This window comes from Pempheris klunzingeri, chromosome 20 (assembly GCF_042242105.1).
Source record: "Pempheris klunzingeri isolate RE-2024b chromosome 20, fPemKlu1.hap1, whole genome shotgun sequence".
NCBI classification, from domain to species: domain Eukaryota; kingdom Metazoa; phylum Chordata; class Actinopteri; order Acropomatiformes; family Pempheridae; genus Pempheris; species Pempheris klunzingeri.
The window spans coordinates 9212959-9357137 of record NC_092031.1 but is presented as its reverse complement, the minus strand read 5'-3'; the positions used below and the strand labels follow the sequence as shown (position 1 = coordinate 9357137).

The window sequence follows — 144179 nt, the reverse complement described above, 5'->3', positions numbered from 1 at the left end:
CAAAATGTGCAGGAAATGAGGAAAGGAAGCTTTGGATGTACATATAAAAACCTGAGTACTTGTGTGTGTGAATGCATTCTCCCGCAGACATTCAAGTGGAATCACATAAACACACACATTCGCTGGATTTGTACACAGATGTACATGCTCTCACACAACATGAATATGTATTCCTTAACATTCAGAAGCAAGTACACAGCCATACACACGGATGGCACATACTGTATAGTACACAGACACACCTTCACACTCCAAGCATTGCCTGTGACAGATGTTGGCAGGAATATTGCCAGGAAGAAAGCTCTTTCATTTCTTTTTATTCTCTCTCTATTTTGGCATGCCTATCTCGGTACACAGTGTGGCCATGTCACAGAAGCTGTTTCTTTTCTCTTCCAGTTCCTCTGTGCACATTTCTTTTTTTTCCCCCCCTATGTTATCATCATGAAATTGAAGTCATTTGTGCCAAGAAAGATTAGAAGAGATTCGGGGAAAGCGAGTGGGACATTAGCAAAGATATTTTTGTCAGTAATGAGCTAACTCTTTGTTATGCGCTGGGCTAAGGAGGTCTAATGATGACGTTTGTATCAAGAGGAAGAAACTGAGTCTCCAGAGTCCACACATAGCCAGAAATCGCGGGCTTTGGTGCAACTCTTAACTCTATTCAATTATGCAGATGAGCCCGTTGGGCTAGTGCTGGCCGTCACTTTAATGATGACGTGGGTAAACAGACATAGCTTCCTTTTCTGTATTTAAGTCTCCCACCCCACCCCCCCTGCAAATCCCTTATTTCTTATTTTGCACCCGCAAGAAAGTTAATTGTCTTAGTCATTAAAGAGGTATCAGCTGTCATGCCACTGACAAACACATAAAGAGAAGGGAAGAAAGAGGGATGTGAAGAAGAGAGAGTTGAGAGAGATTTATTTTTTGCCTTCCAGGCTGATGGCAAAGGATGTCCTAAGATGCAATCATGATATTTTGATGCGGGATGAAGACTGATCAACCTCTCCAGGCAAAGCCTCTTTGGAGATGTTTCTCTCTTCTCCCCAGTGGCCACCGGGTGGCAGAAGAGCACAAGGAACAAGCCGCTCTTTTAAACGGCTCGGCTTCACTCACCAGAGACTACGAGCGGAGGCTTTTTGCCTGTGTGCAAACCAACTGCAAAAAACTACCCCAACAGCACTGGAAATTATTGTTAAACTTACAGTCAAGTATGCAGATATGCTTCATGATCACATGGGTGCAATTGTACAAAAGCAACTGCATTAATATGCAAGGTCTTTATTCATCTTAAAAGGGCCTTTTGTGGAAAATGAGTGCAACAAAGAAATAAAATGCAGGGAGAGTCAAGTGAAACTGTTGTGGAGTAAGATAATGAAAGGCATAATTAAAATCATATATAACATTCAATCATATTCAGATAGATAGATTATGCTGTATACCTATATGATTCAGTGCATTAAGGCGAGAAGCATAAAACCTGCTGCTGTAGGAACAAAAGCTGTGGCTCGCAGGGGTAGGTAGGGATAAAAGTGTGAGTATGTGAAGATGTTAAAATGATATGAAATAGCTTTTAGAAGAACAAGCTTTTTCCATCTGGAAATTTTAAGATTACGATTTTTTACGCATCATTCATATTTTGGTAATTGTTTGGATGCATAGCTCATGGGTGATTTAGTTTTTACATTTTGATGAACATGACAGTGTACGTTCTACTGTGATCTACTGTTCAGTATGCAGTGATAATGTTTTATACAGTGTATTTTTCTGTTTGAAAATGAAACTTATTTAGGTGTAGCTTAAATTATAATGGAACAACATTTTGTCTGTGAGCATGTGACTACATGTGTACTCAGGACTAAGAGCAAAGTAAAGAAATTGATCGATGAATGTGCAGATATTGCATAACAACAGGCTCTGACTGATGCATTGTCTTTCTGGATCTTAACTTACAGTCTAGCCTTTAGGTGAGCACCGATCAACCGGCGAATCAAAGTGAGAACATTATTCGGAAAACATTTTTTTCTGTAGTGTTTCTTTGTCTTTGTACTGATTGCACACTGGATGCCCTGAGCATTTGTGACTGAAGACAAATTAACTTGGGAATGATTGTCACATCAAAGTCTCTCTCTCCATTCTATTCATTTAAGACTCTGGGCATTGAGACCAAAGTTGTGTTCTCAAAATGAAAAAAAAAAAAAAAAAAATCTTGCTTTGGCATTGGCTCCATATTTTACTTGTTGCAATTGTCTGCCCACTTGTATTTCTCCGGTCTGCCCCAAGGAACTGGGGCCACTGAATACCAACGGTCACCACAATTCACCCCTTTGAGAGTCCTTTCTCAAGTAGCCAAGGATCAAGGTTTTTTGTTACAAAGGCTCATTGCATAGAGATACTGTCACTCAATGTGTTAGAAATTGTCTGACACAAGGATTCTGGGTAGAATCAACCCTTTGATAAACATCCTCATGTTGTACTTTAGTCTAGTGTCGGATCATGTACAGGGAGGGCCTATTTCCCCAGATGGAAACAACGCAATAGCTGCAAAGCACTCTTTTCTTTTTTGGTCCATTTTGTGGACAGACACCAAACTGTAAACTATTCATAGTTTGAAGATGTATCACCTTATCCGGCGCCCAGATTTGCATCACAACCCTAGCCACACAACAAAACAAACTGCATTAAGGTGACATCTCCCAAATCAGAACAACCTCCCTCCCAGTTCCCCTTCATAAGACAACCCTCTAGGGAACAAATACTAAGTGAAAGCATGTAGATAAGCGAGACAAACTGTGCGGGAGAGATGTGACCATAGTGAGTGTTTATTGGACGCCATCTTCTTGTGATGTGACAGGGGGTCCGAGCCTCATCTCTACACCGTGCATCTCGATGCTCTCAGCAGGAGGCTCGTGCTCCCCTTCTCCGTGGCACCACTGCTAGTCGTCTCTGCCGAGGTAGTGTGCTAATAATTTAAACAGCCCAATCAAAGGCAATGCGATGTTTCACACGAGGGAGAAGAAAGGAAGGGAGGAAAGTGATTATTAGTGTTTGGGAGAAGCAGCCAGAGTGATTGAGCTGAAGGGGGACTTTGATTCTGGGGCCTCTCCTTGTTTTTCAAAATGGCATTGGGTCTAGCCGCCAGGCTCCAGGAATCTGGTGAGCTGTCAGCGTATCACGGTTAACTTTCTTTTTTTAACACATTCAAAACCACACACAAAGAGATTCACTCTCAACGGTTTATTATAGTAACCCAGTGCAAAGTCCATCCTTCTGAAGGGAAGAAATTAGATTTTGTCTTTTAGGATTTTGTGTTCAAATTTTATTTTCTATTGTTGTTATTGTTTTTTTTTATTCTGCAGCACTTGAGAAGAAAAGTAGAAATTTGGAAACAGTTTGAAAGAAAAAAGTCACTTTGAAGATCACTTCTAAGGAGTAGTTAAAATAGTTAATGTTCAGTTTGGTTTGTTGTTTGGCTACATTCAAATTACTATCTACTATCTGGAATGAAAACACACACACACAGCAGACACACATGCATGCAGCACAGTACAGAGATGAATCACCTTGGCATGTCAAGAGGTTGGTTAATAGACACATTTGATGTCACGCAAAGCCCAATGGTGTTGAAAGGGTTTTGTTAGTGTGTTGATATCACCTCCTGTGCATAAAGCTCCACTTAAAACAATAAATAGAAATGAGCGCATCCAAAGCCCCTGCAGTTTAAACTATATCCCTTTGATATGGGATACCTATTACTGTTGGCTTTATCTAATGGATTGGATTCCCACACCTCATCCCTCCGGTGTTTCAAAGCACTGAAACCTTCAAATGTAATGTGTTATCAGCACATTAGCTGCTCTAGAGCCACTATCAATGGCTAATTTTTCTGCAGGGGACAATGTAACACAGTTTGAAAAGAGGAAACGACCTTTGAACCCTGCACACGGTGCTCACTGGATTCACACCATTCGTGTTGCGATTTGTCAGACTTGTTTGATCCTCCAAAGATAAACAGAATATTTCTTATTATTGATCAGAAACTTAATGGCTTATTCTGTCATTTGTTTGGCTATGAGTGGTAATTTTATTGCTTGTATTCCAGGCTAGTTGGTTTCCTAAAACGAGCCCTTTCATCACTTGTGTTTGAGCATTATTGCAAACATTATTTCTACCTATGATCACACCTGCACAATACTGATCACTTAGACGCAGTTGGAACAAAATGTCAGTGGAGAAATGAACTCCTAAAACAGCAGTTTGACACAAATAAACACATATCTTACATGTTCCGATTTCAGATGTTGTTGCTGGCTGCATGCTTCAGACACATATTTAGTAAGTACGTGCTGACAAATAGACAGGGGTACAACATTTGTCACTGGAAGCCATTATTAAGCGTAAGTGCGGTAAAAATATAATCAAATCCTGTTATATTAAGATAATCACAACAATTGCCCCCTTTGCCAGATCCTGCCAATTATCCAAACTGTGATAATATTACACAAAAAGCACTTTAACAGCCAATTCTGGTTGACAGCAGCATTAACAATTCACATCTGCTGTGTCTGTATTTCCCAAAAGACAGTTTCTAGCACTTTCTACTGGAAGGCATCTGGCTTAACTGAGCAGCAGTAGCTTTCTGTAAGGTCAGTCATGTCTCCTCTCATCCAGCAGCTGTGATTGGTTCACAGTCACATGTTAACTTGCCTGCTAGCTGCAATTAGCCTAGCTACGTACATTGACGATAGCTCAGTTACTTCTGATTTGCTATCCTTGATTGTGTGATCTGTTTTTGAAATAGCTAGCAGAGTCTTGATTTAGTCTGATTCCCTAATATGATTAACTGGAGGTCAGCTAATTAATGTGTGGCAGCAGATTTAGCTGGTTTTATATGACAAAAGATAACAAAAACAATAATAATAATAACAATATATTTAATATATATTGATTCTGAATTCCTAATTTATTTCCTGCTAATTTTACAAATTAATTTGAGTCATGAACGCAAGGAAACTGCTCACAAAAAAATTAAAGTACGTTTTGTCATTCAAACACACTGATAATCATGTACTGAAATGTGTGTTAGGAGCTTATTCTCACTGAAATATCTGTTACCTGACAAGTTTGCGTACCTGTAACCCAGTGAAAATAAGACCAAAATCTTAATGAAACAAAAATTTACCCTAACCTGAGAAATTTTATGTAAACGTAACCTCACACCCCCATCACAAAGATAATTGTCGGAGCAGTTCCTTGGTTTTCTTCGAAATGCTGATACAAATGAATAGTAATGTTACAAAAAAAAACAAGGCTGGCAGTTCTGCAGAATATTATACAGAAATGGATGTGTTTGATCTGATATCTCAGGCCAGATTATATTTGGAGATGACATTTCTTAGTAGCATGTTGACATAATTTATTGCCCTAGAATCCAGTTGTTTAAGGATTGGGCCAATTTAAACAGTGGCAGCTGTTAATGGTGATCTAACTCCATGTCATCTACTGGCCACAAAAGCACTGAAGTACACAGCACGCAGATTAAATTGTCCACCACCTGTAATTTCCAGTATACGGAGAGCAGAGGAATGCTCTGTCAGACTCTGTATGTATCATAGAGTGCACTTCTCTTTCTACCTCTCCTGTATTTCCCTCTGTCTAAAATAGGAGTGGTGAAAAATGGCCCTACATACTCCAAGTTTAGCACGCCTTAGTACTTTTGGTTAGCCTCAGTGGCTCACTGATTCACTTTGAAATGTTCCAATTAAAATAAAGGGCTAATTGTTAGTTTGCTCAACAATTTCTCTGTATTTGTGCCTTCTTGTATTTTGTCAGGCAGAAAAAATCCTCTTTTTCACTTCTATAGGCAGTAACTAAAATTATACGTCGTGTGTCTGCATGTATGCGTTATGTATGTTTATCCTCTTACAGGAGTTGTCATTAGGAAGTATGCAGTGCATGTGAGGTCTTGCATGATAACAGGGTTAGTTGTTGTGCTGTGTATGTAGTGCACTCTATATAGAACATGTCTGGGTGCACTCTTCTGTGATTGTGCTTGAACGCTGCAGCAAAGCAAGCAGTCATCTCCAGCAGCAGCCACCAAACAGCTCCTGAAGGGGCGGTCAGGCAGCAGCTGTTTGTTTATTTAGATCTAACTTGTAATTACGTCTGCGACAGACTGCACCGCGTAGAAAAGACATATTTGGCTCCACTCACCAGCCAATCGTCAAAGGGCGCTCGCTGTCCCTCTTGATTACAGTTGTGCACTGTAGCCGTGCCATCCCAACCGCTCTGCGAGAAGTAAGCCACCAGGATCTCATTTAAGAAGCAATTGTAAGTGACTCAACTGTTCTGAATGTGTTGGTATGAGTAAATATCTCACATGACAGAAGAACACTTTTATTTTCCACCATTAAATGGAGATCTGCTAAGTTTAATAAGTCTATAACTAAGCACGCAGCAAAAGCAGACAAGTTGGAGCATAATGCTGTTTTTGTGCTTAAATGTGTGCTCAAAATGGCAGAACAGTCCGGAAATACTTTGTCCAGGTCGAGGAGGATTTTTGCTTGTGATACAAATTGTATGTAAATGTCCCTCGACTAGCCTGGATGCTTGCTGTGTTCTCTCATTTGACATTCATAAGCAGTTGTGACGACCTCATCACTTAGATGGAGCTGACTCCAAGATGGAGAAGACAAAACCACAGACCTCAAAATGAGGTGAGCAGGAAGACAGAGACTCCACTTCACAGGAAGCGTGCAAACTGAACCAAATTCTCCCTCTCTCCCTACCCCGTCTCTCTTTTCTTCCCTCCCCTTTCTTCCCTCGCTAGTTTAAAGTTGTCCTGGCTTTTATTTTGAGAAATATTAATTTGGTAGAAGAGTGGTGTCGTATCTGAAACACAACACAAAGGAAGAAAAAAGAGAGAGAGGGAGAGTGAGAAAAAGGGGGAAAGAGGGGAGGAAAAAAAGAGGCGCAATGCGTGCACATTTCTCTCGCTTGACGTTTTGCTGAAGTTTGTACGCCACTTGAGCCCGCCGTTTCCCTCGCTAATGATACCAGCGGAGCCTCTCTGGGGAATGGCGTCCGTCGTGCGCCTGGCTTTCACATTTCCAGCACCAGGTATTTTGGGATACGCAAGCGGGGACTATGAGGCACATCATTCCAAGAGCTCATGTGGCTCTTTCTCTCTCTCTCTCTCTCTCTCTCACTTGCTTCCTCTCTCCTCTCCAATAGGCTTCACTCCTCTGCTCTTTCTTGTTGTTGTTGTACTTCTGCATACGCAGACATTCTCTGTCTCACTCTAGTTCTCTGTCTTTCTTTCTTCCTGCCTCCCTTCCTCTTTCTCTCTTACTTTTTGATTTGGTAAGGATGATTTCAAGTGTGGAGGGGAAAAAAAAAAAAATGCGTGCACAGGAGAGGGAAAAAATCTTTTTATTAACTTATTCATTGTATGTGAAATCAAGAGGTTTTTTCCTTTCTCCCCTCCGCTCTCTCTCCCCCTTCCTCTTGGTTAAGGCAAATGAATGTTTAAAGAGGTAATTTACTGGGCCCTGGCAGGATCCACATTGTGTATTACACAAACAGGCAGCAACAAAAGGAAATTCTAATCTAGACAGTAACACGACTGCACAGAGGATCCTCGGCGGGGGGTCCAGATGAATTATACAACAATCTGTGTTCTCCCTCGTTTAATTTAAAGGTCTGTTTTCAAGGCTATCGCCGGCTCCCACATCAGAGGACAGACTTGGCCCGTTGAGGTCAAGCCCATATTGACAAATATCAAGAGGCAAGAAAGGAGCGCCCAAAACGCAGATATGAATAAGTAAAGGCAAATAGATAAGCAAACATAAAGCAATAAGGGAGAGGGCAGGCAGGCAGGCATACACACAGCATCTCATTGGCCATGAATACATGGGAGCCCAGACGAGGTTTTCCAAGGAATAGAAAGAAACATGAAAACTAAGCATGTGAAGGCACTTCTTTTTAAATGGGAAATAATCGTTTGTTTGATGGCACTACATGACTGTCAGGGTCTCTTTGTTTTCACACAGATATACAGTAAAGACAGTGTCATCGCTGACAGTCTGCTTGTGCTCGCAGGCCTGTTGAACCCTGCCCTTGAGGTTTTTGTTCGCCGAGGTGGAAATAACTTGCATGCATAAATTTGTTGAGATGATGCTTCCAGAAATGGTCCGAGGCTTTTCATGAATTTTAGTTTGTTACATAATAGTTATGTGATTGTGCCCGGTACCTCATGGTGCTTTTATTTTTAGCTTCCACTGATGTATTTTCAAATAACTCTGAATGATGTCTGACTTAGTCTTTGAACTAAAATATTCTTAGAAGAACAGGCCCCTGCTGGACATATTTTTCCTCTCTCTTTCTCCTTTTCAACTTTTGCTTTTCTTCCCCAGTTTTAGAAACGAGCGTCAGGTGGTGACAGAATTGCCCAGCCACCCCGAGTCACCTCTTGTCGCCACTGATTTTCTTCATAGTTCATGGGAGCCGCACACTGCCGTCTCCCCCTGCTGCCCTCCCACTGCATGATACCCCGGACAATCAACAGGTCACAGCCCTTTAACCCCTCCCTGTGGCTCACACCAAGCCTGCTTCTGACAGGATGAGTTTGATCTCTGACCCCTTGAGCAGACAGCTCAATCAGCTTTTTATGGCATCAGTCATAGCTGAGAAAGACAGCATAGCCACACCACACGGCTCAGGGGGAAAAGACATCGGCAGCTTCTTTGGACTTTCCTTTCTTATTGTAACCCTTGCTCAGTCATATGGCTGTATAGCTGTTAGCTTTTAAATGAATAGTGTGACATGGCAAATCACTTTGGGCATTTACAAAAACTCACATATTACTCACCGCCTTTATTTTTTCAAATCATAATCAGTGTTCTTGAAGAATCTGAAGCTTGTGGAGCTTTTATTTTGTTTGCTCATACCTCGAAAGTCGTAACCCCATGCTGAAGAATATGATCTGATTGAAGAGGTATTTAAAAAAAAGGAATTCTGATGCAAATTTGGCCCCTCATTCACAGCCGAACAGCTACTGATGTTTGCTCCCCTAAGTCCTCTAAGCTCCACCGCTGATTTAACCTCCAGGGATGAGCAGCCAGTGATCACAACGCTCAGAGGAAGTTAGCGGCCTCCACTCTCCAGAGGCCAGCACTTCCTCTTGATTTCGCCTGTTCTGTCGAGAAAGAAAAGGAAGGTAAAGATAAAAAACACCCCTGCTATGCTGTGTGTGTGGGCTTCACACAACTGTAAAACTGCGTCATCAGCACAAAGATGAATCTCGGGGTGTGTGTGTGTGTGTGTGTGTGTGTCTGTGCGAGTGCATGTGTGTGCATGTGTGTATTTTAGACAAGGTGCCTGCCCTGGAGCTAGATAATGTGAACAGAAGCAGATGGGGAAACTTAAACGCACACCCACTAGGGTATAGCAGAGCTGGCACAAAGTAAGAAGAGGTCTTAGAACATCTCCCAGCCCTAGTGGATGCCAGCACTCTCGCTAGCACTGAAACTGGATGACAAAGAGAGCGAAAAAGAGAGTGAGAAAGAGAGAGAATCTGTTGTGTGTGTGTGTGTGTGTGTGTGCCTATGTGTGTTTTGTACAGTGCTTCTACTTTTTGTTCCCTTTGCATATTTATTCTTTTATGAAACAGCCCTCTGTCCTTCTGTTTTGTATCTCATCTGCACCAACACTAAGCAGGTCTGGGTTTAAGAATCACCACCCTGTATGCTCCACATAAAAATACTGTATTTTCTGTTTTTTGCGTAAAATTTTGAAATGCAACATTCAAAAAGAAAAGTAAAAGCAGACAATGATGATTGTTTCCACATTTAGCAAGTTACATAACGAATTTGATTTAAAGTGAAGGTCAATATCCTCCAGTAACAGAATGAAAGAAAATATAAGCAAGGCATTAACATGACTTTACAGTATTTTTATCCTGACTGTTGTGAATGAGCCTGTAGTAAGTTTATCAAGGAGAACAAGTGTGTTCAGTGTTTACAATTCCATGAAATTCTGGATCTAATGAGCTTACACATTATAATAGCTGAAATGCGCTCACTTTACCTCAGATAAGTAACAAGATTAGGTCAAGTAAAGGCCTAATACGGAATAAATGTAATTATGTATTGTAAATAAATGTGTGTGCATTTTTCTAAAATTTCTAACCCCAATAACTGATAGTCAATCTCCTTATAAAAAAATTAGAATAAAAAATAGTTCAAACCCTTGGTTTTCTTCTGAACTTGCTTTAACCATAACTAATAGAAATAAACTTTGGTCCATTGCAATAGCTTCTGGCACAAACACTGACTGGCAGAACTTCAGACAGCAGAGGAACCTTCATAAGAAAAGCTAAATCTGATTATATAACTGCTTTCATAAAGCGCAGCGATAATGGAACTGCATTCTGGAAATTGGTCAAATCCATGGTGGAAGCTTTTGTACATCTTGTAACATGTTTGATGCACACATCACTTAATTGCCTGCTTCCTAGCCCTCACTTCATACTGAATAGCACATTTTCACTCAGACCTATCATATTCTCAGAAGTAATGGATTGAAAAACTTAAACTTAAGAATAAACTCCTGGTGAGTATAAATTTGACCTCAGTGCTGTTATTGCTGCATACTGTCTACATTTTTAATTCTACTTTCAACTTGACTCGGTTTCTCTCTTTCTTCAATATGGAAGATTGCTCAGGTGCTTTGACCTAAACGACTGGCCTATATCTGCAAGTTCATGTTCAAGTAGAGCAAAGTCCCATATATAAAATGATGCATCTTGAGTTGACTGAAGTCCTTTTTCTTGATACATCGATTCACCTTCAGCACAGGCACCTGATGTAGATTCGACAGCTCCTCAGGAAGGTTTGCTGGGACTACACAACTGCTGCTCATCAATTTTGAAAGCTGGAACTCTTGTTTGGAGCATGCAACAGTGAGGTCTTTTTTTAACAGCTGTAATGTTGGGTTGGGACAAATTCCAACCAGTCATCCACATAGAAATTCTGCTGGATGGTGTTGAGTAATTCCGACTGGAAGTGGATCTTATTGTACTCCTTAATTAATCCTGCTCAGAGCACAACTTGGTGAGGATGTTGCTACAAAGAGATTGAAATTCATCCTTTAGTCTACAAGTTTCTGTGTCACATCACCATAGGGTCACCAGAGAAAGTGAAGGAAGTGGACATGTTTCTTACACACTTATCTTATAATCTGGTAGAATGTTGTTTTAATGTCTACATCAAAGCGACTGGTTCTTGTCTAAATTTCATAAGGATGCTAAACAAAAAATTGGTGTCAGGTCCTTGTATTAGTTGCCTTTTGAGGTATGTTTCTGTAAAACTTGCTCCACAATCAACCACTACCAACAGGTTTTTATTTTTGGGGATGATACACCCCATGATGGAGAATATACTTTGCCATCAGTACAGTTCAGCTGATGGTGATGTACCTGTTCAGCATAATCATTTTTCGTAACATTAGTGAGGAAACATGTATACTTGGAGATACTCCTTGCTCCATGTGAACTTCCTCATGGTATGTTGTCAAGCAATGGCACAATTGTTTGGATCGATGACGTTATCAACCTTGAAAGGCAGGTTGTTGCAGGCTCTCTGTGAGTTGAATGGATTCCTTCAGTATCTGCAGAAACCTCAGGTCTTCTCTTGACATCTCAACTTCTTTAGTCTTCTCATTTAAGTCTTTATTATACGAAGCCATCAATAAATCCTCAATTTTAACAATGGAAGTTCTTGTAGCAGTAACTGTAGGGCAGCTACTCTCACCTCCTCATAGAGTTTAGTTGGCATAGGGTCCATTGTCACAGCTGACAATTTCCATGGTTCAAGAAACTTTGAGGCATTGGTGCAAATCAAAAATTCCACCGCAGCATCAATTCTGTTTAAGGTTTGAGGTCTTCCTGAGTCACAGTTTTCTTTAATCTTAGGTGACAGGCATGCTCTTTTGAGTATCAGGGAAACCTAAAATGGTTACCACGACTGCACTTCCTGTACATTTCCAAAGAAGGGGTCAGAGAGAATTTTCACCCGTCGCTTGATGAAGTCGACCAAGTCAGGGAACATGGCGCCGTAACTCCTGCACTTCTGTAGCTCACAGGCAACAGCACCCTCTTAAGAACAATGAAAATGCACGCAGAAAGCCGACATCCTCCGACTTTGTTATAGGCCAGCCCAGGGCCTTTCTCCTGTACGTAATTTTCCAAAGTGTTCCTTTAAAAGATTCTTCATAGCCTGGCTCTTCTGGCATATGACAGCCGTTCACGACCAACTTTCTTGGCTGTCCTCTAGTTCTAGTTTACTGTTCCAGTTAATATATGCATACTTGGCCCATTTGGTTTTTTTTTTTTGTTTGTTTGTTTTTTCTTTCAATGCCTTTCTCTGAAGCTCTTTTAAAAGATCCATATTGTGGATGGTCACCATTGAATGAGTGATATTGCTGAACCAGTTCAGCAGAAATTTCAGCTTGGTGTGGAATGCTATTGTTGATGTTCAATGTTCCATGTGTGACATTATGGCCCCTATGGTCCTGTTGAGCGCCGTTGAATACCGTACTGTTTCATTCTGTCCAATGAGAGGTATGCATTTATTGCCTTGAGTAGAAAGTGTGGGAACTGGTGGGGCGGACATTGTTTTTGGGTTTGTGCATGTTTGTGTTCTTCAGGATGTGCACGCGGTGAGTTTATATGACATGCCTTTGATCTAATTTCTCTGCTGCAGTATGAATTCATGCAATCAGATGGTGCCCTCTGGCAGAATGGATAACTTGTAGGATAACTGATTAATTCAGTCTCTATTGCCAGGCCTTCCCTTTTCCTTCTGAGTCTTTCCTGCAGTGGTATTTGTCACCAGTCCTGTATCAGAGTTCATCACTGGTGCACTTCCAGCATCTAATAGCCATTACCTTGTATGATGCAAGAATGTTATATTGTAATATTATATCTACTTTTGTGTTCAAACCAAATTTGTTGTTTTTTTTGTATCTATCCTCAGGCATTTCCATTAGAGATAGCATCTTTGTCCACGTTTTGTTTGATTCTTTTATCTTGAGTTACTTCAGATGTCCAGGATTTCTGAAGAATATCTAACTAGTATGTTATGCCTTTAGTAGTGATTTTCATTTTTCTTTTTCCTGATTCATGCGTGTCACCTTTGCTGTTATTTTCAACAGAATCAACATTTTCAGGAGGATCCATTTTGACAACCTTTCAGTTTAACTTGACATTTACATTGAAATTAATTTCCAACCAAATTCCCTGACGCTAACAAAAGTGTGCAGACTTCATCAACAAGTGTTTGTGTGTCACACATGATAGCACAAGCCAATCCAAATCACATTGGCCTGAAGGTCAGTGATCCCAACAATCACATTTCCATACAAAACGCAAGCAAGCCATTCCAACTGTTCCAATTTCCATTCATATATGCCAAGGTTTTTCCAATACAAACCAAACATCATAGAACAACTCGATGCAGCTCCAAATGTTTGGTCACGAGAAAAGAATAGCTTGGCTCATTCATCGGTGCCTTTCTTACCTTCGTACCTCGCCTTCGAAGTTGTAGCAGAGTATTGGCAGTGCTACTACTCCATGGTGTCCTTTCCAGCATCCTTATCCCCTGGATCCTCTGCACCGTTCTTTTCCTCCAGGTCTTACTTATGTAATAGTGATTACTATTACGGTAAGAACCGTGTGTTACAGCCACTTATGATCATCAATCTTTCTGTTCACCTTAAATTACCTGACTAGTGTTATCTGATGGGCTATTTACACACTACAATCTAATGGCTGTCCTATCTGTCCAAAATCCTAGAATCAACTCACGATACTGTGGCTTCCTGGAGGATAAAATGTTCCTCAGCAACATCAGTCAGGCTTTAGACCTGGTTATAACACAACAGCAGCTGCAGCTTCTGTAGTGGGTGACATTGTTAACTCACTTGATAAGAAGCAACACTGTGCTGCTCTTTGTAGATCTCAAATGCTTTTGATACTGTTGATCACAGCATTTTTATTACTGTTTTTCTGTGGGTTTTGATGTTTCTGCTCATAACTGATTCAAATCATATCTCTCTGATAGTTCATACTGTTGTTCTAATGGTTTTAAATCCACGAATGATTGATAAAGATATCAATATTAGGCCCACTGCTATTTAGTTTTTACATAAATAATATTTATTTTCCAACTCAACACTTCTTTTATGCCGATAATACCATTTTGTATGCCAACTCCCCCACTGGAAACCAGGCCTTCTCTAGAACAGTTAAGTCTGCTTTTGATGAGCTCAAGACCTCCTTGTTTAATTTCAAGCTTGCTGTAAACTCTTGTCCCCGATGCTGTTAAATGAGACATTATTGATATACTACAGCATTATGAATACTTATGAATTTGGTTAGACAACATATTGTCCTACAAAACTCATGCTGAACAGGTTGGTCAGAAATGCAAAGTTAAAATTGGATTCTTATACACAAACATAGCTTGTGTCTCCTTTGAAAAAAGAGAAACCTTTATACAATTCACAATACTGTTTACATCGTATTATGGAGATGCTCGTGCTGTTGCCAGTACCCTTGAACTGTCTGCCACAGATGTTGTACCAAAGCCTTGCTATCTAAACTGCAGAGATATTTATCACCCTTAGTTGACATCAGGGCTAAATATGACACTAGTTAGCTTTAAAAGTACCTCTTACCAACTCTGAACTGAAGAAGACTGGTGTCTGATACTACTGCACCTTACCACCGAATTTAACTGCAGATTGAAGTTACTTATGCTCATTCCTGTAAGAGACTTTAAAGCTTTTCTGGCTTAAGTATGAATATTTGTGATTGTTTTAATAAGTGTAGATGTGTGTGTGTGTGTCTGTGATGGTTATTTTAAGTGAATTGTATTGTTCTGAGGTAGCTCTTGAAAAAGAGATCTGGATCCCCATGAGATTTTCTGAATTGATTTAACTAACTAACTAACTAACTAATTCAACCTGCTCCGCAGTTCTGCGAAAAGCACTTGTGACCCTGAGTCATACGTCAGATTTTGCAAAGCATCAGAGTCACTTGGGACCAATCCGTGAGACCCATAAATCAGCTCTGGATTTCCACACAATCCAGCTGAGGCAGGTCGGGGGTAAAAGGGGGGCCAATGAGTCCTCCCACAATGAAATGCACATGTTGCTGCCTAGTGGGTGGGTGCTGCAGAGGTCAGAGGGGGTGTGTAGGTTAATAATGAGGTGAACTTGATCTTCTCCAGTCCCAGAGAAGACCGGTCGCTCTTTCCCCCCAGAGGGGGAGCAGACCATTATCTCAACAATGTATGTAAGAGGAGGAAAGTGATGAGGGAGAGAGTGGTGGTTTCTCTGAACGTCTGGGTCAGATAATGGTCATGAGATTGTAGATAAATGGATTATTAGTCGTGATAGAAATAATAACATTTGTAAAAGTCAGTCGTACTCATAATATTCATTAGAGAAGACAGGAGATAGAATAAAAGGGAAATAAAAAGAAGAGGAAGTAAAACAGCATAACATTTGTATTGTTTGAAATGTTTCCATCCTGATGCCGATTCTCTTCAAGCTTTATAACAAGCAGCTCAACAAGAACTTTGCAACTTTGTAATAAAACAATTTAAAATTAGCACAATTTTGTTTTATATCAGAAACTGTTTGTTAAAAGCTGACAAAGTTCAAAATAAGAATCAAGGTTCAATATGAACAACTGATGTATAATAAATCGCTGAATTAAAGTAAAATGTATTTTATATTGTTGTACTGTCACTGAGTATATCTTGTTGTGTATATCTCTGCACTAGATAGTAGGTCTTTGCATGAAATGCCCTCGGAGCACTGTGGTATGTCAGTTTGTACTTGGCACATCAAATTTAAGCCATTTATTTCACGTATTGTTAAAATGTTTAGTGAATTAGTCTATGTCTATAGTCTAGTCTATGAACATGCTCCTGTATGACTTCGTGCTAGCTGCCGATTTTTCTGTTGTCTGCTGAGATTCCCAGAGGCGTCTCTCTGCCACGATTAGCGTGGTTCAATTATAAGCCACTAGGCAGAGGTGATCCTAGCGCTGAGTTGCTTTTGGGGAAGCAGGCCCTGATCTCCTCAGGCACATTGTTCCAAAGCTCTCAGGGTCTCAGACTGAGGACTTATTCACACATAAGAAGCCACCCTGCTTGTCTCGGATCAAATATTTATTCTATATTATTATTATATCTATTATTCTAAGGTTAGCTGTAAACCGCATATCTGGTTAAATGTTTTAAACATTCAATGCTCAGTTTAATATCAGACAGCTGAAGATACAATAGATATATTGCTGCGTAAGATAAGACTAAAAATGTGTTGAGATTAAACTAATTTGGATCCAACAGATAATTTTTCATTTCTATCTGAAAGATTCAGCACTTTATGAAGTGATTATTGAGCACATAAACACTGTTTGTAGGGAGGGATTTTCCCCAAATGTTTCCAGTGAAGTTATCAGTTCTTTGATAACTAACTCCTCTAAAATCTTCTATCTTCTAAAACATTTTAAGATTGAAGCTTCAGGTAGTTGCTGAGACCAACAGGATTATGAATGGGATTTCTTTAAGGGGAGTGACAATACAGCATGTTTTAAAGTTTATGGAAATGTGCCAGAGGCTAAGTAGCTGTTGATTATAGATAAAAAAAAGTTTTAAGGACTAAATGTATGATGGAGTTCTTTGGTGAATTTGGCAGGGATAACATCTAGTGGTCAGTTAGAGGATCTTATATGAGATACTATATATTTAAGAGCCAAAGGCGCATTGAGTTCAAAACAGCTCAACAGCTGAGTGCTCTGAAGTTACTGATAGCAGTGCAGCAGGAGGGAGAGCAGGCACCATATAAGCTATTTGAAAAAAAGATAAAACCCCAAAGTCTTCTGTCTTCGTCCTCTAGCAAGGCTTGAATTATATCATGACTGCAGAGGGAAGAAAACTGGATTTTTTTCATGTGTGTATTTTATAACGGTATAATTTTATTTGGACAAAAACTTGGAAATTAACAGGAAAAGAAATCACTAAGCATTAGACTTAAATTTAACAGTAAATCTTACTCGTGGATAAAAGAGCAGTGGATTGGATTACTGCAGTCTGTTGATGCCACTTAATGCCCCTCAGGTGTTGGTCGGTAGAGCCAATGGCTCTCTGTCTCTAGAAGACATGCATAGACCGACACACACACATATGCACAGACACATCCATAAACACATATCCCACCCCCTTGTAAAAATGCTCAAGTTTGATTGATGAGGAAATAGATGGCAAATTACAGTGTCCATCCTGATGGATGACATCATTTGGCCCAATGTGCTGATCACATGTGCCACCATACCCCTCCTCCCCAATCCCCCGCACCCCGTCCCCCACTCCCTTTTGCTTACAATTGATCAGGAGGAGTTTTGTACACCAGCCTCCTTTGAATTTAATGCATGAGGAGGGAGAGCAGTTGACGTGGCTCTTTTACTGCCTGTCCCAGTCCCTCGGCCCCCCCCCCTCCCTTCCGCTCCAACATCCATCTTTATCTAGAGGGGTCCGAGCCATGACAGATCCAGTAGTTCTCTGTGTGTTTATCCTCATAAGCAGACAATCACTGTGTGTTAAATGGCCCTTCTGGTTTTAGATGGATTACTGTTTACACAAGTTCAATTACAGGGGCTATCGAAATGTGGTCTTATTGAAGGCGAGACTAAGAAAGATGGGCAGTGGTTGTCAGTGCTTGATATTTTCTGTCAGCGTTTGTTCTCATCATCAAACTAGAGCAAACATTGTCAAGCCTTTTATTTCTAGCCACCTTGTTTGCCAAGGAATTTTGTTAAAGCCTGTTCAAACAATGAGTATCAACATTAGAGGCAAATATTCAAATTGATTTATAAGCCTTGACCTTTCCCCCAAGATGATGAGATATACCCTATATCGTGTAAATAAATCCGGAGCAGACCTCTGACTGGGGCGAGAGGGGTAGTCACATCCATTGGCACAGGAGAGCTCTGCATATTCCTCAATCAAATTTCCAACACGTGTAAACAGCTTTGCCAGGCTGTGTTCTCCCAGAGGCTTATTTTGTGGAAGCCATCCAAGCGCCACCTCATATTCAAATGGGATGACAGGTGAAGAAGACTCGGAGGGGAGGGAGGTGTGGGTGGGAGATGTCTTGATTGATGGGCCAATGGCACGCGGTGACGGCTGAGTTTATGAGCCAGAGCAAATCTGAATATTGAGAGCGCGGCCATCGTGTCACACTCGCCATATTAAGAATTATTTGACAATGCATTATGTTGGAGGTCTGTCACGTAAAAAAGATGAGCATGGCCTCCCCTGTGGCTGAAATTACAACCTGCGGTGAAGTGAGGAGTAGCTCCCCACCTCGCCATGTAAATTCTCTGTGGACAGCTTTGACACGGGGGCCCTCCTCACTTACTCAGAGTTAGTGACTGCCAAAATAAATGATACAAAACATCAGTATGCATGGATTCCACTGTCGTTTTGTGTCTCAGATTTGTATTGTATTGTTGACCACAACCTTAACTTTGCATGCATTTCTTTCCTTTATAAACATGACTTTTGAAGTTAAACTACAAATTACACCCCACATGACAGCAGAAATTTGTTGTTTAAGTTTTGATGGCATGTAAATCCAGCTGATGTTTTAAAGAGTTTACAGCTCTCTCCTGCCCAGTGGTTTACTGTTCCTTGGAAATTATTTGGCCTATAACCATGCCACCCCAGGTCCATCCCCAGGCTATTTTACTCTGCGAACGACATGCTGCTAACAAATGGCTTCCACCTGGGCCCACAGGATCAGATCGTCCTCCTTGGCTCTCCGCTGCAGCTAATCTCATTTTTCTGAGCAGCACCTGAATATTTTTTGACTATAAAGGAAGCTTCATCTGGTTACAAGGGGCCTGCTGTAATGTGACTGTACAAGTGAATGTGCGTGGGTGTTTGTGCAAAGCATGCGTACGTGTGTGTGGATATCTCATTACAAGGTGTTAACCTGCTATTTGGGCATTTTAATCAGAGAAATGAACCCTGAGGCGGTTTCTTTGTCCACTAGACACACACGAGAATTTAAAAAACCTCTCGAGCTTCATCACACTTCAGCTTGTTTTTTTCAGTTTTTGGCTTGTTGTGGTGCGTGAAGTGAACACGGCAATCAAGAGTGCGCTGTAATGACTTCAAGGTGTTAATCTGATATTCATTTAGATGTGAGCCGTGTTCCTCCAAATGGTGAAGGAAACAAATCATTGGCCCTTTAATAATAATCAATGCCTGATCCCCCCCGCACCCCCTTACTCTCCCCGTGCATCATCTGGTGTGCTGTTTGTGTGTGTACATGTTTATGGTATGGTGTGTGGTGTTTCTAGGTGTACTCTGTGAGCCCTGTTTTTTCCTCTGGGGGTCTCTTTGGCTGACCCCCCGACCCCTCTTTCTCTGAGGACAGCCAGCTAAGAACCAAGCAACATATCAAAGAGTGGGGGGGCACAGCCAGGCCACTGGGTTTCTGGCAAAATCATCTCAATAAATAAATATCACAAGACAACGCTGGAGGGAAAAGCTTTGATGTGGGGGGGTTGAGCCCCATTCTCTCTTTTTCTCTCTCACTCTTTCTCAACTTTAATACAGGCGCTTCTCCTCTAGTGTCTTCACTCACCGCCAAACCCTCACCACTTGCTCTGACAAAATGGCTCATGTGTGCTCCTCTATACACAACTCAGCCGCGCCAAACGTTCTGGGGCTTGTTGTTTTTCTCTCAGAGGAGGTGAGAGTTGGAGAAGCACAGTTTTGTTATCAATAGATCCATGGCGTCGGATTGGTTATGAGCAGAGAAAAGCCTTTTTTTCCCTTCCACAATGCTGAGATGCTCAGGTGAAAAACAAGTCCTTACACTTTGAAAAATATTCACCAATATCTGTTTCAGTTCAGTTTTTATTCTTTCCACAAGGTAAAATAAGAAAGGATTGTTGTGCAGGAGTACCGTGGCAATCATTTTTTGATTTCCTGTATTAATAGCTAAACAATACTGCATTACAGTGACTTGTTAGTAAATGAGAAGCAATAGAAATTACATACATAAAGCCTCACCGCAACAGAAATTAATAATCTTTTCCTGTCTCATTTTCCACCAAAGCTTTAGCCAAAGCTTTAGCAACTGTAATCTGCTCTTATATTTTACAAAACAGTCAGGAGTTTTGTCAGTAGGGAATGTTTTCAGCCCTGGAATAGATAATAGCTGAAGAAAATGTCCTGATGTAAGTGTCCCAAATTTGTTCAAGGGAATTGCAACACTTTTCCCAGCTGTTGCCTCAGTCTGTCACTAGACAGAGATGCTTGTTTTTTATAGGGTGACCCTTAGGGATGAATGACAATGTCTGCTTTATGGAGGATTAAATACACACACTGGACAACATAAGCTATTATGTTTTTCCTTTGCAGAATTGCCTCATGCCTGTGTCTGCAAACACTGAACTTGAGCACTGAGCACTGAAAATAGCTGACTACTCCAAAACATATCTAGTGCACTTTCCAGCAAAAGATGTGAAAAAGTCTGTAATGTCAAAGGCTGTCTGCAGTGAATGTCCAAACGCAAAGCTGACAGCAGCATTGTCAGGTATTTTGTGTGATCTAAAATGAACATACAGCAGTATAGCGAGTGGTCTTAAGGGCTTCAGGTGAGTGCAGGTTTTTTTTTTCCTCTCCCTTTTTTTTTCCAAGTTGCATTTTTTGAGTCATTTGTCCTCAACAAAACTACAACAAATCACCCAGATATTTTAGCTGTTTAAAAAGAAAAGACATTAAATAATGTAGATCACAGTGAGAACTCAAAAATGTTTGGGTTTTTTTTTCAGTTTATCTGTGATCCAATTTGATTGCATGGAAAGTTTAAAAAGGAAAACATGGGGCATAACAGTAGACAGAGGTGGAAGAAGATAGTAATGGAGATAATAATTTATCAAGGTTGAGTGACATTGCACATGTGAAAGATTTGTCTGATGTAATTCGTAAATGTGATTATTTTATAGTTTCTTCATGCATTTCCCATATCAATTTTGGGAAAATATCGTAGTTAGTATCATAATATCAGTTTTAAAACACATTGTCTAGCCCTTGTTTAAGAATTCTCGTTAAGCACACTCAAAAAAAAAAAAGAATAGAATATATATGTACATATATATATTTTTATTTTTATTTTTTTTTACAAACTGTGGTTTTAGTTTATGTAGGTCAAGCTCTTGAGATAAAATAGTTCATTTTAAAATCATCAGGTAGGTCTACTCTACGATAACTTTCCCAGCAAGGTTCTCATCACTGTCTCCTGTCACTGAAAAATTCTCATCTAATGGTGCAACATGAATAAAAAGCAACATGACAACAGGGTAACATGACAGCACGATAAAAGCAGGTGGAGGAGGTGTGAGTGCATTGCCCGGAGGGTAAAATGTAGGCACATTAAGCTCAGAAATTGGTCAATAATGCTTTCCTCTCACTATTGAGAGGCAACTGAGTGGAATGTGGATTTGAGTGTGTGTGTGTGTGTGCTCTAATACACTCAGCAGTATGGGGGTTAAACTGCGTGTCCCCGGGGAACATGTTATTGACTGTTGACCAGCCCAAATTAATTTTCAACAAGCCTCTTCAGGGGAACAATGGAGATGGATTATCGTTGCAAAGGGAGGGCCTATACTCCAAGGTCCACTAAGTAGATGACTGGCCTCTTAATATGCCTCCTCCTCAGCTGAACTACAGTATACTGCTTTTCTTATCAATTGTTGTCTGTTACAGTTTTTGTTGTAAGCGTGAGCCCTGCACATCCACTTTAGATATTAACATGGAGGTATGTTGACAGAAAATAGCTTTTGTTATCTTCTTTCCACCCAAATTCTTCCCTTTACGATGACGCTGAGTGCAGTCATTATTTCCAAAGTCTCGTCCTCATATGGATTTAAATGTGCCTGTGTAGTTGATGTGCCTCAGCTGAGGAAGTCAAGCAGCTGAGTTAAACAAGAGGCCTCATTGTTAATTTGAGCATCCTGGCTTATTAGTTTGGTTTTGATCTATCGGAGGCGGCTGGGTGTCATCCCATCGCTTGTTTTCCCTCTTCCACTTTGAATGGTACAAGTGACAAAAGGCCTCCCACACACAGTTGCTGGCGCAGTGTGATCACTGCACGCTGAGACACAGGGAGGTGTCAGCACTAATCTCCTTTAAAATGGCTCTCTTGTCTTACATCCGATGCTCACAGCATATCCTCAACACTGTAATTGTGTCTACTCGATGAGACTTGCCGTCCCACTTTTACACCACTTTTATTTCATACAGTGAGTGCGCGCCACTGAAGTTATGATACATTGCACTTGACTGAGGAGTTGAAAATCAGTGAAATGTTTTTACCTGCTATTCTCAGCCACATCACAGTGTCTTGTGCTTTCTAATCTCCCATCACTAAAGGAGGTAATAAGAAGTAATATGCAGTACAAAAACACAATCTGCTCCCATTGCCAGCCCTGGGATGAAACCCACTTGTTAAGTATATATTCAGGCAAAGTGATTGAGACTGTTGAATTTGACAAGGGCTTAGGAGTACTAATTGACAACTGCCTCTTTTCTGTATCTTACATTCAGCATCTTATAGGAAAATTGGAGCAGCATTTTATTTGGCAACTAAAAGGATGACTTTTAATTGATTACAGCGATGTTTTACAACCATGTCCGCACCCAGTGCATTAGTGCATCACTGAATGGTGTGGTGCGACTAAATATACAACAAAACATTTTTGTTGTTTGGAAATATATATGCAGTGGTTGCTCTTTGCAACCTTTGAGGAGGTGTGTGTTCTCCAAGTGCCCTTCAAGTTAGTCATAGCTTGGAGGACACACTCCAGTAAGTTTTGATTTTGCACTCATAATACAATCTGATTTTAATTATATTTTTCTTATTTACTGCACAATGCTAAATCATTGTGCTGCTTTGAAAATGTTCCATCTTTTAAACTACTTGGTTACATTCTAGTGAAAAAAATGTTGCTTTAAAACATTTACTTCATGTCCCCTTGGCCTTTAAGTATCAGCCTTTTACAAATAACAGTAGCCAAGTAGACAAAATGGAACAGATCGTCCACATTGACAGTGGTCTCTATATTATCACACATAGGTCAGGGTCCGCTCAATAGCATCTCCTTTCATGCAGGAAAAGAGTGTTAAGGAGAAGTAGACACACTCCATTAATTTGATATTAACAGAGGACAGAGATGCAGACGTTTGGCATTTCTACTCCTAATCCCTTCTGCGGCGAACAGGGTTGCTGCATTTCTATAGTATTCTGTAAATATGAGAGAAAGCCCACAGCTGAGGTAGTTTTCCCAAGGTCACAGCCTGTGATGATGAGTAGCAGAGCTGACTTGATGCATCTGGACTTCATTATAGGGGGCTGGAACATGCTCTGCTATCATTCCTGCTATCTGCTGAGGGAGATGGAAGACAGCCGCAGAATCCAACTTAGCAGGGGTTGTCTTCCATCTTTCCTCATGTTTGGGGGTTTGCCTTCCATCTTCCTCTCATTTTCTCTTTTGTTATTCGAATAACTTCATCTTTATCTCTACGTTTGCCTCTGAAGTGCTGTGTGTTTATGCAAAATCCATGTTTGGCATACTTGTCGAGACTGAAGTGAAGATTGAAGTGCTCGTCATTGCTTTAACTTCAAGTCTGCCTTACTTGGATGATTCCCCCCTCTTTCCCCCCTTTCACTTTGCTGAGAAAGTTTCTTCTTCCTCTCCCATGCCTCGTTGATGCCCCGGAAAAGTCAGAGCTAAGTCAGAGCTCTCCCTGTCTCGCCCCCAGGACAGAGAGCACCTAGCCACATGCCTTGTAGGCTCGCCAGGAGCTCAGTGCCTCTGAACTGACTGATTGCCACTCAGAAAAAAAAAAAAAAAAACACCCACACTGTTGCCATTCTTCCATTTGCTGTTGTGCGCACAAAGGAGCATATTCACTTACCCCCTCTCCACACCCTCATCAAGCCCATTCCCTGAATGCCCCCATGCACTCCTCCTCCTCCTCCTCCAAACCTACCCAGCCTGCCTCTCTCTTTGCCCATTGTAAATTTTGCAGATGAAATCAAACAGACTCATTTTCATTGGTGTGTCAGAAGCGGAGCACTGGACTGTGTGGCTAAGAGGAAAAATCAATGCAGCCCTAAGTGGGAGATCAAACTCAATATGTAGGTTTGGATTGAGCCATAGCGTCTTCATTAATATCTATCATTCATATCAAGAAACAACAGGGGTCCATTATTGATATCTGGCAGCTAAAGTTGCATCACCTTGAGAGTTCCGAAGGTGAAAAACAACATAGCACAACTGGGTGTTTTTATTTCTTTATTTATTTCTGTTTCCCTCTAGTGAGATGTCACTTCAAAAACAACCCGACCAAGGAATGTTATTGTGCTGAAAGAATGTCAGCCAGTTACAATAGGCTGCTTAATGAGGTAGTGTGGCAAACTTTCAGGCAGGCCATAATATGAATTATTTGTCATTGGCTCTGTGTATGTGTGTATGTGTGGGTCTTTGGAAAGGGCCCAGTGTAAAGCGGGATGAAGGCAGGCCTTGATGGAGAGATGTGGCACTAGCCTGGGGGCTCGCTCCACTGTGAGGGTAGTTAGCTCGCTGCACACCGCCATCATTAGGGACTAGGGCACTTGTGCTGGGAAGGTGACACACAAGCCTACATCCAGACAGCAGCACATACACCTAACACCTGTATATATGCTGCGCCTCTTTTCTGCAGCTTTCTCTCTCTCTTGGTCTTGGCCTCACACTTGCTCTCAAGTTGTTTCTGCTCTATAATCACTGAGACTTGGTCCCCACAAATGCTCAACTCTATAAATAACCCTATAATAAACACTCAACCATATACCTGCTCAAACAATGACCAGTGTGATGAATGAGATATTTAATGTCCTATAAAACGTAATTAACAGTATATTTCTATAGAGCATTGACAGGGTTGTTAATCAATACCAGTGACCTAATGGTGACTTGCAGAGGTTTCTGGCTCCTCTCTGCATGACCAGTGTGAGCTGTGCTGTGCAATATCGGCAGCCTAAAGAGGTCAAGTAAGTGATTTTTATGACCACATGGGGTCAGTGGAAACCAGCTGTGAACAGAACATTGATATATTATCGCCTTATGAAGTTAATATGACAAACCTGCTAGCAAACCGTTGGTTATTCACAGATCCAGATTACACGGTGCATCATCAGCAGTTCAGTCATTTTCTGGCCACCTGATGAATGTAAATACAGTGTTCAGGTTTATTTTAGCTCTGTTTTGGTGTGTTTGGTACTGGGCTGGTAGTGTGAAGATGGTGTTTTAGAGCTTTTATTTCTTAAACAGTTGCTGCCAAGACGGGAAATGGCACTGATAAGAGTTGTAAGAGTGAACTAATACAATAAATTGGTGGACCACAAAACCAAAACAATGAGCTGAAATACGCTAAAAACCTCCGTAGAACTGAGTGGAACTGCAGAGTTTTAACCTATTTTGTAACTGATTAATATGATTATTTATTCCATTAATAAAGATGTTTTATTCATATTTAAAGCATTACAATGATGTTAAACAGACATGAAGTGAATTCTCACATTTGTGAAGTTGTATTCAAGAAATATTTGACATCTTTGCTTTATTGCCACAATTGTTGTCAATAATTGTCAGTCACATAACAGGTTAATCAGCTAGTCATTTCAGACCATTTTTTTTTAAATCAGCCTTATACAACTGCAGCTACAGTACTCCTTTGACTTCATCATTCATGATGGCTACTGATCATTCATGATGTCTGTGGTTTGAGTAGGTGTGGTTTGAATAACACTTTTATAGTTGTGTAGTCATAGTCACTTGTCACACATATGCTGAGGATGTTGGCTGATTATGATAAACATTAAACATGATGGATATTCAGATCTCTTTCAGTTCTGTGCCGTTGCCCTATTGTTGCCTCCGCATGACCTTTGGTTTCATACATCAGATGTTGTGGCATTTCATTTTCAAGGAGGATTGCAGCCTTATGAGCGATTCGAGCTGTAAAAGGAAAAAGGCTCCCCATATTCTGGTCTGAATTGCTGAAATTTTTCTCTGATTAAACAGCCCTACGCTCCTTGTTGCTTATTCCTCCTCTCTGTGCACTTGATCGCTGCTTTCATTGTCCCTCTTTTCAGAATCTATTGTAGTGCAATACACACAATATGGCCTTAATGGATCCAAAATCTTTCTGATTAAAGATGGCCTTGTTACTGGCACACCGCAGGATAGTCCTTTAGGGAAAGCATTGTGCACCAAATTGTACCAAAATTTCCCTTGTGTGGTAGCCCCTATTTATTTCTCAGATAAAAGAGACTCTTTCATATTGTAGGAAAGAAAAAAAATCTCTCAAAATACCTACCTTTCATCTGTATCATTTTGTTCTTCAAGGTTAGAAGACAATTGTTACTGAACAAAGAGTGGGATGATTCTTTCAAAAATTAGTTTTTGAAAAGAGGGGGATGTTTAGTTTACAAGTTACTAAGTGGCTATGTATTTAAAATGTTAAAGATGGGTATAGACAAAGGGTTTTGAGCATCAAAGCCAATGATGTATGTGAGAAGTAACCACTAACATTTCTCAAAGCAAAATGCTTTTACTTCCCAGGCTCATAACATCCCGGGGTTCTTTTACTTGTTTACTGTATCAGTTTATCCATTTTGCCAAAGTTGCATGCAACTCAGTTATCTGTATGTCCAAAGCACAAAGCATATAGCGACATATGGCAAACATGTAGCAATAGATAATCCTAAATGTAATTTCCCTCACCAAGATAAAAAGGTGAGTGCATCCTGTCACCCAATATCAAAACTAGACATTGCATTTAAGTTTTTAAAAAATCATCTAAATTGCAGTGATTTTAGAGCCCTCCCATCTTCTGCCAATTTTTGAAATGTTTTTAATGTTTTTTTTTTTATCAAATTTTTGCAAAAATGATAAGAGCCAAACAAAATGATAATTTAATTGGAATAATGCAGCACCACAGTCCACTTTTAGGTTAATGTAGAATTTAGCCAGATGCACTTTGTGTCTGTCAGATGTTCTCTGTGATTCTGATAATATATTCTTTTTCCAAAAAGCACTTTCTAAAAGATCTCCGAAAGGCATTTTACCTGCACTGTAACATACTGAATTAAGTTCTTTTGTCACTCCACTGTTTGGGAATACATCATCATTTGAAACAGACCTCACTCTATTGTATTTTTTTTTTACTGCCCCCATCTTTCTCAGTCTTTTTACCTACACTGTAGAGTGCAAACTTGTAATAAGTATTGACGTTACCGCAGCATCCTTCACATCTGTGTTTTTTCCTACAATCCTGCAAAAAAAATCAATGGACTCCAGTTCATCCTTTGACACATGACTTAAATCTTGGGATCATGAGGTACGGTCAAGATCAGTGCTAACAGCACACTCACGCAGTATTCCAATTCCCAAACAATTACTCAAGTGCTTTTTGAACCTATGAATTTTATTGGGTGAGCAGTGGTCTTCTTCAGGGAACAGCATATCAAAGTGCATGAGGAATGAATGACGGTTTGCTCCTTCCTGATCAAGGTCACAGCCGGGCGTCGACGCATTGGAAATGGTTTCAATATGTTCTTTTAAACTATCTGTGCAACTCAGGTTTCTTAATTGTTTTGCTTCAAGAGTGCTGATGAGAAGTACTTTCGCAAAAAGCAATGGCTCCAAACTAAATAGCACCTTCGAAAACTAGTCTACACGCACACACAAAACAAGAAAATGAACAGTGACCCTCCATCTAAGTTTCTTTTAACTTCATATTAAACGTAATTGGGGTGAAAAGAGGATTGTCATTACAGAGGACAGCATAAATCTGTTTATATGAAGCTCTATGAAAATATGTGGTATTTCCATCTTCAGCAAAGGAGATTGGAGATGTTTATGCTATGCTGCGGACATTTCTTCGACCTTTCAGTTTTTTTCTACCACCATGATCAGGGTCAGTGGTATACATCTCTTTTTGGTAATAACATCCAAAACAATGTCTTTTTGTGTTGTTGTTTATTGTAACCTAGGGGATATATTTAATGTTTTGCAATGTTTTCTGATTTGTATGCTTGCCTGCAGCGATGGCCTTCAACATTGTTCCTCCATGCCACTCTGACATCAAAAAACGTAATTTCTTTACTCAGGTATACAACGCCTTTCCTCCTTGAAATGTAATAGAACCGTCATGGACGCTCCCATGTTATATGTCGCTAACGGTTTACAGTTCAAGGATATACTGCACACAGATGCATTAAGTGTACATATTGTATACATTCAAAGGGAACAAAGAAGAGTCCCACATTTGCTTGATCACAATTGAACTCATCCCTCTGGTTTCAGTTCTTCTTTGCTTGGTATTCACTAGAGGAGTACTTTACATTATGGTGCATGCTATACTTCAGACACACTTTAATACTTATTTGCAAGTTTGCTTGGATACTTTGCAAACTTCAAATAAATAAGAAATCAGTTCTGCTCTCCTCAGTGTGCGTAGAGTGAAACCATAAAAGGTTGCACTCACTTGCGAGCATGTACACACAGACACTGTTTCCTTGCAAGTTCATGCTGTTGCTGATCCATTGACAATGTCATGTAAGTGGAGACCGACCCAAACAACACAGCTTTGACTGCAATGTAACGAGTGTGGGCTGCTTCTAATACAGAAAATTTGTACACAGGATTCCTGACATAACTACCGTTACATCTCCCATGGAGGAACTGAAATGCTACAAGGTCAACATTTCACAGATGAAACTGCAAGAAAATGACTCTAAAACCCACTGCAAAATTAAATCATTACCGTAATAAAACATGCAACAACCTATGTATGAAAGGCAGGTTTGAAGTGCTGAATGTGTTGAGGACGCCTTACGTTGGTGTCAGAATACTTCACATTTATGAGTAAATGGATAAACACAATACACAGTAATAGTAGGAGCCCCAACAAACAACCTTGTTTAATTGTTCTCCAGCACGTCACTGAATCTCTGCCTACTCCAGAAGTGCTGCTTTGAGCTAATCATGAATTCTGGCCTCCACATAAAGAGAAGCAAGGGAATGGAGAATTTCCCTACTATCACTTCTAGTAATAAGTAATTCAGGACTAGAGCTCCGTTTGGATGAGACACAGGTATGACCCATTATAGTCAGGTGAGGATTTGTTCTATGTATGTTTCCAGCATCATTCTGCAGTCATCTCAACACATTTATGCTGTTCTGTACCCTCCACTTTTCCCTATAAATGTCTGCACAACCCAGTCTTCTCTGTCCTCTTTTTGTTACTTGGCAAACAACTAAATCAAACCCCCTTACATTCAAATTTGTACCGCTCATGTAGCACAACAAATCTTCCAACATGTACCTGACAGTGAACTAGATACTAACAATGATACTCTTGCCCTGTGTGTATGGCCGCGTACAGATGTGACTTTTGCTATTTAGCGGCAGTTGTTTCTTCTTAGATGAAATCTAAATGGAGCTGAGACTTTAACCACAAGTGGTCGAGCTGCTTTCAAGATGCATTTTGATGCCCATTGTGGACCGTCTGAAGTCTGTCTGAGCTGTTAACACCTGGATACAAGACAGATCTACTTTGATTTTTTTGATATTTGTTTATGTACCAAAATCTGGACAAAAAAAAAAGATTTTTTTGAATGATGACCCAACATTATTGAGCTGGATATTAAATCAAAAATTGTATAGTGATCTCATGGAGTGTAATCTCCAGTGTCATCTTACGCTGGTAAAATAGTGCATTACTGCAACACCACAGAGACAAAAGCAGAAAACATGAGCAGTTGTCGCTTTGTGGTAATGTTGGAGAAAGAGACAATGTGGAAAGTAAATGTGTTTTTTTAGTTTCAGAGAGGTATTCTCTTTCATCAAATGAATGAGGACACAGCATTTCGTTTTAGCTGATGTTCAGTCTAAAATTTCACATTTGCCATGACGTACGGTAGAGGAAATGCAGTTTAAGTGATCTTTGTGATTATTTGAGTGAAACATTCACACCCGGAAAAAGTTTTGTCATTGTTATAACCCATAAATGGAAATTCATGTGGCTCTAGAGTAATTTATTTTTTGAACAGGTCAAGACACACTTAATAAGAAAACTGTTATTAGATTGCTTAAGTGTTATTATTGCATGGATTTGTGAAATAATACGTGTATGATGGATTGAACGACTGAAAGCAGCATATAGATTAATAACTGATATGAAGTATTTTGTCAATTTTTCATGTGTGCAACAGCAGTGAAAATTTTAGGAATTTGTCTTGTGTCCAAATGAGTAAAACTTTTACTCCAGAAAGTATTGCCTTGACTTTTTTTCTTTAAATTTTTGACAGTTAGACTAAGATGACTATGTCATTGATAGCTTCTTACTTCCTGTTGGTGCTTATACAACATGTGCCCTCTGTTAACAAGGTTTCTGAGTTTTAACATAATTACTGCTGATTTGGCTACTGCACAATGACATGGTTCTCAAAAGGTAAGTGAAGAAAAGATCATAGACTTATTTCATGATTCTATTTCAGGAAGATACTTTAATTACTATGTCATATCCTTGGGTGATTCTCTGTTAAAAACCACAGAAGAGAACTGTGGCTGAACAAGAGCTTTTTGCTGAGATGCTGTTTAAAGATTTTCTTAGGTCACTGCACCTGCCAATGAATTTCAGAATAAAAGAAAGACAAAGAGGTGCACATACTAAGTTGCTTTTATTAATACAGAACTGCATGCTACAGAGACTGTACAGCATAAACATTTATTCATTACAAAAAAACATGGTTTTGGAACCATTTAAAATAACAGGAAAAAACAAACAAACAAAAAGATAAGAGCATAAAATAGAACAGGAACATCACAGCCGTTAAGGAAACATTCAAACTATTTATCATTAGCATCTTAATAAACCAGAGAAGAAATCGACAGATTACAGTCGCGTCATGTCAACTACAATGGCACCGAGTGGATGATTCTCTTGTAGCTTTTTTTACAGCCTCTTGCAACATCAACATGCCTATTTTTTCTATCTACCTATATGTAGTAGTGTACTTAAAAGTGGCAGTTTGTGTATTTTTTTGTATTTAATAGTTTTTTTATGAACCTCCTAATATACATAATTTGGCCCTTGTGGGTTTATACAGTATGATGTCCGCCTTTTTATTAAGTTTAAATTTTAATATTTGACAATTTGCTACCAAACACATTTGTTATAGCAACATTTATACTACATACATAGCAATCTATGTAACGTCACAGCAAAGAATGGTATCGAAATTAAAAAAAACAAAACAAACAACAACAAAACAAAACAAAAAAAGATCCCTACAGCATGGTTAGAGGGGCAGAGAAAATTATCACAAAATTTGGCACGGAAAGTCTGTACACGAATCTACAGTCTGAGAGATGTGACTGTGCAATAAAAAAGAAGGGCTTTAGACACTTTTCCAACTACTGAAGACACGGTACCCACTGTCTCTTGTTTCAAGTTTTCTTTTCTTCTTTTTGTAAAATGGCTTATAGACGCATTTCTTGAAATGAAGTTGTGCATACTTCTGTTCATGAGATCTACACAGTACACTGAGTGGAATCCAGGTTTTCAGCGAGGAAAGAAATCAATAACAAAAGATTTACCTTTTAAAACCTCCTTGTAAAAATGGATCATTCATATATAAGTCGCTTACCTTAAGAAAAAATATTTGTACAATGTATTAAGAAAAAAAAAGGTCAAAAAGAGACACATACAAGATACGACAAGCAATCTCTAAAGCAATAAATACTACTGGTCCTAGCGTTGTGACATTTTGAATTTAATAACCCTCAACACTCCCACCCCGACCTCCCCTCAAGCCCACCCAACTTGCCTGACTCCGCCCCAAAAGGTAAACAACAAAGAAAAAGACAACGCAGTGGAAGAATGCATATTTAACACAGTAACCCCCCCTCCCCATTATTCTGTACATTTAAACAAGAACAAGTAACATCACAATTAAAGTTGTTCCTCAGAGAGGTGTCACCGCTAGCCTCATGCCCTCCTAGAGTTTGAACAGATGTCAAATGATTGGTTCGCAAGCTCGTATTTAATACAAATAAAGAAGGAGAACCAACTCTTTCAAGAAAAGGGCTCATTGAATAATCTAGCCTACCTTTTTATATCCGTCTTTTAAACATTTTGAAGTTGAACTAAATAATTTTTCTGTTTGCACTGTTTAACACTACAAAAAAGACAAAACAAAATTCATAAAAATTTTGGCAGATTCACAAAGCTATACTACAGCTCATTGTATCATTTCTTTATAATAATTAGATTTTTTGATAATGATGGGTCAAATATTGACCAATGAACTTTAATAAAACAAAAACTAAAATTTCAAAGCCTTATGGCACAGAAACATAAAGAGAAAAGAACTGATGGCAAGTGAAATATAGCAGAGAGAGGGCCTAGAAAGGTGTGTGTGCAGAGCTAGAAAAGAGGAGAAGAATAGGGTAGACTATTCTATAGACTTGGTCACTAGCGACAGAGGCTGAGGGGTTGTGGAGGGGAGGAGCGAGTGGGAATGACACAGCGATGCCGAGGGCCGGGCCATTGAGGACGCCACAGAGGAGCCCGGCTGCCGCGAGGACGAGACGTCACCGTGCTCCAGGGCTCCGTTGTGGGAGGAGGCGCCGGGCGTTTTGCTAGCTGCAGCAGAGTTTTCCAGCTGAACCAAAGATGGTGGAGGCCCAGCCAGGAGGTGCGGGTGGTGGAGTGGCTGGTGGGCCGGTTTCATAGTCAGTGAGAGAGGTTGCATTTGTTCAGTCTGAGGTTTGGACTCTTTTGAGGAGGGGGAGGGAACCACTGAGGAGGGGGAGGATGGGGGGGAGTCTAGTAAGCTTCCGTCCGTAGAGGGAGGACTGGCACAGCTGCCTTCACCTTGGATGTAGCGAATGCACTTTTTTTTTCTCCTGAGGGACAAGGCGAGACAGAGAACATCTTTTAGCATCACATCTTCAAACTGCATTGCCTCTTAGCACTGTTGCTGGCTTAAATGCACCTTTACCGTTTTTAAATAGGAAAAAAAAACATTATCTGAAACTGGTTTCACATAACATTTTTCAGGTGCATTTAAGTAGCTCTGAAATCCTCGTGCTAAGAAGTAAGCTAGCAGAAATGACAGTCAATTTCAAAATACTAAACCATCAGACAGGACAGACATGAAGGAAAGATCACAGGTGAAGCACCTGGACAGGAAGCAGCAGGGAAATGAAAAGCACATAGAGATGGTGATGATGATGATGATGATGATTATGAGGAAACAAAATGAAGCAGATTAGATGTAGTAATGGTTGCTCTCTGGATGTAAACTCAGCCTGTCTTACAGGCAGAGCTACGGCTTGCGATCAGCCAGTTCTCTACAGCAATGTGAGGTTCCTGGACCTGTCTCACTCCTCTACCTCTAACTGGCTGTACTCTCTCTTCTCCTCAGGGGACAGAGTTTGGATACGAGGCGAAAAAGTCAACAAGATCCACACTACGCTGCATCTGCCCCACAGACACAAGTGTGTGTGCATGAAGGGTCAAGGCATCACGTTTGCATTTCTGCCTGGGGTCGGGACCCTCCCCCTGCCTGCTGAGTCCCGGGGCCAGGCCCGTTGCGCTCAGCGGAACCTGATGAACAAGCATGGGAGGGGAGGGAGTGTGTGTGTGGGGGGGGGGTTGTTGGGAAAGTAGGGGATTGTTGCATTCATCCATGGTGACTCTGCTGCAAAGGCTGTGTTCAGATTTGGTTAAGGGGGAATCTCTGCCCACCTCATCTTTACCCTGACCCTGGCAGTGACCCCTCTCTCAGCTCTCCATTGTATCATCAAGATGCCTGAAGGCCATGGAGTATTAGTATTTAAGACTCACAGGGACATGGAGTAGGTAAAAAGAAGACTAAGGTGTATAAAAAAAGAAAGATTGAGGCTTTTGGAACATAAAAGGCTGATCTACTGTTTAATTAAAGGTTGTCAAGTCCGACCTTTTCCTGTAATTCTGAGGTGAAAAATCTACATAAACAGGAGCAGAGAGAGCAGATTGGTGAGGATGAAAAGGAAGAGGGACATCGAGAAATCACATTAAAGGCTCACAAAACCTTGATTGCATGCTAGGGTGAAAGACAGGCATGCAGTTCCAATAAGCTCGACAGTGTAAGCACACGACACCAGACAGTATAGAACACCAGAAAAGTCTGAAAAAGGGTAGGGATGAGGCTTTTAAGTGCATTCTACACTGGGTGGTGCGGAGTATCGACCAGCTGTAAAAAGGTATCATTTTGCCACTACATACACATCTTGCTCCCGATAACTGTCTGTCAAACTGCAACAAATGAGCTAATATCCATTTTTTAACAGACATATCGATTCATAGTATGTGTCTGTGTATGTTATTGATTTCTGTCTCTCTGGGGAAATTACACCAGATGCATCTTTTAGAAAATGGAGCCCAGAGAGAACTTTTAAAGTCTCGGCTCCTAAGATGAAGACTGAATTATCGCACTTTCCAGTTTCCTGATCTCATGATCTGCTATTATCGTTTAAGGGATAATACAAGGGAGACAAGACAGCCAAAAATGGCGGACTGTGTGGAGGTGGCTGAAGGGTACGTCCTACTTATTTCAAAGAAATCTTTAATACAATAATGCCTGTGATCTGTTTAATTCTTGTTGGATATTACAAGAATACGTTTTAAATATGACAAAAACTGAGAAATGATCTTTGAAATTGGTTTACATACGGCTAAAAATTGCCTCTTAAAGACAAAAATCGAACAGAACTCTGCTAAATTTTGATTTTGAGTCGACCTATTTTAATCATTAAAACAAATGAAATGTGTAGCGGCACTAAGAGACAATGTGTTGCAATGGTTGGCGTTGACGAGTTGGGTCAAGAAAGTGGGGCAGGGTGTGGTGCAAGCCAGACACAGAGAAGGGTATTACTTAGCAGAAACAAATACCTACCATGAAAATATTCCCAATTCAAAGACTGCTTGTGTCAGAACAGAAAGACAACAGGTAGGGACTAAGTAAGGGTTATTGAAGAGGAGTTTGGAGGAAGAAGAGGTGGAGAAGGAGGAGGAAGAGGGCACAGAAAAGAGTGTCACTGAGTAGGCCCTCAGAGAAAGCAGGGCTAAATTTGTAAGCATAACATTGTTATAAAAAGGACGCCAATTAGAACAAACATGACAGTTAAGATGGGAGGGAATTATCCACTGCCTGGAGAGAAAATGGATTTCAACCATAGCAAGTTGGATTGTAAGAAATGTTATTCCAAATTACATTAGGAAACCTTGATCTTGCAGAGAGATACTTTGTTGAGATAAAATATTCAGTAATCTTATTTAGAAATCCATTTTCTGCCAGTGGGCTTGAACCGAGTTCAATGAGCGAAAATTGCTGTGAGGGAATTTATAGAAGGAATCTCCTCAGTAAGGAAAAAGAGCAGAAGAGTTTGCCATCGGTTACCACACTGATGGAAACATGTTTTAGAGGGATATAATAATCAAGGAGAAGAAGCTGCTCATTGTGGATGTCTTCCTCCCATTGGTACTACAGCAGTTATACCTGCACGGTTTGCACCATAAACTCAGCTGGTCAAGCCCGAACAAGGCACGACACTTCTTTGGGGTATTTGCATCTGTTAGCCAAAGAGGTAGACACAAACATACACACAGAGACAAAAAAAAAAAAAAAAAGAAAAAAGAAAATGGACACGTCATTGCACAGACAAAAACATGTAGCCAGGGCTTAGGTTTAGGCTGGCAACACTGGGATGTCCTCCATATCGACCAAGCCATCAGGCTCCAGATCCTCCGAGCCCCGACCTGCCAGTTTAGGATTTCTGACCAATCTCAGTGAGGCTTATTGTACTATACATTCTGCAATGAAGCCCCTGTAACCCCAGAAATGTTTCTTCATCAACACATACGCACAGACAACATTCACACAAAAACTCTGGCATATGCTGTTGAAACCCTTCTTCCCAAATAAGAGGTAAAAATCAAATAGTGGGAACCTAGAGATAGACCGGCAGGGCGTGGCTGGAGGAAGCTGAGAGGTCATGATAGCCTGGCGGGACAGACGGAGGGAGGGAGGCAGGGAAGACAAGAGAAGAAGAAGAAAAGGCAGCAGCAGAGAGCAAAGGAGGAGGTCCCAGTGTGCAGTTACCCAGCCTTCACCTGGCCCTGGCCAGTGCAAGCACACACCATACACACCTGCACGGGCCACACCAGTTATTCTGTTGATCGAGCCCAAAGCGCGCTCGACACTTCTTAGGAGCGCTCAGGTCTGATGCCGCAACAGGGAGGGGAAGCCAGCAGAGAGGAGGAATAGAACCAAAACCAAAAACATAAGGAACAGAAATCAAAAGGAGGAGAGAAATAAGGAGAAAAAACAGGTAACAGTGAATCTATGAAGCTTGGCAGTGGCTCATTGTGCAAGAAATCCCCCCCAAAACTCCCTTAAAGCCATTCTCAAGTGTGCCTTTAAAGACAGGACTGAACACAATTAGAGTGTTTCAGACATTAGTACAATCAAAATGCATGCAAATGATCAAATTATGGCATTAATATCGAAACAATCGCTTTCAGTTGTGTAATCTAAAGTTAAAGCTGCAGATAAGAAGTGCGCATTTGGTTGAGGCGATATAAGTGGAGCAAATGCAAGTGGATTAATTTAGTGCTAGATGTTATCAGTGCACTATGGTTTTAAAAAGGCAAGGTCAAGGTGCTAAAACTAGGCAGCAGTAGCAGGCTGCTAAAACAGCATGGTTGTGAGTTAGCCCTAGCCAAGTGAAGGACTAAAAAGGCTGGAAGCTGAAGAGGGAATCTACTCCTTAGACCTGGCATCAAACAGTTGACGGTTTTCCATCAACATTGGCTGTCTGGTGCAGAAAAGCTGCCAGACACTTGCTAGCTCTACCCAGCGACTGTGACATTATCAGATGTATATAGAGTGACAGCAGAATACTGTGGTGGACAGTTTGAGTCCAGGCCTTGTCTGAGTAGAGACAGATTTAAAGGGGGAGTAGGCCAAACTCATGCTGGCCTATAGGAAAGGCACAAGTGCAGCTACTGAAGCATATAGATTAAGGAGGTTTACCGTGACATCACATCCTTCAGGTCATACTCCACAATGATAATCTAACTTTAAATCATCAGTTCCTCAAGCATACTGCATTTTGATTATGTCAAGATACGGAAACTGCTCTAAACTAATCTAGCAACATGAGTAAATGGAGGTAAATTAAATGAAATAGATTCTAGCTTGAAGTCAAATAAACAATAGCAACATTTTAACAAAAGAAAGCAGCAAACAAAGCAAATAGAGCATATTTTAAAGTGTAGATTATTTAATTTAATCTGAAACCTGCCGAATATTGCACATTCATTGATAAATAAATATACATTAATCAAAAGGAAGAATAAAAAAAATAAACAAGTTAGTAATTTAATACTCAAAATGACATTAGCACCTGTAATCGGAGGGAGTGAAAGGCAAGGGTTTGGAAAATATTCTCTGTGTTCTGAAAAAAAGAACAGATAGAGAGGCCTTCAAGAAGAAATCCGTCACCAAACGAGCGCAAAATACATAATAACAAGTTGCCATTGCTCCTCACAATACGATCAGAAGAATATGGATCATGAGAGTAAAAATGGATAAATCATAGAATTAGCAAACCTCCTTAATTTTAAGATGTAAGTGATTTTTCTTATGTTCATATAAAAGCATGCATGAAAGCAAGCAAAGGGCAGCCCAGCAAGCACACACACACGCAGGCACACACACACACACACACACACACACCACACACAATACTGTAGTGCAGTCTATCTGCAGGGCACAGGCATTATAAAACGGGGCCACGCACACAACACTAGCAAAGTTAATGGCTCTCACAATGCTTCAACTTCACATTCTCAAAACATACATATCACAATACGAGGAACGCTAAGGGGCAAAGAGGGGAAGGGGGTGTCAAGAGGGGAGGTGAGAAGGAGTGTGGGGGGTCATGCATATTCAGTTGTTATTAGCTGGGGAAGGCTAGGGGAAAATGGGAAAAGGGAGGGGGGGGGGTATTACAAGCAAGTCTACCATTTAAATATTGCATTGGGTAGCATTACTATACCAAAAAAAAGAAGAAAAAAAGCCAGGCACAATAACACACACACAAAAGAAACATAACACAAAAAAACTAGCTTGACTTTTATCTTGCAAGATGTCACATCTGCCTGACACATGATGGGGCTCTTCTAATATGAGAGATAATTGCAGCTCACTTACCATTGCTCTCTGCTTGCTGCTTTTCCCTTTTTCTCTTCTTCCTTTTCCCCTGTTGGTTAGCCGCCAAAAAAATAGAAAGAAAAAAATAGACACAGACAGGAACCTTAGTTATTATATTGCAGAATGCCCAAAACATGAAACAGAGAATAGGACTCATCTTTGTGTTTACTTATTTATTCATTCATTCTTTCTCTGCCTTTTTTTTTTCTGTCTTTGCCCTCCGGTTTGTAACAGCCACTGCAGGCCAGACCAGAATTCTCCCTCCTCTCTCTGTTTTCTGTCTTTTTCTGCTCTTTTTTTTTTTTTCTTTCTCTGTAATCTTTTGTCTTATTTTCCTCTGTTCTGTGAACATCTAGACATCTTGATGAGCTTCTGATTTGGAAGACAGATTTCTCTGAGGCAGCTCATGGAAGACTCCACTGGCCAGCTTGATCCCAAAACTGGACAAAATTGATGAAAATCTGCGGACTAAGGGGTCAGTGTCTAGGGTTTCGTCTAGAATATTCACCACGGACTCATATAATCAACATCATGGTTAGAATTTGTTACAAATATTCCTCCATGTCATAGCAACTTGGGCTTGGGTTGAAGCGATTTGTCCAGTCTCAAACACACATATCCCAAAAAATACAGGAATTACAGGATCCCTCAAGCTAGATAAGAACAAAGCAAACATAAGTACTCATTCTGGTCATGTCACCTAGTGAAAGGGGAAAAGAGAAGTTTACGTTACGACTTGTAAACTTAAAAACTTACATAGTTGTCTCGTGCTGACCAGCCTGGGTACAGCTGCATGTGGAGCTGTCGCTCTTTCCTGGCCAGCTCGTAGTACTTGGCCTGCTCCTCCCGCGATAGGGCATGCCACTGTAAATTGAGAAAGAAGACACAGAAAGATTTTCACCATGAACAGAAAAATATAGGTATGCAGGTTGTGGACTGGTACTTAAATCTCCAGTCTTGGGCCAGTAGGTCACCAGATAAACCTTTTAATTTTCATGGTCCTCAATCACCACATCTCTGCTTGTCTTCTATCCCACCTGGCTGTTAACCGCATTCATCCCAGGTGCCCATGCATAGAATAAAGTTAGCTGAGCGCCACGATTATAGGATTTGATAAACCCTTCAGTTTGACCATTACAGTGTTGGTGTGTGTCTAGTGATCTGTTAGGACTTACCCTTCGCCCCAGGATCTGGTTGATGGCAGCACTTTCCTTCAGTGTGCACTCAGCCACCACCTTGGCCCTCATCTCCTTCATGTAGAGCATGAAGGCATTCAGAGGCTTCTTTATGTGGACCTGTTTCTTTTTCTCCTCTTCCTTTTTAGCGTCTGACTGTTTCCTGTGGAATACCAGGGGAGCAAAAAGGTGAGCAGAGACAGCCTATGACTGGCTATGCCATATGACACTAACACATTGAGCAGTGAAACTCTACTCACGAGCTGTTGAGAGAGCTGATGTCACTGTGGGAGGATTCCTGCTTGACGTTGGGTGTGACGATGGCTGGGTGTGGGATGCCCGTGGTGTGCAAACTGTGGTGAGGGGGCACCATGTGTGGGGGGAACCTAGAGGACAGAAGACTGTGTAAATCGTCAGAATGGACACGGGTGAAATGAGAAGATGGAGCACAAGTATACACAAGACTAAAGGGGCTGAATTCCATTCCCGTTTTCAAATTAACATGTCAAAATACAAAGTGTTTCTTCATAGGAATGGAATTGGCCTTTAGTCACAAGTAAAGACATAAATGCACATACAAACATCAACATGAAAATGTCCAAGGCTGGTTCCTGAATTATTATTCCCAATCGATTAGGATAGATTTTACTATTCAAAATGAGTGTTAGGTCAAAAGTCATATGATTTAATTTGATCACAGCATCCAGCCTGGACAGCTATACACCTCACACAAAGATAACTAAACACTCAACACACTTGAGCCAGGCACATTTTGTTTTTAACCTCTCTTTAATCACAACCTCATTGAGATTAATATTCTCTATCAAGGGTTCTGTTTGTGTCATAGATTCAATAAATGAGGGCTCTATACAACTTTAACCTTTCTACTCATAGTTATAGACTGTGGACTGATATATCAGTTCCATCCATTGCTTTTATCAGCACTGAGACTGATTAAGCACTACTCAGATCTAGAAGAACGCCCCTTTCATAAAGGTATAAACCTTCCTCAAAAACCTGTTAACAGTTGTCACCTGTGATAGCTGAGGAAATGGTTTCCAAATAAGATTTCAGTAACAATGGGAATGTCTTTCAAATGTCAATCAAATAAGTTCAATTCACTGTAACATTTGAGGAAACTGCATTTTTAGCAGTTACACTGATATGAAAATGCCAGGTTTTGGGAGGGTAAAGCTTGAACCATTATGTCTTATCAAGGAAGATTAAAATGTTCCTTGTATCACTTCAGGTATTGGGTCTCTATTTGCTTCCTCCTATTCTTTTCTGCCAATTCAGCACTGTCAGCAGCACTGACATTTTTATCTTGATCCCTCTGCACTCCTATCATCATTTCATCATCTCCAACCGCTCCACATATTGAGGCCAGAAACCCTTATTTATGAAATCATTTCACTGGCCAGAACAGCTCTCTGACTCTGCCGTACTGTATGTGCTAGTGTATGTATGACACTAATTATTTGTGTCAGATTATTTGAACGCTTGCGTCTATCTGCATGTGTATGTTTACAGCGCAGCGCCTCGGCTCCACGTGACCACACACAAATTTAAGAGAAGAGAGGAGGATGAAGGAGAAGAAAAAAAGGAGGAATAATTCTTTTTTTTTTTTTAAAGCAGCTCATTATCCGGCTGTGTCTGGCTGCATGGCTCCGAGCCAGAATATAATGATGAGGATAAACTCGCCAGGAACAACTAGTTTCTGTTGGAGGCCATCTCAGGGGAGTGCCAGTGTGCTCCCCCCTCAAACTCTTTCCCTCTTTTTCTCCTTTCCCCTCTTCTCCCTTCATCACTGACACATTGGTGTTTGTGCCATGTCATCCGTTGATGGGGAGCTCGGCAACAGTGGCTGCATATCGCCCATCATTAGGGCTGCCGCATTTTCTTCGCTCACTCCGTTTCCTCTCTCCCTGTTCACCCTCCCTCCTTCTCTCTCTGTGCACTTGTTAAAATTTCCTCTGTTCCAAGATCTATTTTTTCTCCTCTTCTTCTTCTTCTCTACTCCTCCCTGTCCCCTCACCACCTCCACGCTCCTTCGCTTCCTCTCACCCTCCCTCCCCTCCTCCTGCTGCCACTGCATGGCCCAGGTTATGGTTTAAACATGACGGCCATCCCTTTGAAGCGTGGGGGCATCATCATCATCATCCGGGCTCATCAGCAGCAAGCAGCGCCTTGGACCAATTTAATCAACACAGAGAGGGAGACGCAGAGGAGACCCACAACCATCCACCCACCCCAACCCTGGGGCTCCTACGTCTCAATCTGAAAGGTAAGAATGGCTGGCGGTGTTGGGGTGGGGGTGAGGGGTAAGGGGGGGGTCACTGGCACAGCAAGCCCAGTGTCAGCCAGTGCCATTTAATTGCCAATGCGAAGCAGTAGCCCCCGTGCCTGTTTAATGTATAATGATCCGGCCGGTGCGCTTCTCCCGTTCCCAAGGAAAAGAGAGGGAGCAGGATGATGGGGGAACATATCAAAGGGCAGGCTTAAGCATAAGGGGCAAAGGGGCCTTCACATCCTCCCACCTGTCACACATACATACGCACAGCCACAATATAGGAGACTTGCGCTGGCTCCAACCCCATTATCAAAATAATGTCTTTCATTTGCTCCACTGACTGTCTCTACTCTCCTTGGCTCTTTTTTCCTCCCGTCCTTAAAGAATGCATTTTTTAACAGGACCTAGGTGTAAGGTGCTCATTGCAGGACTACGAAGTACCAGATTCATTCCCTGCATCCTAATTCAGTTCGGGCTATGGCACAGGGGACTGATACTGAAGCAGCGCACTCCTGCAAAGAACTGGCTCCTGACAAGAGTACAAGGCCAGGGTCTCTTTTCTCCCCGATTTCCTCCTCTCAGCCTGCTCCCTACAAATCGTTTGAGCTATCACAACAGTCTAGTCCATTCTTTGAACAAAACCAACTGGCTGAAGGCTATGTATGAAAGGATTCTGCCATTTTGCTGACACAATTAGACAGATTTTTACTAGATTTTGTCAACAAATTGTTTTTTTTTTTTTTCGTGCAAGAGGATGGAGGTGGGGGATTTTTTTTTTTTTGGAAATGTGTTAAACCCTCCCATTCTCCAGAGAGCTCCCAGAGCCCTCCATCTATTCAGTTATACTAATTCAATTAGGGGCCTCATCACAAGGCATTAGCTCTTCCCCATGGCCAGTCCCCCCACACCCCAGCCAGTATATTCAATTAACTGCACTGGAAATAGGATGATCACAATGTAGAGGCTGTCATTAAGGGACCAAATTAGCAGTCACTTAAAACCCAGGTTGGCTGGGTACTGCTGCCAGATGCCAATGTCTGGACAGAACTACCGTCTGACCCTTTGCACCTGAGACTCACTCAGCAAAGGTTGGGAGGGGCAAATCTGCCTCTAATCCAGACATCGCTCTCAGAATGAATTTAAAAGTAATATTCAAGACGGTATATTTGAATAACTAAAGGGAGAGTTTAACAAAAAAGAAACAGCAAAAACCTGAAGTGAACTGTCTGGTTTCAAACTCAGCTTTCCCTTATTCTCAGGGCTATGCTTTAAAAAAATGTCATTCCCCCCTTGCAACTCCTCCCTCCCTGCATCTACATGATCCATCAATGTCAGAGAGGTCTAAACATGCTGCCCTCAGGAGCTGCTTTTCCAATCAGGCTGTAATTAAACTAAAGCTTGGCCTCATCCCTAGACTCCAAACCAGCCCCATCCAAAGTCCCCTGCTGCAGGGGCGTGTAGAAGGGAGGAGGGAAGAGGAGGAGGAGTGGAGGGAGTGGAGCAGGAGGCTGTTTGTTTTTTTGTGTTGCTTTTTTGGCTCCTCCAGACCCACAAATCACGGGCTTTTAGTCATCCAAAATTAATTATTTTCGCTTCCCACCAATACAGACGACATGCTTCCCTCAAGGGAACAGTAAGTAGTTTAACACCAACTGACAAACACACACACATGTATACAAGATGGCAACAAATACACATACCCCCCATGGGTGGACTAATGTCCACAGCAGCACTTGAGGTAGACCCTAATGGGCTGGACCAAAGCACTAGCCAAGTGTCAGGCCCCGGTTTATATCATCTAGTCCCCTTCAAAGAGTTGGTGTGTTTGTTTATCTGTCTGGCTGCTCAAACTCACAGCAAGGACATGCCCCTGCTCATTTCAGATCTGCCTGACATGCAGCGGGGGTAAATGTTCTTCAGGGGCCTCATTAGAAAATGATAAATATAATTAATATTTGAGCAAGCTAGCTGGAGCCTCACACTGGAGAATTGGCCTTTTGAACACAGAGATGGGGAGTGTGAGCTCTCCTTAAGGGAGAAGTTGCTGCTCACCGTCTCTGCATGTGAGTGTGCGTGTGTGTTGCTTGTGCATTGCCCTCACAGCCAACACAAACACACACACACCTGAATCTATGAGTAACTGAGTGCGCGTGCATGTGTGTGTGTGTGTGCGTAGCTCCTAGGGCTCAACTCACCTTGACATGGATGCGTTGACAGTGAGCGCAGTTGGGTAGGGGTGTCTGAAACCCCCTGTTGTGATTGGATAAACAGGTTGACCTTGCCTGGGAAGGGGGAAGAAAAGAAGAAAGGCAAAAGGTAAAGGAACGGGGTTGATGGAAGAGGAGAAGGTAAAGCCCTCTGTCTCTCTCTTCTCCCCACCCTGGGCCTCTTTATTCTCATTTGATCAGGACAAAAATCTAGGGGATTGCAGAGCGCAGATCAAAGGGAGGAAAACTCCGAACAATTTGAATGCCACAAATCTTGATAGCAATGGCTAATTAAATTTCATAACCCTTCGCTCGGTGTCGACAGAGTGGGGCCCTGTTCCTCCCCAAGCTGGAACTAGGTGTTTTGTTGTGATAATTAAAGACGAAGCGCGGGTCTCTTTAATGGAGCCATCACGCTAATTGAGGTCTACACATTCAAAGACAAACAATAATGAATGTAAATTTATACCAAAATAAAGTGCAGCAAATCAAAGGGCGCCATGGCTGTGCTCGGGGCCTCTCTCGGTATTTAGATCGCGGTGAGAAAACATTAAATTAACAGAGCTTAATTTGTAGCCTTTTGTCATATTAACAAGTGTTGACAAGAGTTACCAGGGGAGAGCCCCCGTGTGGAATTGTGGGTAAAATACGGGCAATCGCAGTTCATTACTCTAATTGGACCATACAGAGACATGCAAAATAGTATTTGCCACAAAGTAGCAAGTTGATGTTGGTGAGGGCCTGAGCAAGCCGCACTGGGCTCCTGTGGTCCAGGAATAAGTGTGGTAGAAAGTTAAGGAATCAAGTTTTAGAGGACTCAAACACAGAGAAAGGACCCGCTCTGGGGACCAGGAAGAGATGGCGACAGCTTCCATAATTCACTTTGTACACACAAAGACCAACAACCTTGTGCTCAGTGTGCACACAAACATGTAAGGTAATATCTGCCTCTAGTGTTTACTGGTTTTCTCTTCAAGGACTTAGCTTGATATACAGTTTATGCTTATTAATCATTACAATATGTGGCTGTTACCAGCCTTTGCACACAACTCATAAGAGAATACAGTAGAAAGAGTAATGAGGGGAAGGATTTACTTACTGTGGTACTAACCATCCCAGCGGATGGGGGATCTGGCCGACAGTGCCGGGTGACAGTGGGTAATAAGGAGATATATCTGGAGGATGTGGAGGCCTTGGAATTCCTGTGGAAGAAAGAGGATGACAGGAATAGAGAGGAGGTGGACAGACAAGATGATGACAGAGAGAACCAAATCTTTGTCAGCGCTGAATTCATTCTTTGTTGAGAGTTTCACATGTGAATGGGGCAGACATCACAGGAGTGCAGATGGGAGGAAGAGGGGGAGGAAGAGGGCTTGTTGCTTGCATGTACACAGTGCTAAATCACACTTCCTGATCAAAGGCCTTTGAGGCGGCGGCGGCAGCACAATGTGTTGGAAGAGGCAGAGTGGAGAGAGGTGAGGAGAAAACACCAACACGATTCTTGTCATATTTGTCTGCTGATTCAGAAGACTAATGATATAAAATGACTGAGGTTTAGAAGTTAACAAAACACAACATTATAATTAAAGCCGTCTCTGTGATCAGAGAGCTGCTAATACAGGTTGAGTCAGGCTGATTTGCACTGGCATACTGGCTGGATGGTTCTGGAGTTTATCTGATATTACACATGAATAAACCAATATTAGAACATGCAACAGTCACAGATTATGAGCTGAAAGTCTGCACCAATTTAACGACAAATATGTTCTGGTTTACCAAAAGTTTTGACACAGTTAATGACGATGTGAAACACAGTGTATGTAGTGGCTCCTTGGTCTCCATTTGGCCAACTAATCCTCAGATTTACCAAGAGTGGCGAATTGAGTTTGTTATCCCTAGCAGATGAACAGTGACAAAGATATCCCATTTAAGGACCAGCTCTCGTTGAGAGGATTGCCAAGCAATCACAGCGTCCGCGGGTTGCCTTTACTTTCTGTGGCAGCTGACAGGCAAAGAAACTGCATTGACAAGCTGCCCTGAATGAATACCTCCGAAGGTCTCATACACAGCTGGGTGTAAAAATAACTTTCTCTCTCATGACAAACTTGAAACAGGGAACACTAGACATGTCTAAAAGCACAGCAAGGAGGTGTGTGCGCTCAGTAGACCGGGAACTAGGGGACTTTCATTTTGGCTGATGTGTCTATCTTTCCCACAGCTGGCTTGCCTGTGCAGCTGTTGTTGCAGATATTTTGACCAGTGCCAACACAGCCGCGCCAGATCAGTCTTCATAGATCAGAACTTGGCCGCTGTTGGTGGTTACACCCAAAGTCTGCAGCAGATCCAGGTTATCCAGGAACGGACTCTTGAGAAAGATTCTGGTACTGATGGACAACATGTCAAAGCGAAAATCTTTACTTTTCTTTTAATATAATTATAGCAAAGGTAAGTTCTATTTAAAAGGAATGCCTTGTGAACATTATCCCATTGCCACCCAACACTGAAGACCTAATATAGCTCATTAATTAATTAAACACTGAGCCCAATTAAGCAGCCCCATTAAGCACTACATTAAACAGCAGCTGGCGCATTATTTTCCCCTTGTAAGGGCCATCATAATAAGGGAACATTATTACCTAAAACATTGACTGAATTCACCAGAGACCACTGGAAAGCATGAAATTATTCACTGCACTGAAAATGCATTTACCTGAAAGGGCGGGCTGAATGGCAGTTAACAAAATGAAGTGCTGGGTCAAGATACTCATGGAAATGAATAAAATTGCCTAAAAATGTAGGCTAAATGGTAGTGGGAGAGGGGTGTTTGAGCAGAATCTGGACACTCTGGTGCATTACCAGCCTGTTGATCCTGCAGATCCACAGGGCACAGAGCGGATGACCAGAAACTTGTATGAATCCAAGTGCTCCGGTCACATCTCCCATTTTGTGGATTTTGGTGTAGTTAGTTGAAGGACATAATTCCAGATAGACAGTGTTGAGGGCTCTGTATGATTACTGCTCTCTGGTATTTAGATGCGAGGACCTCCAACTACAGTGTCTGTCTTGTCTGGAGTCTTGGCAAGCGGAGATGTGGTCATGAGAATTCATGGTTGTTTGCTGAATTCCGTGTTTTACAGGAGGTTTATGAGCCACTGTTCAGGTTCTTGTTTTCTGGGATGCAAGGCCACTTTTCGTTGAAGCCAAACCACATTCATGAGCATGATGGCTAAATCAATCAGTAACAGATGAGAGCAGCAGTTGTCAACAGGAAGCATTTGAGATGACTATGACTAACACTATGACTGTAACCATCTTGTTAACCTAGTTACGTTTCTGAGATCATTCTATAAGCAATTAATGGAAAAATTTAACACTTCTATTTTATAATGCATTGTCATGTAATATATGGGTAGTGTCTAGATGAAACAGGAAAGTAGTTATACAAGAATAACTGTGAGTTATGTCTACAGACAGACAGACGCCATCAAGACAAACAAAGTCCTGAATATATGAACCTTGTTGGCAGGGCATAATAAAACCTTTACTGTACACACCCTTCAGTGCAAACAGTTTCCGAGAGGTGAAGTGTCTTATCTAAGGACAGCTGCTTCTGCAGGTTTCTCAACTTCTGACACTCACTTCTGAATTTGTTGAAACATACTGGGGTGTTCAGAAATTTCATCCTGACACCTTTAAAACACGCTTGTACTGTTTTCTAATGGGTGTTTTTAGCTGGCATCAAGTAGCATGCTGCTAACTGACATTCAATGTTGAATAAAAATCTCTGCACGCCAGTCAAACATACATGCATTCAGTGGAAAAAGACATTGGGGTTTACCTGTTTTGGGATCCACGTCTGTCTGTAGGTGAGGTGGGGGGTTCCCCGGTGTGAAGTGCTCATTGCTGTAGGTGATCAGAGGTGTGAGAGGGTGCACATGGTGAGGGTGCTGTACCACTGGAACCTTATTAGACTGAGGGAAAGGTGAAGGACACAGAGAGAGAAAAAGAGAGAGAGAAAGGAGGGAACAAAAAAAAAAAGGAAAGGCGTTAATATTTGGGATAAGGGGTTAGAGGCTGCAGGCACTTGCCACAAAATTGCAACTTGGTCCAAAGGCTCTCAGAAAAAGGAGCTATCAAATTCTGGGTACTCTCGAGGCAGCAAACCGCCAAACCACAGTGAAAATAGTGTGGTTTGTAATTAAAAACACTTCTGCGGTGTCACCCTGGAATTCAGTAACACAATCTAAGAGGCTTGGGGGTTTGCCAGTTCACATTTGGGTCTGGTGTGTGATGAAGCACTTTTAACCACAGTCGCAGTCAAGTAATCGATCATCTGTAAACCACGAAATCAAGGCAGCGCGTGTAAATCCACAGTCATTAGCAGCTCCAGTCAGCGCTCTGCTCGACTCTCCTCCTCCCTGCTCTCATGCCTCCTCCTGGTCTCCCCTCTTCCTTGCTCCCCTTCCCTCATCTATTCCCCCAGGGCCTGGTTCACGGAGGGTAGGGGTGTATTGTAATAAAAGAGTTAGGAGAGAGGAGGCGGGGCTGAAAATCCATTTCTGCATTTTTGCCAAATTAGTTTTAGCTATGTAATCTTCTCTTTGTGCTCCTAAGTGGTGCAGGCCCCCTTTTTTCAATTACCCAAAGATTACAGTGGAGCTTTAGGGGTGTGCTGCCGTGGGCCCCAGCGTTAACTGGAGCTCAGCCCCTCTCATCAGGCCAGTCTGAGACAGACACTAATACACAGTCCCCGACCACAAGATAACCAGATTAGGGCTCTGCTGTAGATTAGGCTGGTGGAAGAGGCTGCTCTCGCCTCTTTACCCACACATCCTTATCCTGCCCTCAGCAGTCAAAGAAGCAGCACTAATCAGGCTTATCATAACATGGATGATATGTTCAGGGGGAGAGGAGCGAGACACCAAGCCGCTTGTGTGTGCATGTGTATATGTGCATGAGTTCAATCTGCTTTCTCATAGGCCACACACCCTCATTAGTGAGTTTAACCCAAGCAAGAAAAAAAAAAAGCTCCACTGTGGCACATTTCCAACAGACTTTGAAAAACATTAATGGGACTAGATGTTGGCAGGGGGGCATACATACATAAGATGCTCAGTTACCCAATGCTCATTGACAATACAAATGCAAAGCTGTGGGCCCAGGGCGAGACAAATGCGAGCAGAACTTAATGCTGAAAACTAATCATCTGCCCGGGTTGTCTGAGGCTGAAGTTAATATCAGGCCCGTGCAAGAGCCAAAAACACCAACAGTCCATTCAGAGCCCTGTGCTAAATTTTCACTGGGGTAGTTAAAGCTGTCCCATCTGTATGGGCCGTAAATGACTGGCCATCTAGACCTCTATTCTGTAGTGGCAGTGGTGGGGGAATGGAAGGAGGGGGTCATTCCCTATTGCCATGGTCCCAATGAAAGATTAATGAACCCCAGCAGAACTCCAGGGAGGCAGAGAGACTCCTGGGACTCATTCACAGCCCTGAGCTGAAAAGGCTATGGAGGAAAGAAGGAGAGAGGGGCTGGGGGTGTGTATATGTGTTTGTGTGTCGAGGGTGGAGGGGGCGGTAGGTGGAATGGGATTCGTTAAAAAGAAACACAAACCAAGGCACTCCTCGTTGCGTATGGGGCTCCTGATCTGATCTGCACATCTCGAAAAGAGAGATGAAAAAAATACTGGTAGAAAAACAATCAGGATGGGGGTTATGACAGCTGCCAAATGCAGCTGATGAGTCGGCAGCTGAATGCTAGAAGATGGCCTCTGTCTCCCTCTTTCTGTCTCCCTCTTTTTCTCTTGTCCCCCCCTATCTCTCACCTCCTAACCTCCTCCTTCACGACTGCCCGCTCCTCCCTCGGGTAATGATGTGAAAGAATGTTGTCAATTCTTCATCTCTTGGTGCTGAAAAGCTTTAGTGGCCATTTAAATGAGTTCTTTTGTCCAGGGGCCCAGGCCATTGAGAAGACAGTTCAAAATGCCCATCCACTGAGTCCACATTTAGACAGAGGGTGTTAGAGAGGGTGTGTATGGGACTGAGAGAGAGGGAGACGGAGAGAGCTAGAAGCCAGCCGATTTACATCATAGTCACTCGCGGTCCAAGAGAGTGCTCTTTTTTTTCCCCCTAAGAAGCCCAGAGTGAGGCAAATAGCAATGGGCTGGCCTGACTAATGCCTCCACAGTCGGCTCAGTCCACTACAGACAGTGACTGGCTGTGAAGACAAGAAAAGAACATTGCAACATAAGCTCAAGTTTTGGTTTAAAAGTATGCAGGTTGCTTTTGCAGCTTTCCAACAAAAGCCAGACTGTTTAGTAGAAGTCTTTCTAACTTTTTACATTCCTTTAGAGCTTTTTCTTTTGAGTTCTCTCTGCTGACATGGGGGAAAACCTGAGAAATCCACTGCCAGCGTCATCAGACAAACTCGCAACCAGTGTTGATCACCCGATGCATACATGGCCAGTGAGCTGATGTTGACATCCTGAAGGTCTGATGTCTTCAGTCAGCTCACCTGCTCACTCCACATGCCATGTGATCATCGCACACGAAGCAGCATCGACTTTGTCTCCCGCTGACGTCAAGGCAGCACCCGGTGGTCCCTGTGGAAAGGAGGCCCAGCACCTGCCCTGTGGCCAATGTGGGACAATACAAGCGCAGGACTCGTCTGGCAGGCTGCTGGGTGCTTCAGTCGCACAGAGCCCATAGAGCGCCGAGAAACAAAAGCAGTCAACGTGGGAGGCTTTACTCTCCCTGCTCCACAAAAGCCAGGGGAAAAGAAAGAACATTTCCTGCCCCTACACCCCCGCTGACTTGCATCCTTGCCACTAACTCCGTCATTACAACAAACAAATATAGCAGAAGACAAACAGACACATTGCTCTGCAGTCATGATGACCAGATTTTTGAGCCTTAAAAAGAGACATCGCATTCAAAAGACGCTGCAGATTTAAGAGCACACTCTTGTACAAACATCAATGAGCACATTGACTCTTTCCACGTCTAGGACACATACGGCGCCTTACTGCAGAGGAAGGCCAGTGTGAAGAGCAGGCAGCACACTTAAGTACAGCAGACACAAACAGAAGCAGTAGTTGCTGCCTCTGGTTAGGTTATTGATATTGTCTTGGCTCTATTCTATTCTATTCTTTTTCTAGCTGCAAGGCTCATATGCTCAAAGGAAAAGACGCTTCTATTATTGAATGTATTTCATTTTCAGTGTCGGTGTAATCACCCTCTATTCACAACGGTGCCTCCCTACAATACTTGTACATCTACTAGCCATTGATAGCTAATAAATGGCACCATTTGTAACTCTGCAAGTGTTAAATCTCTTCACAAGCTGCAGTGCTGATATGACCAGAATATTTAAGCATAAAATATTTCCTATACTAGCTGGTGACTAATGCTTTCCTGTCAGCATGTGAAAAGTGCCTTTTGGAAGTGACAAATGAATGAGCTGCTACAAGTCAGACCTCTGGGGAGGGAGAGGGGGGTACAGGAGAAGGCATAAGGGGTGAAAAAGTGACAGCAGGACGGAGTGAGACAAAGGGAGGGAGACAGAGAGGTGGAAGCTGGACAGGAAAAAGCTGTTGGCCTTGCATTTCCGCCTGGTGGCACCTCGCAGGGCCAATTTGAGCCCTAAATGTGAAGGTGGTGACCTTGTGGGCCCAGGAGGTGGCTGGGTGGGGGGCTAGACCCTCTGTCTCTCTGCTTTATGTCATGATATGATGAGTTGTCACAACAGCTTGCGGGGCGCTAATGAGCTGTAGTGAGGCCGGGGCAGGGACGGGAGGCCAGGAAGAGAGGAGAGAGATGTGGGGATGACAGTGCCGTGATGGATTGGGGTCCTCTCAGGCCTCCAAATTCCAAAGCAAGCAGAAAAAGCTGTCAGAGCGCCCTGAGCCTCTCCCAGAGCGTGCAAGTGGCCCACGTCCAAGGCACATGGAGTGACACCGCACAGAAAACACACACACACACACAACAGCGATACTGGAGACCTGGGGAAAGTGTCAGAGAAGAGTAATTTGTATGTGTGTGCAAGTATGTGTGCACTATTTGATTTGAGCAAAACAAAAAGTACAAACTGTGCTGCCACCAATTTAATGAATCAACTGGTATCATTCAACGTCGTCTTGTTGAAATCTGTTTACACACACGATTGCTGTTTTCCTTAGGGAGGTATAGAGTGCCCCCTCCAGGCTAAAGATCTTCATCTCCAAGCAAACCCCATATCATACCAACCAGTGTACCAACCACAAGCACACACACACACACACACACACATGCCCTGGTAGCACTCAGTCAAATCAATCCTCAGATTCAAGCAGACAATCTGAAGGAATACTCATAGATTAACGGCAATGGAATATGAAATGCTCTGACAAATTAAAGGCTTATCAGAGCCACGATCCTCCAGCATACCACTATGATTAAAAAAAACCCTGAATTTTAAAAATAAAATTTCTTGGTTAATCATTAGAGGAAAAAAAAACTCTCCACAATATTAAGAACCTGGGAATTGTAGGAGGGAGCAAAAGGATTTAAAAAGCAGATATGGAGGTGTTGATCAGTTTTCTCTTGCAGAGAAGATGCGCCTCTGAGGGCAAGGGGCTCCCGAGACCACAGTATATTTAAAAGTTAATCTATTCACTTTGCTGCAGTGACATGCCGACTGCTTGATCAGAGCGCTGAACAAAAATATTATGTGGGCCAGAGCCTTTGCTCCCCTTCCTCCTGCTCTCTTCGCTAGTACTCAAGTCGTTCGTCACCATTTATTTTTGCTTCCCATCTTTGATAGTCGGCACATCAAATAGAATCGCAGAAAGGACATGTTCTGATATGTCACAGATAAATAAAACTGCGCACAAATAGCTTAAATATGAAGTGGTGTTTGGTAGAACTGTTGTATTCTGTGAAGACAAATCGCTTCTTAGACGCACGTGTGTTAAAGCTTTTTCTTTTCAGTGTAAACAGCCTCTTGAGCTCTCATACCTGAGTTAAAGGAGCTTCTCTAAGAGGTGATATTGTATCACAGTGTTAAGAGCCAGACTGAATTCTGCCTTTTGAAATGCAATCAGCCCCTCACAATTTCAGTTGAAAGCCAGGCAATTAAGAATTTGAATTGGATGGCAACATTAACAAAGGAATATGTTAATCTGTGAGGTTATTGAAATCTTATTTTACATTTCATGATTAACACATGAGCTTGATCAAATATTGTTTTGCAAAGTAAATAATATTCCTCTCGAGAGAATCGTGCTTCTGAAAATGTACATTTTTAATTAATCTAGATACACTGTTTATAATATTTATTATTTAGGCCTCGATTTAAGAGTATTAAAAAAACAAATAATTTTAAAGTGTGTGACAATAACAAAAGTCTGTGGAGCAGCAGTCTTGTAGATTACAGGGTTTGAGCCTTTAGCATGCATGTATAATGTAACACATGCGTACAGATGAACACACACACACATACACACAAAAGTTTTCAAACACTTAAAAATCAGATGACCATGACTCTCTCCACCCAAATAGCAGGCCCCTCCCTTCCCCTCACCAAACTACTACCAACCAGCACCACGACGACGACAACAACAACAACAACCTGTCAGAATGATGCTAATGCTAAAAAGAAAGAGCAGAGACAGTGAAGAAGCAGGGGAGCAGTGCTGCGTTACTCACCCAGCTGCTCAGATTGAGGTGCCAGCAGCCCACCTGCTGGAGGAGAGAGAGCCCGGGGCCCAGGACTCCTGCCTTGGCTCCCGTCTCCTCCGGCCCGGCTGAAGCTCCATCCCGCGGGTACATGACCCCCTCAGTTCCACCCCCGCCCCCGTCTCCTCCTCCTCCTCCTCCTTCCACCTGGCCCCCCCAGATCCTCCTTTTCTCTCTACGCCAGGGAGAAGCCCTCTTGCTTGTCTTGGCCGCTTCTCTCCTCCACTTCTCCTGCTTCTTTGTCTGTTTCTGCCTTGGCTCCTTGCTCCAGTGTGTGCGAGTGTGTTGCTGGGCATGTGTGGTGTGTGTGCATGTGTGTTTATCGTCCCCCCTCTCTTTGCACTTGGTGCCGCGGCCGGCTGACCATTGTTCCCCAAGGTTTTGACATTAGAGTGTCTGTATCTCTTGAGGCGTCTAGAGCAGGCTCAGGGTCTGAGGCCTAGTTTCCCCATGAACACCCACACACAGTCACCACAATCCTCCCCACCCACCCACATCCATCCTTAAAAAAAAAAAAATCCCCCAAAACCCTGACTCTAACCACAGAAGCCCTTGCTCTTAGCGGCCAGCGGTCTCCTCTTCCTTCTCAGTGAAAGTTTTGATTCCGGTGACAAGAAGTACAAGAAGTGAGAGCCAGACAGAGAGAAGGAAAAATTATTGTGAGCAGCTTTTCAGCACTGCAGCAGTCTTCCCACAAGCAATACTCCAGAAAAAAATATACTCACAAACACACACACCAAAAAAATAAGTTATTACCCAAATCCCTGCTGTACGTTGGGTCTGTGTATGTGTTTCTTAGAGTATGTGTGTGTATGTGTGTGGGCTCTGCTGTGCCTCCAGGATGCCCAGAGACGAACTGGCAGCTTGAAAAGCTTTGGCTACAAGGTAAAGCGAGCAAGGCGAGAGATGGAGACAAAGAGGAGAGAGCAGGAGAGGGAGAGAGATAGAAAGGAAAAAAAGGAACAAGACACAACAACATCCACAAAGGGAGGGCAGGCTCAGCAAAGTGTGGCCAACAGTCACTTTATCTGTGTGATGCTGACAGTCCCCTCTTCATACCCACTTTCCAGGGGGGGGGGGCCGAAGAAAGGGAGAGAAAGTCTTCACTCTGACACAGACGTGGCACCTTTCGTCGCAATCCTTTTTATTATTTTTTTTTTATTCCCCTCTCACCCTTTTTCTAAACAATACCTTAGAGTGGAGAGCAATTCTTCTCTTAACTCCCCCCTCAACTCTGTCTCCATTCAAGGTTCATGTGAACAAGGCCTCAAGCCCCTCCTCACCTCCCCCCTTTTTTCCTCTGCAACTATTTCGCCTTCAAGTCAAATGATAAGCTTCACATGGTCAAGACTTTTCAAAAAGCGCAAAGAAATTGAAGAGCTCTGTTGGCCATCAGAGCATTCACAGACAAGGGGCATTAAAGGGAAATTCCATCAAACATTTATTTTGATTTGTTATTTAGGGAAACCTAATATAATTTAAAATTTTCCCACATTGTTGTTTTGGGGTTTTTTTATGTGTGTTTTTTTTTTGTTTATTTTGAAGAAAAACATTTTTAAATGATTTAATTGTATTTCCTGAGGTGGCTGAGGGAAAGGATTTATTCCCACACTGAACATCTTATATTAGGGATATGATATTATTGAGATGCTTGATAAAAGGAATAGGAAAAAATTGTGAAACACAGTTTTAAAAATTGTTAAACCACCTCAGATAAAGAAATTATAAAATTATCAACATTAAAAATTCTGATAATAGAATAAAATGTTTTTACATGTGAAGATCATTTTCATTTTTTTATTCTATAATTAATCCGACCTGTCATTCTTTAATTACCTTTAATAACCTCTAACAACCTGAACCTGACTAATGACCATGACAAATTAAATATTTATAGAAAGAATTATTTCCATCTAAGCACGGTAACATTTAATATATTTTTAATATAGCTTAACGAAGGTTATTTAAGTGGTAAATTAAGAAAAATTAAGTAAAGCATGGGAATTTAGACATAATTAAAACAAATATGTCTTTAAAAGCGAGGTAAATGTAATAAAAAGATGAATGTTTCTCAGTTGTATTATGTCATTTTCAAAGTTGGCAACAGAAACAAATGAAAACTTACAGAGACTTTTCTCTTAATACGCTGTTTCTTTTTTCCCCTTTTTCTCCTGCACTCGTTCAGCTTCTGTCACTGTTAGGACTCTGCTCTTCCCCTGGCCTGCAGCAGGCAGTCCTGAGGCCCTTAAAGCCAAAACAAAGCCCTGGGAATGTCCTTTACACAGCTTGGACAATAGCGCGGGGGCTCCAGCTTGACAAGTAAAAGAGCCCCGACAAGGCGGTGGCTAATTGCCTGCCCTCCCTCCATTCAGCCGGCCTGCCACACTCCTGCCATCTCCTTTTGTCCCACGTGCACTTTCTTAAGTAAACTGCCAGTTCACCAGCAAGTGATGGACAGCTCCCAATCACCCAGCCACAATGGCATCAACGCCACAACACAAGAGAGCAGAGGGGGGAGAAAAAAAAAAACTCTATTCCACTCCACTGTCTGAGATGTTCGCACGAGACCCAAAAGTGTGCAAAACAATAAAAAAAAAAAAGCAAGAACAAAAACTTTTAAGAACATGCAAGCGGAACAGCCTGTGACCTTTACAGACTCATTATTTTTTTTAGATAAATCTGAACCATGCAGGATAAAACAGTTAGAAGAAAGTACTTTCACCAATGAAGTCTAACTTCAAAGTGCTGGTTCTGTTCTTTTGGTATTTCTCATAACAATTTCCGGCATAATAATATTATTTACAAAAATCATATTTAATTAAAAATTACAAATACTAAAAGATTTGAGGCGTGAATTTAAAAGAATATTAACCCTTGTTTATTACAGAAGCGTGGGAATAGCAGGTAAGACATACGATCAAAATGACCTAAATCTAAATGTTAATACAACATGTAATCTCTTGAATTGCTTCAATATAAATAATGGTATTTATTAATTCCAATTAGTAGAATTGTGTTTTAGCATACAATAAACAATAATCATATTTAGTTTGATGTCTTAGAATAATACTACACCCCTGTCAGGCTGTCAAGACAAAGCAATCAAACACTGCCTTTCATTATCCAAATTGTCAATCTGTCACTTAGCAACATAAGTGTTATAAATTGCCAAACGGAGCCCAGAAAAATATCCATGAATAAAATCAATCTAAACATAATATTTCAAGCCAAACAAGCACCAGAAAATAAAGCACAGCAGTAATTAAAATGTTGAAAAGTCTTACCATTTAAAAGAGCTGTATTTGGGATGCTGCTCGGTTCCTGGTTAAAACAAGCATGCTGGCACTCGTGGTAGTGCACAGACTCCAAGCAGACTCCCACCACCATGTCAGCCACTAATCCACTGGGGGGCAGCACCTCATCTACGGCAGCCCCTCGCTAACGCCCGATGGGTTAAGCCGATAAGATAACGGCCGGAGGACCGGGTGAGAGCCAAGGTATGCTGGAGCGACTTAGGACGGTAGCCCTTTAGGTCCCAGAGCGGAGAGGACCGAGAGCGGCTGGCCAGAGCTGGCTGTTCACCCTCAGCCCCCTCATGCATTCAAACGCACACTCAGGCTGCGCTGCTCTTCTCCGCATCTGACCAGGACTCCCTTTTTCCCCCTCGCCCATCTTCATATCCCCCTTAATAAGCTCTTTTGTGTCCATCTCTCTTTCTTTGATAAGTTGAAAGAACAACAAAAAGAGGGAGAGAAAGAGAGAGGCTTTCATTCAGCGGCTTGGCAGACATAAAGGTAGTGGAGTGCCGTCTATAGGAGTTGCCCTAACTTGGCTAAACTCAAGCAGCGGGGTGTCTCTCGTCATGTCATTAATCCCCAAAACCAGCCACGCTCCATTCACCGCTAGTCACACTAAATTAAATGCAAAATCAAAAACACAAACGCTGGCCAGAAAAAGTGTCAGAAAAAAGGCTACAGAAAGCATTCCGATTCAGGGCAAAGGGTGTGTGGTGTTGCGGCCACGTTGCCCCTCAGTCCTGCCCGTCGGTAGCCCCAATTTTTGATGTACGAAGCCCCGGAAAAAACAGCCAAACAAAAGACAAAAAACAAACATTTATCACCAAAAGAGCCTGTCATTGTGGTGCAGCTTTTGCACCTCCAACTCTCCTGCCTGAACTCTCTTAAGACAACTGAGGGGAGAAAAGGAACCCCAACTCCAAAGTCCAACCTGCCAGACAACAAGCCAACAACAGCAGTTAAAACAATACCAAAAATACCAATAAATGGATACAAGCCCTGTATGGTTTTCGGGAGAGCTGGCAATAGAAAATTCAACCCGGCCAACTGGTGGCTTGAAGAGAGGAAGCCCACTCTTAAAGCCGTGATCCGACCATCCACTATACCACCGCTGTGAGCCTTTTAACCACAGTAGAAAAAAATGACTATTGATCTTCAAATAGCGATAATTGAAAAGATCAAAAAGATTAAACAAAAAAATCAAGAATGTGCTGACTTACCATGTTGTGCTCCTTTTTTGTTGTAGGTTTTTGTTTAAATAAAAAAAATATTTGCTCAAAGATGCAGCATTGGAGGTGTCAAATTTTTGTAGCCGTCTCTTGATCGTATTACTTCCACAGTCCTGGTTTCCAATGCGTCTGAACTTTTTCCCTTTCTCTTTTATTTTGTTTGTGGTACCTAGCCTTTTTTTCCCCTGCTTAAGACTTTAAAAGCCTTCAGCTCAGTAAAGCAGCACAAATTATCTTGCCACCTTGCTCAGCTCTGATGCTTTGGCCGCTAACTTTGGAAGGCCCTTTACTACTGCATCAAAATTAGCATTGTCAAAGCAGTTAATGAATATTAATATTGTATTTGTCATTGGAGCTGGCCCATTGCTGAACTCCAAGTCATCCATCAGGGACAAGATTAAGCACACAATTATTTCTGACTGACAGGGACCAAATCTGGAAGATTTTTTTTTTCCTCCAACAATTTAAAGAAAAAGACACAGCATCATCTTAAGGTACCTCCCATGAGACGAGACAAGATTAATACACTTTTAATGAAGCAAGATTTCATGGTGCATGAACAGCAGGAACCTCAAGAAAAAAAAAAAGAGGAATCTAGAAATGTTTTGACTCATAATTTTAACCATTTATTTAAGGATTGAAATGATAAATTACAAATAATTTTGATGACGGCAGACAAAATTTAAATTCAAAGAACTTTCTTTTTCTTTTCTTTTGATGAAATCCAACGGATTTATTCTCCTTGATTTTTTTTTTTTTTTACTAGAAGATCTGGATTTGCTTTTTCACCTTTGTTGGAACTAAGATGTACTAAGATGAAATAAGATGTACAAGCGCTGCACTGTGCACAACACTGGCGCTAAATTTAACATGAAACATTCATTAAAACCCTGGACCTCCAGCACTCTCGGCAGAGCACCGACCGCTGAGGACCACACAGGCAGCCTCCATCAGCTGCAGCGCTTCAGCTCCATCCAGGAGCCTTCTCCCTGCTCCGACACCCGCTTCCCAAAGAAACAACTTCACACAAGGAACCGCGGCTCTGTCAAATACGCTTCTCTGCACAATTTTCCTAACCTTCATCAAATATGTCACAACGCACAACTTTATATATTTTTAAATGATTACGTCATTTCAATTCTTCGGGTGAAAATGATCTCTGGAATGGTTTCATAAATACAAATATTTCTCATATTTCAAATATTTGAACCAAAAGCATGAGCCTACCTGTGCCTGTCTTGAAAAATTAAGCAGATGACATGCCATCTTCTTCACTCCTCTGTACCCAAAGCATCATTGTATCTTCTGCGTGACTTTACAAAGCAAACCCCTTTCTCTTCTCTCACACATTCTAAATTCTAAGCAACACAGAGTTGAGCTTTGAATGCAACATCTATCCTTTTCCCACAATTATCTGATTAGTTTTCTCCGCTCGGTGATTTCGGGGGAACGGCCAAATGCTAAACCTTATTTGGGTCAAATTAAAATGTACTTTCTATTTGCGCTCTTCTGAATACAACTATTTAAAAAAAAAGGGAAAACGAATGAGGAGGTCACACAAAAAATGGCAGATGTGGGTCACTAATGCCAGCAGCCCAGTGAATTGGTGTGAGTGTGGGGGTCAAGCTGCAGGCTCACCTTGGAGCGCCGGGCCCCTGCCGACCACCCTGCCGGCTCCCTAATACCATTAGCAACCCTTAGATGAACATACTAAATTGGCCTTTTGTTCTCCAGGTGCCGATCCAGCCTCACAAACTCCCTGGTATCATGGAACCAAATACAGATGGTGCTGCCTTTTTCTGAAATGAATAGCGCGCATAAGAAAGCGCTCCATTTTCCGGATTCTTACAATCTCCGAAAGCCGTCGGCATTGCCGTAATTTTTTTTGCCGGCGCTCCATTCGCATTTAAAACTTTGGATATTATTTTATAATATTCTTCATCAATTTAGTTTTAAACATGTTAAAATGTGTATTTACTTAAAGAATTTTTTATCAAAATTCAGAACTTATATTTGCAAGAGCTCACAATGAGACGTCTAATAAATTAGACTTGATCCAATTCAGCAGTAAAGAATTAAAAATGTAATGATGCCAAACCGGATTTAATCAAAAATAAATTCAATACTTTATTACATTAATTTGAGTCTTTTGAAATTTATAGAGCCAGAAAAATTAAACGATTTGTTGCTCAAAATATCAGACCAAAAAAAAAAATTCTGTATTGCAGCTTAGACTGTATTAATTCATATTTATGAGTAATGCCTTTTTAATAAAAACATCAAAAATATGGTTTAGAATACGGATGTTAAAATTCAAAAGGCTGCGAAGGAATGCTGTAAATCAAATTCTAATTAAACAAATGATCTTTTAATTGTTGTGACACAAGCACAGACACTGATTAAGTGCTCACACGGGGCTGTCTATGAAAACAGGCACCGAACACAGAATCCCACCGCGGCTTAATTCAACTTGAGAGCCTAAAACAGGTCCAATCTAGGTGAGGAGGAGAGAAGGGAAGAGAGAGACGAGAGGGAGCAGAGCAGGCAGCTCTGTGGCCCAGCGTGATCACATCAGCGCTAGTATCAAATTAACTCTCTGACTTTGAAACTTATTGATCTGCTATTAAGACACTAGTGAACTTGATGAAGTGAGTGCTGTAGGTGACTCTAGGACTTCAAAGTCTCGCACCAGCCACATAAAACAAGCCACTTTGATCCCCGCTCTGCTCCTCGGATCTGGAGAGGGGGCTTCAGAGGAACCCCCAATTCTACTCTCCTCTCTTCTCCCACTCACCCCGAGCCCATGCTCCAGCTCTCTCTTTCCCTTTCCACGTCTCCTGATGCCCCAAGAACCGGCAAAGCATCGGTGCCACACAATGTTCAATCGCACCACATTTTACAGAGCAGTCAGCAAGTTGAGAGCACAGTAGTGTACAGTGGTGCAGACAGATCTCCTTTCTGACTCTCCAAGAAATAATAAACCAACACACACACAGAAAATGCAATATGATGTCAAAACAACTACTAGAATAAGGCGACCATCTAAGCGTGTTGGCATTAAAATTCAGTGTCGATAAGAAGGGGATTCTTCATGCCAAATACGGCATGTAATAAGGTCGGCGATGAGAGAGACAATGCAGAGTGGGAGATAGCGGTACTATTGTGTGGTGAATACATCCCCCTCTTCGCTTAAGGCAAGTCTTCCCACTACATTAAATATTGTATGCTGCCAATCACACCTGCCTTTTTTTCATTTTGTGCCACTGGGTGGAGGTAGTAGTTAATGTTTTCAACATGCACCGTATCACTATAATATACTGAAGCAGACAGAAATCACAACCGGCCCAAAGAATACTTCTCCTCTCTACCAGCTGAAACCATTATGGAGCAAACGTAAAGATAAAAAAATAAGAATGCAAAAAATAAACCAAAAAATCTTTTCCTCCTCATTTTGCAACAAGACAGCCTGCAGGAATTAGAAACAAAATCTCAGGTTCACCCTCCAGTGAGCCGCTAACTTAGCAGGACTGAGTAAAATAAATATTAACGGCTAAATTAATCATCGGCAGGACAGTGTTTGCGCTCAGGCTCCAGTGCTCAGAGGCGGGGTGTGTGTGTGTGTGTGTGTCTGTGTGTGTTTGTGTGCGAGTGTGCCTGCACTTGGAGTGCTGGGGCTAAGCTGCGTCTGTTTAATTAAGAGGGGTAAAACAGATGACAAATGCGAGACAGTTAAACATTTAATGTGTGCTTATCTCCCCCCTCATTTATTTAGTTGGGAGAGATTCAGAGTGGGTGGCGTTTAAGAGTGATGCGCTGGCGAAACGCTGGTGGAATTAGAACGCAGCCCCGTGTGCCGTGACAAGTCAGCAAGCAACGCACAGCCATTTCCTGACAATTGTTTTGACGTTTTGCAACTTAATTCTGTTTGATGAGAAAGAAAGGGATTACGTGATAAATCAAATAAACACAAATACGGATTCAGCAACACAGCTGTTTGTGAGAGGCAAAAAAAATAAATAAATGAATGAGTTTGAATGTAAATGACACAGTGTCACTTCATTATGGATATAGTATTTTTAGCAGCCTTGCTTAAATTGTCAAAATAAACCATGCAATTAAAACTGCAATTGTATCAAAGGCCTAGTTTCTCCTTCATTTCACCTGACAAAGGTTTAATTTTTTTTCTGGATGATCCCCATTGTGTATCTGGTGCTGATGCACATTGCCTAGAGTCAATGTCAAATCCCAGCTCCAATAGTCCCGCAAAAAATACAGAACGAACAGTGCCCGCGGCACACACATCCCTTTACTCAACCCACTTGCAATATCTCACCCAAAGTTATCGTTTCCAATGTGACAATGTTAAAATGAAAAACAAAAAAAATATACATATAAACACACACACACACACACACACATATATATATATATACACAATAAAAATATATATATATGGAAGGGGAAAGAGAGAGAGAGAGAGAAATTGGTGGCATGGCGGCGGGGGGGTGGATGGGGGAAAAGAGAAGCTGAAGCTAAAAAAGCAAAAAGAGGGAGAGGGAGAAAAAGAAGAAAAGAAGGAGGAGGAGGTGGAGGAGAAAAAAAGCCCTGTGCCACGAGCATATATAAGAGAAACCTTCACCAATTAGTGGGGAGAAACGGGAGAGGGAGCTGCCGCGGCGTCGGCACTCAAAGAGCCAGGCCTCGCGGCGAAGCTGTCATGTCGGCAGGATTGATCAACAGGCCTGCTATTTCTAATGGCATGTTGTCATGAAGCTGCAGCCATGGGGAGCCACCTGCCTCAGTCCTCGCACAGCACTCTGTGTGTGTGCGTGCGTGTGTTTGTGTGCATGAAAGATGGGGTTGGGGGTACTGCAGCAGCCATACCTATTCTGTGCCCATATATCTTTTACTAACAATTTAAAAACAGCCTGGAATCCTCCTCCCACTCTCTGGCAGTCTACCTTGCCTATCCCTGAAGGTGGAAGAAATGTGCCATCCTGGATTGTTCTTTATTCTCACACGGCAGCGTCAAGCTATTGTAAAATCCAAGACAATAGCTGCAAAATGAATACTGGGTTAAGGGAAAATGTAAATGAAAGCAAAAGGTTTTGGTAGTTTCGTAATAACAATAATTCCGAACAAACACAAATTCTTGTATTATTAATGTTACTCTATTTAATCAATTTCATTTTCTTCATGGGGAATTTTATCACCATTCAACAAATTAATTTCTCAATCGCACTCTATGAAACAGTACATTACAGAGATAAAATTATCCCGAGTTATCATCTCAAAGGCATTACATTTGATTATAGCTCATTTCCTTTTTATGAAAAAACCTGTCAAATAATCAGCGGATAACGGGAACCCCGTCTGCAAAATGTCATCGCAGGAGAAAGCACAATCAAAAACGAGGAAATTGCTTTATAAATTGAAAAAAAACTGTCATGTTATCCTCATTTTTCAGTAATACGGCGACAAAAATTGCTTCGTTTTTGGCCTCCACAGCCAAACAAGCCCGGCCTCGCTAACAATAAAAAGTCAAATAAAAGTTACAGAACTTGAGAGTTCAAGGTACCGCGGGCTACTTGGAGTGCGTGTCACGTACAGTTAACCTTTTTATCGGGCATGCCTGTGGTCTCATCAGTCGATGAAATTCTTTGCCCGCGGCGGTGGCTTAGCCGAGGGACACGGACCAATAGAAAAATATTTCATTGTGTTAGCATTTCAAATGGCGAGTGGAGGGTGGAGAGGAGGGCATTTGGAGGGGCGGTGGGGGAAGAAGCTCTAACCGATCGTTGCCAGCGGAATTAATTGCCTATTCTGAGAATAATGTCCCTTATCCACGATCCTCGGAGGGCCGAACGCTAGCAGAGGCCACTTTTTTTTTTTTTTTGTTTGGTGTCTTCAAAAAGAAGAGCGCTTAGGGGTACTGGCCGTATTAGGGGTTTAGCTCAGTCCCCTTTAGGCCGGGAAAAATAATCAGAAGCACTGAACCAAACTCAACTAATCCGTACCCCAATTAAAAACGCAAAACCCATTATACCTAACGTTAATGTGAATCGACAAATAAATACTCGAAAACTTATTTTACGTTTATTAACAATTGGCAAAATTTGGCTAATAATTTGATTTTTTGATTAAATTCACTTTAAGAGAAAGAACGTAAGAAGTAAAGCGGCTACGTTTGGCTTTCAGCCAGTGCTTGATAAATGGCTCAAGATGGAGCGACCCCAGTGGTGCTTCTATCCCTTTATTTAGGGGGATTTAAGTTCAGGCTCTGTTACACATTGCCCAAGCATATGCAATGACCCTAACCAATATTGGTGCATCTTTTAGCCACATCTTAATCTAACCTTTATAAAGCTCTGTGGCTTTTCAGACTCAAAACAGCATTAACAACGAGTATTGTTTGGAAGGAGGCGGCCCTGGGAGACGACTCCGCGGAAAAGCTGGGCCCAGGCTGGGGCAGGAGCCCCCTGGAAAAACAGCTGCTTATGCACTCCAATCACTGGGAAACAAAACCAAAACCCAACTGCTAAGAAGGGAGGGGAAAAAACATTTTGAGGTGGAGGGGGCATCCCAAATGCTCCATCCCTCCCTATCGACCTCTACGGGCCCATTCGTGCTAGGTGTCGATTTCATCCCTCGGCAGATGGACGGGCGAATTCGCAGCAGTCCCCATTACACGCCTCTCCTTCGCTCATTGTGAATTCAGTCAACGAAGTCAATCTTATTAACTTCCGCGCCGGTTCACACATGACATTTTCTTCAATTTTCTCGCCAACATCAAAAACATCAATTAGCAGCTCGAAAATGGGAAGGAGCGAATGACAGAGTCCGATAACGCCGACTTATTTGAAGCCGAGGGTAAATCTATTCTCCAGTTTTGAATGTGTTCATTACAATTGCATTTTCAAAGAAGACCTCCAAATAGCAAAGAAATTAAATTTATCTCCTAGAAATGTCCAGAAATTGTTTTTTTCCCCTCTTTCTTTTTTTTTTAATCCTGTGTCTATCTCTCAGCCTCAGTGGGTGACACAAAGCATTGTGGCGCTGCATTTTCTTTTTCTCATTAGAACAGATGACAACTCCCACAGAAGTTGAAACCCTATACTGTAACCAGCGTAACCCGTAAAAATCATTTTAAAAGGACTCCAACATTTCTTTAGGAAGAAAAGGATGATAAAGTAGCCTTCCAGTGACCTACAGTTTTAACAAAAATACTAAACGATGATAAATGCAGTATCTATTTTTACCCAACAAGGGGAGCTATTATGAGATTAAAGAAACACAACGCTTTAGAGGAAAAATTCTCTCTTTTTTAGCATTTATCAATCTTCAAAATCTATCTTCACCTAGCAATTTATCATTTAATTGATAGACGTGCTGAATTGTTTAATATTTATCATGGGATTTCGTTTGGCGTGCAGTGATATCGTCAGAAAATTCTTGTCCTCTTATGCAGCTAAAAGGACATCAAACAATTTAAAGACTTATTTTAAAAAAAAGGGGGTTTTCATTCATACTGATTGTTACAAATATATATATATTCTCCTTATATCAACAAATCCGAGACTGCATCCTCTAGAGAACTGAACTTGGTAAACTAAATGTCTTATACAGTGCAATTTACGATCCTGTAATCCATGACATTTTTTCTAGCCTATTTGAAAATAGTTTTATATGTTAAAATATTTTGCTGTATAGGTTAAATGTTGCTCTGCTAGTTAATAAAAAAAACCAAAAAAATACATAACTGTCAAAAAAACCCAACTTCCATCTAAACAACCATTTTATCCACAGCCTCATTGATCATTTCCTGCTACTCCACATCACGGTTACATCAAAATGTGAAATACAAACCTACACATTAATGAACCTCTCTCAGCTCAACTCCTCTGCCTCCCATCACTGATGAACATGTAACTCAATAAACCTTGGCCAGTAACCTTTAAGTAAAGGGCTATTTTTTGCCGATATTCAAACATTGTCAGACGGCTTCCTCATGCTTGAGTTACATCTCCGAGGGGGTGAACAAAAGCAACTTTAGTGGCTGTGGAAAGACACTCGTAATGCGAGGGGGGGAGAGGGTCGGACGCATACGGAGCCGTGCGGATCACGTTCCTCCGGCCCATTGATTTCTGATCTTTTGACATTATTTAGTTGCTTTTTATTTTCTTGCCCGTCTTTTATTCCATGTCACAAAAGACAGAAATGTCCAAACAAGTGATGTTGGGAATATCTACTAACTGTCAAAAGAGCAGGCTTTTCCCGGCATTAAAGCGACCAAATGCTCTGACGCAGTGCCGAGAACCGGCGGGATGAAAATATCACTCTTTATAATGGAGGCTAATCAGATTTCGGATGCCGTTTGCCTTCTAGCTAAAGGGAGATGGGAACGTGTGGAGGAATAAGGCTGTAACCAATACACTCCTAGTTCATCGGCATTCTGACCTCAAGGAAAAAGGCCTCTACATTTTTCTCATTCAATCTACATCTATATACAGCCAAGAAAAACTGGTCAATACTGGACATAGTTTTTACCCTAATTTCTGTTAAAAATAGACATGGCTGAAGGGACAAAGTTGGCATGCTAAATGTAGAGAAAGACAAGAAGATGCATCTGTAATACGGCTGTCGGCTGAATGTTGAGCACACAGTAGTGATCAGTTCCATTAGGCAGGGATTTGATCATCTCCCCCGTGCGCTTTCACAGCCCGGCTTCAGATTAGATCGCTGTGAAAATGGTCAAATGGTGTGTTTATCGCTCTGTAATTATTTTGATGCAGATGACAGAGATTGGTTGTTTGCATGTGGCTTGATGAGTGTGCACAGTGTGAACCAAGACATGCACTAGCGTAAGCACACACGCACGCACGCACGTGTGAAAAGAGCTGAACGGTTCCTCTCAATGCCATTAACCCATTAGATAGCTCAACAAAGGCCTGAAAATAATGTTTTATGTGCAGCAAAATAGCCAGAGCTCTGTGCACATGCAATTACTGAGCCATAATCTTTAAGTTATGACTAATATTAATGTTCTTGTTGGGTGACGCAAATGGACTTTCAATGAGATTGAAAAATAAAACCCAAAGCAACAATGGAACGTGTTGAGCTAAGCTTACAACCAAAGCAACCAAAGCAAGAGATCACCACTACACACATCATCCTCCAGTACTTTTGTGGTAAAAATAAAAATATTTTGCCCCCCCTCTGTTGATAAAAATCCAAGTGAATGCCGCGGCAGTCTATGTGCTTTCCAAAGAAATGTCTCTTGCAGAAAAACACCACCATCGCTGTAGCAATTATTTACATGCCTCATAGTGATCTGATGTGGCAAAGGGCCATTTGAGAAGAAAACCATTCTATTTGATTAAACTACAACACATTTTGAAAATGTTGGAATCAGTAATTATATCAGGTATATTGTAATTGCTGTTACCTGAAATAATTTGAAGAGCAACTCTCCAGGCATTCATCCAGGCACTGTGTGAACTGACCTTTATTGTGTGAAGGAGATGTTTCTGTATTTCCAGCTGCTGTTTTCATGCAGGATGCCCCTCAACCGTGTGGTGACCTTGAGTGAAATTGTCTTAATCCTGAGGGGTAACTTTAAGAACTACAGCATACTGTTACCCTTCCAGAGCTGATAGTATATTCAGAGTTATACGAGATGGTCTGTGCGATGGACCCTTTCGTTCTGCTCGTCCCCCTGTTCTCAATAATCACCCCTATTTTCACTTCACTCAAGTTAGGCTGTGTCACTAGATTACTGGCCCTTCGTATCTACCTTTCCAATTACTTTTAAGAGTTTTGGATGGACAAATTTGTGCTTTCATGTCCCATGTTAGCGGATGAGTCGCTGCTTCTGGCCATGAAAGGAGAGTTTTTAATGAGATGAGGTGAGGTTAATTGGCTCGCTAAGATCCTCTGAGTCATGTGCCTCTATATGAAATTAAGTCCATTTCCAGGAGTTTCCTCGGACGTATTTAATAAACACTTCAGCCCAATTTTCGTTTCCCGCAGAGAGGGGGAGACTCAGAGAGCGGGGCGGTGGAGGGGGAAGAGTTTGGTTGTTTGTTTTACTTGCCTTCACCACCCTAAGCTGTAAACGCTATCTGTGTTTGTGTTCCTTAAAAAGACCAATGGTGTAATGTCAGGTCCCATTCAGAATTCTCATAAGCGTCCTGTTGCTAATAACTGCAAATGCTGCAGTGTTTTCCACAGATACCTGAAAGCTAATTACCAGCCAATTGTGTATGAAGCCTTTGCTATTGTTTTCTTTTTTCAAACAATAAGGGTAAATTTGCAGCAGTCGGTCGATCAGCGCCGTTGATTCAATGCAAGTGAACCGCTGCATACACACCACGATACACTAATCCTCCACAAATGACTGGGTCTTTCACTTGCTATTAGGAACTACATGATGTGAATCTGCCCAGACTAAAAGACCTTGTAATCAACACTGGTGCAAATGTGTTAAGTTCAACGTCTCGCTGAGGGGGGTTCAATGGTCCTGACAGTGTAATTACGGGTTGCCACCGCAATGCAGCGGCCAGAGCACTCAACACTAATTCAATCCATCTTCATTTCCAAGAGCAACGCCCCTACCATTGATGGATAGTTATCATTAGGGAGTGACAAAGCACTGAAACAACTGAGGCGTGAACAGCAAAGTGTGTATGTGTGTGAGCACTGGGCATAAAGTCATGAGGATGAGGATGTGTCCTCTCAGATACACACTATTGCCCGAGACAGCGGGATTATATATTACTGCAGGGATGAATACGGAGAGGCGGAATGGGGAAGGAACTTTGGGTCAGTGAGTGGTGCCGCATCTTTCACATATACACACACACACTGAGAGACAAATAAATACATAGAATACCCACATAGAGTATGTGTACGTGTTCGCAAACACGCACAAACAGTTTGGCTCACTGTGACCCCGACACACAGAGAGGCTACGGCTCGACTCACCAGCCTTTTATAGCATGCTGCTCAGACTGCTGACAGACACACACGTGCACGCACGCACGCACACACACACACACACACACACACACACACACACACACACACACACAGGCGTACAGGTCTGGGCATCGTCTGCAGCCAAACACTAAACCACAGGCTGTGATTGAGGCTGACTGGTCTACTCCTCTATATTTTCAGTCTATATATTCAGTCCACCCTGGGCTGTATATCTTAATTATGTGCTCTGCCTCTTTTCCTAAAAGAAGGGGTGACAGAGTCTGCTAGTCAGGCACTGGAGCAGCAGCAGGCCACTGAAATGAGGCCCTTGCAGTCTTTATGGGGCCTCCAGCTCAGACACTGCATCATTACATGACTTTTAAGCTCTGAACAAAAACACCGTGGATGCCTCGCACCCCGTGTCTTTCCTGGCGTAACGTGCTCACACACTGCATACAATCGAAGTCGTCCTGTTTGTGGCATTTTCCGCATCAAGCTATATGCCTTCAAAACAAACTGGAACTCAAAACTTTTCGGGAAGACTAACATGCTGTCAAAGGCTGTAATGAGTAAATAGCTCAAAGGGTAGAAGGGGGAACAAATGGCCAGAAGATTTTTTTTTTTTTTGCACTGTGCTGTGCTCAATGTGATTATCTCTCCTTTTTCCTTGCGGGTCGCAGCTTTAGGGGTCACCATCGTCTCATACTCTCCGTCTCACACACACAGGTTAGGCTTTGCCATTTGAATGACTCAATCGCATCTGGAGCTCTCCATCGATTGTGCTCAGTGACCCAGCAAAGGCCCATGTGGCGAGTGCCTGCCCCACCTCACTGCATTAGACCACGTTCGAATGGGAGTCTGCATCATGGTCGCCCCTGTCCTTTAACCAGGAGGTGGTGCTACTGGGATGTAGAGCACTACTTCGTCTTTTTGCTTATGCCGCTGAAAAGCAGGCGGGGATTTGTTTGGTAGGGGTTTTTCATAATAGTGGGGATTTAAAAGGCTTTTCTGACACCTGGAGTTGTAGACACTTCCTCAAAGACAGAGACGTACTCTGTTGTACTGTCTGTGTCGATTTAGCGGCAGAGAGCGCTGAGAGATTCACAGTCAGGTGATGCTGCCTGCTTGAATGCATAAGATTCTCAGACTTGTGAGCTCTTGTTCAGTTGGCTCACTAAAAGGAATGAATGGCTTGCTACATCCCTCCAACCTCAGTGCACATACACCCATGCAATTAAATTTACTCCTTAACCATGCACATTCCTAATGTGCTATTATACACTCACATATACGGTACATTTATACAACAGCTTTAGTGATTTGAGCACATACATGCAGGCATGAGCTGCCGCCGTAGACTGGCTGGCCTGCTTGCAGACCCTGCAGTTTGTTTAGCAACACTCCTTTTGACGACGCCCGAAGGGTGCAATTAAGCCCAATTAGAGCCTGTCAGTTTTATTAAGAGGCATAGACTGGCCAGGCTCGGGGGCAGTGAGGGGTAGAAGAGGGAGGGGGATGAGGAGAGGGAGGAGGAGAGTCTGCAGCACCCAGCTACTGCTACTCTTCAGAAACTAGGCAAGCACCACTGATAGGAAACGGGTGTAAATACACAGTTTGCCAACTACAAAACAGATACTAAATAGAAACGACAGCTGTGACAGACGGAAAAGACGGTGTAACCAGTGCTGGACTTAGAAACAAAGAATTGCCAAGGGCCTGATCAAGTCTTCATAACCAGGTCAGATTCTGCAGGTAACCCCAGGTGCTCACAGTTCAAATACATAGAGATTACCCTTATAATGCAACATAAAAGCTACTTAAAAGTACAGTTTTGTGATCAGAGAACCTGAGGGGATCAATGAATGATGAAACCAACTCGTCTATAAATACTCACTGGCTACAGTGAATGCAGACATGTGTGGATGCAGATGTCACAAAGCATTTTCAGAAGGGGGATAGGGGGTGGTGACTGTGTAGTTATGTGAGCTTGCCCTGATATATTAGTGTAGTTGTGAATAGAGTAATACAGCTGGCTTGGAACAAAAACTGCAGCATCTCTTTCATCAGCAAATCAAAAAAAAAAAAAAAAGAACGCAAATGAATGTATCATTCTCTCACAATTCCTTTTCCGTCGACCCCTCAACAGAGATGTTTACAGATAGCTATCATTCCCCCTCTTTTTCACATTTGCGCTTGGACATGTTTCAAAAGACGGGGCCTTTTCATCTCCCCTCTCGCTGTGAGGAAATTTGCTCCTTAATGGCTTTCAAAACAGGAAGCACAGACAATAAAAAAAGGAGAAGTGAGAGAAACGCTTCGCTCCCCAGTCCCCCCTTCAGACGACGCATCCTTTGCGGAGCCGAGTGCTGCAGCACACTGCTGCTGTGCCAAGGTGCCAACTGTGCCAGTCACACTGACCTCCATCTGCAGGCAACTTGATACCATCTCTCCAACCGCCGCGTACTCCCACTGAATGGGTTCGCTCAGTCACAGTGAAGTCTGAATGCCATTCAAGGCTCAGGCTTGGAATTGTGTTTCGAGTTTGTGTGCTATTGTATTCTTTGTTCACAGCTGCTGTGTAAAAAAATCCTTTATCACTAAACTGAATACTAAAAGGGTTGTATTGGAGGAATGCACACAGGAATACATTACTGCCAATGTGCAAATCATTTCACTATCAGGCAAATTAGAGCTGATTTTTCACAAGTCTTTATCATTGACCCTCAGAAGAGTGAGGTTGAACTGCTACGGACCAGCTCAAATTACTACTTAGGATGGTCTCTTGCCAAGTACTAGGCTTACTATTTTAATAGTATATGTAGGTGTCTGTTTACTCATGTTGTATTCATAATTCCGCCTCCTGCAGGGCATCCGTGTCCACTGAGTGCCCTTGAACATGCCATGAGTAGTCTTTCTGCGCCTCAACTAAAAAGAGACCTGAAAGACAGCTACACACGCTTCCGCACAGTTGGATAAAACAAACCTTAACCACACAACTCAACCTCACCAAAGAACTTGCTTTTTTCAAAAGATGTTCAGAGGAGTGTTTTTTTTTCCCTCTCCTCGTCTTTGCTTTTTCTCTCCCTGGGTAAAACAAATGCATCATTTTTCAGTTTAAAAAAAAAAAAAAATCTTTACTCCCTCCTCTCCCTCCCATTGTGCCATTTCCGTGTATGGAAGTGTTCCCTCCCATTGATTTTCTCCCAGCCAGGGCCCTACCCAACACAAGCAGCTTCCTCACTGGTGTCATCTCCTTGTGCCTTTCTCCTTTTAACTGTGTTTTACTCTTGTGGCATAATGTACAACTGCCAAACTGTCAGTGGGGAGGGGGGTGCAATGGGAGGAAAAACTGATACTGTACATGCACTCAAAAGTTTCAGCTATTGATTTCTTTTTGATGCAGATGGGGAAAAAAGAGAACTGTTCAAAGCTGCGGAGAGTCTTTTTGATCACCACTGCAGTCGAGCCAGTTGTTAATGTGGTTGGTAGTAAGGATCAAGCATTGTGCAAGTCTGTCCGTGCATTAAATTGCTTTGTTATACAGTGTGTTATGGTTCAGCCTCTGATTCTGCATGGCCAGAAGGTTTATTAAACGTAGTGACCAACATGCACTCTCGTCAAGGCTTGCTGATGTGCTTGTATCATTAATGTGCGCAACCGCCTGGAGAAAGTGTCAGCGCTGATGGAGAAGTGAGCAGATCAGGCTCACAGCTCCATCTCCGAGAAAACACAACAACAAAAAAAAAAAAAAAACTGCAGGCTTGTGAGAAAACACAAAGATGGGCAGGACTACTCAGGGGAGTTAACCAGTTTACAGAGCCAAGGAAAAGAAACTGAAATGTGCAGCGCCATTAATGAGGGAGCAGTTGAGAAAAAGAGTGATATATGTCAGGACATCCATATGCTCAAGACAGGATACCGAATCAAAGGCACTAGAGAGCCATGTGCAGATATCCATAGATGAATAGGAAAGCTAGCAGGAGTATTTTCCTGCCACTGCAGCTCCTCATCCACAGCTTCTACTCCCTGCTCTGCCGGCCCTCTGTGATGAGCGCCTGTGTCCACTGGGGGCTACAATTAGCCCATCAAACTCATTCCAGCCGGGAATCCACACCGCCTCTCCAATCCCCTTTTCTGGCTCTCCGAAGCCTGGGCTCCTCCAAAGAGACAGGCAACTTGTAAGACTAGGGGAGGTAGCCTTTGATGTGCCAGGTTCTGCCGAGGCCTCCCTTTTTGCTCATATCAAGGCTGAGGAGATATAACAATTAAAATGGCGGGAGAGTCAGGCTTACACTGCAGTATGCACTCGTGCAGCTCGTGTGCCATGTGCTCGCCTGTGCACCTCAGACCTGGCCCTTACAGGTAGGGGGTGTACCTCAGGATTGGAGCAGATATCAGTTCTCCAGTGACTGGTGAAGCAATGAGAGGTCACATAGCAGTTGAGAGAGGTTCTTTATGCAAATGCTATAAATCTGTCTTGCGGTTTCTGATTGCCTGGTCCTATTTCCGTCTGTGTCTGTCAGTTAGGAGCCTTGTACCCTGTAGCAGTAGTGCAGCATTTCACAACATTTTCTGGCCTATGGCCCTGAATTTAATTTAGTGTTAAAATGATTCATCTATAAATCAGGTAAATGTACAACTGATCAACACTTTCAATCACGCATTCATGGTTTATGTAATTCATCAAGCAAAACTGCAGAACATATATGTATATAAGTAAAGAAGTGTTTCCATGTGTTAAATTATATACCTTGGACTCTAAACCCAGCTATTTGAACCTTGGAAAATGTTTCTAATTTTCTATAATATAATCAGTTCACCAAACTTATCACAACCCCTTAGAGAGTTCTTATGTTCATATATAGTATAGTTTTTTTGTTTTTGTTTTCTCCAAATGTGGATACAGAATACTTCAAACCTTGTTTTCTCTCTAACCAATACATCGAAATATACACTATGTATTTTGATTCATCAGTCTTTGGAAATCTCTCCTGACGTCGCCTCAGTCTCAAGAGATCACATGTTGTGTCCAGACCCCAAGCTGAACAAACTCTGGGCCAGTGGTTCAGATGGGCTGCTGTGTTACGTTGTGTAAGACACAGCTCCACTTCTGTCTCTGCTCCAGTGGGGCTCGGTGGCAGACAGCCAGGTAATTACACAGCACTGACTACCAGCCCAGAGAGAAAGGCCCGCCACCACACACACATACACAAAAACACTTATTTGCAAGCACACAGTATACAGATCAGCTAACCCCACCTGCACACACGCAGTATCTCTCCTCCTCCTGACACACACACACACAGACACACACACACACGCCCAGCCAAACACAAGGACTACATTATGTCGAGGAGGATTACAATGACTCCGACCTGACCTAGCCCCACAGCTGCTCTGCCTCTGGGATGAGTGTGCCTGAATTTACTTTTTGAGGTATAAGAGTGTCCACAGTTTAAACAGGTGTGTACTTATGCAAATGTGGAGTTCAAGCATGTGGTTTGCATTAGTTGCTGCAGTGGAGCCAAAGTGAACTCTCGCTGGAGCCCAACATGTCATTTGGGGTTGTGATCTATTTACTTGCAATTCCCTGAATTCAGGAAGTTTCAGGTACATGAATGACTACACTTCTCAGTCGCACCATATGCGCGTTTAACCTCAAATAAAGTTTGGAATTGTGAGTAAAAGAGCTTTAATCTCTCTGAAGTGTTGTAGACGACGTGTGGCACAGAAATAATGGGTGTAGTAGTAGCATCTCCAACTAAAGAAAAAAAAAAATAATTAATTTACACTAATCCCAAAAAGCTTACAACTCGCTTAGAGTTAGTCGAATGTAAAATAAAAACATCACAATCGTGATCATCGTGAGCATATTAACATTTCAAAACCTTCATATGAAGTTGTAAAGTGAACAAATCTATGGCTGCCCAGCAACAACATAGGTTAGCCAATTCATTCTGCCATTACAAAAGCACCAAAAAGTGAGTAGGCATAAAGGCGAGTAAACTGCACCAACAAAACAAAAGGGAAAGTCATGCTTCAAGGAGGCTGGAGGTATTCTCTTTCCCTTGTTGGTTACTCCAGTCTTTTTTTTTTTTTTCCAAAGAAAGAATCTTGTTTTAAAAAAAATGCCATGGATTCCAGTGAATGCCAGTGAGAATCAAGCGAGCTATTCATGCTGCCAGTTGATTTAGGCACGCCTCGCTACACACCAATCAGCCCGGCCCCGGCCTCACCAGCCACTCACTTGTCTGCCATTCCAACACAAGATGGAGACAGTGCCAAAAGTTCCAATTAAAATATCCATTTGTGATGTCTGTGCAGAAAAAAAGAACAAAAAAACCCCCAAAAAACAAGTACCAGGCTTTTTCGATAGCGTAGGAGAAAATACAACAAAAGCTGCCAAAATTCTGTGGACAAACCACATACTTAAGAGTTTTCTGTCTACACAAACTAAATAAGTATGAAGAGTGTGTATGTAGGCAGAATGTGTGTGCGCGAGACAGACAGAGCGTGTGCATGGGAGTGGGAGCGTCTTGTTATGGAGGAACAGAGCATGTTGCAGATAAGAGGGCGACGCTGTTCAAAGAAAAAGGCAGGCCGGTAAAGTGCGCGCCGATTCGACATCATCGCCTTACTGTCCCTTAATGAGCCTGGAGAGGAAGTCTGGTGTCCATAGAATCCGCTCCTGTCTCGCTCCAATCACGCTGCTGGGCTTTTTATTCAAATCTCACACACAACTGTCACACAGCCAGTCTGGCCGCGCTGTTTATCTTACTCCAGGAGGATGTTAACAAGACAAATGAATGAATAAATACACAAATAATGCGTTTAGGTAATGTTAATAATGTATGAAATGGAAGCTGCTTTTTGACAGTATCGCTGCACTAAGGATTCTTTCCAACTTTGGTGACAGGCTTGTTTATTCTATTCCGCGCATGCAATTCTCTGCATCTTTCGCAGGCAATGTCTGGCCGATGCTGGGCATCTATAGCACATCTCACTGATGAGAAAAAGTGGCCTGACACATTAGTTTAGACTTCTCTACCAAGAAAAACAGCCGATATACCGTCAGAATTGAGCCATCTCTCCGCTTCATCCAGAATCTCTAGTATGATGATCCTCCTTAATCTCGTGGAATCCAGGTCTCCGCATCAGCCCATCACACTTCCCTCCTGCTATTACATGACTCATTTCAGTGGCGTTTTAACAGGCCATTCAATTAGAGTACATTTTCTGAAAGCCTGGATAAATAAATAAAAACGGAAGCATGTGCACACCTGCACAGGTATGCGAGAGCAGTCAAATCGCAGTGTCACCTGCCTCAAAGTAGTGTCCCAAACCTCCAGGACTATTAGAAAAAACAAAACAAAAAACAAAACAAAAAAAAAAAAAAAAACAGGAACGGGGAAAAATGCTCAAAGAAACTGACTGGGTAGGAAAATAAGTCTCACATCAAATTCCTTCCCTGGGCCAAGACAAAAGCAGGGCCTGGCACTCAGGCACCGTCGACTACACAGACTTGGAAGACGGAGAAGAAAAAAACATAACAACACGCACATCAAAACCAGAGCCAAACAAATCCAAGAAAAGTTCAGATAGGTCTTCAGTGGAACTGCCAAGAGGAACAAAATCAAATAAATTGGGGGGTTAGTCTCGTTCAGGCTGGCCCGACAAACCTGAAAACACTGTTTAGAATATATGAGGAAGGTGACAGAGGACGATGCTAAATGACTCAGAAAGCAGATACCCAGTGTTTACCCCTTGCAAACTCCAAAGAAAAACCCCTCTCCTGTTATAACGCGGGTGGGAACAGAAAACTGAATTCAAGGCAGCTTAAGTGCTCTCTGGAATCACTCAGCATTCCAAGTCTTCAACACACACACATCCACAGAGTTAAAATTTGACTGTGACAGTGTATTCATCCATAACTGTAAATTGTTCTTTGGGGAATTTGGCGGGGCTTCGTATTCTCCCCCGTCTCTCCCCACTCTAGTCCCCTTCCTCTCTCTCTTGCCACAAAGCTGTCTCCATCACTCTCAATCACAAGCTGCTTGTACATATGCATACAGCAGACAGTCACCATAGAAATTGTGAGATCGCTCAACGCCAAATCATTACAAAATCAGTGACATTCATAAGGCAGCATAATAATCTGGATCTTATAATCAAAGATAGACCAACAACTTGCGTTCTTTAAAAATCTTCTGTAGTTTGATTATTGATTGCTTTTTGATAATCTTTGAGGTGCATGTGTCTCCTCATAATGGTTGAATTCTTAAATACGAATGTCCTGATTTAGCTGAGCACTGCCTCGGTAGCCCACAAGATAGGGGTATCAGCACTGGTAAACAGGTATAAATATTTAGGATCTAGGCGTCAAACCTTTCCAGGTGCTACTAAATCCACTCCTGCTAAGTGATATCAGAAAAATAGGAAGTGTTTGGATGATTTATTAAAACTGAGTGAAGCTTTCCGGCTTGCATCGATGTCTTAAAGGCCTTAATGTGGCATGTCAGTGTACACAAATTCACTTTAAAATGTAACTTTCACTTATAACTTAATTAGAAACTTACATGCCAACAGTCTAGGAAGCATCCTCACTTGCTTTTGTGAGGTGCATTCAGCACTGTATTTGTGAACTAAGGTCACCAGATTTCCTACAGACTAGCTGCCATGAACAGTTACATATGTCCAAGTCCGTGATACTGAACAGTGACTCAAACAAGACATCCCATGCTCTGCTTACAGAACTAGAAAAAAAACTACTCCTCAACTTCTCCTCTGCTATTTTCCACAGTTTTAGTCTGGTTGTTGTGGTAAACTGACAGCTTCCTGCATGTACAGAAAGCCTGACTTTTGTGATTGGTGGGCTTACAGACATATAAAAAAAAAACACTTTTCTCAACTTCAGAGAAGCCGTCATTTTGAACGAAGCACAGTATTGCAAACACACCCTCACTAGTTATATATCCTCAACCCCCTTTTTTGACTAAACAAAGGACAGTGACTTCACGGTGCTAATGCACCTACAGTACATGCATGTTACAAAGCCTGTGCAAGCGCATGCGTCAGTGTCATAACACTCAAGAGCCAAAAACCACTCTAAATTCTGCAGGCCACCCCTGGGATATTCATCTAATCACTTCAACCCGTTCTCAAAAGTTCACTTCCAAACTTCCTGGAAAAAGGAGCAGACATTTCTGAGGAATAACAAAGAGGGTTAGTGAGAGTAATAACATTGTGTTTAATCCCACACAATTCTGCCTCGTACTGGAGTGAAAACAGCAAGCCAACAGGGACTCGCAGCAAAAACAAATCAATGCTTCTGCAGACGGATGTGTGTTAGCAATGCATGACAAGAGAATCAAGTGTCAGGAGTTTATCTATAGCAAAAACATTACAAATGACCTAAGTTATGCTCATTCAGTGGATACCCTAAGTTGAGACAGCAACTCAAACAAGTGACTGAGGTTGGGCGTGCGGCGGGTAAAAAAAGTTGTCATGTTTTAACACCGTTTCCCCTTTTCCTCTGCTGCCCTCCTGCCCCCTTCTTTTTCTACATGGCTCCCCTCCTCTTTGTGGCTCAGCTCAAACCTCAGTCCCTTCCATACTGCTGCTGGGAAAAAAACGAGGTCACGGATCGCCTTACTCCAGCCTGCCTCCGTATGGTCACATTCCCCCTCCCCTCCCCTCCCTCCACACCTTCCCCTACCAGCACCTCTCACTCAAAATCTCATTCCATCACTGTGGCCAAATCCGCCTCATCCATCCCCCCCCCCCCTCCTCGTTTCATTTCTTCCCTCCCCTCCCCTCTTCTCCACTCCCACCCTTCCTGTGCCCTCAGCCCGGTGCTAATTGGTAAATCTGTTGAACCATGCCAGCCCCAACAATGAGACACCTGGAGTTCTGTCAAAACAAGTTTCCCTGTGAAACGGCCTCCAGTGTTAATACAGTAGCGTAGGGAGCTGTCGAGTCTGTTGTCGCTCACAAGGCTGGCCGCACAACGGAGCCGGAGATCGTGCAATCTGAGGAAATCTGTCAAAGATGAGTGCATTCGACTGTTAGGAGCAGTTCATCATAAATTAGATTATTTATCAGTACCACCCCTGAACCTTGATCCTAGTTCTTTGTGCAAATGAACTCTGACCAAATGATTAGCATACACCTTTTTTGATCTTCTTGTTCAGTATCCACTCCACACAAGCCAGCGAGTCCGAACTCTGGGTTAAATGAGTTCATGTTGTTGTATGCAGACACATGAAAGTTATAACCTGATCTGACCTAGCTCTAACTACCTGTCATCTAAAACTCAAGTCACACCTTAGACGCAAGGATACTACAGATACGCTGGTGTAGACAAAGGTGTGTTTGTAAGACACACATGGAGAAAGACAGGCACACCCAACAGTGATCCTGCCAGACCTCGTCAAACAAGTTCTAGCGAAGGTGCTTGTATAAGAGAGGGAGGGGAGGCAGGCAGAGAGTTGACATGGGGAGAGGAATGTTTTTTTATTGGTTGCTTCTTCTTTTAAAATCCTAGCAGACTGCACCATTATATTAATACCTGTTTGTACAATAAAGCACGATTTACCTTCTTTCTTTTGTGCTTTTTTTTTTTTTTTTTAAATTAATTGGCAACAAAGGCCATGCAGAGTGTGCAAAATCAACAAGCAATTGATTAGTCAAACAATTCATGTTGGCAATCCACAATGTCATGGTCGTCTCAGAGAAGATTATTAAGTTCTTCTGCTTTAGTGGTTCATAACGCCAGCATCTTTCCTGCTTCTAACCTAATTGAAGTAAAACAAAACAAGGCAAAACAGTTTTTTTTAATGTTGCAGGACAATGGCTGGTCAGACTCTACACTATTTTGAATTAATGAAGGGCACGGGGTGGTGTCTTTCAGGTTAGACCATCTTTAATCCGAATCTTCACCCAGTGGACACAGACAGTGTGAGTTATTGCTCCATCTGTCTGTGTATCTCACATTCAGATCCAGGTGCTGTTAATAAGGTGGACTCTCTTCCAAACAGCTTCTCAAAGAAATATAAACAAAACTAAAGTCTCCCTTCTCCTGCTTGCCGATTGTTGGCTAATTCAAACCAAATACATCCCCAGTGGCTCCCAAAGCTAAAAAAAGATGTTACATTAAAGCCAGAACGATCCAGAAACTGGTTAGGGTTAAGACAAATGAGGAACAAATAAATAAAAGGCAAATGGAAACAGGACCCTTGGCAAAAAGAAATGAGTTAAAAGCCAGACAAAGCTGATCAAGGAAAGCACCTTGAATACCCCATGAAGCTAGACAGTCCAGTTTAGTGTTAAAAATTTTAAGCAAGCCCTTTGGTCAAACATATGAGGCACGGGCCATCCAAAATATCCACCCCCAACCCCCACAAATATCCCATCACCTGGATTGGCATTTTTAACATTCAAAAGCATAACAGCAACAAAGTAGCAGCACTGAATTATAGCAAAAAGCACAACACAGCATGATTATCAGCATCATCACCAGAATTTAGACTTTTCATTCATTATTTTTGTTTTAAATCACCAATTATCAGTTGTTAATTTCCTTGTGGAATCAACCAAAAAATCCAACAAGATATTTTTGGAATTCAAAGGTCTCTCACCAAATGAAATTGGTGAAGGCTCAGATCTGACTGTCCGGGGAATTCCCAGCAGAAGGGCCCCTGAAAGGCAAAGATGGACGTTCCCAAGTCACACAATTATATCAGCTCTCCATCTCTTGTTCGCTCTCACACACATACACATCTGCACACAATCCCAGCCGGCCAGGTTTTATGCAAAAGCAATGTGTTCTCCCTGGAAATAATGCATCCCCTGGCTTTTTAGTTATTTAAACTACTACCTCATCTCTGCTGGCTCAGCTTTCTCCAGGGTGCGTGTTCGGCCCCATTACGACTAATTTTACACAGAGAGAATAGAGGAACACTGGCTCTGCACTGGTTACATGACTGTTGGTACTGGCTGGCTGGTTGTTAAAACAATATCTCACTTTGGTAGAACATTTGATCTCCTCAGGATCCACACCTTCACAGACGTTCAGCGCCAGTCAGCTGGTCTGGGGATCCACTGTCGCCGCTATGTTTTGGCATGGATTTTTCAAGCTTTAAATATCTAGATGATAACTACAAACAGGTAACATGATCCAGCGTGGAGAAGTAAATAGTACCTCCTGATTGTCAGATTCATGTTTTTCTTGATGTTAAGCTGTTAAAGAGCAATTATTAAGTACGTTTCAAATTAAAGTAAGAATGTGAGCTGACTTTAGGTCCCCAGAGCTGTCATTTCTGATATTTTCATCATTTCACTGTGTGCAATAAAATTGACATTGTCTAGTCTAGTCTCAGTAGCTGTTAAAATACAAGTTTCAATTCAGATCTTACAAAGGAAGAAAGAGGGGGAAAAAGAGGGAGAAATAGGTAAAGGAAGCTATTGATTTCCTACAGAAGAAAGGACATGCTAGTAGAAGTCTCAGAATATACAAAGAAAAGCAACAGGGCTTATTTTACTGAAGGGCTCCAGTGCCTAAAAGCTACTGTGCAGGTTGCTTTCTCTGCACTGAGATCACTGTTCTATTTGTACTTGTGCTTGACCCGGGGCCAGCTAGATAACTTTTCATAACAGCAAGACAGTGAACACTGAAGTTATTGGTGAAACACACACACACAGTTACAGATACAAATATGTATATGTATTATTCTTTTAAATGTTCACATCTAACATAAGAGTCACATATTCTCTGGGGTAGCTTAAGTTCACAGGGGTTATACAACGGTCAAATACCACAGGAAAGAAAAAAGTCGACAATGGCCCTGGAGCTATCCACACACACACACTGGAACCCACACAAACTATACAACAAACTGCTATTCATAGTTACTAAAATCAGATGTTGTAATGGAGAAGCTCCTTAGAGATGTTCTTCGCACATTCAATATAGAAACTTGACAAAAAATGTGAACATTTTGATATTTTGAATTCTGGTCACCTCCCAAGGGGCCTGCTGGCAATTCATCAGGTACCTTTACTTCAAAATGCTTAGGTATTCTGTTAAGTCTTTAAAGGAGTGAGGCGACTCTTTGGTCATTGTTGTGGTACTGTGACTGACTTAGCAAACACTGAGTGGATTGTCTGTGGGAACAAGCAGCCGTCCAGACTGCCGGACAGACACAATGACTGAGGTGCTCTCATTTTCATTGTCACTGTTCCCGGGCCTGACGCCACGTCTCGACGGCCTCAGATTTTGGCCCGCGCCAATGATGTAAGCGTGACCCCTTGAAGAAACGTCTTGTCTGGAGAAGACAGCGAGAGGCAGCTGACAGACACAATGCTCTCTATCTGTGGTCTGGATCATGTGCCCAAAAGAGCTGGGTGATATGGATAAAATCTCCCATCATGGTGGCTGTACATTAAGATTTCCATATCATTATATATTATGATACAATACATTTGCTGGAAATTCATATGAAAAACCATTTATAGATAAAATAGCCAGATGGGAACATCCTTTATATTGCAAAATCCTACATCCCAAGAGCTTTTAGTGACCAAAAGTGCCCACAACAAGAAATACATGTGATAAACGAGTTATGAGCTTTCTCTTGCAGCGACGTTTAAGGGTGGATGCACGCACTGAAAGAGTGGTGAGACAGATTATTTGTGAAAAATGCTTAAAATGCAAAGGGAGAGAACAGTTTAAGATTGGCACAAGTCAGGACAGAGAAAGCCTGTGAGCAGTGTGTGGGTGGTGGCTGCTGACCATGCAGTCGCTCATTAAGAGCTATGGAGGCCAGGGATCCCAGAGTCCTAGGAAAATTTCCCTAGCCCAGGTGCATGGCCCATTCAGACCACAGGAAGCTCCCTTTATCCCCATTCCTCTAAAATGGACAGAGAAGCGGTCAGGGTGAATGTGATCCTGGATCTGTCTTTTCTAACACAGACCAAGAGTAACAGTTGCATGCCCATCCAGCCCCTTGGGCCATTGTTGGGATCCACAGAGTTATTGTTTTCTGAATGCTTGGCTAAGACACAGTTCTGCTAGTTTTTTATAATATCAAAACACGTCAGGTCTTTCCACAAAGCCTCTTTCCAGTACACATTCTTCAGAGAAACAAGTGAGACTGAATGGGAATAAAATAGGCATGTTCAGTAGTTGTAAAGGCTCAGGTGGGAGGTCTTGCGGGCCATAAAAATGGCCAGATTCCATCACTTCCTCCACACTAATTACCATACACTTGGAGCAAGTGCCCTCCCTCTCTTCATCTCTGAGCCCATGCTTCACTACCTTTGACACACACACACACACACACACACACACACACACAAACACACAGTCGCAGTTGGGAAATGGTTAACACTCCAGCCGTCCCCTGCTGCCAGTGAAAGCCCACAAAACAATGGAGACATTGTTCAACCAGGGCTAGGCTCTAGACTCTAAGACTGTGTATGCATGTGTGTACGTGTGTGTGTGTATGTATGCGCATGTCAGGAAGGCAGTCTCTGTGTGTGTAATCTCTTAATATTTACATGTTTCTGACCCAATTTCCAAAATGGCAAATTAAGAAAAGGAATTTAATAAGAATGACTTCTGTTTAAATGCTTTTATATCTCAATCTACATCATTTCGGTGCTGCTCTTTATCAAGACATGAAAAAAAGTTTGATCACGTGAGTGTGAGAGATCACATGAGATGATTTATGATGTCATGACATTAACTACATGAGTCTGAAATCCTACTGAGTCCTTTACGGCAACAGTGTCCATGCGATCAACACACATGTAGACGTCATGTAGTGGATTTACAATTTACAAGTCTGGTCTGCCATGTTATTTGCTTAGTGTGAAAGTGGTTAAAAAATTAATTCATCCAATTTGTGCACCAGCTTTACGCCCCTTCCTGCTGGCAAGTATCCACAAAGATAATTCAAGTCGACCGTGTAAAATTAAAACATCACAATAAAAGGCAAGTGGACAAAGCAAGGACTGTTTATCATCTTCCTCTCAGGAGCTGTGTGAGGCATAAAATGTTTCTTGGAGTCTCTCCCTCAAAAAAATACACATCAATAGGTGGATAAATATTGAATAACTTTCAGCCAATGGCATAAAAGTTCAGCAGCGGCAGGTTTTGAGGCTGCCTGAGGGGTGGTCAGGCACTTCAAAAAGGTCCTGCGTGGCCCCCTTTGAGGGCATGGTAAACAGGGGCATACAGCGTGCCCTCAGACAGACCAGCCTGCGTGAGGTCACTTCCTTTTTCTCAGCTGATCCTCCAGCATTACACCTTGACTGAGCCTTCCAGCCACAAATGAGACCATCTGTCTGCATCTCCGTCCCTGTCCATCTCTCCTTCGTCCTTCTCCTCAGCCACAACTTTCTAGCAGGCGTTATTCTACAGCCATCTATATCTTTCCCTGAATCTATCACCATCTTTCTATTGTCGTTTCAACTGTCTCAGACTCACTTAGGCTTCAGATTGCCGTTATCTAGCAGGCCAATCGACGGCTTCTTATCACTGCAAATGCAGCCTGCTAGCGCCCCAGGCAGGGAGAGGTCAAGGTGCCTGGGTGTTTCTTCGCATTTGTAAACAAAAAGAAACTACCGTTTACAGCCCAATTTATTGATAAGGGGATCACGTACTGGAACATGCAAGCTTACATCTTGCGGTAAAAAAAAAAAAACTCAACTGACTGAGTGACACCAGTAGGAGTCCGTGTTAGGTTATCATTGGTCTTTTCTATACGTACGTACAGCCAGTATGATGCAAACCAGGGAAACATTCAATCAAACTTCCTTCTCAGTCAGAGGTGGGTGCTGGAGCAGGATGGTAGGAGTGGCAACAATACAAGCTGGATATCACATTCAATTTAATCACCTGTTCTAACAGCCACTTGTGTCTATGCAGCAATGCTGTAATGCCTCTGATCTTACCACTCTGTGTACTACGGCTGGGCAATATGAGCACAAATATTACAATATATTTTGATATTGATTGGTGTCAGTACTAATCACAATATGTGCTCCCACTGCTCTGGTCTGCATTTGCTTCTGTTTTCTGCTTTAAACTAAAGCATGAAGAAAGAAAGAGAGAAACCAGGAGGTTAATTTAAGTTTCAGATACTGAGTTATTTATCATCAAATCTGTTTTCTAGACCCTTCTGACACCTCTGGAATTTGGACAAGTCTCTTAACTTCACTTTTAATTGTGGCTAAAATTGTCTTATCATCTGAGATCGACGCCTATCTGCGCCTAAATTTTAACAGATATATGTTATGGCATAGCAGTGTTTTAACCTCACAATGGAGGTTCTATACATACTGTAAATGAAACTTGCCATGAACTTACTGTTCTTATGAACAGATGGGATGCTCCTTTTTATAGCATGGAAAAGTTTTGTAGTGATTAACACATGCCGTATTTTGTCTAACTTTTTCATGTTTGATTTCACGACTTGCTAATCTATCACTAACCACCAATTTTTGTATTATCTTTTCATGTAGCTCAATGGGTATATTGCCATATTCTGATTGGGTTTATATTCAGCAATGTGCAAGCTTCTTTTTTCAATCTGACTGCTTGTCCGTCTTTCTTGTTATAAATTTGTTTTTGTCTCACAGTCACAGTTTCTGTTTTGTGACGAGTTGCTGGTGTTGCCTATTTGTTCCAAGCCTGTAGGGATTGAATGCATCTAGCTTCAATATATAAATATATAACAACAGAAATGTGTAAATGTGTCCTGTCACTAACGCATTCTAAAAAGAAATGTTGCAACGATTACAGTTAACTGAGAGAAACTTCCTTTAAAGGTGAATCGTAGAGCAGGAGTTTAGGTGGATGTGAGGTGGTAAGTATTTACAGACATGTGACTCATAGCAGGATAAAACCCGAAGTATTTACCTGCAGCTTTTGCTGCCTACGACCAGTTTAATGACTTCATAGGAGTTGCGACTCTTTTCTCAGCGTCTCCTAAAATAACAGAGTAAGAAGAGGCCCGTGAACTCTTTGGTATAAAAATAACACTAGCATTGCAGGGAAAGATAAGGGGAGCCTTAGCTGGGCTTGTTTTGTTCAGAATAACACTGTCATTGCAAGCTCTTTGTCTTAAACACAACTTTTGACAAGGTTTCTGTTTCAAATAAACAGCCTTGTCGACTCCTGCTATTTTAAGACGTGCTTAACTTAAACGGGCAAAACACCGAGGAGGCTTTGGCTCGCCAACTTTTGAGTAACTGTTCAAGATGGTATTTATTACAGACCATAAAAGTAACTGAACTGATCAAATGTCACATATGACTCAGAGGGACACTGTGTCTTGACAGTGTAATTTGTATGATAAAAATCATTACTACCTACAGCGTGCTCCAGAGCCATGGCGACTACTAACTGTGTTGTTGCACAGAGTGCGTAAACAAAAAGGGGTCAGCCGTGTATTATTAGCTCCAGCACTGAACTGTATCCACAGGAGATATTGTATTCATGAGCATACAAACTTGGAATGCTTCTCCATCTAAAATCGTTATGCACTTTTCAAATTTTCATTTTCATAACAATATGTACAAGAAGATGCACGACTCAAAAACAAAAGTAACAACTGTGCCAATAATGGCCCAGGGCATTCATGATCACCTCACTAATTCTGCTAAGTCCCCACTCTCATTGATTTTCCTGGCTCGCTCACCCTGACCACATACGTACACCTCCCTATGTTCAACCTTTCCACTGACCTCCTGAAAAACTTTACGCCTTTGGCTAACTACTGAGTTCATATTCAACTGTTCATTCTAGAGCTGCTAGGCTCTCAGATATCGACATGCCTGGGGTGGATGCTCTCTTATGTGTATGTACTGCATATGCCCCTATCGCTGTCCAGCCAACTCTCATGCCAGACTACTCCTCCAACTCCATGGATAGGGTAATCAATGTTGAAGGAACGCCCACACTTCCCTCAAAGACAGTATGTTAGAAGCGCAGCATTAGCTTGTTCTCCTGAAAAAGTTGTAAATATGAGACCAGTTTTCATTAATCATCCAGCTCAGTGCAAGGCCGGGCAGGGAGTTATAATTTTCTGCGGGATTGCAGGCAGCGTGGCTGTCCACAAAAACAACTGCAACACCTGACAGTGGTAGCCCTCCAGTGCCATTTCGCCTTCTGATCACTCTCTAACAGACAAAAGCTCTACTTTCTGGGACAAGTATAAAAGAATATGTTTGCATAAAACTGACTGGGTGTGTTAGTAACTGCGATTAAAGCGTAAATGCAAGGTAATATGCATTTTCCCAGTCAAAACATCCATTCATGGGAAAAAGGGGGAGGACTTTAACACTGAAGATGTTTTTGGGATGAATGAGAGAATAAAAGTAGGGTTTGTTTGTCTTCCTGTCATGACTGAGGGAAGAAGAGCTGGTGAAAGAGGAGAAGTACCGAGCGGAGTGTTACTTACAACGATGTGTGCCGGTGACGGGGACCTGGCATCTTTAAGTGCTTGTCTACTTTGAAGACCTCCTGGTTGAACATCTAGCAGGGGCCATTTCATCTGTAGGTACTGAATGGCAGAAAGGAAACAGAATGGAAAGAAAGAAACAAAACATGTTAACAATGCAGAAATCAAAAACCAAAAGAACAAATTAAAAATAAGACAAAAAAGGGAGACAACATTTCTTGACGGGTGTAAGGGTGTGGAAACTCAAAAACATGGAAAAGCAAACAAAGATCTTAAGGCGGATGGTGGATGGATGAGGATGGCCTCAAGCATGTATCTAAGAGTCCAGCAGGAGAGCACACAGGAGTTGTGTAATCCAAATTACACACTTTTGTCAGAAACATACAGCACAAACAGTTTCTTTTGTAGCCAGGCTCCCTCACAGTGAGCAGCAATTCTAAAACTTTTTTTTTCTTTTTTAAAAGTTGCTGACGTGTGACTTAAATTAAGTCACTAATTTTGAGTTGGGGGAGGGCAGAGGTTATGGGTAGTATTGTACACAGCTCATGGCTTTAAGATGACCTAATGTCATAAATGTTACTGTTGTCAGACTTTTATTGGAACCCATAAAGAGGTTAAAGCGTGGCGTCTCACCACACTCCTCTGAGGCTAAACCTCCTGACTTCACCCATAAATGATTGACTTGGCCTCTATCAGGAGTCCCCCTGTCTTTCTCTCCCTCCCTCTCTCCCTCCCTCCCTCCCTCCCTCCCTACCTCCCTCTCTCTCTTGGTCTCTCTCTCTCTCTCACACACAGGCACGGAAAAACAGATAAGCAGAACCAAGGGTCATGAGAAACATCTGTCTCTGCATTATAAACTGGGTGGAGTTCTTTTAATTTGATGACATGTGTGGACTGTTCTACCTAAAATGGTCTACCTTATACCTCTTCTTGAAATGAGCAGGAATCGATCTTGTCCTCATTTTCATACATTCAGCCATAGTAAAACATGGCAAATATCCAAATCTGCCGTCACTGAAAAATACTTTAAATAGATTCTAATGACAATCAAAACTACTACATGGCTATGCAGCAAATTCTTTGTAGATTTGTCAGTCGACTGCTTTGCAACGTACAGTATGTGGTCTGCTTGGGGGAAAGACGTCTATCACCTGTTTCAGCTCTAAGGCCTTTGGACTGGGTACTGTATTGAAAGATGAAGTATGTAAAAAAATTGTGAAGAAGGATAACTACCGAGGCACTGAATATCAGGGACAACAGCAGTAAACTAGGGCTGCCCTCTAGTAGTTGCAAAAGTGTCAGTAAGAAGAGTCTTAAGTCGACCAAGTTCTCTGTGGTTGGTCAGTCACAGACAAAAAAAATCCTCAGTTCCATTCAGGAGGTGCACCTTGTTTGGGCTGGAACGAAAGTTTGAGGGGAATAGTTGCGACACAGATCTTTTCTTTTTTAAGCACATACACTCTACTACAAAAGTCAAGCCGGATCAATTACAGATGCGAGTGTTTTCAGTTTTTTGAGGTCATTTTTACTTGTTGAAGATCGTAAATGTATATCATCTGTTAGACCTATCCATAAGTAAAGAATCAGTGAAGGTTTAATTCATCATGCCAGCCTGTTTTCAGTGCTAGCCAGGCTAAAGTTGGGGAAGACAGGGGGCGGACGATGTTATACTGTGTTGAAACGAATTAACAAAATGTTCAGAATCAGTTCAGTATTCAGAATTATAACTGCTTTTGCTTAACGTCGCCATTAGCAGGCATCTTGCTTTGTGCATGCATTTTTTAAAATGTATATTTAAAAGGTCACTATTACAGCGTTGTATTTCTCTGTAATGTTAAAACTTATAACATTCTTCCCACCCCTGGATTTCAAACCATTTAATGACGCCCCAAAAATAAATAAAATACTACCATAAATGTCTGACAACTAGTCAACTAATGACTTAAACCAACAAATAATAATCAACTGGAAAGAGATCTTTGGTCGGCAGCATCCCTGTTGCAAATGAAAAATAAATAAAGCCAGAGACCTTTGAAAGACAGCTGCAGTGCCACAGAGACTTCACTTGGTAACCAGAAGGCAGAATCATTAAAATGGGCATATTAATATAAATATTAAAAAAATATTAATATAAGCTGCTCTATTACACACCAGATATATCCCTAAAAACTTAGGTCACCTGCGCCTTTGGTGTCATTGGACATAAACCTTAAACATGATCAAGAAATCGAAACATTGGAGTGCCTTTCTTCTCTTTCCCCTGTGTGACATCCACATGTTTGGAGTCTGTTGCTTCACTTCAAGATGCTATCTGAGTCCTATCAAATTATATTTAATGAGTAATTAAAATTATGTGTTTGTTTGCAATAATGACATAAGACCTAAGAGGTTGATGCAATCCTGTTACATTTCAAAATTATCTCACCATCAGTATTGGCCCACAGCCCAGGATCAGAATTTGGCACTTGGTGACAAGAGTTTAAAACACTGCTGTTTTATAAGCAGGGTCCTAACACGTGCACTGATGAGCAGAAGGAACTAAGCTATGTCTCACTGGTAGCAGTCTGTCATTTGTGTGGTGACGCAGGTACATTAGATTCAATTTCTTTGTGTTGCCATCCAGCAAGGGTGACCGCTAGTTTGTATGCATGTCTGACGGTGTGTGTGTGTATGTGTGTGCTCTGTATGTGTGTCAGAGCTGGTCAGAGAGTGAGTGTGTCGCGACCCTTCCTGAGACTGTGTCTAAATCAGTGGTAATTAGCGAAGAGTTCACTGTGGGGTGCCTGCCAGTGGTAGACGCTGGAGGGAGTTATTGACTCCACGTCTTCAGTTACAGCCCCTGCAAGGAAAAAAACTGTTTGCTGCCTGGTCTTTCTCCACCACTACCACTCATTTATGACCCCAAGACGGCTTTTACTGCTAAAAAAATGGGTTTGTTTATGCTTGTTTGTATGTCCTGAGAGTGGAAAAAGGAAAGGTTGTAAAAACTCCAGAGTTGAGGTCTTGTGGGTTTTTATGGACCCCCCACACTGGGTATTAATTGCCATGAAGGGGTGAGGGGAGGAGCAGGAGGGGGTGAAGGGGGGAGTGTTGTAACAGTAAAAGAGGAGGAAGAGAGTGACGGGGCTGCTGTCATCTATGAGGTAATTCAAGTAAGCGTCCATTGGTGCCAGAGGGGCTAGAAGACAGGGCAGTGCTGGAGAGAGGGGGGGGGTAAACTGTGAATCCAGTCATGGGAAAGTCCTGCCATTGCGTGTGCTTGTGCACACATGCTCACACACGCAAATATTCAAACACAGCTGCAGCCAGAGAAGGGGTCGAGCAAGAGGACATTCTGAGTAGGTGGGTAAGGAGCGTGAAGGTGACACCCCTGAGTGTGGCAATGGGGTAGAGAGACACTGAAAGACTACAGAGGGAGGGAGGGTGCCGCAGCGCATGCCCTGACAAGTGGCTCCACTTCAGCCCTGCTATTCTAAATGTTCTCACACACTAATCTCTCCTGCAGGTTTTACAAGCATGCCAAGGAAAACGGAGCCCTGGCAAGCACTGGGCTTTCCGACCACCCCCTTCTTGGCCTCCTTCCTCCCTCTCCACCCACCCACCCTCCTGCCCTGCTAACGGACGCACCGCCTGGGCTTGAGTAGGCCATGACCTCTGACCCCTCTCTGCAGCTCCAAGCCCCTCCCTTTTCCCCACTCTGCGACCTGAAAACTCTCCTGCTATGAGGGGGCCCCCCGGGTAACTCAAGAGCTATTCCAATGTGACAAATTGCTCCGGAGTTCCAGGATAACTCTCTCTTCTCCTCTGTCTCTCTTCCTGCCCCCCTCCCACACACACAAACACTAACCAGCCCCCCTTGACAGACCTCCACCCTTTAAGAGACACCCACTGGTGGTGCGTCGGCTCTGGCCTGTGCAGCAGACGGCTTCTCCTTCTTCCCTCTCCCTTTCAGCCTCCCCGCCCCACCTCCTCCCGTTCTCTTCCCCTACCCTGCGCCCCTCCTCGCCTGGCCAGCCCCACAATGGGAGCTGAATGACTCAATTGTCTCTGATGAAGTGAAAGACAAGAGAGTCCTCTAAATCCTTACAGGGGGATGAACTCACTCTCACTGTCCCGATTTTTATGCCCTCTACCGCTTTCCCAAGCACAAGATGGGTGGTTGGTGGTGGGAGTTGTTTACAAGGGGTTTGGCTAATGATTATTTTTATTAATGATTATTTTGTTCTGCTGTTTTTTGCTAGTTCATGTCTGATTTTATTGACTACATGGTTCATTGCAAAAAAGTTCCATAAACCCAAGGTTCCAAGGTGCATGATGGATGACTGATTGAATGTTATATTTCTGATGATAAATACTGTTGAACCTGCAACTTGTTTCAGTGTTATTTTTTACTATGCTATATTCCAGCAGGTGCCTTCTACTTGCATGCTGGACCACTCACCCATAGGTGAGTGACTGCTTCTGCACCACAGTTTGGCATGTTATGAGCTACAGAGTGTTAACCCAGATCTACACTCACTGTCATCACAGTGAAAACAAGATGGGGCCCTGGTCCCGATGTCACAGCTCTTGGCCGAGGGACAATAGGCTGGAGACAAATGGAGTGGCATCCTGAATGCTCACACATCATCCTCACACGTCTTCACACTGGCTTCCACCATTGTTGTTACTAATTCAACAAGCTGGCACAGGAGCAATTTGGCCTAAAACTCTCCTTCCTGGTACCTGTGCAAGGCTCTGATCCTCCCAAAAATAAACCATTTTTTCCACATCCTATCAAACATTAACGAAACATCAATACGTGCTATTGACAAAGAAAGGAGGAGAAGTCTTAGTCATAAATGTTTTAGAGTGAATGACAGACAGAAAGTGAAGAATTTTTCTGCCCGTTCCTGGTCAAAAACCAGCTCTTTTTCCATAACCCCCCCACCCCCACCCCCATCCGATGTGTTTATCACATGAAGCTTGGCGGCTGGAGCAACAGCCATTGCATGGCTTGTTCATTTTGTTTTGGATTAATGGCAGAGGGCTTCGGACCAATCAAACAAACAGAGCTCCTTATGTGCCACTATGGGTCACAAACACTGGTCCACTTCCAGGCAGGGAAACATGGGACAGATGATGAGGACCACTGGGGCTGTATCAAGCATTCCAGCCATGTGAGCAATGTGAGAAAGGAGGGGAGGCCAACGCAGACATACAGACAGATAGCAGCTTGGGTTTAGAGTCAGCATATGGATGCTGGGTGTTGCTCTAGAGAGTCCAGCAGATCTTCGACCCATCTGTGGCCACCTTATATCACAGACATGGCAAAGCTCTACACAGGCAGTATACCGAAAACACATGTACATTCACAGTGACCCCACCCCCACCCCTCTCCAACATACTTTACATGCTTACTCATTCACACCTGAACAATAATCCTCACCCACATTTGAACATAGTCTGGTCGACAGGCCTGGCAGCTCCTCTGGGAGAGCGCTCAGAGATGAGATTGACAGCTTGCAGATTACACCAATCAGACCGCTACTATAAAGAGCTTTATTTAAGTCTGAAATGATCAAGGCTAGTAAGAGGAGCCCATTCAAAGCTCTGCAAGTAAACTGCACTGAGCTTAAAAGATTAGTCCATCCAGTTTGACTACAATTTTATCCCTTTAAAATCGAGAGCCAGGCATATTGTCTTGATCTGTTGCGGATACTGCCGGCAGTCTTTGTCCTCCCTCACAAGTGCAAGAGAAGAAGCAAACACGTGCTTATACAAACACGTAATTTGTTGAGGAGGGGACAGTAATTTTCGGTAATTGAGGGAGGGAAAAGCTTAATGCAACACAGACCCTTTGAAATCCCCCTGGTTAAAAGAAAAAAAAAAAAATCACCAGCCCACTCAGCTACATGATACATTGTTGCATCTGCTTCTGTGTACAGTACGTGTCTCAGGAGGAATGGGATTACTGTAAATGGAAGTAGCGCAAGAATACCTTGATAAAACTGGGAGAAAGTTAGCCGACACAAGAGGGCCTATCATGACTGCTTTGGTTCTACTAATGCACATTTTATGAGTAAATATTAAAGAAAAAAAAAACACCCCACCTGCTCTGATAGCCAGAGGCATTTTGCAACCAGGAAAATAAAAGTAGAATGTGGGAAGGCCTGGGGTTTGTGTGCCCTGGGGCGGGAAGGGGTCCGCTGGGCCCGTATTTACTCCAAAGCCAGAACCGCTTGGGGGTTCCACTGGCCCTTACAGCACTGGGGCCGTCGACCTGATCCAAAACCTCCCCTCCTCACCTCATACCCCTATCCCCTTTGCCAACAATCTCCACCTCAAACTCCCTTTCTGTCTCTTTCTTGCAGAAAAACTCAACCTGACACTTTCATATAAGCCTTCTTTCCACATGGGGACTGTGCACCTGACCTCCTCTTCCTCTCAACCCAACTCAGACTTTACTAACCCCTCAAAATGAGGCTGTAGAAACAGGCTTGTGAAACTCCTATTGTTCATAATATTTCAAAATGTATTGCAATCTTTCACAAGAAAGAGGAGAATTGCTTCGTTTTTAACGGATCTGTTTGGTGTACTTTCTTTAGACTTATTTCCGTGAACACTTGACTTTTATCTGGCCTGTTCGGGAAGTTAGTTTCGCTCTCTTAAACACTGGTTCATGAGATAAGTATGGCTTTGCTCTGACACTGTTTACTTAGCAAGTGTGGACAAATGTGCTGTTCAAACACCAGCTGATTGGCCGGAAAGTTTCAAAGGATTGCATAACATCTAGCCCACACATTTTTCTACAACAATCACAAGGAGACAAAATTGTCCGCTAGTCAAAGGTTTAGCAAAAATTTGGTTCTCTACCTTTAATTAAATTGACTGTATAATGATAGACTATGGCAAAGATTGCACTGACCTGGACGTTCCATTCAGTCTCCTCAAAGGAAGGGGACATGACTGCAGTCCAAAACACAACAACTTCTCAACAATCCTCAGAAAGTAAACAGTGTTCCATTTCTGACTTTTGCAACCCAAACCCCCCCCCCCCCCCCCCCCCCTTTCCCACTGTCCCTGTCCCTGTGTCATTAAGAGTATCTCTCGGCTGCTCTATAAATATTGTGGCAGGGAGGGTGAAGGCCAGCAGGAGCTGGCTGGTCTTCCATCAGCCCGCTAATGAACAGGCGCTCTGGCACCTTTAGCATCAGGCTCTGCCGCAGAATGCCTCTGCTTTCAGGTGTTTCTCCTGCTTCACTGAGCTGCACTCACTGCTATTCTATCTGAGTGACTCTTCATCTTTCTTTTCCTTTACTCTGAAACAAGTATAACTTCAGCTTTGGGGAGCCTTCCTTGGCTTCCATAACTACTAAGGTGACAAACTGAGTTGGTTACATGTTATGAGGCAGGAAGCTCTGATTATTAAAGTATCAGCTTTATTGTGTTGTCTAACCTATTAGGGTAGTAATCACAGTTTTGTTTTGATTGAAGACTAAAAAGATGTCTGGATGCAAAGTGCACAATTATTTTCAAAAAAAGAGCAGCATAGATTAAGCTTTTTTTTTTGGCGAGGCATCAAAACACCTTTTATGTAACTGCTAAATCCACAACTACAACAATTATTGTATTGTGCTCTACCAAAGCATCGACATGATAACAAGCCTCTGTGCTTTCCTTCCTATAAAGATTATCAGTCATCTCTGTAACATGATATCTAAATGTACTAAGTCAAAGGTGACTGGATTTACTGGTTCTGTCTTGATGACATTTTGCAACTTGGCAATTCTGAGAACTAATAAGCACTTTGGATGTGTGGTGAAACATCTTCTTGTGTCTATTGGCCTGGGTATTCACTGTAATTGTGATTTGTGGGCATTCTGACAATCTTTGTAATCAAAGATTGCATTGTTCGCATTGTTATTAATGGTATTCAGGAGAGGCTCCACAACTTGACAGGCCAAAGATCGGGACCTGCACTACCTGGTTGGAGTCTCGTACACACTGACCTACTTTAAGGCTGCACAGAGGCACGCCTGCAGGCCTGGGTGTGTTTGAGCCTCTTACGCGAGGCCAGGCCAGGCCAGGGGGTGTGAGGAGAGGAGGTAGGACGACCCATACGCTCACCGCATGCTTACCTTTGTTTGCAGGAAGCAGGGTCTGAGGCGTGAAGGGGAGAATTAAAAAGGTGAACAGCAGCTGAGCTCTGCTGAGGGAGAAAAGTAAGCTGATTGCAGCGCCCACATTCTGCTGGAGAACGCTGTATTTGGTATTGTGCTGGAGGAGAGTTGAACGCTGCCCTTGATGTTGGGTGTCTGGTTTTGTTCTGCGAGAGTTCACTATGAATTAGTTAAACGGTAGACTGGATATAAGGAAGCTATGAAACATGCCTCAGAGGGAGAGAGTGTGTACACTCTCAGGCTTCACAAAGACTTCCGATATTCTGAAAACACTACACGCTATCACACAATTCCACCTACGCATATTCATCAATCAGAAAGCATTATGTTGAAGGCATCACACACACATACCAACAGGCAATTAATCCTCACAAAAGCATGACACGAAACCAACAAACATTCAGTCTGTTTTGTGTCTTTTTCACACTTGCACATACACCTCGAAGCAGTTCAACCTCCATATTCATGAGGCTTACTCCCTCAGCATACCTAAAGCCCAGGATTTTACAGGTTTCAACTCAAATCTCAAATATGGTTCCAGGTTATGGTTTTCTAACCCAACCAACTAGACTAAATCATCAGCCGTAAGCTACGTATTTTGGGTTCAATTAACTATAATCTAACATATTATTGATATTACGAAATATGATGTTTACTATGATATCGTGCATGAAAGAAGGAAAAAAAAAAATTCCCACACAAGCAATTACATGCACACTCACACAGTGGGGTACTGCCGCTTTGCCACTGTAGCTTAATGAATAAATAAGTAATAAGGGCTTGGTTATTGGAGCTCATTAAAATGGGAGATGCTTCCACGACAATAAGACCTAAGGAGGGTCAGGGGAGGCGGTTGTGGCCCGAGCTATGCAGCCTCCCCCCGTCCCTCCATAACCTGACCACATGCCCCCAGCGCTCACATCCAAATCAACTCTGTCACTGACGTACCCCCCTTTTCTGACACTGTAGCACGTGCATCTTCATGCATACACACACACACACCTGCAAGCTCAGTCTCAAAAAGACACACACACACCTCTCTCATGGTTAATTACCACTTAGCTCAATCACATGGTGATCCGTCCATAAGAGCCCCCCCACCCCTCTCCCCCGCAACACAAACAGCAGCACACATGCCAATTATTGATGAATCTTTAATATGGCGTTTTACAAAGTCTCCATCTCATTTCCTACCACTGAGCAGGTGATTACTCTTCCAGTAGGAAAAGTAATATAAATAGAAAAGCGTCAGTATCCAAAATATTACATGCAAGATTGAGTAAGAATAAATTAGCTTAATGTAGTATCCTTGCAGGGCTGAAATAAAGTGGCCTGAGCCATTTGGAGAAGACAGCTAACTTTTTTTTTCCCGCTCCTCCTGCCTTGCATCTCCAGCTAGCTCTGTATAAAACCCCCACACAAAAATCCCACGCCGCGATAACATGTCAATAATGAGCTGAGGCCATCTATTGATCAGCTTAATTTTGCATCTATTAGCTAGGGAACGGCTTGCTCCGGGGGCGAGGGAAGCCAGGCGCTAACACGCACCGACAGGCTGGATGGAGATCATTACAACTGATGTTCACACACACGCTGTGATTGACATGGAGATAAGGCAGGGGAGAGCCCAGGCTCGCACGCCTCCCCGCACACTAAGCTAATGATACACCAAACGTGTGCTTGGTGTGTGAACGGCGGTGTGTGTGCGGGAGCATGATAGAGAGCGTCTATCTAGGAAGAGAGTTGGAGCAGGAAAAAAAGAGAAAAAGAGGAGAAGAAAAGCAGGCCACACGCCTTTGCTAATTGGCACAGTCAGACAGGGAAGCTCATAAAAGACGAAAAAGCATTTAGTGGAGCACCTCAGCTTTCTGGATCGCCTTATCAAGTCTGTGTCATTTAAATATCGTTGACTACCCCACAGAAAAGCCTAGCTTTGACCTGGAATGCATGGCTTCATGTGATACTTCCTTAATTTGGAGAGTTTGCATAAGAAACTCATGCTGAGGCATTCATTATGAAAATCATTTGTTTTCCTGTGAACGAATGATTGCGCGCTTTACGTGCCCCGTGTCAACACAGCAACTAAAGAAGCTAAAAAAAAAAGGCAGAGAGAAGGTCTTTCTTTTCCTCTCTGCATTTTCTGACACCCTCTTTTTCTCACATTGACGAGAAGTGACGTAGAGAGTAAGGATGGATCCATACTGAGAGGGCGTGCAGAAAACAGTATGGTGTGATGCCCTTTTTTCCTGCTAACCTATCCATCACCACTGCGGCAGTGGGCCTGGTTTGGCATTGATGCAACCAGCTGCAATATAGAATGCTGCATGTTATCCACACAGAGAGTTGAAGTAACAGAGAGAAAAGGAAGGGCCGGGCGCTGGAACGGCACCTTTTACCACACCATCAAAAAGGAACGACTGAATGTTTGTGTACGCCATCTGTATATCTGAGTTTTTACGGGGAGGAGGTCTTGTTTTATGCCAGATAGGTTCTATGGAGGTGAGGTCAGAGGCACAAAAAAAAACGTTGGCTACAAACTGTGTGTTTTTGTCAGCTGAGGGATGCAGCGAAGGGATCGAGGGAGCAGTGGGAGGAGGGAGGGAGGGAGGGAGGTGAGGGGGGGGGGGGGGGGGGGGAGAGAGAGGAGGAGAGAGGAAAAAAAGCCCTCAGCCAAGCCATCAAGTTGAACATTGAACTTCACAGTAGTAGCTGCCTTTCTATGCCTCTCCTTTTGATGTTACCTCCAAAGCAAAGGATCAAAGGCTTGGAGTGTGGCGTGGGGAAGTCCCAAGCTCTTAGCCTGCCAGCCTGTGATATATGCAAAAGTCTACGCCAAAAGAGAGAGAGAGTGGGGCAGAGAGCGAGACAGAGAGAGAGAGAGGTGGGGGAGTGCTGGGGAGCAAAAAAAAGAGAGGAAGCTTGCATGGAATGTGGCTAAATAGTATGTTGTGTGTCTAATGAATGACAAGGGGATGATGCAATCACCCAGTTAGTTACAGTGTGACGTAGGGCGGGATAAAGTGCACACACACGAGTTTTAGAGAATAGGTGTTTGATACTCGGAGAGGGTTGGGCATGAAGGCAGGCGAAGGCATGGGATGGGGCGGAGCAGGGGGGGCTGGCAGTGTTTGTTGCCCTCACAAGTTCCCCCTCATCTCCCCATCCTCCTCCACCCTCAACCAGCAACACGGGACAGCCTCCCCCCACTTCCACCTCACACCAACCCCCAACGCCTCTCTGACATCAAGGGAGTGAAAGGCTATGTCGTCTCGACATAAATATACAGTGTGCCGTTAAAGCTAGGACTACAGTAAACACAGTGCACATGAACTCCTGGTTGTCTCTTGCTGGAGCACAAACACTCGCACAACACACACTCACACTGTGGGCTCAGCTGGGCCAAAGAGAGGAGCAGAGGTGTGCTAAACTTGACAAATCTCTATGAGACAAACACAATCCACACACACACACACACACACTACCACAAACACACACGCGCACTCGCACGCACACACCCTTTCCCCAAGGCTGTGGGATTAAGAGGTCCAGCTGGCTGACAGCAAGCCCTTCCTTCCCACGTATCCCGTCGATCTCACCCCCCCACACAATACACACCCACCCCTGCAAAGCCCCTCCCACACCTCTACCCCCAGGTCTGCCAGCCATCCAGCTCACCGAGCATGCCACAGGACACACCTGAATTTGACATTACTCATTCCTGAGAACGTCTCACCTCCCTTCGCACAATTCACATTCACACTACGGTGGAAAAATAGACTCCAGAGTATTGAGAGACGCAGGAAATACAGATGTTGGGTGGATAGGAAGGAGAAACTTGGGAGGCGCCACCAAAGGCTACACGTCATCAGCGCCATCAAGGTGGTCTGTCCATCCATCTAGCCCGTCGGTTTGTGCCACAGGCTGTTTTTTTCAAGGTAGAGATTCCTTGAAAGTCATGGCCTTGAGAGATGGAGGAAAGAGTAGGAGAAAATGAGGAGTGGAGGGAAGTGCTGAAGATAATATATAATGAGCCCTGTTCTTGGAGGAATAAAAGACAATGAGACAGAAAGAGTGGAGAAAGAAAGCTGGAGCAGAAGGAAGAATATTAAAAAAAAAACCTAAGATCTTAACCCTCCAACTGCCCCTCCCCACTTCTCAACAGCTGCCAGGTCACTTTACGAATGTCTGGATGAAAATATGCAGCAGGGTGTTGTTTGAGTGTTATATCATTTTGTCGACAGGGAAGTATGCGCACTTGAATGTGCACGAAAATAAGTGTTCTGTATTCCAATATGTGAAATGTCTGAAAGTTAGGATTATGTTATTGGAATTGGTATATCGTGTTGCACATGTAAGCATGCATCTAGACCTGGAGGCAATGAAGACGCAAGAACGCCGGGGTCAACGCGGAAAGATGAACCAAACGATATTGAATTTTTGAGGCCACTGCCGATCAGTTCAGCATGTCTTAAACGACTCGCTCTCTGAAAACCAGCAGGCAGAGAAGCGAGATTTGAAAAAGCAATGCATGTAAATGAGCTTAATACAAGACCACAATAGTGAAATCGTTGCCAAGCCACAAAAAAAAAATAAAATTAAAAACATCCCCATTGGTCTCATCTTCATCTTCACCATTGTGGCCATTTCAACCTCAATGGAGGAGGATGTATTCACCGATGCTCACTGGATAGTCCAAGGCTATGACAAAAAAAAAAATGAGTGACAGGCCTATTGTTGAGAAAAGATGGGGCACATTCAGGTGTAGTTTGGATAAAGACAAAACAAGAGCAGCAGGGTCTCATTTCTGTTGTGATCACAACCAGACGATGCTAAAACCATGCTTAGGGCTGCCTTGCCCCATTGGGTAACTAACAAGAACAGAGAAAAATCTATCCGACAATTCACCGGGATACCATTGACAGGCAGATCAGTACCACAGATTGGGTTGGGTGGGGTGTAGAAAGGAGAGAAAAAAAAAAATAAAAACAGACAAGGCAGTGGTATATGGAAAGAATAAGAATTAGGGAGTGAGAAATGGAGAAAGGAGAGAGCAAGAGATAGAAGGGAAGGAAAAAAAATTCACAATGATGACACGTAAGTGCAAAGAGCGATTAAGGATTTACTTTCAAAAGGACTCCCATTGATCTTTTTTGATAGACCTGCAATAAATCAAACCGGATTGACTCGCATGAGAACCAAGCCTAATCCTTTAGTCAGATCCAGGAGAACTCCAACCAAACCAGCTGTTAATTTAGGCTTTACAAGATAAAGCAGGAGAAATCCAACCTGATGTACCCTAGGGCAGAGGCTTACATCATCTCTGTAAAGCAATCAACTTATTGCCAGTTTGGAGAGGTAATCAGAGCGCATACTGAGAGAGGAGAGGGAGAGAGGGGAGGGAGTGCCGGGCGGAGAGAGGGAGGTGGAACGAGAGAAAAGGGAGACAAGAGATGGCTGAAGAGGTTAGAGAGAGAACAGAAGCATACGCATGTAAGAAACAACAGAAAATGAAAATTGAGTCCACTTAAGGAGAAGGTTATTTAAAAAAGAAGAACAGAAATTTATTTCTTCTGCATGCTGGGCTGATACACTGGTCTTCTGTCTGACACAATGAAACTTAACTTTGAAACAAAAAACATGTTTACACAGAGTACACCGCCAATTATCTCCAGAGGGCGAAGATGAAACAGTGAGGAGCTAGCTAGCTGCAAACAGTAGGGCTGACAGCAGGGAGTGGAAGCAGGCTTCACCCCCCTCTCCTCCTCTACACCACCCTGTAATTTCCCTGGAGGCCAGCCCAGACCTTGTCCCCATCCCCAGTGGCCGGTGCCACCTCAGCCGGGTCCTGCCAGCCACGTTGTGGCTGCACCATAGCACAACCATAGTAATTAAAATGGTTATTTTTGTTTGGGGGAACAAGAGGGATTTTTTTTCCAAGCTGGGCGGAAGTATTGCAAGACACCATCCAGCCCACACTGAGTAAACCATACTGATGTCTTTTTCAGTTGTGCATTCTGTGTTTGTGTGCGTACTGTATGTCATCAGGGTACTACAGGGGTTTTAGTTCCTCTTCTTAACTGGGTGTGTGACACCATAATGGAGGATGCAGAGGATAAAGCCTGAAAACCACCCCACCTATGAACACGCTGACACAAAGACTCATTAGCTCACTGTCTCCTCTGTCTTTAATGTCCTGTTTACAACACAAAACAACCAGATCAGACTGAAATCCAATCACAGAGCTTTGCAGAGCACTTCACTTCGTCCTCGCAGGAGAGCTGAGGAGAAGCAGGCCTTGTAGTCTCTGGACACTGTCCAAGGGAAACCAAACCTCAGGAGTCAAAACAAAACCACACATAAAATCAGAGTTAAAACAGCAGCCTGTATTCAGCCTGTCGTGACCCCACCAGCACACACACACACACACACTTTGGCCCCTGCTTCTCTACCCTCTCCTGGTTACACTGTGTGCACACAGGGATCACTCCGACTTCAGCTGGGCTCCTCTCATATCACCAAATTGACTGAGGCTTGGTGACTTGGGTTTTGACACAAGCTTGTTGGTGTGTGAATACACACACACACACACACACATACAAAGGACACATCCATGTAAAGGAGACTGCCACTTAAGCTCAACTCACATCAGCCTGCGCTATCTTTAGCAGTTGGGCTAAACTGTTAAAACCGCACAACTCTCCCCCCCTCCCAGCCAGCCTCCCCCGACTTCAAATAAGACAGCCTGGCTCTTTGGCAGTGGCTGCCCACTGGCACCTCCCTCCACGGCCACAAGGTCACACGTTTAATTACACAGAAAGTAGTAATCTCACCAGACAGATGGCAAGCAGGCCGCCTCTCAATTACTTTATGCCCAATTGAATCATTAGTGATGTTATTTGCTAAATTATGGCACACAGAAAAATACCACAAAAACTGGATTTGTGCTACAAGTGGGGCTGGGGGGTTACAGGGTCGTGGCAGTATTAGGACAGAGGCAGATGTGCCTCTTGCCAAGCAACTGTGACAGAGATCAAAAAGGCGTGAAGAATACGAGCGCATGACTGTGTTAGCTTTTGGAAAAAATTGGAAGTTTAATACCACACTGATCAGTGCCAGAAAAAACAGACCCTTATTTTTCTCGAAACCAAAACTGGTACAGAACATTGGCCTATGTGGAAACAGTCGGCTCCCGGCAGCCCAGTTGAGGAAACCGCATGACAAGGCCAATTTAAAACGTGAAGAAAGTGTCTGTCTCTTAAAAGCGAGCCAAGGAAAAAGAGTTGGGTTTTCTAGAGGGTTTTTTTTCTCTTTAGGACAACCAGTTTGTCGTTGGGGAGCATCCCAGTGGGCTCAACTTCCTGAAAAACCCTGAATGGCAAGTGTGAGCAGTCTTATCTCAGCATCCACCCCTGTTGATGCCTAACTCATCATTTCTCAGCTTCTCCTGCCAATGGCTTCTGTGAACAATTAGAGGTTGACTTTCCCAGCGTCTCAGACCACAGCATCTCAATCTCTGGCCAGGGAGCTCCAACAGCCGGGCCAGCCAGCCAAGAAACAAGATTCTCTTCAAGTTCAGGCCCGAGCTTTTGCTATTTATTCATCAGCGAGCCCTCTCTCAGCCTGTTTATGATTTAACACCACCACAGAGCTAAATAACAGCAAATTAACTGCGCTGACTGGCCTCATTAATGTCAGACATAAAATGCTTTAAGTGAGATCATTTCTGAATGTGCGAGGCCTACCACTAATGTTAACCCAATTGCCAAAACTGGCTTCTTGGGTACACCAAAAAAAGATGATGCTTTCGACTATGCGACAATAAATCTCCAGATAATTGGCTGCTTGTAGGCTTGCCACTCATTTCTTTCTTCAGATTTCCTCTCGCACCTATGGGTGTCATATTAAACCACAACTAAACCTGACTACATAATTTACAACTGAGGCCAGTTTTTACTTCTGAATTTACTAAAGCATAAGAGGAAGAAGATTAACACATTGGTTCCTCAGCTTGTGGTACGAAACTACACACAGAGGTAGTGAAAAACATTTGTCCTACTGGTGACCATAATAAGACTGGCAGCTCACCACTAACTGGGAACAGTTGTGTTGAGAGGCACGTCTACTGATGTAAAATGATCTGTTGGAGCATATCGAAAACTTCCATGAGTTCTTTTTTTTTTTTTGAGTCAGTGTGAGGAATTGCACTGGCCTACGGACAGCAGCCTGCAGTTGTTCTCCCACGAGGGTGGGCAAGCATCTGGGAAGAAGCAAGCAGGCGGATCAGCAGAAGATGATGAGTAGATCTGCATATTTACAGCACAGGACTTTCAGATTGCATTCAAAGTGATCCCAAAGGCGAGTATAGAATATGAGAAGAAAGGGTCCGTGGAGCTTCCCGTAGAGGCTCAGAGGGCTTACAATAATGGCTCCCAGGCACATCGACAACCCCACTACCCTGAGAGGACGGGGGAGGTTTCCTGTTCGACTTTCCAGTTATGTCATTGCTCTGCTTGGGAGAGAAGTTTCCCTGCTATTTAATACCACAATGTTCACAGTGCCATGGGAAGTCAGAGACACTAAAACATTAAAAGAGAAGAACTGAAGTACTTTTAGCATAATGGTTATGTTAGTCTGCATTTTTAAAACTATGTTGGGTTATCAAAAAGAACTTTTGAATTAAACTGCAACTAGGCAACACTGAATCTGATAATCACACATCCAAGGCTAAAACACAGTATAAAACCATCAAAAGCATTTCATTGCTTTTCTTATTTATAATCAAGCACCAGATGTTGCATAGACTACATTGACTATTTCTAACACTAAAGGCCATTGCATGTCTCTATTGGTATCACGTCTGCAATGATGTAGTTGTAACGTGAGCAGATCTCTCAACATTTGAAAATTAAGAGAATCTGCTCAGCCTTGAAATTTAAGTTTAAGATTAACACAGAGCTCCATGTTCAAGTTGTCTTATTGTGATAGCACTTTAAAGGAGCAGCGCTAAAAGCAAAAAGGGGGTCCATTACACCATGTTTCAGCCTTAAAGCACAGGACTGCAGTGAAGCCAGCCCAAATAAACCCCCCACCGGCAGGGAATTCTAGCTGATGCTGTAACCCACTGGCCCACACTTGACTGTGGGCCTTGCAGTCGCTTTCCCCAGCTGCTGTTCGGCAGGCATGGGCAGCAGCACTGGCACCTGTCTTTGACAAGCCTCAGCATTCACACTGACTCTGGTTTCCTGAGGCCGGCTGCCTGGCAGTCAGGTGACAAATGCTAACACACACTGCCTCCGACACAGACTGCAAACACGCATGCATACGGCAATCCAAATCTACTGAACCAAGAGGCACTTAAGTATGATCCCAACCACTTAAAAAGCATCGGCATCATAGCGAGAGAGGTCTTAGCCTCTCATGTTTCTCTGTCTGATAGCAAACCCTGCCCTGATTCAAGCTGTGGCTTGGAGCTGTAAACCAAAGCTTACCTCAACGCCTCTCACCCGCCCGGCTACGCTCTAACCACTGTTTTTGCATACCACTCAGCTTGTGTAACCGTCGAGTGGTTTTGCTCCAGCGAGACAATGGCTGTGTAATAGACTAAGCAGACGAAAGCCATTTAATGCCAATGAATTGCAAAAATTGATAAACACAATGCAATTCATGCTACACAAGAAAAAGATAACTCAAAGCATTATGCAGCATTCATGACAACAAAATAATAACAACAATAATAAGCAAGATAGGTGAGACTGCCAGTGGTGGAGACGAACACTGCTCAGGCCAAAAGGAAACATTTCCCAGATGAGGGGCTTTGTGTACCCACAGTAAACATCAACATCCACACCATAATTATAGCTCAATCTGAAACTCCCATGAGTTCAGAGAGAGTATCAAATACAATCTGTGTCAGAGTGAAATGTGACACTATCAACATTAACACAAACCCTACGCCAACATTTACATTTTTTCTGCACATTCCTCTACGCTTGTCTTCTATTCACTTCTAATTACATGGAAATTAAAATGTTTGTAAAGACACTACTTGATAGATTGACACTAGAACTAGAAATTAGGTTACAACTCGGCTCTTTTAGGGGATTTAATTACAATGGCTGGTCACAGCGTGGCCACAACGACTGCATACAGAAAAAGCAGTCATTTAACTCGCAGGATGTGGGGGTGCTGACAGGACCTGATTGAGCTCTCAGTATGGCAAAGCGTGCTGGTACTCACTCTGTTGCCCAGTGGACCACGGCCACGTTTCCCCACCTCATTTGCAAGGCAATCCCGCCTCCCTCCCACTCAGTGCACTCAGTGCATCTTTTTGTCATTTCCATGTCCAGGCTCCATTTGTTTTGTCCGCTGACACGGCAAGGGGGGGGGGGAGGAGTGGAGGGAAGTAAGGAACCAGGTCTCAAGGAGAGGGCTCTGCAACCCAAGAGCATCTTCACATGTAGCCCCCTACAAAAACAAATACACAACCACCCAACCCACTGCGCCAACACACATTCACCTCTCCCCCGCCTGACTAATGTGCCCTGACACTCGTACATCACCCGTAAATTGGCCAAATGAATTAACCACGGCCCCTGCTTAGCTTTACGGGCTTTAAATGGATTTTCTCCTCTCCAGGTCTGCCCAATAATTGCATTTATCCATCTTGTTGAAGCCAGGTTTACACACTCGCAAAGATCATGCCAATCCCCGGATACATTTTCCGCTCTGGTGGCAAGAGTGTGAGAGATTTGTCATTGGATCATAACAGGTAATTCAAACAACAATTAGCTTGACAACTCCGCACTATGTCAATGTCTGGCTCCTTGTTGGAAAGGACCTTGGTTGCAGCGTTGAGGGCCCTCTCTCTCTTCATCTGTCTATACATCTCTCCTTGCTGCCCTCCCCTTACGTCTCACTGTGGTAGACTGAGCTCTGTAGTACTTTTATCTACCAGCCAAGCCTGAGGTTAAAGTAGTAAACACTCACAGTAGGGAAGAAAGTAGTGGCAAGGGGTGGACAATACGACCTAAAATTAATATCACAGTATTTTTCACTTCTCTTTCGATGGTGACGAGATTATATCACACTATTACATTTTTAAAGTTTTGTAAAGAGCAGACTGTCCCAACGTTTTATGTAGGTTAAGTTAATATTTTGATAGTAAAATAAGTAAATGGTACATATTCATATCATTCACAGACATGAAAGTGTATTAAGCATTCTCAACAGTATTCATTTTGCAGAAAAAATAAGTATATTACATATAGAGAGTCAAAAGGCAGATGTGTTTTTTTTTTCTCCTCAAACAAGAGTTCTTCTCTGCTGCTGTAGCCCTTGGCTTGTTGTTGTGTTGCCTTTTGTATTTGTCATTGAACAACTGCTTCCCTGCAGTGGAGAGTGAAGAATTGGGTACCTTGAGGCACACCAAGGACGACTAGGCTGAGGCCGCCACACTGCACTTGGGCTGAGGTTCCTAATTCCAGGCCTAATGGTTCCAAACAGAACCCCACTGCGCCTTCAGCAAGTGCACCCAGGCTACAAGAGACCCGAGCGCCACCCCTTGGTAAAGCCACCTGGAGACGCGATCAGTTACGCCGAAAATGAATTGCCTTGTTTTTTTAAATCATTATTGATTCATCAATATCATTAGTATTGATATCATTATATTAATAACATTGATATTTTGATATTGTGAAATCTACGCTGTGGCACGGCATCACACTGGTGATGACTATTGCACCAGTTTACCGCCCACACCTTGTGGCTATCAGTCTTTGACTGTTTCATTTTTCACAAACACACATTCAGACGGAGAGCAGAGGCAGGGTGAAGGCAGAGCTGTGAACACCGGCATCAGTGGGGGTCATCTCCACACTTGTGAATGTTTGAACAGAAGTGCATTAGACACTGGGGGGCCCAAAGGACAATTCAGCTATGTAAACATGCAGCAACTTCCTTCCCTCGGCTCCTTGAGGCCTGCACTGAGACAAGCCACTGTTTAAACAGCACACACAGCATTCCTGTGCCTGGGCCCCGGCCAGCTGCTGCATCCTCACTGCAGGCCTGCCGGCCTGCCTGAGCAGAGACAGATACAGGCCTTACAACAGCAAGGGTCATCCACAACAGACAAAGGGCTTTTATAGACATGCAAAACTGGACTCATCTAGTAGAAATGCTCCAGAGCCTGATGCTGGCTGCTTAAATGCTGACTGCCAGAGTCTACACAGACCTCCCACGGAAGAGAGATTAGCGACTGAAAGATCTAAAATCATCACGTTGCTAAAGGATCCATCCTGAAATCGTAACCACTTGACGCCACCTGTAATGACGAAGCTGGAAATTTATCTTTATTGATATTTCAAATATGCAAAGTGTAGCAGGCAATAAAGATAGAGGACACAGTAAAAGGAGATAAAGAGTGTCCTGGTTCTAAAGGGCACTGTGACGTCCATCACATGACACAAAGGCCATCCCTGCTAACTGATGACAGTCTCTAATCTTAACTTTCATTATGACTGAACAACTTTCAGATTCATGGTTAATATCAGACATGCATGTTTGGCTTATATGCCAAGAGATACTAAAGTAAGATAGCCTACCATCGGAGAATACATTTGTAACATTCAAACATGTTATTAGTATACATTTTATGTTTCTCATACAAATACATGGATAACTTCAACAATTTCACTCCTACTGAAAAGTAATATTGTGTTAAGGTGTCACTTTAAGCCAATAAATACATTAATGTATATAACCAAGACATCCAAAAACTTACAGACCAGTATCTCCTTACTTTACCCACCAAAGACAAACTGTGGAATTTTGTGGTGTTAATTTTGGACTTTGTCAGCGGCTGCTCCACTTAAGTAGATTCCAAACCAAATAAGATATTCAATCTCTCACTTCAATAGTTTTGAAAAGGGGCTGCCACAGGGGAACCTGCTGGAATAAGACTTGTGATCCATTTTGGGTCAAGAAACCAGGATGGAGAATAATCGTCCGCAAGTGTGTAAACTCAAATAGAGGAACGCACGCAGCACCAGTCCACACTTAATATTTAACACAGAGGTGTACGAAATCAGCCGTCATTCAGGCTCGGTTTTATTGTAGGAAGACTACAGTTATCACGTCCTCCCTGTGTCAAAGCCTCAGCAGCGGACACCATCAGAGCTGCCAACGACAGTGAACTGCAGGTCATTATTTCAATCAAAACAGTCATTTCAGGGTGACTAGATTGTTTTCCACATCAACAGTGCCACCTTCCCTCTTGCCTATCTGTTTGTCTGCCAATACATTTGGTTCCTCTGTCTGTCTGTCCATCAGTTAGTCCCTTCTGACTGCATGGTAAAGGCCACTCATCTCACCTCGGGACAGTTGTCCAAACAAGACACTCCATTCACTCTGACCCCTGGAGGGAGGGAGGCCATTGACAATTCACTCAGTGCCGTGAGTCAATTTGTTCACTTTTGGAATTGACCCCGAACACTGCTGACACAACGGCCTCTCACTGGAGAGGAATGAATACGTAATACTGAGGACAGTGGGGGGTGTAGATGGAGGCTGTCCATACATATGTTTTCAATTTCAGCGCCATGAATTTTACTAGAACACCTTCAAATGTGAAGATCAATGTTGGGAGAGAAAAAAAATGAGAGAAAAACTAATGTTATTTGAAAGGCCATCCAAAATGTAATTCATTTAAAATATAAGCTACGCAGACAGTGGTGTAATAGTACATAGTCTGCAAGCAGTAGTTCACATTTATTTAAATTTGCACAACCAATGCTAGATGCTACATTTTGGAGCAAAATAAGCACTTAATGCTCTCCATACACCATTACCTGCACAATGGTTGGCAACTCAATGCTGACATGCTAGGCGTAGGCCATGTGTGGTTGTGACAAGCTGTTCACATGAAATGTTATCTAGCGCTGTACACAAGTTGACAGCTGTCTCTTTACAAGAGGCGTATTATTATTGTGTGTAAATAGGTTTGTAACAGCTGGTTAAAGAGCTAACATGGGAATTTACTCTTAATCTGTTTTCCACTGGAATTGGTTCATCAACTAGAAAAAAAAAAAAGAAATCTAACGCTGTTCCACACAGCCCGCCAGTGTAAAGGGGTTACATTTTATTAGCCTTGTGCATTTTTAAGTAATCTCACCGACATTTTTCCCCAAATCCTACCATAATCCGCAGATTAGTAGATGAATTTATTTCTGCTTGCGCTCTAAAACCTCCCTCACCTTTTGCAGGCAGTTATGAATCCACCACCTTTAACGACAAACAAGCAGACCATCACCTCATTAGTGGACTCACTGCGCTTCCCAAACACACACATAATCACACACACACTCCTTGGAGCTTATCCTGCTACAATTAAAAGTTTAATTAGTAGATTAAAAATACATTGACTGGAGTTTTATCACCTTAAACTTCTCCATTATGTGTTTAGCACACACAAAGTGCCTCCTTCCTATCTGAGCCATTTTGAACAGATTATCTGCATACAGAAATTCCCTGAACTACCTTAAGACAGCAGATACAAACCAGGCACAAACACAAAACTGCTGAAAAACATCATTTGCATAATATACTGCATGTAGCTGAGCGCATTTCGATACTGCGCATATATAGTTTGATATTGTTTATGTCGCAAATCAAAATATTACAGAATATAGAGGCTCAAACCACCACGAGATAGATAAGCAAAAGGTACGAGGAGATTTCCATTTTATGAAGAAAATGACATTTGCTGATGAGGGAGATGCCTGTATTGCTGACTGATTATACATGTAAAAGAGGAAAAAATATTTTAGTATTTTAAAAAGATATTAGCATGAATGAGATTCTTTTTCTGTGGTACGTTCCAGAGCATTCTACCACAGCCATAAAAGGCTGGTGTACCACAGGTGTTCACTGCACACTGGTAAGGCTAGTCATTATCTAGCCCGACATGATCATTAAGAGCTGTGATGGCAGTGTGGCACCTCCTCCCTGCATGTGCGTACACACACACACACACACACACACACACGCCAGAAAAAAAATCCAGTGGAGGCTCAAGCACTCCCTATCAGTTGTTGTAAAAAAGGGGTGAGAGGGGAAGCTCCTTTCTCGACGAAAAGCATGTCAGCGCTGGTGCACTTTGACCCTTCCCAAACACACTCCACAATCCAAACAGAAGGCCAGCACCACCAGAATTCCTCCAGCGGCACAGCGGCCCTCTCACCCACAGCTTTTAAGACTAATTTTTTGATGACGATGAGGGTGGGTAAGCGTGGAGAGCAACATGAAGGGGTGTGGGGGTGGGGGGGTGTTCAGAGGCAGAAACCACACACAGGAACACATGCCTGTTCGTCAAGCGTGGGTGAAAACTGAAACTTGCCTGCTCCAATCTGTGTTCCTCTCCGCTCAGTCCCTGCTGGGTTTTTTTTTTCTTTTTTAAATGGGAAGATAAATGTGAAGCCTAGGGGCACTATTGTTTGGACATCTAACCAGGAACTGTCGCTGCTCTCATTGCCCTGGCATTAACAGCAATTATGCGCTCTATTCAGACGGCTTTTGTGTGTCCGACCCCCAGCCCCAGCCCCAGCCCCCCCCCCCAGCCATCACCCCTCCGTCCCCCTCCTCTCTCACTCACACACACATTTCCCGCTTTTCTCTGCCCCCTCCCGCCCCGTGCTTTCCCTCCCACTCCGCTACTGGTGAACTCATTTGGCTACTGGAGCACTCTGGTCCCATTATGAATGAACTTACAGAAACATTCACATTCAGGCAAGGAAAAGACGAAGAAGAAAAAAAAGAAAAAAAGAAATACACATACCAGAAGTATTTCTGGAGTGATACCTGAGCTTCTGCACATTACATTCTGTGGATTTCTTCTCCTCAATCAAAAAACGTACAACAGTACAAATGTGACGAGATGCACATTTACAGCTCCACGGGCCAAAATATTTGAAAAAATCTTCAACTCTCAAACTGTTTTTGTTAGAAAATGGCATTTTCAGTGGTTTTGTAATTATGACTATCAATTCTAGGTAATCATCTCTTGAAACTAGCTAATCCAAACCATAACCTTCATATCTAAAAGATGCGATCAATACTCATTTTAACCTTATCTTTTCAGCTGGATGCAGCACTGCCAATAAAATCTCAAATCTCCAGCGACCACTTCAAATTATCTTATCATCATTTTCAATAAATCTTTATTTGAAACAACTCCAAGCTTGCTCTATTGGTTGGAAAGTGGGAAGAAGCTTTACATTTTACCAAACAGCACCTTCAACACGTGTATTTGCACTGGGGGCCACTTAATAAGGATGGACAGATTAGCTAAACGCTGTCCTTTTAGAATTCAAAATTCAAAAAGAGAAATGTATATGTAATGAAAGTGCTGTCAGGATGTTCACGTTAAAATATTCCAAAATGCATACTTTTTCTTTGAAATGAGAAACAGAATTAGAGAACGGCCAAAAACCAAAGTAATATCGGGTTCTGTGCATATCTCTGCATTACTTTTGAAATCAAAAGTGAACTTGCCAACAATTTAAGGGAGAGCAAAATGTGCTGTCTACCAGGGAAAAACCGTAAATAAAAATAAAACAACACACTCTGTATATGGATGCAAATTTAACTGGTGGCCACATGCATGCACACACACATACACAATAATTTAATTTCCATGTTTCAGGGAGCCCCAAGCCCTGTGGGCCAGGAGCAGAGCTAGCCTATATTTAACAGATGACAAAAGTTGCATTCCAGATGTACAGTACTATCTTTGTGTTGAGCTCTATAGAAATGCATGGGAGAAAGAGGGAGCGAAGGGGGTGCTGCTGGGAGAGGAGGGGGGTTGGACTGGGGGCTGGATGGGGGGGGCACCAGTGCACAGCTGCTAAACTAATGCCCTTTTTTCTTTGCTCAGGCACAGAAAAGCAGAGTGTGGTGGCTCATTGACAGAAATAGGGAAGGATACAGGAGGTGAAAATGGATTTATCCATTCTGAGTATAATTTGTTTTACCTAAAAAGAAAAAAAGAAGAAGAAAAATATTCAGGCTCTGCTGTAACTTAATGAGTAACAGGCATAATCTGTTACACTGAAGTCAAAATTAGGCAACATATTAGCTGTTATTGCATTAAAAACAATGAAGTCAATGATTTAATTAAAAAAAGGTTCAGCCCCAAACCAGACTTTACTGCAGCTGAATGTTAGCTACACCCAAACCCAGCTCACCCTGCCACCAGAGAACCACTGCTCCCTTTGCACTAGTTAAAAATCTGATTAGAAACACACTCACAAACTGACTGATTTTTTTTTTCCTTTTTTTTGCCTCTGTGGTGTTTCAAGCAGAGTGACAGATCGACGAGCGCGTAAGCTCTCACACGGCTCAGCCTGCCAACATCATCAGCATTAGATAATTAGGCCCTGCTAGCTGAGAGAAAAAATATATATATCTCCTCAGTAAATATTTACTGCACAAATCTTTTCCATTCATTCACCAGGCACTAACAAAACCTTACTGTACTCCCTCTCCCCCTCTCTCTCTCTCTGTGAGTCCCCCCCACTACCACCACCAAGCCCCCCCCACCCCCCACCCCTACATCTGCGATTCATTGACTTTACAATTTACCACATGTCGAGATGGGAGAGGTCGAGCCTCCATCTGAATCACGGCACAAATATGCGAGTGATTTATTGTTTTAAAAACCCTGGGCCGATTTAGTGCAACTCCACTTTTCCTGAGCATTACTCCTATTGGCAGACCATGAACAATTACAGTTTGGACTAATTAAGCTCCGAGAATGTGCTGTGCACCGCTAATGTCTAGCAGGCCCCAATTTTAGTTTAATGGTGCCAAACTTTGCTTCCCAGCCCCCCCCTTTCGCTAACTTAACTCCTCAAATCCAAAGCAGATTGTGCTTTTTATGACTGTTTATTGAGTCGAAGAAAAATAAGGACCTTTTCTTTCCCCTCTCCTCGCATAGGATGAGAGAAATAGCTGAGAGAGGAAGAGAGGAAGCACAAAAAGGAGTAGTGGGAGGGAGAGGGAGAGAGAGAGTGAGAGAGAGCGGGAGCCGCTTCCGCCATACTTTGTAAACAAAAGTGATTTGCAAGACAAAAGGAGCGCAACCTTCCAACTAAATTCAGAGTGCATTTTGCGGCTAGAGGCACAAACTGCGGGCGCGTCGTGCCACAAAACCCCCCGTGGACACCAATTAGGCCCCATTAACATGTAAAGCCAATTTGATAAGGTGTGGGGCCTATCCCTTAAATCCGCATTAAACTATCTTTCCTCTTGTCACAGCCAAAAATCCATTTACAGCAGCCGAACACACATAATCCATATGATATACCATTGTTATGCTTATGCTGCTGCCACGTTTAGGAAAGATACTGTCTGTCTGTGTCAATTATAACCGATAAGGCCACAGCAGTGTGTGCACGTGAGCACAAAGCCGGCGATGCTGCATTCACTTCTGCATGTTCATTACAATAATCTGACCAGAAAATCCTCCATTATTTCTTCCTAAAATACAACTGATAAAAGGAAGCAGTCAGTCTGTATGAAAGTGGATTTGTTTTTCAAAAAAAAGGTGAATCTGTGGCAGCATGAGCGATCCTGGCAAGACAACACAACTGAAACAAAGAGGGAAAAGGGGAGAAAAGCTATTGTTTCAACCACACAAAGCCTTCCACCGTCTTGTAGTAGAATTGCCACGGGTTCCGGGAGCGTCTTTTTTCACTCTAAACACGGCGGTGGATGCTTGGTGTTGCGTTTTCATCCCCCTCCTTTGCCTCCCCCCCCCCTCCTCCACTTGCTTGTTCTTTTTTAAAGTACTCATAATTATACGTAGAAACTCAAAACCTCCGCCAAAAGTCTCCAGGCTTGGTGAATTATGGGGCCAGGGGTGGCGTCAAATATCTTAACATTCATAAGTCCGAGAGGCAGTAAATAAAGCCAGTGGATTTACGGTCCTGCAGCCCCAATGCAGGAGAGCTGGCCGCCCAGATCCCACTCTCCCTCCCTGAGCCTCAGCGTCTCCAGACCTGTTGAGGTGTGATGTTAGCCCACAGCACCGGAGTTAACCCGCCGCCTTTTTTCACAGGACCTGTGTTGGCATCGGCAGGAAACAAAAGGTAGACACAGAGAGGGAAGGAGACACAGAGAGCAAAGGGAACAGGGGGAAAGCGAAAGGAGATAGAAAAACGGGGTGAACTGGGCAGGCCACTTCTCCAATTCGACCTGCACCCAGTGATCCAGCAGGCCTTTGTGTGAGGTTTAGGGAGGAGGGAAACGGCAGGGAGAGAAGAGGAGGAGAGCAGGACAGGAAGGCTTTTAAAGCCCGGGCACAACGTCATGTCAAATTGCTAAATGATACTAAATTGTGAGCCTCCTTGGACTGAGGTGGTAGGAAAAACAAATTCTCACTGATTATGGCTCCCAGAGGACAGACAAATTATGGTAACCGCCACATGCAGGAATTTTTTTTTGCTCCCTTAAGTCATGCAAAAACAAAAATCACGGAAACAAGGTAAAATGTCCAAATAGATCAGGATTAGAGCCAGCTGACAGAAAAAAAAAAAGAAAATTGATCCAGATTTTGCTCTAAGAAATACCTGAAGATTTTGCCACACAGAAATCAAAAATCTGAATCTAAATTATTTACATTAGATACAAAAACACAGACTTTAAGGCCTAGGTGTTGAACTCCACATCGTAAATATAATATCACAGCATCCCCCAATCCAAGAGGAGCAGAAGAAGAAAAATGAAGGGAAAAGCAGGGAGAATCAAAGCCTTTTGTGACAGGACAGAGAAAGTCTCATTCCAATAATATTAGCAGTCATATTCAGTGCCTCACATGACATGTTAGGGAGCAAGACAGCTAATCAATGTCCAGGTGAATTATTTATGCCAGCTTTAAGTCTAATACATTTATATTACAGCGACCGCTGACTTCAAAGCTCTAATGGCTGGACACACAGGGCGCTGCAGACAGTGAGGGCCGAGGCTGTACAGTAGGAAGATCACTGCCAGCCGAAAAACCACGCTCACCTACAGTCAGGTAGATGTGTGAATAAAGGTGCATTAAATGTTGCTTCCTTATCTGTGAATAAAAGTACCGCTGCAATAGTCAGCAGTGGCTCTCAGATTTTGTAATGACTTTATCTTATGCACAAGCAAGTGCAGCAGAGAGGAAACTTAACAAGAGGTAACAAATCAAGGAACATGTGTTTAAAATATAAGAATAAAAAAAACTTTGATTTATGTACGAAAATAGAATTTCAGGGGTGGAATTAAGAGAGCACAGGTCAACACCGTCTCGCCGCAGCATCCTCCAGCCATGCTGCACAATTTACTGCTTTTCTAGCTGCTACATAAGCACAATGAAATGAGCGCTACACAGACTAGGATAGTCACAAAGAGAACTACAAACCTCTGCCACTGAAACAAGGAAGTGCCTCAGTTCAAATCATGTGTGTTGTTGTCGATGTGTGTTTGTGTCAGCGCTGATGAGAATAATGAGTGACTAATTCCACATACCAGCCGGTAGCGTTAACAAGGCTGGCTGACTAAGGGGGAAAGAATGGCAAAATGTTCTCATATGTGCATATGCCAGGAATGATAAAATCTTTAAAACTATAGAGAGGATTGTGTAAGAGGCAGAAATTATTTCAGGTGAAAACCTTGGTGATCATGTTGAAGTCAATAGCAGAAATTGTGTCAAACACAAAAGAAGGCATTATGTGTCAGTTGTGCATTTATTTTCAAGGTGTGCACAGCGCAGGAAAAAAAAAACTGAGGTAACAAATATCAGTTTCGTTAGCCAGAGCTGAGGTGGTGTGGGGGTGGAGGGGTCATATTTCCTAATGCCTGGTCTTTGCCTTAACCTTGTAAAATGAGATGACAGGTCCTAAAGTGCAGACTTGTAATTGCAACCGTTTAAAATAGGGGGGCAAAAAAACACCCCTGGTTGAGAAAATTATGCCGCTTAAGGATTGCCATTGCCCAGTGGGACTAGCGAGGTGCTGAGCAAATGAGTAAGTGTGCATAATTACAGCATGGCTGATTGTGACTAAATAACATGAATTTATTTATAAATATGGGTTTACATGGCACATGCTTTTTTTCTTCGCCCCTTTTTTTTTTTTTTTTTTTTAGGCAGTGGATTCCTCATTAGAAGCAAAGGTGGTGCACATGCAGAGCACAACGCAGCGTTGCTAAATCACTTCCATTCAATAAATCACACTTTTAAAATATATAAATATATAGATAGATATCAATAAAGGAAAAATAACGTTTCTTTTAGAAAAAAAAAAAAAAATCAGCTGTCAAATTTTAATGCATGCACCTTGTGCATGTCTTCACACGTCCTGACACATGCAAATCACTTTGAGCAGCTCATTTGCATACTGACTTTATTTGTGTGGTTTTTACACTGCTTTACGCAGCTCGCAGCGTGTCACAAAGTCAGTGTAAAAGGCTTGAATGCTCATGCAGCTCGTGTTGGGGAAAGAAAAAGAGCATGTTTGATGAGGCTGTGCAAACACGAGCCAATTGCATTATTCAGTGGGTTAAAAACATGCACTTGTAGCGTGGAACACAGCAGAGCCTGCAGAACAATGACTTAACCGTAATTACAATAATACAATTATTTTTTTTTTTTCCCCCCCGTGCATTTAATTTAAAAGTTGTAAAAAATAAAAAATAAAATAGAGAGAGCATAACATGTCATGCGCACACGACCCTGCATATGAGCACATAATCCTTTTTCATTGCAATGACTCCTAGCGCTTAGCACTGGTAGCATGCTAGCTGCTGCCCAGGCTGGGGGCTGCAGGCGGACATGCATGCCACTGTACTGTACACTTCAGGAGCAGTTGCAAAACTTGGCTCTACGTTTTTATCGGCTGCACCTCTGGGTGACAACCCTCCGTGTCTGGCTGCCTCCGCGTCTGCACGGAGTCCGAGTGTGTGAGAGAGTGTGTGTGTGTGTGTGTGTGTGTGTGTGAGTGTGTGTGTGAGGAGTGTGTGTGCACACATACGGCTGTAAATAAATGAACTTACTGTGCGTGCTGTCGGAGAAAGTGATCCATTGGGAAGGTAGGGGCTTGTGAGATCGGGGATCATTATAAATGGATAGCCCGGGTACGGTGGGCTCTTGAACAGCCCTCCATCTTGCCTTTTCGCAGCTAACATGGCGGGGGGGGGGAGAAAAAAAGAAGAAAACTTTTTATAAAGTGGCCCTGAAAACTTTTTGCCCACAAAAATGCATTTGAGGAATAAAGCGGGGGAGATCCCCTCCGCCGGGCACATGTAATGTCATGGTGCAAAAAAAAAAAACAAGAGAGGAACAATAAAGCAGAAACTCACCCTCCTCTAAACTTTCTCTTGTTTTGTCTCTGAAAGTTTCAGATCTAGGCGGAGGCCGTCTTTCCGCCTTGAAATGCAATGAAACACAGGGATTGCGTTAAAGTTAACACAACGGGCGACGAGGGTGATAGTAAACTTTCTTTTCTCCCCCCCCAAGTCTATCAGTGGTAACATGTTAGAAAATGCAGGCCCCTAACTTAACGGACTCGGGGACGATCGACCCCCGTTTTTCAATCTGCAACTTACCTCTGAATCCGACGAGCTGTTTTGATTCGTTTCCGACTCGTTTACAAGAGAAGATTTGACATCGGCTAAATCCCTTTCTGCCGAGGAGTTCTCCGAAATTTTCTCTTCCTGCTCCCCTTCGTCTTTGAAGGAAATCATTTCATCGTTTGCACCCAGATCGTCCCCTCCACCGCCGTTGAGCTGCGGCATTTTTCCCGAGCAAAAAAATATTTTGGGGGGCAAAACACGAAGTTTTAAACCCTTGATCTCGGTGATCTAGAAAGTCCGAGTTTAAGTTTGGGGTCTGTATTGGCGTTTTCCAAAGCTCTGGCGGTAGGTACAAAACTAAAAAAGAAGGGAATCTTGGCAGAAAAAGGAAGCCGGAGAAGGAGCCGAGCCGCTCGGATTGAGTGAGTTGAAGTTGGTCGGAGTGGTTTTCAGTTCAAAGGCGGCGCTGATTGACAGATAGAGAGGGATGGAAATAGAGAGAGTCTGGATTCAGGATTATTGACAGGGAGAAACACACAAGAAACTAATGAGATTCAAACAGGGAGGGACTTGAAGTGACGTTTTCATAAATAGGAGGAAAAAAAAGGAGAGAGAGAGCGAGGGGGGAGAGAGAGAGAGAGTGAGAGAGAGAGGGAGGCTGGAGGAAGAAGGCGGACGGCTGCAGAGAAAAAGCATGTGAGGAGGAAAAAGGCAGTTTGGGAGCAGGACAGTGATGGTGAAATAGGAGGAAGATAGGAGTTGCTTGCAAATGTGGATTAAACGCACATATGGGCGGTCTCCCGGTAGAGTAAAAAAAAAAAAAAAATGAAAAGAAGGTACTTCCTCAGGCTGTTTGCAACCAGTTTGACTCCACCAGTCTGTCACACTGGGGCCAAATTAAGATAACATTGCAGCTTAGAATAAAGTTTTTTACCCCTCATATTCAGGCTCCATAACCTACTTTTGTATCTGTCTTTTTTTTCTCCTTTTTTTTTTGCTTACTAAATACTAGAGGCCTATCAAAGGAGAATAAAAGCTATTACTCCAAGCTTGTTTTCCAATTTTATCTGCTTTGTCAGTTCCCTTAGATCTATTTTTCATTTTATTAGATAATGTTTCCTCAGATCTATTTTTTGGGATGGAGGGTGTTATTGCATCCTGCTTTCTTGACAGGTGTGATGTCCCCTGGGACTGAGCTGAATTCCTCACTGGCAGCACACACTGGGCTGTGCTTTTTTTTTTTTTTTTATTATTATTATTTCTCTCTCCTCCCTGGCCAGCCAGACTGGACACAAATAACTGATGCAGATTTGGATGCTCCACTTCTCTGTATTGTTCTGTGCAGAAATACAGCATTGCTTTAACAAAAAAAGACGTATATAAGATTATGTGTACTGATTGCAGTTAATAGGCAAAAAAAAAATGTTAGGATAGTAGAATTTGACCACATGAAATTATTAGATATCCCTCACAGCGCATGGCTACAAAACCATATTTTGTTTTTGTTGCCTACCTTTGTTTATTTTACATGCTCAGCAGTTATTCTATGAAGTCAATCAGACGTGTGATTTACTGTGTTGCTATTAATTAACAATAAAAAAAAAATGGAGCAACAAAGAGAAAATGCTAAAATGTAAAATATTCAACAATTTTGTCTTATTTAAAGCAGGTTAATTAGAGATAAACACATAATAACAAAACACACAATCAGAAAAAAAACTGCCGTTTCCCCCCTGAAATGTATATAAAAGCAATAGGGGGGAAACCTGCTCCTGCTGAACAAGGGAATTGTGTGTGTGTATGTGTGTGTGTGTGTGTGTGTGTATGTCGGTGATGAGCTCAGCACCGGTGATTCGCTAACCTTATCTCATCAGCTCAGGAAATGCAGTTTCTATTCTAGCCGATATTTGATGGAGCAATCACAAAATCAACAATGAATTTCAAATGTGGCTGCAAGTGAATGGAGCTGAAACATATCCAGGTGACACTTACACTCTGTTGCAACATGGTTGCTGCTTTCAAGCAAAATAAATCACTATAAGATCAAAAGAAGACAGAGAATTGCTGATTAAAAAAATATTGTTTCATGTCATCATGCTGTTAGGTGCATAAAAACAAGTATTATGACACATAATTCCTCTGCATCTGCTCTCAGCAGTGTTGTCAAAGTTATGTGCACAGTGTAGCACTAAAGAGTTGTGAGTCTGCCTACCAACGCACTTAGACCAGGCAACACCATGAAAGCAGACTATTCCGCTCAGTGATCACTGATGTGCTTCATCTGGATGAGGTGAAAGCAGTGTTTGTGCTGGCTGGCTGCAGCCCAGCCAGCAGTGTTTGGGAGCAGGGAGGAAGGGAAAGGGATCGCCATCGCTGGTCCTCATCCAGTGTGTCTGTGTTTAGGCACACGGTGGAAGAAGAGGCACCCTGCCGCTCGGGGCCCTCCAAAAACTGAGCCCACACAGACCAGACCAAAGCAGAGGAGCTCCGGGCCGGCCTCTCCCCGGATTGCCTCAGCAGGTACCTGAGAGTTTACTGGGGGCCGGCAGCGTGTTATCATGCCTGCCGTGGGGACACCTGCCTCTGATGCCACCCTGGTGATTCTAATCTACAGGACCCTTTAATAAGATGGTGATAGGCTGCGCTGCTGCTGCTGCTGCTGCTGCTGCTGCTGCTTTGAGTGATGGGGCAGGAGCACGCATGGCTTTCTGTTGGCGTTATTTATTTGGCTATGTTTGTTTCGCGCGCTCACCTCTGCTCCAGGTGCAGCTGTGGTTTTCGGTACAACTGGGGATGATCTCATCCGTGCTCTTCCATGTCTCAGAGTGTGGAGGGCGTCACGTCACCAGTGTCTGATCACAAGACTTCAGCTCTCTACTGTCTTCATCAGCCCTGATGATGAAGCCGTGCGCTGACTCTGACCTCAGCTAGTTGGAATTGTACACCATTTGGTTGGAAGTCAATAATTATCAAGCTGGAGCAGATTTACTTATAAATCTGTCTTTGCTGTCTATACAAGTTATGCTATAAAATGCAAAACTATAAACTATAAACTTTAAATAATACACGATACTTCATCATGTTACCTTACTGACAGCTCTAATGTGGTTCTTGTATTCTGTATATTCCTGCAAAAAAGTAAAAGTGCTCAACATATTTTTGCCTCTTATATCCATATGTATGTTTGCTTTTTACCTTACCCTACCTCGTTCAGACTCCCTATATATAGGTCATTAACAACACAGCATAACAATGACAAATAAACTCCAAATTACATTTGTTTTTTCCATTAAATATATCAAACAATATAAGAAATTAAGTATACAAGATGTATTAATTTTACATGTATATGGCATATTTAGAATTTATTCGGATGTTTTTTTTTTTGGTGTCAAATGATTCTATAGACACGATGTCGTTTAATGTTAAATACTTAAATAGTCGATCTACAGTCAGTAAGCACTGTTTAAATAAGCAGAGAATAGAGCTTTTAAGAAGAAGGGTGAGTGTTTAATATCAAGATTTTCTGAAGCCCTCTTAATTACAAGTGGAAAAAAAATAAATAGAAGGTTAAATGAACATATCTGTAGTCTGTACTACCTAGTTTATACACAGTCTACATGGGAATGCTTATATGTAATATTTTACAGATCAATGTTTTTTCCTCATTTCTTCTTTGCCTTTGTAAACTTGTGTTTTTGAAAGCACAACCTTCACTTAATGTTTTGTAATTTTGATTGAAGAGCTTTTACTCTGTTTTTTGCTTCTACAGTGGAAATGCCTGTTAAAATAAATTCAACACGAGTACTCAAAGAAACAGATTTGAAAAATCCTCACACAGAGCACCAAACTACTTTGAGAAACCACCTACTTTTCTGTGAACACCCTCATTGTTTCATCTCGAGCAGGGAAGGCAGCAGCAGCACACAGTGCACATCCTCTGTGTTTGCAAACAGTTAATTACCCATCATGCATCCACGCTGCCAACCGTACAAGCTAAAAGGTCTCTCATTGCTGATTAACATATTACTGCTGGACATTTTCTCTTTTTACCCCACAAAAATATACTTGTTTTATGGCAACTGTGGTTTGATTTATTCCAGTAATGAAGTTTGTTCACTTGATAATAAGCGAAACTTAACATTTAACTTTAGTTGCATTTAGTGGAGTGCAAATTTCCTCTATTGTTGGGAGAGATGCTGTTAAGTATTTTGGCATTTATTGTCAGCACAGCTCATATAAATTCTATCAGTGGGATAATACTGTAGTTAGCCATAATTACATGTAGCCATACTAATGGACCTTGTCATTTTTTGGAATGGACATGATGGATAAATAGATGTCTGATTTACCTGATTATGAAAAGACTGTTTCATGCTGTATATTATTCATTAGAGTAAAAGCAAATCTGACAACAAATATCCAGATTGTGTTTGCATTTGTGTGCAAATGCTTTATTGTGTTTTTTGTGTTTTGAATAGTGTATTTACTATTGTGCTTGTTCAAATCAGCACGCCACCAATTTCTATGTAGAATATTTCAATGTGTACTATGTACTTCTATGTGTTGAATCAATATATATAAGCACCATATATACATTGTGTGTATATATATATATATTTGTTTATTCTCTTGTCTTGTACTTGTAGAAAAGGAGCTTCTCTGCACTCAGCATTCTAATCATTTGACACAATAGCAGGAAATATTTGATAAATAGAAATAATAGCTTTTGTATGTAGGATATTCTTAAGTCTTGAATTTAAAAAGCACAGTGCTCAAAGTATTCTGCTGACTACAGCTTAAGGGCTGAGAGTAATATCTCTTTCATATATGGAATTGAAATTGTTTTTGGTGAAGTTTATGCACATGTACACAAATACAGAATATCTGCTTACTGAAAATCAACCAAGTACATTAATGAAAATATGGCAAACACATTTTTTTATTTACAATCCACAACGCAAATCACAAAGAAGGAAGGAGGAAGGGAATAATAGTGTAATGAAGAGTGAGTCACGTTGCCCTGCGACTCTGTGCTCATCTAAAATCAATATAACCCCCCAGAGACGTTTCTAACTAATATAACAAACAGCACAACGTGCATTTCATTAGGTTAAAAGTTTATGAATCAATAATCGAAATAGCTCAAATCTCAGGATACAGAGCCTCATTTTTTTCCTCCTTGAAAAATCCCAAGAGGGGGATCAGACATTTTCTTGTGAATAGCCTGGACACTCATGATTAATGTAGGCACACTGCTTTTCATATCATCGTAGGTATTGGACTCAAACAGGAGGTGAGTGTCTCCAGAACTCATCCACACAGCATCGTGGGAACCATCGTAGGCCAGCTACGTGAGCTGTCTCCTGTCGCCTCCAAAACAAACAGCCAAGCGTTTTTCAGAAATGGACGCGATAGTCATTAATCAAGGTCTGAGGCAGGTCCTGAACTCTCTAAACATGGAATCCACCTGAGAGACAAGGTAACCTACAGTATGAACTCGGCTGCTGCAGATTTTGGCAGCCAGCACAAATACTGTTCACCTGTCTGTCACGGCAGCATCTCGCAGGGAGAGGCGAGCCAAGCCGCTGCTGGCTGGTAAATGTTACTTAAAGGTCAATGGTATACACGCCAGTAGGTTAATGGTTTGAATCATATTTTTACACTGGCCCTACAGTGAATGCATCGGTCATCAGGGTAGCCAAAGGGATTTTTATACGCTGATTTATGTCTTCATTGGGAGAGAAGTTGGTGTGTATTTGCCACTGGGCCTTCTGTGGACCCAGTTCATATGCAATGCAATGCAAAGTCCAGTTATCCACCTGCTTGCCCACATGATGGCACATAGTGTTGATTTTATCACCCAGAAATCACTGACAGACTGCATAATTAAGCCAGAAATGGAATCATAGACGGATAAACCCTATGGGTGTTCTTCTTAAGAATATGACCCCTTGTGAGGAGATGGATTTAAGCTCTTATCTCGGTTTTTCCAGTCATGTTTGCAAGATCCTGAAGAAAATGAGACGTTTCGTTTGTCAGCTGGCGAGACGCTAAAGTCAGACGACAAATTGAACCTCTGACCTTTGTGTTTTTGAAAAGCCGACCAAAAGCCAAAAGCAGATGCACAGGACAAATGCGGAGAAAGTAGCTTCCTGTTGACCCCTGTTTTGTGTCTGGGGAGTAAATAGGAACTCTCCCTTTCTCTGATGGTCTTGCATGCAGGACCCTCCACATCTCTGGGCTTTCAATGGGGTAGAAACCCGCTCTGATTGTTGGTTAAGAGACTGGGAGCATCTCATTGAAAGTACTTCCTCAAACAGGAAACAGGAGGCCTTATTGTGAGAGAAGAAAAAGAACAGTGTCTTCTTCATGATTGTGACAATAGCACTATAATTAAAATCACAGTGAGGGCAAGTTGACCTTTTGGGGCCTGAATGAAGGGTCATTTTGTGCACTGTGGAGGCAGGTTGTCTTTGTGAGACTGTGTGTGAGTTCTTAGCAACATCTAAATTGCCATATGCGTTCATTTTGAGCTTTACTGAGAACTTATTGTACTCATTACCATTTATCCAACATTGCATAAAGAATGAAATCATATCATATTCATATATCGTATATTGTGCTGCTCTCACTCATAGAAGTGCTCCTTGAATTCCAATGCACGTTGACTGGGTTCAGGGCTATTTTCCAAGACATTCGAGGTGCTTTAGTTTAATGAAGGACAAGTTTTGGTTGCAAAGGTTCTGCATACATTATCTCAATATCTTTATAGAGGATAAAAAAACAAAGAGGAATTTCTGAAATTGTAGCACACATCAAGCAAGCATCCGTTTTTCCATTTGAACTTGATACTGCTGCTTATTTGCTGAGCTGTAAAGTTGCAGCTGTTTTACTTTCAATGTGATAAATAATTGGAAAAGCTTTAGTACAGAGCCACAATTGCATCTTTAACGCTCTACATGCACACTTATTAATGAGTGACACAATCAAGACATGACCTTCAGTCAAATAAGTTGCCTTTCAGTACAAACCAGACCAATGTCGCCTTCATTTGGCTATATTTTCATTAACAGAATGGAAGATGAGCCCATTAATGAGACATCATTCTACATTCTTTGTACAATAAGATTCAAAAGAAAGGTAAACATCATCCAAGGTTAAGTTGTGAGCGGGTTATAGTCGATGCAATCTCTGTTGTCATATATTTCTCCCACTATCTCTTAACAGCAGCAACAGGAAAACAGCTTGTACATCTGAACTCAAAATCAGTTTATCAGACTATGAACTACTAATGAACAATTTTTTTTATTTATCAAAAGACTGTGGTTGTCTCCACTTTATTAAGTGAGGTGCTAAGATTCAGCCTTCTTTATATAGATTACATTTGAGAGTGTATGTTTCACACTTTATTATTTATTATAAATTATTATTCAAACTAGTTTGTATGCACATATTGTGCTACACCAGTGAAGGTGCATATATTTAACATTAGTGCATATTTAACATCCGTATAATAAGATATACACCAGTTATTGTTATTCTGTATTAAATTATAGAATTTCTTTATTCATCAGCACATGCATGACACTCTCTACCCCACACTTTAGATGCTTATACTTGTTGGCGACATATGGGTCTGTCTTTGGACAAAGGATGTGACACCCCTAAGTGCATGATCTGAAGTGACACCGATAGAAGAGAGTATTCAGATTCAGCAAAATATACTTCAATATACTATCAAAAGTAAAAGTGCTCATTATGCAAAAAAGCCCCTTTCAAACAGTTATATAATGTTGATATATTGCATTATTATTACTGATGCACACAGCAGCATTTTGATGTTGTAGCTTCTTAAGGTGGAACTAATTCAAGTTTTGTTTGCAAAATCTTAATCTGTGCAGTGACCAGAAACTATAGAATATAAATGTAGTGAAGCAAAAAATACAATATTTCCATGTAACTGTAGTGGCTTTGGTAGAAAGTATCAAAATTAGATACATTTACTAATTTGCTTTCTACAACCATCCACACCTTTAGTTGAAGTTGTGTACATGCAGGTGTGATAGTGGAGGGTAAAACAGGAACGTTTATTTGCACAACAGAACGTTGTGTAAAACGTCAAAATCAAAAATGAAGTGTCAGCAGCAGTGCATCACAATGAAAAGTTTGTTGTTAACTGGCCTTGACCCTGCAGCCACTGTTTTTTTTTTATCAAAAAACATTTATTGTCAAGTTGATAGACATGGCCCTTGACATAATATAATTAACAGTTCACAGTTGTTATTTTTCGAGTAAAATAGTAGTAAAGCAGAGGGTGAAAAGCAACAAGGACAACAAAATACACCAAACTACACATTTAGTGGTGTTATTTCCTTTGTTGATATGCCTTTTGTTGTCAATATGGCACACACTATACGCTCACAGCTGCTCCTAAAGATCTGTCAGCCTTTTGTTTTAACGTTTGACTCTGATGGAGGGATGTGAGTGTATGAAGTTTAGGGGCATAGTTGGTTCAAATATTGATTACCTTTCAGGTATTCCTTTTTCCTGAAAATTGATCCCAAAATCGTTCATTATCATATATCAGATAGTTCTGTGTTAGGTACATCAGATGCAGCATGGACACATACTGTACACACACACACACACACACACACACACACACACACACACAGACATGCACGCATACACTCCGTTAAGGCCCCAAAGCTTCATGCTTCAGCCTCAACTGAGTTTTTTGGCTGCAGCCCTCTTGGTCTTCTTCAAGGATCCTAATTGAGAAATTAATGCAGAAAAATCAATTGGCCTCAAGTTTTGTGTCCAATAGGCTCCTGAAGGCTTCAAGCTAGCAGCAATCAATGCTTTCCACATGGGTGGCTCCAAAGCCCCCTCACTCTTTTGTTTATGTGTTCATAGCTGGAGGATTTTGATATATGAATTTCAATGAAATAAACTAATTTTCCATCTTTTGCGATCCCCTGTGATGCACAGTGTATATTCCAGAGCATGAAATTATGTCTTTGGTCGCCACTTAAATATCACTTAACGAGAATTTCTAAGATTTCTAAGGAATTGAGATATATTGTGCAGAAATTGTGCCCTTACCACTAACACTTTCGAGCCTGCCTTATTTACACTTCAAAATGAGTATCTTTTAACATTCTGTGATCATCCGCAGCATTGTTGCTGCATGAATCGGCGTGTTTTGTGCATCCCTCTTGCCTAGAGGACATCAGCTTATTTAGGGCCATTTTAAAGCCCCACACATCATCATCAGGTCAATGAAAAAGCAACCTTGAATTCCCTTTGACACAACTGTCTTTTTCCAGCACTCAAACAGCGTGAGTGTGCATCACCTTGTTATGACTCACGGCAAGAGGTAAAACGGAGAAAAACGGCCATAAGAAAAAGATGTGAGGCTAAAATCTTTAAGTGTTTTTACAATTTCACCTCAAACACTATTGCATTTTCCTGCCTCTTCTGTCTTTTATGGTCAAAATCTCAACAAGAGGAAAACGGACATTTGCTTGTGGTTGTTGCACTGAGAAAACGAGTGCCATGTTCCTCTTTGTGCTCGTTAACCACCTTCCAAATTCATCATAAGCCCAGAGATCAGATCACAGTAATATTTGATCAATATTAATAAGGATAGGCAAACTCCTCCAGTAATTACCACAGTCTCTGGGCTTTGATTTCGACCATTACTAACGCCTCTGCATCTTTAGATTAAAAAAAGCGACCCCCTTTTATTTCATAACATTAAATCCCGACATGCATCTTCTAAAAGCTCTAATAAGACAAAGATAAGATTTGCATCCCCATACAAGTGTCTTTTTCAATTGATTATGAAGCCGCCATTGATGTGCGAGAAATTGATGTTTTCCTCTGTTCTTAAGGGCGGCTAATAGAAGGGGCGGGCTTCGAGGAGGAGACTTTGCTACTTTGATCTTCAATCAGTAAAAAATCCCACTTCTTCTTTGTCAGACTATATTTGGTAAATAACAGTGACAATCTGCAGGGCCTGGAAAAGGAGAGAAGGAGAGAGAGAGAGGAAGAGAGATGTGGTGACGCGATAGAGAGGAGGTTGGCAAGTGGGAGAAAAGGGCATTAAGGAGGAAATATGTTGAAATATGTTTATGGTGTTAAAAAGTGAGATAAGATGTTAATATCGCTCTCCTAACAACCCAAAAGTATTCTGGGATACAGTCTCAAGATGCCAAAATCGCTGAATCCGTCTGCCGCTGTCACCTCACACGGCCGATGACGGCATTATTTTGGGAAATTAAATTTTACACAACTGCCCCCGTGTTTCTGTGAGTGATGTTACATTATGACACACGCAGTAGGCTTCTAATTATGCCCTATGAAAAACAACAGGTGGATGTGAAAAAAGTAATAAATCATTCAGTCAATATGGCTGCCAACAGGCCTGTTGCTGTCCCTGTTTGTTTTTTTTTCCCCTTTATGTGCATGCGAGGAGGAATTATTGGTGGACATGCACTCTGAACAGATGCACAAGATGCTGTATGCGTCCCATGCATATTTTACAGCACATCATTTCACTGTGGTGTTTTGTAATCGAATTCTCAGTTAGGTCAGTTCCTTGGCATGTGAATACTAATCTTGTGTTCATGTGCTTCGGGATGGATGAATACAGATAAAAAGAAATATGCCACTTTAAAATCTGACAGAATGAGGAAATGTTGGCTGGACTTCCATCATGTCATCATAGCGGTCATCGTGGTACAGCTGTCGTTTAGCTTAGCTTAGCTTAGCATAATAACTGAAAACAGCCGGCACAATCATCACATTATATCTTGTACGTTCAACATGTACAAAAATTGTGTTAGAGTGAAAGTTTGTGGTTCTATAGGATGTAACGTGTTACTTAGCCGAGCTTTGTGACTTTTGCATGATGAAATCAAGATATATTGCGTTAGTTAGTGAGCTATAGAGGAGCTGGTAGGTGGATTTCTTTTACCTTTGGACAAAGTCAGGCCACCTGTTTCCCCTGGTTTCCAGTCTTCGGGCTACAGACTCAATCATTCAAACAACAGAGTGGTATCAATCTTCTCATCCATCTCTCGGCAAGAAAATAAACAAGCATGTTTCCCAAAATGATAAACTATTACCTTTGAACTTCAATAAACTTTTAGCGACATTAATCATCATCATACATTTTAGAAAGCTAGACGTGGCCAAATTCATATCATCCACTCCAAAGTGTCCAATTTATTGATGTTTTCAAGATAGTGTAAATTTAAGGTGGGATGAAACACTGAATTTGCAGTCGTACATGTCTCCAATTACCATAAAAACAAGCGTTAAGCATTTTGCTGTTTGTTCTACCTTAGATTTATATCTTTTGAAGGAGACCCAGGCGGGAGATGTGTCCACGTGGCCAGAGGAAGGGTGAAAAACACCCATGTGAGCCGTAAAGAGAACTAGTTCTTGGTGCACTTTCAGCAGGTGAAGTTGAAAGTAGAACAACTGGGCAATGAAAAAAGAAAAGGAGAAGCTTCCATTGTAAAAAAAAAATAACAAACAAAACCAAAGCCGAAGTAAGATAAAGAAGAAACAAATAAGCTACTTAAAAATGAGAAATAATAGAAAGTTGAATAGCAAAAGCTTGAATAAAAAGCTAATTGAAAAAGCCCACAGTTTAGTTAAAAGAGACAGGAGGCAGGAGCTGCGATGGTGAGCTGGATAGACAGAGCTGGAGATGAAGCCGGAGACAGAGGGAGCTCAGTGGGAGGTTGTGGAGAGGCTGGGGGCAGGCTCCAGGCAGAGGAGAGGGCAGAGAAGGATTCATGGCCCAGGATCAACAACAGCACACTCAATAAACCCCCACGGACACCAGGGAGAAAACCTAATATGCCTTCAACACATGCAAGCACTCATTTACAAATGTTTACAACCTTTAAGGAACAAAAAAAGGTGATTTGATGCCGTTCGATATCAACCCTGTAACGGCCAAATAGCAAACTGGGGATAAACCTGAAACGGGGCAAATACAGCAGACACTTGTTTATTTTTTGGTCTTCAGTATTATTCAGACTTCAGACTTTCCGTTTTTGCACCTTTTGCCAAACTGTGGAGGAGAGGAAATGACTGGTTAACACTTACTTTTCGAGTGCAAAGCATGTGCTTCTCTTATAATACTGCATCTTTGACACAACTTGTTTAAAATGTTTAAACCGTTATTCAAGTTTCAAAATTGTAAAATCACAAATGACACAACCTCTTGGAGAGTGTACAGTTTTTAAGTCGTCTCCACAAGTAAGACCTGACAGAAAGGACACTCAAAACTATATGCAGACGAGATGTACAGAGAGAAAATGTAGCTGCTTCAGAAAACGTTGAATAAAAATATCGAAAGAGTTGTTCAATAGTGATTTTGCCCACAGGCTATTGGTTGAAGAGTGTCTGATTTACTTTAATATCTATCATTACCATACATTTAAGATACCTTATAAACATTAAACACATGCATTTAACCTCCCATTCATTAAGCAGCTCACCAACATTACAAGTAGTGCTACAAGTATGGTTTCAAAAGATTGTAATGAATATTCCTCTTTGTAATGATCTCGTATCGTTCATGAATTCATTACAATAATGTTACAATATTTTATTATTTAGTGTTTATGGGCATAGTTGCATGTATGATTTCCATATAAGAGCACCGTATGACCCCCACCACAAAGTAATTGTAGTGTGGTATTGATTTTCTAATTTGTAAGTGATTCATGAATATGGATGGAAAGGAAAGTCAAGAAATTAATAGTATTTTAGACAGAGTACACACTGCTGATAAGTCTGACTTCATTTCTTCCCTAAAGTGAGGAGGTTGCGAATGCGGCGAGGCGCTGCTGCAGCTGAAAAGCTCCTGTGAGGACTGAGGGCTTCGTGTAGTGGTTACCGGCTCACTGAAGCCTCTGACCCAGCGACCACCGGCCTCTCAAAAGTAACTCAAGCCAAAAGCGAACATAAGAGGTTCTTTCTTCCAGCCCTGTTAGAGCTCGCATCCATAAAAAGCTCTGCTGGTTCAGTCAGTCTAAAGATGGCTGACTCCTCCAAACATCTCCGACCAAAACTATTAAAACTCTTCAGAAAGCTAGACACAAGCAGTCGCTGTCCCAAAAATGTTTTATATAGACTAATGAGGGCTTGATAAATGCGCACTCTGGCTTATGCAGCGAAAAAGAAATTGGTTTAATATGCTTTTCAGTGCCTTTACGCTTAAAACAAAGTGCAGGGAAGCATTCGTGTCAGTTCTGTGTTTCCCGAGTAGCTTAAATTCAAATAGTAGCACTCGGACGAAGAAGATGTCGAAGAAAACTTTGCTGTCTTTCTCAGGGAATGAAAATTTCAGAAGGGCTGTTGCTCTCCGATCCCTGCAGGTCCATTAGTGGCCCCATACCCCACCACGGCGGGAGAGAAAAACCTGTGTCAAAAAGTCTGTTTTCTAACGGAGCCTCATCTGCATATTTGAATAATACATAGTGCTTATAAGCATATTAAATGGAATGTGGCCATGCGTCATTTGAAGGCAGAGATTAGACCTTCCCAGTTAATTATAAAGATGTCAAATGTCATCGGGTGAACCTACGCCCTGGGGTCACCCCCTTTAGTTTGGTGATTATATGCACAAACTATAGATAAAGTGTCATCATACAGGCTATTAAGGTGCTGAGGCTTAAAGAGAGGCTTCCCTTCGCCTTTATTACTATGCAGAATCTGTCAGGGGAGGAAAACGAGACCACGCACTCTTAATGGTTTCTCAAAAAGCTACTACACTCAGTCGTATATTTCCCTCACATACTGAGAAACAAAGATTAATAGCGAGGCTCAACTGATGTTAACTTGCTAAATTAGCTGCCTTAGACCTTTAAGTTTCTAGAATCCTTTGAGATAACGTACCCTCGGCTAAGACAATAGTGAGGCCGTGTGTGGGTGGATGTGTGTGGGGGCTTGTTTTGGTCATTACTGTACCATTAAGGCCCAATCAGCTCAGTGGGGCAGCCTTGTGGAAAGCAACGCGGGCCTGAGAGAGCACCTTGGGTTCACCTTGACAGGACCGCCAGTCAAACAGGGCAGCACTCTCTGTGTTCCTGTCAATCTGACTCCCCCTCTGAAGTTCATTTAAAGGGAGGAGCAGCGGCTCACTAGCTCCTAACAGGTAAGAAGGGCCCATATTATCAGCCCTTAGAGAGAGCAGGGCAGAAGTCTGATGTGCTCTTTCAACTGTACTAAACTGTCTGTACTGTAGCTCAGCTCGCTGACTGACTAGACACACACACGCACACACACACACATACACACACACACACACACACACACACACACACACACACACACAGACAGACATACAGCAGCTCTGTCGGCTGATTGGAAAACAGAGCGAAAGAGAAAGAGTAGAAAGTGAAGGAGAATAGGCAGAAAGATGAGAGGAACTAGTTTGCATAAGGAAATGGAGATGTAAAGAAACTAAAAGATTAAGGGTACGAGAATAAGGGTGAGATTAAATCTAGGAGAGCCCGGCTGGTGTGTTTGTGTGTGTGTATGTGTGTGTGTGTGTGTGTGTGTGTGTGTGTGTGCGAGCGTGCGAGTGAGCGTGTTAGACAGAGAGGGGGGGGCGAGCGGGAGGGGGAAGAAGGTGAGAAAACAAGAGAGAGAATGGTATATTTTCTATGGAAGGTATATTGCAATCCACTTTTCTGATTTTAGGAGTACACTGGGGGGCTAAGGAGTTTGTTTTGGTTTGGGGGAGCTGACACAACATCCACTGCTTCCACCGTCAGGCAATCCCCACCACACACAACACACAACACACACACACACACACACACACACACCCCTACATGAGGCCCCAGCACAGCCCTTCCAGCTTCCTCAATATTTTATGGGATGAGCCCATGCTGACTAACTCAAGGCCATGCAAGCAAGGCTCCCCAACGAACCAAAGCGCTCGCAGTCTGGTGAGGTTCGTGGTTGCCAATATCCAAGATCATGGAAACAATAACATTTAGCTGCAGTTCCCAGGAATCAGATAAATGAGACAAAGAAGAACATAGTGAATCCAAAATGACTGCCATAAAATGTAAACAATGTTATTTTTTCCTTTTTGAGTGCAGCTTCAAAAGCGAAGCCACGAAGGTTTAGGCGTTAACTGGCATCACAAGAGTTTTAGAGTGCTAGTTTTAAAAAGCTAAACAATTTTGGGCTTTTTGAAAGGCTGAGCCCAAACACAATTAGAGGTAGACTCACTCTTTCATAGCATCCTGTGGGTCTCAAACAGGTAAAAGTTCTCGAGCTCAAACTTGTTCTTTGGATGATTGCATGAAGTTACCTCATGCAAGGTCTCCATTTTGGCTTGCTGGTCCTCATTTACTATCCCAGCAGACAGTTTTCAGTCCAGAAAAGTATGAAATAAAAACCGTAACTGGTCACATGCTCCAGTGAATTATTCAAGATACTCAAACTAAACTTGCATTTGTTTGATTCTGTGTGAGTGGTCGGGTAGAGGATGACGCTGACACGGACATAGTTTGTAGCTTAATCCCAACCGGCACTCAGCTAATGGCACCAATTGCTGGCTACAGGGCTAATGATGTTCTGTATTTTTTGTAACTATCACTACATTTAATCAAAAGATTAGAATTAACAGCATGTTTGTGCATCCTGAATACTTTCTGACCACCTAATCCTGTCAGCCCTACTAGTTCCTATTGAAGACTTTGGATCTCTGAAAACAGATGAAGAATATGTTCTTTCACTTCAAAATAAGCCAAATAGTTTCCTTAAATAGTTGAACGCTGTAGTTTTTTTAAACAAATGTTACTTTCAAACTCCGATTTGGGGCTTCATCACGTATTTATGGCAGCAGGATCGTGTACGCGCAATTGACTCAAAATAAATGTACAGTGCCCATATTCATGGAGGTAAAGACAGTGTCACCCAGGGCAACAGTAAGCCTCAAAGATGTGTTTTTTAATAGTTTTTGAGAAAAATTGGGCATCTATAACCCTTTTCATGGAATTTGTTGCCAATGAGGAAAACATAGCATACCATCAGATTTATCATTTAAAAGTCATTTAGAGTTTAGGGTAGTAAATATCAGGCCGATGTGTTTGAGTTGACACTGAGGTGTCCACTTGGTGAAGGTAACATACAGCCCCAGCTTATTCCCTCAGTGAGACAGTGGAAGGCTGGGGATATAGATCAATGTGGGCGTTGGTAGATTTTAATGAAAAACCTGAAACTGAATACAGTTTTGGCCTGATCTTTGTTTTCGAGTCTATTCAGCGTGAATATCGAACCATCAAACGCTCCAATTTTTGCCACTCTGCCTTGTTTTGTCTAGATTTTCTTCAAGCCGAGTGTCATTGGAGAGTAAACTATGTGTATGCTTTCAGTCCTTTGTATTTTTTTCCCTCCGCCTCCCTTTTTCTCTCTAGCCGGATGTGTGCGAGAGAGCCAATGTGCGCTTGTGTGTGTGTGTGTGTGTGTTTGCAAACGAACGTGTGCAGGCTTTGTTTTTCTTTTGAACATCCCTTTGATGTAGCTGTTTATTTATTTATTTCTCTGCCTGTGAAGGCCCTTTCTCGGCGGTTAGGGCTACAGCGGATTGGGTGTGCGTTGCTCTGAGTGCCATCCATCAGCGAGGAGTCTCTCTGACGGATGAACCAGTGACCTCGGCTCCCTATAGCACATCAGCTTGAAGCCGGTGCTGCGCTGGGGGATTTTTGTTTTTAAGGAGACGTAGTGTAACCATGAGGGCCTCTGCTTCATCACCACCCTGTCTGGCTGAGTATCAGTGTGCGTCACATGTAAAACAACTATTTCATCTCTGGCCAGGAGGTATTGCTTTACTTTGGTTTCCAAGAGATAATGGAGCTCTTGTAGTTGTAGGTGTACTTTTTATGGCTGATCTGATATCTGTGCCTTCTCGGCTCACTCTCAAAGCCAGAGGGAAAAGACTAGGACTGACTATAGCGCTCCGTCTTAAGGTTGGAAGGTCTACCAGACAGACAGAATCAGAGCAGAAGGGACATTTTGGACATAAGGAACGTTTCTTCTCATCACTATGCTGTTTATGAAACTTGCACCTGCAGAAGATTTGAGCTAAATAGTTGTGTAACTTCTCTCTGAAGGTTCCTGAATCTGTCCATGGTGCTGAAACGACTTGACTAGTGTCAAATGAGGGTGCATATCCCAGCATGCAATGGATGGATAGGCAGACTACTGGGACATAATGACATACAGAGTCTCTTATTAAACTGCTTTGCTTATTTTTGCCATTCTACCACCTAATGGTATGTTTTTATTTGAGAAACCTCCTTCCTCAGTCAACTTTGTAAGTGATGGTTGCCACCACACAAGAATTTAACGAACCACTACTTTAGGTGCTTTTTCATGTCAAGGGACTTTAACTATTGTGCTGACGACTTTATAATCCTGTATAAATCTGATCTGCCAAACTTCAAAGATGAATCATGACCACAATTAAATCAGTTCAATTAATTTTATTTTCATTTTGCATAAGCGTTGCACACTGAGTCAAAAACAAAATAATGGTGAAAAGTAATTGGATGGCCTTACAGATAAATTACCCTCATCCTTACACAAAGTATGTGTATTCAAATTGACAATTGTACGTTTCAGATTTAAAGGTTATTCATACGAGATTTAGAACTGCTTGATATAGCATTAAACAGCTATTTTCTATGTTAAGATATATTTTCTATGTATAAGATATGGCCACCTTGAGCAAAGAGTGAAGTCACACTCATTCCGTGTGTGTTGTAATCCAAGCTTCTCCCTCCTTTGTTTTGGTCATCAGGACGGCCGTGTGTGCGTGTCAGTGCATGTGAATCCATGAATCGTTCAGCGAGTGAACCCGAGCAGAGTGAAACTGAGCTGAAAAACTAGTCAGACCCATGGATGTATGGACAGAACTGGATACAGAAAGGTGGGGCCTAGTCCATTCCTACGAAAGCTCCTCTGTGGGACACGAGGCCAAAAAAGGTCGGCTTGATGGGTGTAAAATTACCGTCAACGCTTCATCATCACGTGGTCTGTAGAGCATGCTAACTAGCCTCTCAGTCTAACTCCCAGTTAGCCGTCCACCAATCTGAATGGGGATAAATGTTTATGTTTAATCATGCGGCTCTTTCCAAAGACTTTCCAAATGTTATCACACTGAATGGCTCATTCAATTCTGATAGTAAGACAAGTCATTTTGCAGGATTTGTGACACTACACTGCTTTACAGATGTCTCTATAAGACTATGGAAAAATGAATTCTTGGGCCCAGTGGCATTATGTGACAGATGCTATCGTTGCAATTACACAGTTCCAATTAGCTTCAAAGCCTGGGGCACTTCCTGGGGGCTAGCAACATACTGAGGTGAGCTACTGAGCGAACAAAGTCACACAAAAGCTAAGACAGGCTGTCAGTGGGCGGCTGTGCACAGAACAGATGAGAGACCCGGTTGAGGAGCTGTGGCGGCAGCGGCGGGGGATAGGGGAGGGATGTTTTGGTCTGACACAGTGAGAAATCGAATAGAGAACCTTTAAGTTGACCATCTTTCTCCTCCAAGTTCAGGTGATTCCCTTCTTCTATTTTGATTTCCTGCTCCTTGAAGCAAATCTTTCACACCACATGTCCTCAAGGTTCATGTTCAGCTTGTCTTTGTCCACGTCTGCTGTTTCTTGGACAGTGTCTTCTCTGGTGGATACCCATCATCCATCAGTCTGTCTGTCTTAACCTATGGAGTTACACCCCTGACAGACACCTACGGAGACACCCTGACAGCCGGAGTAAGTCTGAGCCCTTGTGTCCTTTTGTCAATGCTTACTCACAGAATTTGTGTCGACTGACATGCATCACTCATTATTCAAGAACTCTCTAATACACCTGCGCATACATTTCCATTTCCACAATTTGTAGCTTTATAAGTATTTGTAAACTGATTTACTTATTCGTGTCTGCAATGGCATTTCCTGTATGTAAAGAAAAGTGTTGGAGTGTGAAACTCAAAGTGTTTTCTAGCTTATCATTCTGTCGATATTTCTGAAAGAAATATTTTCTTTTCTTTTCTTTAAGAGGGAATGCAAGTGTAAGACAAAGTAATGAGTAGCCGACAGTACAATACACACTTCAAAAAGCCTGCGGACGCTTTACAGACACAACTCCATCTACTCAGCTCTGGAACTCGAAGCCATTCAGTGCTATGCTCGACAGGTAAGGTGCATATGTGGCAAACTATTTATCATTCAGTGATTAGAAACCTGACCTCACATTCCTGCAGGAGCGATGCATTATCAGTGGCTGCTACCATGCTGATGCCTTCTAAGCTTTCTCTTTTCTGAATTCCAGTGGCCCCCTCGTACCTGCAAACAAAAGGACGGACCTACGATGCTAAATGTGTTTTCTCAGTGCTGCTGCCTTCAGGTTAAGTCAAAGTCTTCTTTGATGCCTGAGTCAGTTTCTTTGGTAAATTGTTAAGGGACATACACAGAAACTGTACTGTTTAATATTAGCAGGCATTGATGACAGCTGATTAGATGTTAAAGACCAGATGAAATGAAGACTTCAACTTCCTGGAAAACGCTCGCTCTCTGAACAACAGTTAATGACCTTATTCTGCACAAGAAGGCATAAAGCGCAAACCATCACAAATCTTTAATTTGAAACAAATCTGACCCCCTATAAGAATATACCTCTTCTCCTCCTCTCCACAACATGATGCCCAACTGATTTGAATGATTATTTACTGTGTTATGTTCTGCACCGGAAATCCAACACAAATTATGTCTCCTTCAAGAGTAACTTAACACCACGCTGAAAAGCATTGTTTCACTGCCCTCTAGTTCAAACCTGTTTAACCTTGGGATCAATCTGAGTCTTGCTCAAGGACATTTAGACATGTGAACAGGAGGAGTTGGGAGTCAAACCACTTGCCATTCGAGGACAGGCTGCTCTTTCTGCTGACCCTTGAACCCCCCCTGTGGAAGCTCTTGGGCCTGTTGAACTTGGTGATGTTGTCATATTTGCAGCAAATATGTTGGCGAGTACAACACCATAACTGATAGAAATAATGGCCCAGTTGTAATAAAATGGATTTTTCCTTTCAGAAAACACACATGCCATTGTATAGGGCCATATATATAATCATCATTTTTAGATTGCAAGCACAGAGTTTCATCTAATTTCAACAACATTCCTTTCAAACGTGACATTAGCGAGATGCAAACTGGCCAGACAACATAAAATAAAAAAAAACTTCAGTACACAACTTCATCAACAGAGAGAAACACTGGCTTTGTGACTGAATCTCGGTTGCAGACCGTGTTTGCTGTTACATGCAAAGAAAAGTAACAAGGCCCTCGCGACAATGTCATAACACGCCTAAATGACAATATGCAGCACTGTCAGAGGTTTTACTTTGTTAATCTCTGTGACAATAAAGTAAGATGCTTATCTGAAAGAGTATAAAGAAACGCGGAGCAAGGATGCTTCCTGAAAGTGGGTCCAGCATAATGAACACAATTGTGCTGACGTCCACCCTGCACCAATAGGAACCCAAGGCCACGGCACAATCACACAGCACTACACGCCAGCAGAGATGAGTGCTCCAGCCACTGACATCCCTGCATTCTTTACGGAAAGGCAGGTACTCACAATCAGAAGTTCTTAGTTACATCTCCACTTTAATTACTTTTCCATCACATTGTCCAGTTTTGAAGAAAGACCACTAAATGAGGATGCAATTTCACTTTAATGAGCTCTACAAGTGTCCATTGTCCTTCAACTACTGCCATTCGCTCAGCATACAAGAAGATTATGTTTCATTTCAATGGGCATAGACAGTGGCGGTGTTGAATAAGCATCTTATTCTATTAAAGATTTTTTTTTGTCCATTGGCATCATTTCTATGGGCTGTACATAGGGGTGAAAACCGCTGCAACACTTTGTTGTCCAGCACCCTTCATCAGTCCTTGACAAAACCTTCAGATAGGTCCAAGATTAAACATTCCTAAGATAAACAACTGTTATTATTTGTATGAACTTAAATGCTCTGCCAGTCTGACATGGAGAATACAAAACTTTCCTATAGCCCAAATAAATTGGAAATCACCAGGCAAGAAACAACAGTCAGCAACAAAGTATAACTAAAAAACTGCTTTTCTAAAGAGACAAAGTGGAAGGTGTTTTTGTCTGCCAAAGATTATTTGACTTGGTATGAATCGCTTTTGTTCTTGCGCTGGTTCAGTCTGCTTTCACAATATCATTACACAAACAAAGAAGCTAACGTTAAGTCCTAAATAAATCCATGTGGTTTCAAAGTCTGGCCAAATATTTGAATCAGTCTTAAAAGGCAGGTATGACAAACAGAACCTCTACCACTGATGGTCATCACTGGAAATATACAAAAAAGTTTCTTATTTTATATCAGATGTTAAGACTCGCAAACATTGTTAACCTAACAAACTTGGGGAAATAAGGCAACACTCCACAGGACAAAACAGCAAAAGAATTATGTTGTATTGATCTTTTGAATACATTCATTTTGTTTACTTTGTTTTTTGGATATACATGGATCACTGTTATTTTTGAGAAAGGGCACCCATCTGTGCTTCAGTGCAGGAGAAGAGCACCTATTTCTTCTTAAGTGCTACTGACCTAACATTGTCACATTTCTATATAAGTGAAAGATGAAAGCAGTGGTACATCCACAGTGATGCTTTTGAAGAGAGTAATGACCAGTGGGAAACCTAAAAAAAAAAAAAAAGTGGCCAATCAAACACGCAATTGTAAACAACTGCCGCTGGTTACGAGCAATGCAGTAGAAAGTAAGCGAGCCTTTTACTTTTACTGTACAGTTACTGCGAATTACTATCAATCTTCTGTAAAACCAAATGTCCAGAACAATAGTTGGTCTGATCAGTTTAGCAGTGCTTGCCTTAAACTACTACACCAGGCTTTAGTGGGAAGCAGTCTGCTCTCTCCTAGACGGACGAGGAAGTGTTTGCATTCTACCTTTATCTCTGTAAACACACGTATCTCTGGTTTGAGAAAGGTAAATGCTCATTTACATTTGTTTTAGCTACAGTGACCATTGTGCTTTGCTGCCGTTTTGTACCAACTCAGACACGACAGAGTGAAGGTGAATGCATTATTTGGTTGCCAAAGACAAAGCACAAAGTCCTCACAACCAGACTGCTGGGTGGTGTGCAAAATGTGCCTGGCGAAGGTCTCTAGACATTCTCCCTCTTTCTCTCTCTCTCTCTCTCTTTGGAGGGGAGTGTGAGAATTCAGCATTTTGATCCCGGAGTGTAATCGAGCGTCTCCTTGTCTGGAGAACCGCTGAGGGATTGAAGCGCGATCAATCACCCCTCTCTGGACTGTCCGGACGTTTTACATGTGGCTGAGTCCAAGCTGCTCACTGGTGGGAACAATGAAGAGAGAAGGCGTGAAAAAGTTTTCAGAACACTCACATGACACGTTTGAGTACGAGGCAAGTTGATGATTTTCTGATCACATCAGTGTAGCACGGCGTTCACTTTCACTTAAAGGAATATTTATTTTGGTGCATGTCTACCTTCAACGAAAGAAAAAAAAAACAGCATGTCTTTTAGGAGTTGCTTATATTGGATTGGAGCCAGCACTTTCTGCTGGAAATGTTTGTCCTTCACTCTATGGAGAAATAATATAAAATCAGATAATCCGAAGCAGTATTGTCCCATGAATGGCCCTCAGTTGGGTCAACATTTGTGGTTCACTATAACAAGCACGCCAACGGAATAATTAATATGTTTTGACCCCCTTCCTACACCGGTCAAAGGAGGCCCTAAAGGCCAAGAGTGTTGTTGGCCTTTTTAGCATAAAATGAGTGCATTAATACCCGGAGACTCAATTATTTTGCAAATAGCTTGGTTGACACTGCAGGTTACAACGAGATGCCGACTTTGAAGACCTTTAGCAAGAGCCAATGCTGGTATTGGCACTAATTATAGATAGCAATATGGCATGGATTACTTGAAATTATGCATTTCATTCAAAAAACTTTCAAAAGCATCTTTATGATGATACAAAACACACAAATTTATATTGTACGTAGATTTATTAATCGTGTATTTTGTGTCTGGATATTTGTAGAATTATCGATTAACATGACGCATTTCAAACTTACTCCTTTTGTCGCTTTATTTTGAGGATTGTATTGTTTTTTTTGAGTTTAAGAAGCAAAATTGCAATCATGATACAGATCAAATATCTCAAAATCCTTCCATCCCACCACATGACCCAGAGTTATGATTGCTATGATTTGGGTTCAATCCAACCTCTATGTCAGCTCTTCGCTTTTGGCCAGTAGATCCAGACGATTCTCTTTACCCATAATCCCCCTGCTGACTCCTTCCCCTTTCTCTCACCTGATTAGAATTTCTGCCGTGGCCTCTGGGATTGGACGATTTCAACATATTTTATTTAAGTGCTTTTGTAAGCCCTAATATTCAGCAGCTGTGATCTATGGCTGAATTACAATTTTCAGGGTCAAGGAGGGACTTGGCTGCAGAAAAGGGGTGTGTACAACTGCTGGGCTGGTGGGGGAGTGTGTGTGCATGTGTGTGTTGGAGGGAGGGTTGGGGGGGTGATGGAAAAAGGAAAAAACAGAGAAAAGGGGAAGGAAGAATCTCACGAGTTGCCTTTAAAAATGAATGAGAAAATGGGTAATCCCAGAGTCACAGCATGAAAAGAGGGAAAATCAATATGGCCTCTCAGTTCACTGGGGCCCTCACAAGTCCTTGAGATGAACAAAAAGTTGTGCATTTTGTTACCACATCCATACGTCTCAATAGAGAGGTGTGTGTTTTGTGTGTGTAAGCCTAAGTGAGTGTGCGTGTACAGTAAGCCTGTCTGTTTTAGAAAATGCAGCTTTGTGTTAGCAGAGCTGTATGTGTGGGGAAGAGGATGCGTAGAAGGTATTTCAGGGAAAGTTTGGTTCATAATTTGGAGCTTGAGTGAATTATGTGAGTAAATGGGACTCATGTAAACTATATTAAGCTTGCTCCAACTTCAAAACCCATCAAAAGGGTCTGAGGGAATGACTCGAACATCCGCCTTAGATAGATAACGACATATCAGGATTCTTTCATGTGCTGTGCGCGGCAAGTGCGTCACTATTTCCCGAGAGGCGGGGGGGTTTAAGAGGACATCATACAGGTTCTGTAACCTTTGGACTCCCGATTCAATTGACCCTGCACACCAGCCTGAAACAGCCCCCCTCATAAGAATCCAATTCCACTTCCTGGCCTATGTGGAGAAAAATGGCCAGTGAGCTCGGGGATTGGATGCCCTCTAATGAATATTTAATTGCCACCAAGCATGTGAGGCGGAGGTTTTGTTGGGGTGGGGGTGGGGGGGGGATTGGTAACAGGCTGCTGGGGGTATTGGAGGGAGTGCCCTTTATTCCAGACAATGCAAACACACATTCCTGTCTCCCTCCATCCACCTGCACGACTAGGAGGTGAGAGCGAAGTGCACACCTTCTTTATCCATCTGTCTGTCCATCCATCCCTCCCTCCCTCCCTCCGTCCGTCCCACACTCCACCACCCTTCTCCAACGGGCTGTCATACTAAGCGATGCTCCCCCCCTCTCCTCCCCTCCCCAGTTGATTAGCGAGCTCTTCAGTAGCCTGTCATGGCGGATGTGCTCCATCAAAGCTGATCGACTCCCCGTTTTTCCAGAAAGATGTCGCGGGTTATCAGTGCACGCTCAGATCTCCGGCTACGGGAGGAGCGTGACTGGCAGGCCGTCTTTTGAAGACAGTGATTCCTCCACTGATGCCTCCCAGTTGGAAATTTAGAATCGTGTCTGCTAAGACACCATATGCAAAGTAAATTACTGTACAGGGGTGAGTCTGACTAAACCCTCCTCTCTCTGAACGTCCAGGCCACTGAGTGCCTCCCAGGCAACCTGGCCTCCTTCCACTCATGCCCACTTTTCTTCTCATTTGTGTCTCACTATCATTAACTCACTTTTAATATGGACAGCAACACAGAACCCCCCCCCCCTTAAAAACCAGCCATGAACTTGCTTACTTTGCTATACTTTTGCTTCAGTACCAGAGAATGCCATTTACACGTTTGGCCAAAAGGTGCATTAACAAAATTTTATACCTCACAAATGACTATCTTTAACATCTGCTTGGGCACACTGTGCATTCATTTGCATACACTAAGCCACAGTGAGGAATCTAATTTGAAAGGGCAAAGGGCACACAAATACTGACAAATAAATAAATGTATGCAAAAGCTTCTCCTGCATTTCTCCAACTCCCCATTATCATGCAAATTACATTGCTGGTTACAACTGTATGTCTTTGTAGTGGTAAAGTGTTAATTTCAGTTCAAAGGCTGTGGCAGTATTCTACAGGGAGAGAGAGATGGAAGTTAAGATGGAGATGGAGGGGGGAGGAGGAGGGATGCGCTGGGTGGATTAGCCTGGCTCAGGCTAGCTCTGACCCAACTCTTTGTGTTTCTATTGTCTCCATGGCAAAACGCTATAAGAGCGTCTTCTGCACAAGGCCAGGTGTGCCCTTAA

General features: G+C 42.4%; 1 protein-coding gene across 13 annotated transcripts; it reads right to left on the bottom strand.

Moving 5' to 3' along the window:
* Positions 1-30861: 30861 nt before the first annotated feature.
* tcf7l2 (transcription factor 7 like 2) lies at positions 30862-119079 on the bottom strand. 13 transcript variants are annotated; one of them, XM_070851245.1, is made up of 15 exons: positions 118597-119079; positions 118351-118417; positions 118045-118169; positions 87809-87910; positions 80981-81040; positions 47968-48100; positions 45229-45331; positions 44118-44204; positions 39893-40033; positions 39633-39795; positions 39214-39321; positions 38458-38521; positions 37649-37699; positions 36390-36462; positions 30862-33103 (listed from the first exon to the last, which is right to left on the bottom strand). In XM_070851245.1, exons 1-15 carry the CDS (start codon positions 118783-118785, stop codon positions 32650-32652), a joined length of 1920 nt encoding a protein of 639 aa, XP_070707346.1. In that variant the 5' UTR covers positions 118786-119079; the 3' UTR covers positions 30862-32649. The 13 variants fall into 13 exon arrangements, with proteins under 13 accessions (XP_070707346.1, XP_070707344.1, XP_070707347.1 ...); XM_070851243.1 differs by lacking the exon at positions 36390-36462 and adding an exon at positions 35740-35812; XM_070851246.1 differs by lacking the exon at positions 36390-36462 and adding an exon at positions 35740-35812 and having other exon boundaries at positions 38458-38506.
* Positions 119080-144179: the final 25100 nt, after the last annotated feature.

What these genes read in the sequence shown, in the direction of transcription:
- tcf7l2 (XM_070851245.1), bottom strand. Translation starts at nt 118,785, where the DNA reads ATGCCGCAGCTCAACGGCGGTGGAGGGGACGATCTGGGTGCAAACGAT. An exon ending in CGTCACCGGCACACATCGTT is followed by an intron (nt 81,041 to 87,808) that starts GTAAGTAACACT and finishes TTTGCCTTTCAG; the next exon opens with GGGCCCTTCTGCTGGGAATT. An exon ending in CTGGGATGGTTAGTACCACA is followed by an intron (nt 44,205 to 45,228) that starts GTAAGTAAATCC and finishes CCCCCTTCCCAG; the next exon opens with GCAAGGTCAACCTGTTTATC.